Here is a 138,945-nt window from a genome sequence, read left to right as displayed (position 1 = left end):
CCCCGCCCCTCCCCAGCAGGTGAGGTGGCTTGCAGACCAGGTCGGGGCAGAAACTACTGATTCAGCCACCCACCACCCACCCAACACTGCCCGACACCTGCCGTCTCAGGTCAGAGCCCGAGACAGGGACGCTGGGGATTCACCAGGGGGCTCTCGGGGAAGCCTGCATGGCAGTGAGGGGGGAGGGTCGGGGCTGGGGAGGAGCTCAGCAAAAATGTGACCTCAGCTGGTGTCATCTTCAGCCTGGGTCATCCCCACCTTGAGGCTGGGGGTCGGGCGGTGGGGACAGCCCTTTTGGAGCCTCACAGTAGACCATGTTAGACCATTGCATGAGTGTCCTGGGGCTGCTGTGAGTGGCTTAAAATAATGGAAACACCCTCTCTCAGGGTGCTGGAGGCATAAGTCCGAAGTCAGGCTCTGAGCAGGGCCGTGCTCCCCTGGGCCTGCAGGAGGACCCTTCCTGCCTCTGTCTGCTATGGCGGAGGCCACTGTCCCAGCATGGCTTGACTTTTGGCTGCATTACTCCAATCTCTGCCTCATTGTCCCCTGGCCATCTCCCTCTTCTCACGAGGACACTGGTCATATTGGATTAGGGCCACCCCAATGCCCTTATCTGGTCACCTGTGAAGACCCTGTCTGCAAATATGGTCACATTCACAGGTCCTGGGGGCTGGAACGTCACCCCATCACGTTGGTGGACACAACTTGACCTAGAGCACTGGCTCTGGGCCACCTCGCAGGGGTCAGGTGGGGGCATGTGCTACCTCTTGGAAAGGCAGCGCCCGCAGCAGAGGGCAGATTTGGAGAGGGGCTCAGGGTGGTGGAATGAGTGAGCCGTTCTCACAGGGTCGGCTGCTAAGAGGAGGCATGTGCAGTGACCTGCCAGGAAGGGAAGAGAGTGGATGGTCTCGGAGAGCAGATGCAGCTGGACCAGCCCCAGTCGGGCCTCCCCCAGGTGGTGGCCAGGCAGTCCACAGTGATTCCAGGCCAGCAGAAGCTGCTGAGCTCTGGGCCACCCACCCTCTCTGAGCTGCCCCCTGCTTAGTGAGATGAGGGTGCCATCCCTGGTCCCCCTGGGATGTGCAGAGGGCGACTGAGCCGGGAGCCCCTCACTGGGCGTGTGTGCGTGCGGGGTAGGTGCTCTGGAAAGCTGGTTTGTTTGTTGAAACTGCCAGGGAAATGGGGCCCTAGTGACCCATCCCCCCGAGCACAGGCCCAGGTGGGCAAAAGAGGGGCAGGGCAGGGAAGCTGGGAGGGTCCCTAGGAGGACCCAGCCTTGGGGTACCACGTCTCATCCACTCAGCCACACCCCCGTCTGATCTCAGAGCCCCCGCGGGGCAGGAACCCTTTTCAGAAGCCATTTCCTCGCTGGTGAGAGGGAAAGCAGAAAGGACAGATGATGCCAGAGAAGAGCCCTCAGCAAACCATGAGAACTTCCCTCCCCCTGCTCCACCGGGGTCTGGGCTTTCTCTTCCAGACTCTTTTCTTGGGTGAGAAGAATGGAATTCAGTTCAAACAAATGTTTATGGAAAACAGACCCTGTGTCCAGCGCCGGCTGAGCAGTGGGGGCGTTTCCCGGGAGGAGCCTCCTCCCCGCATTGGGGCGGCTCTGAAAGCCCCCGCCTGTCCACCCCCGGTCCTGCGGGACCTGCGGGAGCCCTGCAGGTCGAGGGAACAGAGGTGCGAGGTCAGCGCCCAGCCCTGCCCTCTGGGAGCAGCCAGCTACCCCTGGAGACAGTGTTCAGCATCCTGGGGCTGCCTAACGACTGGCCACAGAGTGGTGGCTTCAGACAATAGGAATGTACTTTCTCACAGTCCTGGAGGCCAGAGTCTGAAATCGGGGTGCTGGCAGGGTTGGTTCCTTCTGGAGGCCCTGAGGGAGAATCTTCCAGGCTTCTATCCCAGCTCCTGGTGGCTGCCAGCAACCCGTGGCTTGTGGCCATATTACCCCGACCTCTGCCTGTGTTGTCACATGGCTGTCTTCTCTGGGTAGCTCTGTGTCCTCTCCTCCTCCTATAAGGACACCAGGTATTGGATTTAGGGCCACCCTAAGCCCAGCATGATGTCACCTTGAGATCCTTCCCCAATTACATCTGCAAATACCCCATTTCCAAATAAGGTCACATCCTGAGGTTCCAGGTGGATAGGAAGTTTTGCATGGACACCACCCAATCCATTGCAAGCAACTTTCCAAGGGTTTGTGTCAGTGCCAGTTGGGTGCAGCTGTGTGCCCACCTGCCCAGCAGCCATGCCCCCTTCTGTCCTTGGTATCATGGCCTGATATTTTCTCTCCCCCTTCCTGGACCCAGGCAGGTGCAGGGCTGGAGCAGCGCGCACCAACTTGCCAGTCCTAGGAGGCTAGAATCAACCTGAATAAGGGACGAGAAGAGGATGGAGAGAAGCTAGGTTCAGATGACACTGTTGGAGGAGCCTAGATCACACTGTGCCTGAAGTCCTCCTTGGTCTTCCAGACAGATGACTTGATAAATTCCTGCCCTCAAGCTGTTTTGAAATGTGTTGCTGTCACTTGTATCTGAGAGGATCCCTACTGATACTATTGCGATTCCTGTTTTGCAGGTGGGAAAACTGAGGCTCAGGTGGTTAAGTTAAAGACTTGCTCCATTTCCACCCTGTTGTGTGCCCCAGGGAACTGATGCCTGAGACCACATCACCTGTCCACCCTTGTCTCTGCCTTCCAGTTAGGCTCAACCAATGGAAGTTTCCAGCAGGAGGTCAGAGGGTGGGAGGTTAGAGGTCAGTATATTTCCTTCCAGGCTCTTGCCTGCCTAGCATTGCCACTGTCCCCTGGCCTGTGGGCTTTGCTGAAGCCACACCACAGTGACAGAATCTTAATTCTGAGGTGGGGGTGATTTTAATTTTAATTTTGAACGTTAAGTGTGTTACCTGCTTAAAAATAAATGAGCAAAATTACACATTTTTTCAAGATGTTTATTCTACTCAACAAACCATTAAAAAAATCTTTCTGGGTAACAAACGCTGCTCAGCTTAACCTGGAGAACACGATCCCCACTGTCCTGAATGCCTTAGAAGTTAAGCCAGTGTGTATCTTCCAGAACCTTCTACGTGTCAGACACAGCACAGATGTGATCTTTTCTCCCCACTGATTTTTGGAAATTGAGCTGGAACATATATAGAGTGGAATCCGGATCTGAAGGGTATTGCTTGATGAATTTTTATATGCATATGAAATGTTTTTTACTCCCTACTGACACTGGGAGGTGAGTACTGTTACGTCACCAATTTGTAAACGGGGGTGGGGGTGGGGCGGAGGCACGGGTGAGGCAGGGAAGACTGTGCAGGATTTTCTAGTTTCTTTCTCCTCCTTTCTGTGCCTGGCACATAGTAAGAGCTTCGCAGGGTGTTAGCAATCGCTGCTAATTCATGAATCATCTTCCACCTATTCACTCGTTCATTCATCATCATTCATTCATTTTACAAACACTCTAGAAGTGCCGGCCCCTGCCAGGGCGTGGACAAGGGCTGGCCCCCACCCCTCTACCAGGGGACAGGACCACTGAGTCAAGCCCACCTCTCTCAGGAAGTCTTCCCAGCAGGGCCCAGACCTCAGGCAGCAGGGACAACCCTCACTGTTGAATTCCCAACCCCCAGAACCTGCGAGGGTGACAAGACGGTGGCTGTTTGACGCCACCATTTGGGGTGGCTTCTTGGGCAATGGTAGTGCCTGGAGCACTGAGCTTACAAAGAGGCCCGAAGCCACTGGGACTTGCGGGTGGGCCTCCGAGAGGAAGGCTCCCTGAGGAAGTGGGGGTCTGGCCCCTCAGCCCCTCTTGAACCCCATCCCAGCTCCCATGTCCCTGATTGGTGTCACCCACTGTGTCAGTTTGCTGGGGCTGCTGTAACAAGTGACCACAGAGCGGGAGGCTCAAACAACAGCAATGACTCACCTCACAGTTCTGGATGCCACAAGTCTGTGATCCAGGTGTCGCAGGGCTGCTCTGTCCCGAGGCGCTGACAGCGCACCTGGCCTCTGGCCTTTCTCCGCCCCGGCCGGCCGCCAGCCATGCAGGGCGCTCCTGGGCTCCTAGTTGCATGGCTGCACTCTCTGCCTCTGTTGTCACACGTCCCCGTGTGGGTGTGTGTTTTCTGTTTCTTAAAGGACACAAGTCATTGGATTTAGGGCTCACCCTGTCCAGGTGCTCCCGTCTTGAGAGTTGCACCCCAATTCCACCCGCAAAGTCTGTTATTCCAAGTGAGGCCCCGTTCTGAGGGTCCAGGTAGACACATCTTTTGGGGGGACACCATCCCACCCAGTACCCGGGGCTGAACAGGTGCTCAGTGAGGAAACTGGGACAGTCCCCGGTAAACCAGGCAGGGGGTCCCACTGGCATCAAGTGGGGGTTGGGCTGTGGGTCCTCATATAATCGGGGTGGACAGTGCTTCAGGTGGGGGGCCGGGCTCCAGTGCCCCTCCGGGAGGGATGCACCACGGCTGCTCACCCCACGGCCGCCCTGAGGGCCCAGGCTCTGAGCCCAGGTCTGGTGGGTACCTTGGGCAACACCTTCCCCATTCCTGAGCCTCAACGCCCGGCCTGCAGGATAGGCAGCTGGCAGGGACATCGGGGCTCAGAGATGGGGGCAGGGAGACCCTGGCGTGGAGCGGGCACACGTCCTTCCCATGGGCGCTACGGAGACACCCAGGGTTCTTCAGGAGCCTCCCTCTGAGGGCTAAAAATGGTCCCAATTAAAATGGGAAGCTGGCATAGCCTCGGGCCTGGAGCTTGCCTCTTCCTTGGCAAGTTTGATTCTTTTAAATCCCCAGAAGGGATTAGGTCTCCAGGGACAACCTGGTTCCAGGAGGAAAAGAAGGGAAGTAAACTCCCCATGGTGCCCTTTCAAGACAGACTGATTCCTGCCACAGTGAAACCTGCCCCCACCCTACCTCCACTCCTGTGCCCAGGAGTGAGGGTCAAAGCTGCTCTCTTGGGGCGTCCTGGGGACAAAGATGGTGGCACAGCAGGTTGGAGGCCGTTTCTATAAAGTGTCCCACTGATAGATGTTGGTGACAATTTGCATGTGACACTGTGGGGGACATCCTTGAGGCCATGGGACATAGCACCTACCCAGGCCCCCTAGGTACCCCTTCCTTTTTTTTTTTTTAAGAGCAAAACAAAAGCTATGATTGCACCCAGGCTGGAGTGCAGTGGCATAATCACAGCTCACTGTAACCTCGAACTTCTGGGCTCTAGTGATCCTCCCGCCTCAGCCTCCCAAGTAGCTGGGACAAGAGGTATGCCACCATACCTGGCTAATGTTTTAATTATTTGTAGAGATGGGGTCTCACTATGTTGCCCAGGCTGGTCTTGAACTCCTGGCCTCAAGTGATCCTTGAGCCTTGGCCTCCCAAACTGATGGGATTACAGGCAGAGCCACTGTGCTTGGATTTTTTTTTTTTACCTTTTTAAGTGTACAGGTGGTGGCATTAAGCACATTCATGTTGTTGCGCAACCATCACCACCATCTTCTGGAAGTTTTCCATCTTCCCCAATTGAAACTCCGTGCCTGTTAAACACCCACTCCTGGCCCCTCCCTGGGGCCTGGCCCCCACCCCAATCTCTGTCTCTGAGTCTGACTTCAGCCTCTCACCGTGCCACCCTCCAGGGCCTGCCCTGCGATTGCTGCAGATGCTTCGCCGTGTGTGGCAAGGCCAGTGAAAGGTCCAGGAGTTTGAGAGCCTGGCTCCTCCACTCGGGGTCCCTGGTTCCTTGGAGCCTTCGCCTGAAGTGTCACTCTGGCTCGGCTTCCTCTGCTCCTTCCCTGTCCTGTCCCCTCTCCAGTGTCACCTAAAGAGCCATCCTAGGTCCCAAAATGGTGTAGGCCAAGCACTCTTCTGCTCCCAGCCCCACCCTGTCTCCCACTGCCCGGTCAGCCCAGCCCAAACTCTTTTTTTTTTATTATTATTTCGGCATATTATGGGGCTACAGATTTTAAGGTTTCAATAAATGCCCTTCCCCACCCCCAGCCCAAACTCTTGAGCACCCCCCAACCCCCAGGCCAGCCCTGTGCACCGGCCACAGCAGGCCCCAGGGATGCTGCCCTCTCCACCTCCTGGAAGCTTCTTTGCCACCTCCCTGTTCTTCCCCTCCTTGTCCTCAGGACCAGCTCCAGACCCGCCCTCCAGAAGCATGCCCAGGTGCCAGCCCTGGCCTTGGCACCACGTGGCTCCTTGCACGGCCAGAGCTTTAGGTACCGGGTGGAGCCAGTGGTGGAATTTCAGGTGTGAGGCAGTAGCTGGAGGGGGCATTTTTAGAGGGAGGAGGAGCAGGGGGAGATGCGGAGGCCACCAGGGCAGCTCCAGCTCCTGCCCCCTACCCTGTCCCTGCCGCCTGGCCCTCTAGCCCCAGCCCAGCGAAGGTCTCCAGGCCCAGAAGGCCTCTGAATCCCCCTTTAGGAGCAGTTTGGTTCCAGGTCTGGGAGGCTTTTTGGAAGCCACAGGATTCCAGATGTTCAATGAACACATTCTGGCTCAGTCCTCTGCTCCTCCGGGTGTAGGGGTGGAGCATGGGGCACCACTCGGGCCTAGTCCGGCCTGGCTGAGCAAGAGCCTCCTGAAAGCCTCTGTCCTCATCTCAGGACAAACTGGCGTGGGGACTGGGGGGCCGGGGGTGATTTGATCAGCCTCAAGTCCTGAAGCAGGTGGTGCTCAGTGTGGGGCTGTATGCAGGAGGTGCTCAATGTGTGTCTGTTTCCTTCTGGCTCATGCCTCCCTCCTAAATCCTTACTGCCCTCCAGTTCCAAATCAGCTCTCAGAGAAGGAGGGAGGGGGACAGAGCCAGCCCGCAGAGTCATCAGGAGCGAGAGTCTGAAGAAATTGGGGTCAGTTGTTGTGGCCTCAGCTGACATGGGCCCACCTGGGGGACAGGGAGAGCAGGGAGGAAAGGCAGATGGGCGACTGAGAGCCTGGTGCGAGGCCACCATCTCCCACCACCCCGAGTCACCTACTTTCAGCAGCGTTGCCCATGAACCCACATGGGATGTCGCCTCTGTCAGCCCCATTTTACAGATGAGGAAATCCAGTCCCAGGAGCCTGACCGAGCCCTCAGGGGGAGCTCAGGACACCCGGCTCAGCGCCTAGTGCGCCTTCTGTAGCCTGAGCTGCCTTTTGCAGGGACACAGTGTGGACCCATGTGCAGAGGTGGCTGAGACAATGTCCTCAGGGCAGGGGTTGGGCTGACCCAGACTGGACGGAGACAGTTGTGGAATCCCCTTGGGCCAGTGTTACGTGCAGCTACAAACCAGCTTCTGGCCCACGGGACATCGGCCAGAGGGGTCTCCTCCCTGGTGAAAAGAGGGAGACCCGGCAGGAGTTTTGCCTTCTCTGTCCTGTCTTTGGCCACAGCTGTCTTTGCTGAGGTTCACAGAAGCAGGCTCTATGATGAGGATTTGAGGGCAAGTAGTTTGTTCGGGAACTGAGCTGGGGAAAACCCGTAGGGATGAAGCAGGAACGACAAGCACCAATCAAAGGTGCTACTGGGCAGGTGACACTGCGGGAAACCCACTGGGCCCCCGGGAAGCAGCAAACGGCACACAGGAGTTCTGCCACCCACAGTGGGCGTGTGGGGTACACGATCCACCAGCCCCCACTGGTTACTGCTGCTGGCTGTTCCTGGGGGGAGTTAATTCCCACCCTCCTTGAGGGTGACAGGCTCTGTGTGTTGGAAAACTCCGCAGGTGCAGAAGTACTCATGCTGGCAGCTGGGTGTTCAACTGGGCCCATGTACATTGAGATGGTGAGGACAGGGGATATGGGATAGAATGTCTGCAGCTTCAGCAGCCACTTTGTGACCACAAGGCGGTAGCCAAGCAAATGGCATCAAAGTCTGAAGTGGATAAGCTGTTGAGTGAACATCCCTTAGTTCCCTCAACCTAGGCTTCTTTTTATGTGAGACTTTTAATGTCTTATTTGCTTAAGTCTTCATTAGTTTTCTGTTACTTGTAGCTGAAACCATCCCAAAGGGTGACTATAGAGCCAGAGGGGGTGGGGGGCCTGGCGCAGGCCACACTGAGAGCTAGCGAGCAGCCCAGGCAGGACTGGGATTGCCTCTTCCGCCCAGATCTCATGGACCCACTCTCAGGAGCCTTTGGACCACTCGCTCTGTTGCTCTGACTCCAAATGCCCTGCCATGGCCACCCCTTGGGTATGTGGGCGTGTCTTCCAGGTGAGCACGTGCTCCTTCAGTCTCGTTTCCTTCTTTTCCTTAGCCAGCTGCCTATGTTTGCTCAGAATGGACATCACTGCCATGAGGTCACGCTGGGTGCCCAGGGGTCTCCTGCTGTGCCAAGGTGTCTTTTAGCTACTAGGAGTCTTGTGGGGGGGGGGGTCCCAGGGCAAGTCCAGAGGGCTCAGGTTAGCATCTCTCTGCAAACTGCTGTGGTAGAATTTTTTAAAACCGATTGATTGGTAGATTGATTGAGACAGGGCATTCTGTGCTGTCCAGGCTGGAGTGCAGTGCTATCAACAGCTCCCTTCAGCCTCAAACTCCTGGGCTCAAGTGATCCTCCTGCCTCAGCCTCCCGAGTAGCTGGGACTACAGGCCTGCACCACCACACTTGGCTAAATTTTAAATTTCTTGAAGAGATGGAGTCTCACTGTGTTGCCCAGGCTGGTCTTGAACTCCTGGCCTGAAGCAATCCTCTTGCCTCAGCCTTCCAATGCTAGGATTATAAGCGTGAGCCACTGTGCCCAGCCTGTTGTGGGAGAATTTTAATATTTTATCTTTTGGTTGGCTTGGACCTCAGGTGCTGCCTGTCGTAGGTGGAGTCTGGGGGTCATCTTGTGAAGGAGCATCCTTGGTCCTTCCTGCATGTGGCAGCTGCACTCACCTGTGTGCCTGAGACCTCTACCCTCCCACCCCAAGGTGCACTTCCAGGTACCACCTGGCACCGGATGCAGAGACAGACTGGGCCATATGTATGGGAGGGGCGTGAGAGACCACAGGAGGCATTCATGGAGGATCCTGAACCCCGACCTGAAGGGTGCTGTTGTGGGTTGAACTGTGTTCCCCCAAAACATATGCTGCAATCCTAACTCCCAGTTCCTGTGATTGTGACCTTATTTGGAAATAGGGTCTTTGCAGATGTGATCAAGTTAATAAGACCGCATTAGGGTAAGCCCTAATCCAATATAACTGGGGGTCTTAGAAGAAGAGGAAAAGACAGACGTGTAGGGAAGGTGGCCACATGGCCAAAATGGCATAAGAGGTGATGCAGGTACAAGCCAGGGAACGCCAAGGCTGGGCGACCACCACAAGACACTGGGAAGAGGCAAGGAAGGAGTCTACCCAGAGCCTCAGAGGGACTCAGCCCTGCCAACACCTTGATCTCGGGTTTCTGGCCTCCAGAGCTGTGAGACAGTAAATTTCTGTTGTTTTAAGCCGCCCAGGGTGTAATGCTTTGGTAGGGCAGCCCCAGGACACTGACACAGATGCGGGGGGTGGGGGTGTAGGCAGAGGTGAGGATGATGTTGTAGCCTGGGCAACCTTCCCTGGCTTCTCAGGGAAGCAGGTGGGCATGAGTTTGTGTGTGTGCATGTGTGTGTGTGAGTGTGCATGTGTCTGTGGGTCTCTGATGTGCTTAGGAAGGCTTAGATTCCCAGTAGGAGGTTAAATACCAACATCAAAGCAGCCAGAGAGGAGCCAGGCAGGCAGGGCTGCACTGCAGACAAAACAAAGGTTTGGTGGCTGCTATTTTAAACCAGGGCCCTGGCCAACCCTGTCTTGGCCCCTCTACCCTGTGTCTGAGATGTCGTGGGGACTGGTAGGAATTGGTGCAGTAGGAGTCCATGTAGTGCTGAGAGAGCCCAGAGGTGTGTGACTTTCCCACATGTCGCCCAAGCTCCAAAGCCTGTAGGGACCCATGAGAGACCCTTCCAGGGGCTGTCAGCCTTATCACTGGCTTTCTTTCCAGGAAGCTGGCAGGGTGGGAGTGCATCAGACTGGCATGGATTCTCCAGCTGGGGTAGGTGAAAGGTGCTCTGGCCCAGCCTGGTGGCCCTCCACTTGTTTGAAAAGCATTATCCCCCACTGGTCTCATTGGCTGCTCTAGTTACTAGTGCTGTGCAACAAATTGCTATAAAACATAGCAGTTTAGAACCATCCTCTTATTTTGCTTACAATTTTGCTGGTAGGAAATCAGGATGAGCTCAGCTGGGCGGTTTTCGCCTGGGGTCACTCATGCAGTCACAACTGACTTTGCTGGGTGCTGCAGCCATCTATGGTGCAAATGCCAGATAAGGGTGAGCTACTATACATCTCAACTCTGCATTCTGTGTCGTCAGGTTGGTAACTTGAAGCTGGATGTACACCATGGATATTGGCAGATGCTATAAATCAGCACTCCCCCCACCAAGTCCCATTCACCCTGAGAACTTATTAACCATTGATCAGTGTCCTGTTGCTGTGGTCCCCACATGGGCAGCTTGGGAATGTGTGAGGCTGGGCTTCAGGCTGCCTGTTGGATGCATACCCTCAGATACCCTTTTCAGTCAAAACCCACATTTTAGTTTTCTGTTTCTGTATAACAAACCACCCCAATACTAGTGGCTTAAAACAACAACAGTCATTTATTTTGCTTGTGAATCTGGATTTGGGCAAATTTCAGCAGGGATAGCTCACCTCTGCTTCCCACGGTGGCAGCTGGGGTGTGATGACAAGGGCTAGGGGATCCACTTCCAAGATGGCTCACTAACAGCTGGCATGTGGGTGCAGGTTGTCAGCTGGGCCCATCCAGGGCTACTGGCCTCCTCAGACTGCTTGGACTTCCTTGCAGCATGGTGGCCAGGTTCCACAACTGTGAGTCCCAAGGCACAAAAAGCAGAAGCTGCCATTTTTTTGAAGGCCTGGCCCAGACCTGATTCATCGTCACTTCTGTCACATTTGTTTAAGCAATCGTGGAGGCCAGCAGCAGCAAGGGGAAGAAATGGAGACCCTAAATTTTGATAGGAGGAATGTCAAAGAATTTTAGGGCCATGTTATCATACCACCACATCCCAAGAGGCCAGCTATACAAAGGACATGCCTCTCTGTGCGCAGCCTGGCTCTTCTGTTTTCAGTGTCTCATCTCCCTCAGTGTCCCCTGGTCCCCTTTCCTTGGAAGCTCCTAGAGGGCACCCACGTGCCCAGGCTCACCCAGGCAGTAGGTGACACTGTGGATGATTCTCCATGCCAACCACTCCTACCAACGCCCATTTTACAGATGAGAAGACTGAGCACAGAGTGGCTACATCACCTGAGCAGGCTCACAGAGGCGAAAGGAATGGGGTGGGATTTGTTCCCAAGGTCGCTTCCCTTGTTCCCTGTCCCTAGCAACTTCCGGGACCATGACCCATTCAGGCCTCCCCACCTCCAGCCAGACCTGGCTTCCAGGGCAGCTCAAGCCTTGGTGGGTTTATGCCGGGTGGCAGCCACTGACAGACAGTGAATTGAGTTGACACATGATTTATACTTTGCATAAGAAGATGTGGTCGTTGCTGGAAGAGAACCGAAACCAACCATGAATAATTCCTATGCTTTCAACAAAACACCAATAAAATGAAAGTCCGACTAAATACCACTCAACCCACCCAGGCGTGAAGGGGAGATACCTAACTCACTGGAGCTGGGGTCCCATGGGCAGAGGTGCCGGGGCCCTGCTCCTTGTGGAGGCTGAACGAGGCCCAGCTCACCACGAGCAGGTCGGCTGGGCTGCGATGGGCAGCCCAGGACCACTGTTGCCTGCACTGACCACCAAAGGTGCAGCTCCCTCCCCTGCTAGGCAGGCCCCACTGGGGCCCAGGCTTTTCTGTAAGCCTGGAATGCCCTTCTGTGGCTTCTCTGCCTAGCAAACTTCTATTCATCCTCAAAAGCCCTACCAAGATGATGCCACTTCATTCATTGAATGGACATTCTCTGAGAATGTCTGCTGGCCTAGGCATGGGGCAGAGAGTTCTAATGGAGCAAAGTGCCTCTGCTATGGGCTGAACTGTCCCCTGCAACTCCATGTGCTAAAGTCCTAACCCCTAATACCTCAGAATGAAACTGTATTTGGAAATAGGGTCTTTAAAGAGGTAATCAAGTAAAAATGAGGTTATTTCAGTGGGCCCTAATCCAATATGCCTGATGTCCTCACAAGAAGAGGGATTAGGACACAGACACACACAGAAGAAAGACCACATGAGGACACAGGGAGTGATTGGTCCCACAAGCCAAGGAGAGAGGCCTCAGAAGGAACCAGCCCTGCTGACACCTTGATCCTGGGCTTGGAGCCTCCAGAGCTGTGAGACAATAAGCTTCTGTTGCTTAAGCCACCCAGCCTCTATTCTGGTGGCCTTGGAAAACTCACACAGCCGCACAGGCTTATAGGAGTGACAAAAACATAGTTGAGGATGATGGTGGGTGATGAAGGGCCGGGGAATCTGAGTTCAAGTCCCTTGTCCATCACTACTCAGCCATGTGCCTTTGGACAGGTCATTTCCCCTGTCTAGGCCTCTGTTTCTGCAACATAACAAGACCCCTCTCCGGGAGCCCCCACACCAAAGCCACCCCCCTTGAAAGGAAGGCTGTGGCCCCCACACCACACCCAGACAGGAGCTCTGGGCCAGGCAGTCTCGGGTCTGAGTCCAGGGCATGTTTGCCATGGCCTGGGTGACCTGGACACTCGAGGTAGCCTTTTCTGAACGCCTGTGGGGCTTTCCGGGGTGAAGAGTCTGTTCCCATCTGCTGACTTAGGTAGGGGGCTGTTATAGACAGAATGTGTGTGTCCTTCCAAAGTTCACATACTAAAGTCGTAACCCCAAGGTGATGGTGTTAGGAGGTGGGGCCTCTGGGGGTGATGAGATCACGAGGGTGGAGCCCTCCCACCCAGGGTTAGTGCCCTTCAAGGAAGGGACTCAGAGGGCTTCCTCTTTCTTCCTCTTTGCAGTGTGTGCCGGCAGTCAGAAGGCACTGTCTGTGAACCAAGCGAACTTGATCTATCTTTTTTTTTTTTTTTTTGAGGCAGTCTCACTTTGTTGCCCAGGCTAGAGTGAGTGCCATGGCATCAGCCTAGCTCATAGTAGCCTCAATCTCCTGGGCTCAAGCAATCCTACTGCCTTAGCCTCCCGAGTACCTGGGACTACAGGCATGCGCCACCATGCCTGGCTAATTTTTTTTCTATATATATCAGTTGGCCAATTAATTTCTTTCTATTTATAGTAGAGACGGGGTCTCGCTCTTGCTCAGGCTGGTTTTGAACTCCTGACCTCAAGCGACTTGCCCGCCTCGGCCTCCTAGAGTGCTAGGATTACAGGCATGAGCCACCATGCCTGGCTGCAATCTTGATCTTGGACTTCCCAGCCTCCAGAGCTGGGAGAAAGACTTTGTTGTTTAAGCCTCCCAGTCTATGGTTATTTGGTCGTTTGCTATGGCAGCCCGAGCTGACCAAGACAGCAATCGTGTGGCTGGGGGTGGGGGTACATAGGAGTGGAGGTAGGTTGGGGACCCCCCCGGAAGCAGATCCCGGACTCGAATGCCAGTAGTTTATTTGGGGGGGGGGTGATCCCAGGAAGGTAAGAAGAGTGGGTGTACTGAGGCCACTATGGGCAACTGGGGTGCAGTCCCATGGGTGGCCCTCGGAGGCAGTGGGGAGGATTGTGAGGGACGGGGACCGCTTCTCCCTTCCAGCCAGTGTGTGGACGAGGACTGCTTGGGTGGGGCGGCTCCAACTTCCCCAAACTCCTGGCTGCCCTGCTTGTGACCAGGGTTAGGCCCTGGAGTCACAGTGGCTTCTAACTGGAGGCCCCCAGTGCAACATATGCAAGGTGCAAGGGAATGATGCGTGCTGAGAGGGTTTGGGTTGGCCACCAACACTGTTCCTGTGCCCATTCTGCACCCTGGGGGGGATGGAGGACCCCACTCCTGCTGAGGAAGGGGCTCGGTGTTATGTCCTGGGGCTGGGACAGGGCAGAGGCAAGGGCCTGAGGCTGGTGTTGTGGGGTTGACTGTGCGACCTAAAAAGATACATTAAGGTCCTAACCCCTGAAACCTCAGAATGTGACCTTATTTGGAACTAGAGTCCTTGCAGATGTACTAGTCAAGATGAGGTCACACTGAGGTATAGAGTAGCCTTTGATCCAGTATGACTCCTGTCCTTATGAGAGAGGGCCCGTGGAGAAAGACATGGGGGAAGGTGGGTCTGAGATGGAGGGGGCCAGAAGAGTCACTGACACAGCTGAGAGCCAAGGGACACCCAGGAATAGCAGCTGTCGCCAGCACCTGGGGACAGGCCTTCAACAGCATCTCCCTCAGAGACCCCAAGAAGGAACCAACTCTGCTGACATGGCGACTGTGGACTTCTGACCTCCTAAACTGCGAGAGAAAAACATTTCTGTTGCTTAAAGCCACCTAGTTTGTGGTCATCGGTTACCCGGTCAGCAGCCACCCGAAAGCAACACAGTCAGTCGCTGTCCTGTCCTGGCGGATACATGTGGGGCAACAGCTGGGGCACAGGGCTGACCACGAGGGGCTGGTTAGGGACCCACCCTCCCCCAGCATCTGCTCCCTGCCCAGCCCTGCGCGCCCAGCACCTCAGCTACACCTGCTGGTCTTAGAGACAAGCACCTCGGCTGTCATCTGCATGCTCAGTACTGACACACACGCCCTCGCTTGATCTCAGGAAAGGTGGTATGTTCAGCCCCACTCTACAGACAGACAAACTGAGGCTCAGAGGGGAAGTGACTTTGCAAAAGTCCCCCAGCAAATGGGTGGCAGAACCAGAACCTGAACCCAGGTCGTCTGGCCCCACAGTCCTTGCCCGCCCATTCCCTCTCTTGGTCATTCAGTCATCCCTGACCAGCCCGGCTGGGGACACACAGAACTGAGTTCCACCCTGCTCAGCCCCCCATGGGACCTCGGGCAGTCACAGGCCCCCTGAGCCTTGCTTTGCCCGGCTCTGAAATGAGCCTTTTCTTCCCCTGTGGTCACACGGCTGGTGGCTGATGCTGCCGTTGGCTGGGGCTCAGCTTACAGGTAGTCTCTCCATGTGGCCTGAGAGTCCCTAGAGCACAGTGAACCTCTTACCTGGTGGCACAGGGTTCTACCCGTAAGTATCCTAGTAAACAAGGCTGAAGCCACACCCCCTTTTCTGACCTTGCCCTGGAAGTCACACAGTGTCACTTTCACGGTGTCTGGTTATAAGACACGATTCCACTTCCAATGGGGGGAGTGTCACAGTCACATTGTGAAAAGGGACATTGTGTGGCCACTGTCGGAAGATACAATGTGTTGCAACATTGTGACCTGGTGTGGATGGGGTGGGAGGAGAAGGCGGGGGCTTGAGGAGGTGCTATAGACGGCAGCCCATATGAGTCCTGTGGTGATGCCTTGCCCCGGGGCGAGGCCACGTGATGCATCTCATCCATCAGTTATTCTCAGGTCTGCAGACTCCATCCTGCCCTTGGCGCAGGGCTAGGTGGGCAGAGAGGCTACGTACAGTCTGATTTCTACCCAGCACTACTCTTTGGGGGATCGCCCCATCCTGGCTACAGATCCGAGTCTGGTCACGTTCCACCACACAGAGGAAACCCACGTTCCCAGGAGAGACTGGGGCCAATGGAAAAGGAAGTAAAATTAGAAAAAGACACACTGGTGTATCCTTGATCCACGCATACCTAAAGGTGTGACACTATTTCTGGGCTTCCTGGTTAGGGGACCCAGCCATTCTTTCATTGAAGACAGCTGGGTACCAACTACTTGCAATACTGCTTTGCTCCTGGAGGCTCCGTCACTGCAGGGTCTGGCCCCATCTCTGTCCCTGGGACTCCCCCTCCTCCCTGGTGGTGCTCCACACTCACAGGCCTTTGTTCACCAACCATCCCATCCCCTGGACAGCTCTCTGAAGCCAGGGCCCTGGTCTGCTCCTTTACCACTGTATCCTCAGGGCCTTGCACAGGGCCTGACCCAGTAACTGTTAAACACCAGTGGATCAACTCAAGGAGTGAGTGTGTGGCCTTCGGAAGACGTTAACCAGCATGGTGGGCCAAGGACTGGTGGACCAGCAGGGGCCTGCCCATGGTTTTTATTTTGGTAAGCAAAGTGTTAAAAATAGTGCCAAGGACTAAAACAAACAAACCAAACAACCCGGTGAAAAATTGGGCAGTAGCACATGTCTGTAATCCCAGGGCTTTGGCAGGCCAAGGCAGGAGGATCATGTGAGGCCAGGAGTTCGAGACCAGCCTGGGAAACATAATAAGACACGGTGGTGAGTGCCTGTAGTCCCAGCTACTTGGGAGGCTGAGGTGGGAGGATCCCTTGAGCCCAAGAGTTTGAGGCTATAGTGAGCTATGATCATGCCACTGTACTCTAGCCTGGGTGACAGAGTCAGACCTGTCTCAAAAAAAAAAAAACAAAAAAAACCCCAGAGGACTTGAATAGACCTTTCTCCAAAGAAGATACACAAATGGCCAATAAGCACATGTGCACATCACTACTCATTAGGGAAATACAAATCAAGGCCACAATGAGATATCAGCTCCCACCCATTAGAAGGGGCACTATCAAAAAGCCAGAAAGGGTTGGTGGGCTGGTGAAGATATGGAGAAATTGGAACCCTTGTGCATTGCTGGTGGGAATGTGAAATGGTGCAGCCACTGTGGAAAACAGTATAGCAGTTTCTCAAAAAAATGACACATAGAATTACCATATGATCTAGCAATTCCACTTTTGGGTACATACCCAAAAGAATGAATCAGGGTCTCGAACAGATATTTGCACACCCATGTTCCTAGTTGCATTATTCATAATAGCCAAAAGGTGGAAGCAACCCAAGTGTCCACCGACAGATAAGTAGATAAACAAAATGTGGTCTATACATACGATGGAATATTAATTATCCTTAGAAAAGAAGGAAATTCTCACAATTGCTATAATATAGATCAACCTTGAGGATACTATAAGTGAAATAAGCCAGACAAAAGGAAATATTGTATAATTCCACTTATATGAGATTCCTAGAGTCATTAAATTCACAGACAGAAAGTAGAATGGTGGGTGCCTGGGGCAGAGTGATGGGGAGTGAATGGGGCCAGAATTTCAGTTTTCTGAGATGAAAAAGTTCTCAAGATGGATGGTGGTGGCACAACAATCTGAGTGTGCTGAATGCCATTCAACTGTACGCTTAAAAATGGTTAAGACAGTTAATTTTATATTATGTGTATTTTAGCACAATTAAAAAAAAAGAAGTGCCAAGGCTGACAACTCAGCAGATATGGCATTGCAAGTATGGCTGACCCTGCCCGGCTTGACCTCTCCCTGGCTTCCTCCCCTCCCTGGGCACAGAGAGACTCCACTGCCTAGCACCCCTTAGCTAACTGTCGTCACATGGACTGTGAGCTCCAGCAGCACATGACTCTGTGCACTCCATGGTGGCCTCACATTGAGGTGATGACTTGTGGCCTGGGCTGCCCAGACACCACATGAAGGTCATCTGCCCTGGGGTGTGGGACAGGTTGAGTGGACATGTTGGGGAAAAGACATTTTTCTGTGTTGGGTTAAGCCATTGAGATACTGGGGATGTTTGTCACTGTAGCATAACACAGGCCATTCTGACCGATACACCAGTGTCCCATGAAAAAGAGAACAAGAGCAGATCTGGCACCCTGGGGGTCACTGGCTGGAGCTGCAAGGAGTCACCCTGTCTGTGTTCTCTTATTTCTCTGTGTTTCCTGCCTGACTTCTGCAGGGACTTAGATTTGGGATGGTGCCTGAGTCTGCTCGGGCTAACATAACAAAGTACCCTAAAGTGAGTGGCTCAAACAACATTATTGTCTCCACATTGTAAAGGCTCGAAGTCCAAGATCAAGGTGTCGGTGTTAGCAGGACCGGCTCCTCCAGAAGGCTGTGAGGTCTGTCCCAGGCCTCCCTGGCTTGTAGACACCCTTCTTCTCTCTCTGTCTTTGCACATTGTCTTCCCTTCCTATCTGTCTGTGTCCAAATCCCCCCTTTTTGTAAGGACATCAGGCATGCTAGATTAGGACCTGCCCTCTCCAGCACAACCTCATCTTAACCAATTACATCTGCAGTGACCCTATTTCCAAATAAGGTCACATTTCAAGATACTGGGGGTTAGGACTTGAACATACAGATTTTGGGGGACACTATTCATCCTGTAACAGATGGCTTCCCAGAGGAAGGCTCATGGGAGCTGCACCCAGGTGAGCCAGCTGGGCAGGGGCAGGTAGGGGAGAACCCAGACATTTGCAGAAGGAACCAAGTAAGCAGGGCTTTCTGGGAGGAGCATCTCTAGAAGGTTCTTAAGAGAGTCCCTGTGGCCACAAAAGCTGGGTACATGTGTTGGGGGGGTGTTCCTGCCTCTTGCTTGTTTCTGGGGTGACGACCAAGACATGAACAAGTGGAAGGAAGCTGGAAGGGGGGCCTGTCAGGTTTCATCTTTGCAGGTTTGTTTTTGACTTTGTGCTGACTCTGGAAATGGATTGACGTTGGGGTGGGCGAGGGATGGAGGCAGAGAGGAGAGGGAAGCTTTCAAAGCTGTAGCCATGGGAAATGTTTTTATTTTATTTTCTGCTTGAAAGAAAATGCCAAAGAAGGATAAAAAGGAAAAAAAAAAAAAAAGGGAGGGAGGTGGGGAGAGAGGGAGAGAGAGAAGGAACCTGGGAGCCTTTCGGTGTGGGAGGCTTTCAGGAGTTCTGGAAAGAAGGGCCAGGCCCTGCCATCTTCTCCCTTGAGATGTTACCATGGGCCACAGAGCATCAGGGAGAACATATGAAGGTTGGGAGCTAGGAAGAGCCCTTTCTGGCTGCCTTGCTACCACCCTGGCTGGGTGGCCTTAGTTAGGTCTCAGGGATCCTTTAGACGAGTGTCTACAACAATCACAGATCCCTGACACACAATGGGTGTGCACCCACAGGAACACCCAGAGATTGGGGGCATAGGCATGGGTGTCAGCAATTGGAAGACCCTTGGGGAGAGGGGAAATGGAGTTCTCCACGTTCAGCCTGAGCCCTAATCTGCACCAGGTTCTGTGGAATCAGATGGGAGCTCCTGCCCTCCGGCCACAGCCCTCCCGAACTCCAGCAGAGGGGACCTTGCCCTGGGCCAGCCTGATCTCACCCCCCAGCCTGCCCCAGGCCAAACCAGGGACTTCCACTGCCCTCTGACTTCCATTGCCTCCCCCCTTCCTCATGAAAGGCTAGGGAGGGCAGGAGAAAGCTCCCACAAATGGCAGGGAGGAGTGATGGGGGCACCCAATAAATGGGTGACAAGGTGTGTTAGTGTCCTTGGGCCATTTGCTAAACTAGTCTCCACCAGGCTGGGGGCTCTGCACTTGCACCTCCAGCACCCTGCCTGGTTTAGCTGAGGGTGCCTGCCGCTACTTCCTGGCTGCCTGGGTTTGTCACTCCTTTTTGCATCTCAAATTTCTCATCTGTTAAATGGGCATGACACTACCAAAAGCACAGGGCTGTCAAAGCCTGCCCAAGCAGGAGCCCACGTGCCCCAGAAGGAATTTTCAGGCTGAAAAAGAGGAAACTAGAAGGGCTCTGCCACTGAAGCAGGTGGGATGTCCCGGTTTGGAGGCACCACCTAGGTTAAAGAGGTGGGACAGGAGGAGGAGGTGCCTCTGGGGGCCAGGCTGGCAGTGGAATTTGCTCAGAACTCTCAACGTGCATGGGCCTGCCAGGGGTAGGTTCAGAGGCACAAACAAAGCTCCAGCTGGCGGGGGGAGGGGAGGGGACTTTAAGAGGCCAGGCAGCCCCTCCTGGGCACCTACTCCCCACCTAGGCAGCGCCTCCCCAGGCTCCCCAATCACACGTGCCGCCCAGCCCTCCATTAGTCACCCTGGCACTGACACATAAACCCCATTAGTCACACCCAGTACAAACCCACTTACAGAGAACATCCAGTCATACCCAGACAAAGACCGAGGCCCCCAAAGACACCTTGTTTGCCCCTTGTGGCTCTTTCCCCAGCGCCAAGAACAGTGCCAGGCATGCAGGCCCCAATACAGTGTCGGAATATTCCGGACCTCAGCCTTCACCGGCCGCCAAGCACCCACAATCACAAACGCCCCACAACCGGGCACTGCTGGCCCCCAAAGAACCACAGTCACCCCCTTCCCCCATCCAAACCTCCCCCATCCCTTCTGGGCACACAGGTACCACAATAAACACCCACGAATGTCCTTGGCCATCCCCTCCTCGCCCTGGAGGGGGTAGGGCTGACGTTGTGCCCTCTTCCCCCAAGCTTGTCCTCCGCGAGTCTGGCAGAAAAACCATCCCCCAAGGTCACCAGAGCTCCTCAGCAGGCAGCCCCTGGGAAGTGATTTATTGGCGGTTTATTTGGAGAAACGCTATCGCTCTTAGATTCCGGGGGAAAAACGCTCGCGGTGGACTTTAACCTTGGGCTGAAACCGCAGCGCTTTGTTTTCCGAGGCGCGTCCTGGGGCGCCGCGGCGGGGCTGGGCCTGGCTGGGGAGGCTCGGCCGGAATGTGGCTCGGCAGCCTCTGCTCTCCAAGGCGGCGCTCCCGCCGCCAAGGCAAGCGCCCAAATTCTTCTGGGCCCGGCCGGAAGCCCTCTGTCCCTACAAAGTGCTTCTAGAAAGTGCAGGAAGGAGCCCAAGCTCCTGGGGCGAGAACGTCCTCAGAGCGAGTTTCCCAACTCCCCCGCCTCCGGCATTTGCCACCGGCCTTTCACAGTGGTGTCACTGGCGCAGCGAGGCTTTGGGGAGGAACCCAGAAGGGCGTGAATGCGCCCACTTCCGTGGCTGTCCCTACCCGAAGTCCCATGCATAGCCCAGTCCAAGGTGACTGACCCCCATGGCGGGCAAGGTTTGCTTGGCTGATGCAGGGCATCAGCGCGAAGATTTGTGCCCACTCCTCTGGCAAAGAAACTAAGTGGAATTATTGCAAATGCACCTTCTCTGGATCTGCCCCCCGGGCGCCCCACGACTACTCGGGTAGAAAAACCTCCCCCACTAGGCTGCCACCAGCGAACTACCGATTCCTGCTTTCGGGATGGTTCAGCTATGTGCGCCTAAGGGGGCAGCCGAGGAGGGATCCAAGCCGGTGCCCAGCGGCGAAAAGCCTGGGCTATCCCGTGGTGTGGAGAGAGAGGTGGGCTCGCGCGGGCTGAGGAGCCGGCGAGCCCCCGCCTCCGGGCGCCACGCCCGCAGGCACGGCGCTCGGTCTTCGCGCAGAAAAAAAAGCCTATCGAGCGCCCGCAGAGGGCTCTGCAGGCGCTGGATTAAGGCCGGGGTCGCCGAGAGGCGACAAACTGAGTTCTGAGAAGCCGCTCCGAGCCTGATCCTGCTGTCGCCCCTGCATGGTGCGTGCTCAAGCGGATGGCCGCGCGCCCATCCCAGCCCCACCAAGCCTTCCTAGGAGGAAGTGCCCGGCCCGGGCGCCCCTACCCCAAGGCGGTGGTCCTGTGAGGCCCGGCCACTTCGGGGTCCGGCGCCAGCGGGGATGGATGGTGGTGGCACCGAGTGGGCCACGGTGTTCCCTCTCTTTGGCAAACGGAGAAGCTCCTGCTTGATCCCCTGCGCAGTCTCGGGCCTTCCAGGCCGTGACGGGGAGAGCAGGGCGCCTGGCGCGGCCCGGGACGCGAGGCGGGCCCGGAGCACCCGTGCGTGAGCAGCTGGAAGGAGGGCCCGCCCGGAGATTTATGGCCGCAACCGGCCCCCTGCGCGCTGAGCGCGTCTCCGTCCTCTCGCAGCCAAACAGTGGAGTGGAACCCCGACCCCGGCCGGAGGAAGAGGCCAGGGCCGGAGGCGGGGCCGAGAGGAGCGGGAATCCGCTCGGCCGGCTGGGCGCTAGAGCCCCGGCGCGCTCCGCTCTCCGCGGCGTGCGGGGCGCTGACGCCGCGTCCCTGGTCTTCCAGACGGGTTGGGGCGGCTCTCGGCTGGGCTGGCCCAACCTCGGCTCAGTGCCGAATTGCGGCTGGGCCAGTCGCATCGAAGGGACGGCTAACGTGGCTTTCTCGGCCATGGCCTCTCCGGGTTTTAGCAGCAGCCCTCCAGGAGCTCCCCGGTCGCCGGACTTAGGGCCTTCGGAAACCCGCGCTTAAGAGACCCGGCTACACGGCCTCCCGAGCCGGCGGCAGAAGCCGGAGATCCTTTGGGGTCTCCTTCACGGAGATGCCAGCGGAGAGCGGGGTCTTCGGTCCCCAGCTGGAAAGGCGGTTCGGGGAGACCTGTGGAGTGGCTCGGGTAGCCGCGCCTAGGAAAGGATACTGGCTCCTTTCTGGGGGAGGGGGAAGGGAAGAACGTGTCCACGCGACCAGGGTTCGGGAAGAGCAGGGTTGTAAGTTGAACAGGGCAGAGTTGAGGAAGGTGCAGGATCGAGGGAGTCGGACGTGCCCGCGGCTCGCCAGGCCAGCCGGGCGCGGGGGCCGAAGCTGCAGCGGCAAAGGCGCAGCAGGGGAGACAGCCGGACTCGAGGTTGGCCTGTCCTTTGGTTTTAAAACAAAAAGGGAGAATTTTGTCAGTCAGGACGCGTCCAGAGAGCCGAGGCCGGAGCCAGCAGCCTAGGAACACACAAAAGGCCTGGGCTCTGGCGGCTCAGGCTGCCGCGGACAACCGCGCTGGGTCTGGCTGAGGCCGGCCTGGGCGGGTTCTCCGGGAACTGCTGTTTGGGGCTGCTAGGAGGTCCCCCCACCCCCAGCCGATCCGATTTTCCGCCCAGTCAGTACAAAATACACACACACACACACACACACACACACACTGCGTCAACACACTGTTTTTGGCCACCGATCCCGCTGGGTAAACAGAAGTATGAAGAGGTGGGGGTGGGGCACGGAAGATGGCGGCTGGGACCGGGCGGTCTGTGGCCTGTGGCCTGTGCGGTTGCTCCCCGCACAGGGAGCCCAGGCCTGGCTTTTACACTTAAATGTGGCCCAACCAGGGCGAGAAGGGCGTTTTCCCAGACTCTGAAGTCCGGCTAGAGGTGTCCCAAGCGGCCCCCTACGAATGGTGGGGGTCTCCCAGGGAGCCCGGGCTGCATCCGTGACCTCACTTGGGACCGGGCCCCCGCCCCAACATGGCTCCCGGTCGCTGTTTACTCAGCCACGGCGGGGGCACCGGGGCGCGGGGCCGGAGCGGGCAAAGATCAGCGATCGTACAGGTCAGCTAGGGCGGGTGGCCTCTCGGCGTGGCTCACCCGCGCCCCTACGCGCGCGGCAGCCCTGGAGAATGGCGCGGGCAGAACCTGCCCCGTGCGCCCCGCCCGGCAGCCAGGAGCCAGGAGCCGCCGCTGCCGCGTCCTCAGTCCCTGCGCCGAGGCCGGGCTCCAGTGGCTGGAGGACAGCGCGGCAGGTCGCGCGAGTGCGGTGGTGTGCAGGGAGGGCGGCGCGAGGGGCCAGGGCCACAAAGCCCAGGGGGCGGGGGCCTTGCCTGCCCCAAATCGCGGCCCTAATGAAATGCCTGCTCGGTTCGCCACGCAGACCAAGCGCACACTTGAAAAATGCAAACGCCATTGGCAAATCCAGGGCAAACAGGCAGAATTTTTATTAGCAACTAAATGATTTATGGCACACGTACCCCGCCGTCACAATTATGGCGTCTTGGAGCATCCAGGGGTGAAAACATTAAACATTTATAAAAATAGGCCTTTGTTTTTTTCCACCCCGTAAGCCTTTTGTATTCCCCACCCCAACTCTCTCAAGATACATTTTTTTTCTTGAGCTATATTAAAATAAAAACATTCCAGATCCCAGGCAGGATAACGGGGTGGGGGATCAGGGTCTGGGCTCCGAATACTGGAGGCAGCGGGGGTGGGGAGGAAGCGGTGGGGACTGGGGCGTGGGAGGGTTTACTGGGAACGCGCGAGGCCTCTGGACAAGACGAAGGCGCTCGGCTCCCCCACACTCGGCCCCTTCGTCTGCCTTGGCTTCCAGCAGCCCAGCGTAGCGCAGCTCCACTGCATTTATTTTACTCCTGCAGTCACCCCCCTCCCCTAAGGCACACAGACACAATACCTCCTTTCTCTAACCCCCCTCCTTTCGGTCTTTGCTCCTGGCCGTCCCGGGGCTGCACCGGGCGCCTCCCGCCGCCTCGACTGCCGAGGCCGCCAGAGACCAGCGCGCCCAGCTCCAAGCCCGGACACCGCGGCTCGTTCCCCTCAGCTCCGGCTATTTTCATTCCTTTCTTTCCTTCACACTCCTCCCTCCTCCCCCCTCGGAGCTCCAGCTTCCAAAAGAGGGCAGCCTAGAAACCAGCGCAGGAGGCTCCAGGAAGGGCAACTTGAAACTGCCCTCAAGAGGCTGAACTTTTTTCCTCAAATTTATCCTGGAATTAAATTAGACACCCCCAGTTCGCTCTCGAAGCCTACCCCCCTTCTTTTCTAAAAGTGGAGAAAAGAAAATAGAACGAATGAGCACTGACTAGCTCATTCCTTCCCCCCTCCAGAAAAGTTGCTTAAAAAATGGATTGAAAAAAAGAACGAGCAATGCAAAAACGCTGAGTCCGCAGCGCGGGGCGTAAAAGCGGGCTTCTCTTGTTTTAATTAAAATCCTATAACCGCGGTTGCTTTCCGAGGCAGGATCGGCCAGGATTCCTGCCCCTCCAAGCTTCCTTTTGAGGGTATGTAATGCCTAGCCCGGCTCGAGAGCCTGCGAGGCTGCAGAGAGAGGGTGAGGGGCCCCCAGGACACTCCTTCCTGCGTGGTCCGCACTCCCTGCGCCCCTAGTCAGGTAGGTCTGCCGCGGGCAGCTCCCGGCTACTCAACCCAGAAAGGATTTCGCTGAAAGCGCAAAATAAAAGTACAAAGTCTGGGGGATTGGGGCTCCCCTCCCCCCTCGGCCGCCGTGGCCAGCCAAGCACTTTTTGGGCTTGGCTGCTGCTTCCTCTGAGCTCAACAGATTTTTTTTTTCCCGGTCTCGCCCTCCCTGGAGGGGGCGCGGCGGATGGAAGGCGAGAGAGGCCCCCAGCCAAGAGGTTTTTAATATTACACTTTAATAGGTTTCAGAAGGCCCCGTGGAGAAATGCTAATAGGCTGAAATGTCAGAATCGAGAGGGATTCAGTTTGCGCTCAGCCGATCTAATCCTTTTTTCTGCTCTGATTTTTTTTGGAGGGGGGGGGAAAGAAAGGGAAGGGAGGGCCCACGCAGAGGAGCCTTTGGGGAGGGGCGCGCTGTTCCAAGCGCCGCAGCCCCGGCTTGGGCCGAGCGGGGGGCGCGCCCCGGTCCGCGTTTCTATAGGAACCCCTTTTAGAAGATTAGAGACTCACCCGCTGCCCGCCGCCGCGGCCTCTCCAAAATATTAATCAGTAACCATCTGACACAGCGTTACAGGGAGGGACCCGCAGGCCAGGGCTAGGAAAACGGCCTTCTCGCCAGCCCATCCCACCCAACCACGCTGCTGGGGGAGAGGGAATGAATTGCTGCTTTGTTTTAAAAGGAAAAAAAAAAAAAGGAAAAAGCAGCCCTTGTCTGTTTTGGCGTCTCCACCGGGCGTACCAGAGGCGCACCCCAGGGAAGTTGGGGGGCCAGGGCCTGGGCGCGGGGTGCAGCTCGCCAGACCCCAGGCCCTCCCCGGTTTGATCGGCTTGTCACCTCCTTCTGCAAGCAGGAAGCTGACAGGCGGCCCATTAAACCGCGCCTTGCAAAGCCCAGGATTGCGGCGACAACCATCTTCCTCTATTTTGATCACTCAGCCCAGACGCTGGGGGAGGGGGGAGGAAAAGGGAGGAGAAGGAGAAAGGGGGGAGTCTGAGCTGGTGGAGGGGGAGGGATGCCTAGAAACGGCCCGGAAAAATTCTCACCACCAGTTTTGATCATTCAGCCCCGCCGAGGGGAGCCTGGAAACTGCTGGAGCCCCTAGGTCCGTAATTGGTTTTATAGGAATGGCTGAGGGCCAAGGTGTTTACATGCGCGTGATTGGCGGTGCGCGCCGCCAATGGGAGGCTGCCGGGGGCCGGCCCGGAGGGGGGGCGGGCGCCGGGAACAATGCGTGTTTCTTTGCAAGAGTGCTCCCCTCCCCCACTCCCCCCCCCCCGCTGGTTTTTTTTTTTTTTTTTTTTAGATCCAGCGAGAGGAACTTGAAAGGGGGGTTGTGTAATGTACCTTTTCCAATCCCGGGCTGTATATGGAGATTTGGGATTCTTTAAACCGGCGCTACCTGGATTTTATTAAAAAGCGGGGAGCTCGGCGGGAGGAAAGCTGGCTTTTCCGGGGGCTGCGGGAGCCGGGCCGCGGGAGGGCGGAGGAGTTGGCGCGCCGAGCTCTCGGCCCGGGGAGCGGTTTTCTACCAAAAAAAGGAAAGGCGGGCAAAAAGTGTGAGGCGGCTGCGGGTGGCGGAGGGGAGCGGCAGCCACGGGATGGCGGGCAGCATGGGCGCCTAGCCGCGCCGGGAGCCGGGGCTGCCACCGGAGTCGCTGTCGCCGGAGCCCGGAGCCGGGAGCCCAGCCGCGCCAGGTACGCCGCCGGTCCGCCTGCCGGCCCCCGGCTGGGCGCGATGGTCTCCAAACTTCTCCAGCTCGCCCCCCACCATCCCCAACCTCGCCTGGCCCTCAGGGTGCGCTGGGGGATCCCCGCAGCTGTCCGACTCCCGAGAACTGAATCTGGGACCAGGGCCGGCAGGGAGGGGGGTCTCAAGGAGGGGTGGGGGCAGGCTGCTGCGCCCCGGGCGCCCACCCGAACCCCCAGCCCAGCTCCAGCCTGCCCGGCCGAGGGGCGTCGGTTCCTCTCTCGGTTCCCAGCAGGCGGTGGGGGAGCCGAGGACGCCGAGACGTTTTCGATTATAGGCTGTTTTTAATTAAAAGCCGGAATTCAGCCATTTTAACTGCATTTAAGAGGGGGAGAAAAGTAGGGAGAACGCAGTGGAACCCTCAGATGGCCGAGCCAGCTTCTCTGCCAGAGCGAGGGTGTTTCAGGGGGCTTCACCCCGACTTCTCCAAACTGGGGCGCCTGGGCATGCTACGAGGCGCTGGCTTTTAAAAGAAAGCTACTCAAAGAACATATTTTTTAAAAATCACGGGAAGCTCATCGCCTCCTTAGGACATGTATCCTCGGATGTGGCTATCTTAGATTTTTCCAAAGTAAACGCGGATCTGGTAACCAGAGCCTGATGGGGAAGACCAAGGGAGGGAAGGAGAGGGTGTTTGTAACCAAAACCGGGTTAAAATAGGCTCCCTTAGCGAAGTTGGGGAGGAAGGCTGGAGAAGGAGGCTGGCGGGTTTGGCCGGGGGCTTTGTAGCTGAGAGGGTCTGCTGCTCTGGGGGCTGGGCGCGAAGTGCAGGGCTCAGGGCGGGCACCCGGAGCCGGTGGCTTTGGCGTGATCGGCGGCTCTAAGAGCGTCCAGGCCTGCTGGAATCAGGAATCTGAGCTTTTGCGGACTGACAGAGTGCGAGGGAAGGATGGGCTCCATGACCCCCTCCCTCCCCCACGGGAATCGGCAAACGACAAATCTTTTAAATAAACAGCTTTAAACTGGAACTACTGGGGGATTTACCCAACGGTGGGGGAGGCGCCCCTCGGTGGGCCCGCTCTGCGAAGATTTTCTTTGTAGATTATTTTGGGGGGTGGTGGGGGGAAGCTAGAGTAGAAGCGAGATTCTTGATCCCTTTCCTTCCCCTTTGCCGTCCTCCAAATCCCCCGTGCCAGGCCGCGTCCTGGAGCCGCAGGACTCCCAGGTTAGGGCGTTGGAAAATGAAACCAAAGCTTGTTTTGAAGGATTCTTTCCAGTTCTCAGGCGAGAATGCCACGTCTCGGGTCCTTGGACTCAGACTCTGGGACTCACAGTGGCGGCGGGGTTGGGGGCTGGCGGGCCTCTTTAAAAATAATAAACCCGCTTTGCACTCTGCCTCCCGGGAAAAAAAAATAACCCATTCTTTCGGCGGCTCAGGGAAACCAAACTCAGAAAAGGGAGGCGAGGTCCCAGAAAGGTTAAATATTAAACTTTCCGGATCAGATAGTGACATAGTGTTTAGGGAGACATTTCAAACTGCTCGTGGAAGGGTTTCACAGTTTTAAATTCCGGAGCATGTGACGCCCAGGAATAAACACACTTAGGAGGTTTGTATTTACGCTGTCCCAGCACAGCCGAGGGGCCTTCCCCCGTTTGGGGAGGACCCGGCAGCCGGCGAGGCAGAGTCCGGGCTGGGGCGCAGCGCGCCACGGGTCACTTTTCCTAGTCGGGTCCCCGGGAGCTTGAAGCCGCTGGCGGAAGGAGCCTGGATCTTTACTGTTCATAGAAACGGGGCTACTCCGATTTCATTTCTGGCCACCAGATCGACAGCCCCTGACCCCAAAGGGCGAGGCGACTTTCTGAAACTTGTTTATTTTTTTTCCTCTTTCTTTCTCCCCTTCTATTTCTTCCGCGGCCCGTCTCCTCTCCCCGCCAAGAAGCCGTGTGCGCTGCCTCGCGCACCTCCAACCGGCCGCCAGGAGGGGCCCCACCGCCGGCCGCCTGTGCGCCCCGGGCCGCGGGGCCCACTGCCGAGCGCAAGCCCCGCTGGCCGCCGCCATGCACGCCGCGGAGCCCCCGCCACCCGAGGACTCTGGGACTACGCCGAGGCCGAACTTTTAGGTCCCACTGAGCGAGGCCCGCGGGCCGGGTGGGGGGCTGGCCGCGGCACTCCCGCGGAGGATGGATGGCCGAGACTTCGGGCCCCAGCGGTCCGTGCACGGCCCCCCGCCGCCGCTACTGTCCGGCTTGGCCATGGACAGCCACCGCGTGGGCGCGGCCACTGCCGGACGCTTGCCCGCCTCGGGCTTGCCCGGCCCGCTGCCGCCTGGGAAGTACATGGCCGGCCTCAACCTCCACCCGCACCCGGGTAAGTGCCTCGCACCGTGCCTGTTTCCTCTGGTCTCCCGGGATTCTGGGGAGGGAGGCCCCGGAGGATCTACTTGGCCGGTTCCCTGGCACTCGCGGCCGGGGCTCGGCGTCCCTCTTTCCCTCGGCCGGCCGCTGGGGTGCGGGCAGGCTCCGGTCCCAAGGAGGGGAGTCCCTGGCCCTGGCCACTGAGGCCTGTCCGGAGGCCCTGGCCGAGAGGGGCGTGAGGCTCAGCTGCTTTCCCCGGTGCGCCCGTCCCTCCTGAAACAAAAGTGTTAGCTGAAGTCAGAGCCACCGAGGGCGATTCCAATCCCTGGGCCCCTGTGGCACGAGCCTGGTGTGGAGTTTTCAAAATCTGGTCGAGAAAAGAACAAATCAGCCCCCACACCCTGTGAGACACCCGTTTTTCGAGTTCGAATCTTTTTCTTGGCAAACACCCTTTCTGGTGCCCGTCGGCCCTGGGTTCTGTTCCCAGCTCCACCACGCCACCGATCCGAGTCGGGTCCCTAGCTGTTCTGAGCGCCAGGGGATGCTGGAGGACGGCGACCCCAACCTTGGGATCTTGGCCTCTGGCTGAAGGCAGCGGCCCTCGGGAGCCCCCTTTAACCCTGGGCAAACGGTGGCCCAGGGAACCCGCACCCGGGGGAACCCGCACCCGGGTAGGAGGGTGGCGACCCCGCCCTGGGATCCTCTTGTTCTCTGACTGGAAAGCGGGTGTGAGGCGAGGCGGGGATGCCGAAACCCGGCACTGCCATCGTGAACTTACAGGGAAAGAAGCGGCGCAGGGAGCGGATCGGGCCGGACACGGGCGGCAGAGGGGACACCCTGGGTCTGACATCGAACCGCAGGAGGTGGCCGAGAAGGCTCCGCGGCCACCACCATTTCCCGAGAGGGGCTGCCCAGGTGCGGCGGGGCGGCCTCCGGGTGGGCGCCGCGCGCGCGGGGAGGGAGATGCTTGCCCCGGCCGAGCCCCGGCCGCCGCCGCAGTCAGGCGGGGAGCGAAGGGAGACACGGAAGCTCCAGACGTGCCGGCGGCCGCCCCGGGAGGCTGGGTCCCCCCTCTCTGGGGTGCGCTTAGCTCCTGCGCCTGACCTCCCAAGCTCTGACTTAAAAAATAAAAATCCACATCCACCTCTTCTAAGTGTAGTTTAGGACTTTTGCAATTTCTCGGGGGGCCGCAGCGCTGTCCTCTTCCTTGGGGTCTTGGCGGAGACACCCCTGGCCTGGAGCGGCTGCCTCAGCCTCACCCTGCCTGCTGGGTCGAACTCGCTGATTTTGCCTCTTTCTTTGATTTTTCTCCTGGAACTTTTCAGGAACTGGCGTCCCGGGGGCTCTGCGGGACAAAGGGCCTTTGTGAGGCGCTGGGCGGGGGAGGGGCATGAGAACCCTCAGCCCTGGGGCACGCGTGTGCCCCTCAAGAGCCGGAGGGGGGCCTTCTGCCGGGGACCACGAAGAGGGCATGGGTTTTCTCCTAAGTGGCGCGCTGTGGCGGAGGTAGTGGTGCCAGAGACCCCAGAGGAAGAACTTAGAGGGCGGCGGTGGGGTACAAAGGCTGTCTGGGCCAATCCCTTTTGCATGTCCCGAGAGTCCACGGCGATGTTTTATGTGTGTGTGTCTTGAGCTCTTCGGGTTATTCAGTTCGGTCTGGCCCGGGGAAGGGGCGGGGGTGGGGGGGGTTGGAGGCACAGCCTGGGGATCGGGCCTCTGGTCTGCCTGGCTGGCAGGGCCTTCGCTTGCTTTCTGTGAGTCTGGGAGGGGGCGTCATGTACTCCCCACCTTCGATCTTGCTCGGTCTGGCAGAGGCAAAGTGTCCTAATGAGAAGCGGTAGAAACAGCCACTTTCTTGGAGCGCCTCTGCGGCTGCACCGCGCCATAGCCGCGCCTAACTTGTCCAGTAGTCGGCCGGCTGATGCGCATTTGGTGGATGGGGAGGCCGAGGGATGAGCCATGAGCCGGCCAAGCGACAGACCAGCGGAGGAAGCCTACCTAGCAGGTGGTGGCCCGGCCCCCAGTCTCCTGCCCTCCCGCGCTCTGCTCTGCTAGCTGCCTGACTTCTGTATGCTGAGGCTGCGGTGGCTCAGGAAACAGCAGGAAGGCCGCTGCTGCCCCCTGAGTCCATGCCTCTTGCTGCCCCCCACCCCTACCTCCTCCAGTGGCCCTGCGCAGACCTCAGACCCCAGGCCAACGCCCAGAGCTGAGCCCTTGCTAATCCCATTACCCAGGAGGGGGGGAGCGGCTCCCATTCACTGCTTGGGGCTGGGCCGGATTAGAAATTCCTCAACCTGGCACCCCTCCCCGTTGTCTTTGTGGGGTGCAGGTGCTAAATTTTCTCTTTGGACACCACCCTCTCTTCCTTGGCTGTTAGCTCCTTCGGTCTTGCCAGCCTTATCAGCCCCATCTTGTTTGTTTTTATGTGGGGAAGTCCTAGGACTTGAGGGATTTGCCTGGGGTCACACAGTGAGGGAATGAGAGGTACATTGCCTTTGGGCTCCTTCTCACCCCGAGCTTGGTGATCGTGAGACTCTCTCTGTGTAGCCCTCCTGGCGTGCCTCCTGCTCTGAGAGAGCTCAGAGCTGGAGGGGCTGTGGAGGAGAGGCCCCTTCCCAGCAGGTATTGACAGGGTCTGCTGTGAGGAAGGAGAGGCTTTCTGCATTGGGGGTCGCAGCAGTGGGCTTTGGCCTCTTCCTCTGCAGAAGAGGAGGTAAAATTAATAATAAATGGGGTTTGGGATCAAAGAAAGGGTGGCTTTTACCTTTCCTGTAACCTTGAGTATTGATATAGCATGAACAGCAAATAGTCACAGTCTGCTGGGTGAAATGGACTAGTAAGTGACAAGCACCTGAGGCTTGGCGCTCAGCTCTGGGGCTGGGAGGCCTGGACTGAGTCCTCCTCATATGGTGCAATTAAAGAGCTATTAGCAGGATTTTGTACTTGGGTATTTACTCTCCCTGCCCCCACCCTCTGGGCTGGCCTGGGGAGGATTCATGAATGGGGGGGTGGGACTCAAGGATAGGGCTGGGAAGCCCTGTACTTTGGCCTGGCCAGTAGACAATAGGGGGCCATGGGCCTTCTCCAGGGTCCCATCAGCTCCATCTCTGGAATCCAGCCTGTCAGCCCGCCGGGATTGATTTAGAGAGATGAATCAGTGAGGGCTGGCGGAGTGATAGAAAGATAAGGGAGATTTGCAGGGTGCTCCTTCTCTGGCAGGGGAAGAGGGAGGCCTGGCGAGGGTTCTGGAATCTAGGAGGGCCTCTTTGGCCCCCTGGCTCTCTGGGTTCTTCAGCTCCCAACCCCAGTGCATTCTCCTTTCCTCACTTGTTCATTTACTCAGCAAATCATTTCCAAGTCTTCCCTCGTGCCAGGCACTGCTCTGGTCCTAGGAATTCGGCAGTGAACCCAACAGACAGAAATCTTTGCCCTCGTTGGAGCTCACATTCTATGCAAGAGCCAGACAGCGAACACACAAGTCGTGCAGGAAATGGATTTTGAATAGGGGTAGAGGTTGTGGTCTGGTCTGATCCTGTCTGGGCCCGTCCGGGTGGTGAGGGGCTATGTCTGTGCAGCCAACTCGAGTGATCTGTGATCCGAAGGAGTGACCTGTGTGTGTGTGTGTGCGCGCGCATGTGTGTGTGTATGTGTGAAGGGCAGAAAAGTGCGATGAAAGGAAAGGAGATGGAACACAGAAGCCTGATATGTCTGAGCAGTTGGAATGGCTGGAGCCAGTTCGGGGTGGGGTGGGGAGGGGGGATCCTGCAGGTCCCGGAAGGCCAGTCATGAGGTCTTGGAATTTTAAACTATGAGGAATGAGGATGCAGCAGAGGGTTTTAAATGGAGGGAGTGACTCAAATTGAGGGACATTTTACAGAACTGGTCTGGACTCTTAAAAAATGTCAATGGCATGCAAAACAAAGGAAGGCTGAGAACTGTTCCTGATTAAAAGAGACTAAAAAAAAAACAAAAACCCACAAGTGACAGCTAAAGGCAATGTGTGGCTCTCGATTGGATCTTGAATCAGGGAAGAAATTTCTCCAAAGAACATCATCTGGGCAATTGACAAAACTGGAATATGGACTGTAGATTAGCTGATAGTATCAAATCAATATTAGGTTTCATGAAGTTGATAACTGTACTGTGGTTATGTAAGACAATGTCCTTGTCCTTAGGAAATAAGAATACTGAAACATTTGATGGCATGGGGCTCGGTGTGTATACTTACTCTCCAAATGGTTCAGGAAGAGAAAAAATACCTATAATTTTTACATACATATGGGAGACAGTGATACATCAGATAACATCAATAATACACAGAGGGAGAGGGCAGTTCACAGTCCTGGTGAAGGTCTTTCATATGGCAGTTCATTGTGCTATTTTAAACTTTTCTTTGAATTTGAAATGATTTCAAAATATGCATTTAAAAAATTAGGCTGGGTTGCTGGCCAGAGACCATTCAGTAGACTAGGAGAGAAGCAGCTGACCAGTCAGTCCCAGGAGGTATCTGGGAGGTGATAGGGAACAGGGAGGGGGCTGAGGTGGCATAGGCAGAGAGGCTTGTGGAGGTGGGGCTGCCAGGATGGAGGGGAATAGGGAGGAGATCTCTGGGATTGTCAGTAAGAGCTGCTTGTGGAGGAGGAAGGGGTTGGGCATCTTGTTTGGGATGTGGCCAGTGTGGGTGCTCTTGGCTTCCCACTGTGGACCAGTCTTTGGTCTGAGCTGACTTTACTGTAGCCCTGTCTTCCACCCAGACTCCAGCCCAGCTTCTGAGGGGACCAGCTGGAGCTGTTCTCAGGATAGATCTTGGGCCTCCCCAGGGGCTGCTGGGAGCCCTGGCAGGTGGTCATTCAGGGCCAGGGTCTTCATCACACCTGCTGGGGGCAGAGGCCTGGCATGTGACTTTGAAGGCAGTCAAGGATATTAGGTGGGAGCCACTGCTGAAGCTCCTTGCTCCCCGCTCCTGGACCATGAATGCACCCACCATTGCATGTGGGGTTCCTTCATGAGGCAATGAAAGTGATGGACCCCCAGCCTGTGGGTGTGAGATACCCTCACTGACAATTATACTCATTTTCCAATCTTGAGCTCGCTGAGGCTCCTAACCCCAGAGCTGAGGCTCTTATCCCCAGATAAGAAACTGCTCCACCTAGAGGCAGGATGGCTTCGGGGCTGAGGCTTAGATCTGGTTCCTCCACTTACTGGGTGTGTGTGTGTATGATGACTCTCTCAGCCTCGATTTTCTCATCTATCAAGTGGGGTCATTAGAGTTCTGAATTCATTCAGTGGTTGTGAGGTTGGAATGAGTAAGTGCAGGCCAGGTGCCCAGCATAGGGACTGCCCTCTGTAACAGTTACCACAAAAGTGAGGGCTGTAATTACAGTGACCATTCACTGATGACTCACACATCCCTTGCGCTAGTCCAGACCTCTCTGAGCGCCGCTGGAATTGTGTGTAAATTGGAGTAAACCCCTCTGGATGGATCATAGACTCCTCAAACTTAAGACTCCCAACCTGAACTCATTTTATTTCTCTCCTTTCTAAAGATATTTAACAGGTGGTGAAACACTTTGATCTTGAGTGTTCATTGTTGAGTTATTACAAAGTGAACATGGCTCTGTAACTACCAGCCAGCTCAAGATCAGGGTATTCACAGCACAACAAGGGCTCCTCAGCCTCCTTTCTAGATCACCACCTCCCCTCAAACAGCATTCTTATTTCTGTTACCATAGATCAGTTTTTCCTATTTTTGAAATTTTTGTAAATAGAATTATACAGCTCTCCTGTTTTTATTTCTAGATGTTTTCACTCAACATTATATTTGTGAGATTAATCTGTATTGTGGTGTATAGCAGTAATTTGGAATTTCTCATTGCTGTGTAATATTCCACTATATGAATATAGCATAATTTCCCCACTGTCTTGCTGATGGACATTGAGGTTATATTTGCTATGAATAGTGCTCCTGTGAACATGCTTTTTGGTGCATATGTGTACACAATATTTTGGATCTATACCTACCAGTGGAATTGCTGGGACAAAAGGTAGGCATAGGTTCAGGTTTAGTGGCTATGTGTTTTCCAATGTTTGTACCATTTTACATTCTGAGTGGCCATGTATGAGAGTTCCAGTGACTCCATGTCTTTGCCAACACTTGATTTTGTCAGTTTCTTTAAACTCTACCCATTCTCATGGGCATGTAGTAGTATCTAATTGTGTGTGCATTTTAAAACTTTTTTCCTGATTTTTCAAAACTTGATTGAAGAACACTTTGCATATAGTAATTAACTTGTTGAAAGTGTACAGTTCTACTTTATACAGAATATAAAATTTAAAAACAAAAGTAGGTTGAACAAGGTGGCCCAACCAAAGCAATCCTCATGCCTCAGCCTCCTGAGTAGCTGGGGCTGCAGGCACACTCTGCCACACCCAGCTAATTAAAAAGTTGTTTTTTTTTTTCAGAGACAGGGTCTTGCTATGTTGCCCAGGCTGGTCTCCAACTCTTGGGCTCAAGTGATCCTCCCTCCTTGGTCTCCCAAAGTGCTAGAATTACAGGTGTGAATCACTGCTCCCAGCCTCATTTTGATTCTTCTTGATCTTTATACGTGAAGCATTTTTTTTTCTTTTTCCAAATACTTAAAATCTTTTAGAACCATATAATATAAAAAGCATGGGCTCTGAAATTCATACACATGCTATGCCACTTACTAGCTATGTGGCCTAAGACTTGTCATCTAGCCTCTATGTTTTAGTTTTCTCTTGTGTAAAACGGGTAATAGTACTTACTGTTTACGGCTGTGGGGGACTAAGAGTTTATGTACAGTAATGCCCAGAACACTGCCTGGCACGAAGTGAGCCTCACAGTTATTATTACTGATACTTTTCATCACTGCTCTGAAATTTCCTGTTGATGTGTCTCACTAGGGGGTCTTTTTGCATTTGCTGTTCTTGGTGTTCCTTGATAGACCATCTCAGTCTGAAAGTCTGAAATTTTTTGAATTACTATTATTTTATTAGTATTTCATAATTTCCTTCCTACCATTTTTCCTATTCTCACTAGTGCTGCTGTGAGTTAGGTATTGTGGATCTTCTGGGCTGATCATTGAATTTTCTTTTACTTTCTTTTCTATTTTCCATCTCTGTTTCTTCTGCCTTTTAGGAGATGTTTTCAATGGTATCTTCTAACCATTTGATGTAATTTTTTCTGTAAAATATATTTATTATGAAATGAGCAATGTAGTAAATAAGTGTGGGCATATTCAGGGATGTAAAGGAAGACAAGGGGTTTCAAAGGAAGAATGAGGAGTATTACATAAGTTGTTTTGAAAGAATCATCCTTGGCTACAAGGATCAATGGCAAGGGTGCATCAGTCCAATGTTAGACAGATTCTCAATTTAATTTTTTAATGTGGCTTTCATATTTTTAAGTTCCAACAGCTCCTATAATCTGAGTGCTCTTTTTTTTTTATAGCATCCTGTTCTTGTTTCATGGATAAATTCTCACCACTTGTAAGATATGATTAATAATGGTACCCCACCCCCACCCCGGGGTTTTCTTCTCTCATGCATTGTCATTCATTTATCTCTCACCTTGGACTTCCATGGTCATCTGTCAAATCTGTCAATGGATTCTTTGGTGTCTTTGAGTGTTTAAGAAAGAAGCACTAAAAAGCAGATAGGTCTCAGATATAAGGGTGGGGGCTTGTTTGGCCATTGAAGAACTTCTTGAATGTCATTCTCTATAAAAAGGTCTTTCCTTTTTGACCTTGTAAATCTCACAGGCAAGAATTCTCCAGTTTTCTGCCTGTTTAGTTTAAGCCTGACTCTCCCTGTCCCAAGAGCTGAAGATGTACGTTAAGAGGGAAGGTTTGCACTGAGATTCCTGTTTTCCTTTTGGTCCCCACCCCAGCCCTTAGAATCAGACCCTGATGGTTCCACCTTTCCCTAACAGAGGGCTTGTGGTGTGGCCTCTAAATTCTTCTGTGGGCGAAACCAGCTCTCTTACCCTGAGCTCCTCCTGGCACCTTGGCCCTTACAAGTTCCAGGGTCTCCGGGGAGTCTCTCAGGAATGGATTGTTTCTTGGTCCCCCTCCAAGCCTAAATGTCCCTTTTCCCCACTCCCCGCCCTGCCAAACTGTACACCTCCAAACTATTGTAGATACTGTCTCCTTTCCATTTCTCTCTTGTTTTGTGTTTTTTGTCCTTTTAAAACTGTATCTCTGTCATTTTCCTGAGTTTCTGGCATTTGGGAAAGGATTTGTAAAGATAAAACACCAAGGTACCCGCTGTAGGATCCAGTTCACACTCTTCCTGCTGCTGGTGCACTTGGGGGCGCTGGTTCCCCTCTCTCAAACTTCCCCATTCGGGGGCCTCCTGGGTTCTGCGGGAGCAGTTCCTAGAAGGCCCTACGTCTCTACCTGGGCTTCCACCTCAGGAGGCGGAGTCCTCCTCTGGGGGGAAATCAGTCAATGGGGAAATCCTTTGTAATTGCTTTAGAATAGAGAAAGTCTGGAGCCCTGGGGCAAGGCTCGGGTGGGCACATTTGCATATCACTAGCTGGGCTGAGGCTTTGACCTGGTCTGGAAGTCTCTGGGATTCCCTTTATTTAAATTTGAGCACTTCTTTTGTGGGCTGAGCACCTGGTAGGAGCCAGACAAAGTCCCTGCCCTAGGGGACCAGCACATTTAGGGATGCAGGAGAGCTTGGGGTTAAGGAAGCTACACCGTTGGGAGTCTGCTCACCTGGGGTGGGGGAATGCTTCCAGTGGGAGGGGTGGGAGGCTGGAGGTGACATTTGGTAGCTGGAGGCGGCTGGGAGGCTGGGGCAGGCCTCCTGCCTCCCTCAGGCTGGCCCCCAGGCCCTCCTGGTGGGGTTGGGCGGAAGCTGATCTGGCCAGGTGGCTCCCGTGTTCCTGGTCCTGGTGCTAGTCCCGGTCCTGGTGCAGGTCACAGCGTAGCTGGAGCAGCCTCTGCAGCCCCAGATCCTCAGCTGCCTGTTTTCTAGCCCATGGGAGCTCAGGGAAGGTGGCAGCAGCCACAGGTCTCATGGCCTGGCCACAGTGTCAAGGATGTTCAGGGTAAGCCAACCTCCACCTGCCACCCCAGCCTCATACTCTATCACCGGGAGAGGGTAGTGCCGCCACGCAGAGGACCCCGAGAGGCCCCCTGACACAGTGTCTTGCCTTTTTGCTGCCTTCATTTTACTTTCATGGAAAATGAGGCACAGAGAGTTTGAGATGGCTGTCCAAGGTCACACAGACGGGAAGGGGGTGACCCAGAAGCAAGGCCGGGGCGCTCTGTAGGAAAGCCAGGGCTGGAGGGGAGGTGGGGTATTGACAGGAATCTTCCTTTCTCTTTCCTTGTTTCTTGGCTCATTTTTCTTTATTTATTTGCTTTGGTTTTAGTAAATTATGTCAATGTCATAGTTCCATGAAAATTACTAAATGTAGTATTTGTCATGCTGGGGTTCAAATAGCCATTGCCCTCCCCTTCTTCCCACTGGAAATTTTTTTGGAAACTATTTTATTGGGGTTCAAGATAAACACTGAAATGAGCACAGATTTATTTTTTTTTACCAACCGAACCCACCCATGTAACCATCACCTAGGTTAAAAGGAAACCCTAAAACCACATTCAGTCACTCCCCACTCCCGGTCCCAAGAGTGACCCCATCCCTACTACAGAGGTTGGCATTACCTGTCTGTAGAGTCTCTTTTGTGTCTGGCTCCACATCGTGGTTGTGAGATCTCGCCAGCTGTTCTGTGCAGTTGCAGTTCTCATCGGGGATGGCGTTTCATCATGCACTATGTTCCAGTCTCTTTATCTGTCCTGCTATTGCTGAACACTTGGGGCGTTTTACATTTTTTGACTATTGCTGGTAGGAAGATACCTGCCCAGGGCATTGCTGGGTCAGGGTGTGCCTAGGTTTTGCCAGATGGTTCTTACGAGTAGTTGTGCTAAGTTATACTCCCTCCACCCGCGTCTTAATGTTTTCCATGTTTTCTTTTTGATGTTTTAAACGTGCTGGTAGATGTATAGTAGTTTATTTTATTTGTTTGAGACAGGGTCTCACTCTGTCTCCTGGGCTAGATAGAGTGCAGTGGTGTCATCATGGCTCACTGCAACCTCAAACTCCTGGGCTCAAGCGATCCTCCTACCTCAGCCTCCCGAGTAGCTAGGACTACAGGCATGCGCCACCATGCCCGGCTAATCTTTTTTTTTTCTCTCTCTCTATATATATTTTAGTTCTCCAGCTAATTTCTGTTTTTAGTAGAGATGGGGTCTCGCTCTTGCTCAGGCTCGTTTCAAACTCCTGACCTCAAGCGATCCTCCCACATGGGCCTTCCTGAATGGTAGTATTACAGGCGTGAGCCACCACGCCTGGCCTGAATGTCTTTCTTTTTATTTATTTATTTATTTATTTTTTTTTTTTGAGACAGAGTTTCGCTTTGTTGTCCAGGCTAGAGTGAGTGCCGTGGCGTCAGCCTAGCTCACAGCAACCTCAAACTCCTGGGCTCAAGCGATCCTCCTGCCTCAGCCTCCCGAGTAGCTGGGACTACAGGCATGTGCCACCATGCCCGGCTAATTTTTTATATATATATCAGTTGGCCAATTAATTTCTTTCTATTTATAGTAGAGACGGGGTCTCACTCTTGCTCAGGCTGGTTTTGAACTCCTGACCTTGAGCAATCCGCCCGCCTCGGCCTCCCAAGAGCTAGGATTACAGGCGTGAGCCACAGCGCCCGGCCGAATGTCTTTCTTTTTAAAGGCTGAATGATATTCTATTGTCTGGATAGACCACGTCTTGTCTATCTGTTCATCTGTCTGTGGACTCTTGGGTTGCTTCCAATATCTGTTTGAGTCCTAGCTTTCAACTGCTAAATAATTTTTAGAGAGAGCTTTTCAGTTTACATGCACGCATACATGCATGTGCGTGCCACTGGGGCTTGGTGGGGATTGCCTTGAACCTGTGGCTCATTTTGGCCGTGGTCAGCGTCCAAGTAAGTAGATCTGAGATTCTTCGGGAGGGATCCCCAGAAGTGGGTGTGACATCCTGAGTCCTCGGAAGCCCTGCTCATTTGCTTCCCTAACGCTGGGGACAAATTGGCTCCATTCTCATCCTCCCAGGGCTGCTCTGTGCGCCACCCCCTCCACAACTAGAAAGAAATTTGCTGATTTGTTAGATGGAAATGGCATCACCGTGTTTTAATACTTCTTTGTGATACTAGTGATGTTGAACTTTTTATTGAGTTGAGCCATTCCTGTTCCCCTGCTTGGGGTTCTTATGGAATTGTAAGAACATTTATGCAGCCAAATGAACGATGGGTTCATTCATCCATCTTCCGGCTCAGATGTTACAGAGCTCCCCAAACCATGGGATCAATGCAGATTGGAAGTTCATCCTATCCAGAGAGTTCTTGCGTTATTTTCAGCTGTTAGAACACCTGTGCCACATGTTGGTACTCTGGGCAGGAAGAAACTTTCTTCTGGGTGACAGTCTTGGTTTGATCATGCTGATGAGATGCTTTCATAGTTTTTGGGAACATCTTAAGGGATGCATTTTTTTATTTTTTTGAGACAGAGTCTCGCTTTGTTGCCCAGGCTAGAGTGAGTGCCATGGCGTCAGCCTAGCTCTCAGCAACCTCAAACTCCTGGGCTCAAGCGATCCTCCTGCCTCAGCCTCCCAAGTAGCTGGGACTACAGGCATGTGCCACCATGCCCGGCTAATTTTTTCTATATATATTAGTTGGCCAATTAATTTGTTTCTATTTATAGTAGAGACGGTTTCTCGCTCTTGTTCAGGCTGGTTTCGAACTCCTGACCTTGAGCAATCCGCCCACCTCGGCCTCCCAGAGTACTAGGATTGCAGGCGTGAGCCACCGCACCCAGCCTGGGATGCAGTTTTTTTGAGGGGCCAAGATGTTTTAAAATTTGAAGAGAAAATATATTTGTTCTGTATTTGGTTATGAAGGGGTGTGTGGGATTGAAAATATGTGGCCTAAGGAAGATTGCTTTGAGTTGAGGAGTTGGAGGCTGCAGTGAGCTATGATCACGCCACTGCACACCAGCCTGGGCAACGAAGAGAGAAAAACTTTGTCTCCAGAAAAAAAAAAAAAAAAAGGCAGCTTAACCAGGTCTCATGAGTGTTTCTGTTGTATCTAGGTGGTACAGCTGAGTGGAAAAGTGTAGGTTTTGAAATCAGAGCCTGAACTTCCTTATCTGTAAATGGATAACAATCCCAATCTCAGAGTGACTAGGGTGGAGAGACAGAAGTCAACCTCAAGGTGGGGCCCTAGGGAAGCCCTCAGGTCATTGTGACTTTGCCCTATCCCCCGTCATAAATATTAATTAAGCACCTACTATGTTGCAGCATGGGGGCATGGGTAGGCAGACTATAGCCAAATTTTGCCTATTTCTTGTTTTTCTTAATGAGACAAGGTCTGCTATGTTTCCCAGGCTGGTCTTGAACTCTTTGTCTCAGCGATCCTCTTGCCTGATTTCCCTTGTAGCCAGGATTATAGGCGTGTGCTACTCCGTCTGGCAGCCACTACCTATTTTTGTAAATAAAGTTTTATTGGAACAAAACAATGCCCAATTGTTCGTTTCTGTGGCTGCTTTCCCTGAGACAGGCAGAAGAGGCCCTTTCAAGAAAAAGCTTGCAGTTCCAGTGGGTGGGACACTAAGGAATTGTGGCCCATGTGTAGATTGGGAAGTGGTGGTAAGCACAGTGGAGAAGAACCTTTCAGGAAAGGGGGTGGGGTGGGTGGGTTGTAATTTAAAACAAACAGGGTGGTTAGAGAAGGAGGAGGGAGTTAGGGCAGTACTAGCAGATACTTTCCCGGATGCAAAGGCCCTGAGGTGCAGGGTGTGGGCTGTTCCGAGTTCCAGACCATGACCTCATCCAGCCCCTCCAGACCTTCCCCTGCAGGACTTCAGGTGCCCATTATATGACAACTTCTAGAAGGGTCCCCAGAAACTCCATTTATCACAGAGATTTTCCTGGCGTATTGAGGTGGCATCACTGTTTCCCTCTCTCTGTTAGGGACCTGCCCTAGCACAGGCCCTGGAGGAGCCTCCTTTCCTAGCCCCCAGCACACAGGAGCCCTTAGCAAGTGGGGCAGGAAGGAGGGAGGGAACACCTCTCCTGGATCCCAGCTCTACCCTCTGGTGACCTCGAGCCCCATGTTTCTCCTTTGTAATCGGATGGTGTGACCAAGTCCTTCAGACCTGCCTCAGGATTATGTGAGCCAATGGTTTACATGTTGGACACAGCCTGGCATGGGGTAAAAGGACTCCAGAAAGTTCACTATTGTTTTTTCTGTTTTTTTTGAGACAGGGTTTCAAACTGCAGCCTGGGCCAGAGTGCAATGGTGTCATCATAGCTCACTGCAACGTCACACTACTGGGCTCAGGCAATCCTCCTGCCCCAGCCTCCTGAGTAGCTGGAACTAAAGGTGCATAGCACCATGCCCAGCTAATTTTTTCTATTTTTGGTAGAGATGGGATCTCACTATGTTTCCCAGGTTGGTCTCAAACTCCTGGCTTCAAGTGATCCTCTGCCTCAGCCTGCCAAAGTGTTTGGATTACAGGCGCGAGCCACGGCTCCCTGGCACATTGTTGGTTTTATTGTTAATGTTATTAAATATTTGCGCAAGGAGCAGAGACCCAAGAAAGCGTGTCTGGAGGGGTGGCATCTTGCTCACCCCCAACCCAGACCTCACAAAGACCTTGCTTAACCCTTTGCACTCTCTTGCTTTTTTCTTGATTCCTGTATTCTACTCGGGGATTTAATTTTTTAAATACTCCAGATTTTACAAAGCACAGCAGTAGAATAAACTGGAGTTTCTTTTCATACAAACTTATTTATTTGGATTTTTTATATTCAAATTATTGATACATTCAAAGAGTAATTTTCATCTCTATAATTTTTCCTAACCGTGTCGAGTCACACTTGACATCCAAGTGCAAAGGGTTAACTCTTGGATCATGTAGTGTGTGACTGGGCATGTTGTGCCACCTTTCTGAGCCTCAGTTTCCCTCTGTCAGGTGGGGTTGGCCTGCTTAGGGTTAGAAATTGTCAACACAGGCACCCAACAGAGCATCTGCCTGGGGCTAGGACTTTCCGAGCATGGGGCCGAGGTGGTTCTGGAAGGAGACTGATGAAGTGTCTGCTCTGGGGGACTCATCTGTTGGAGGAGTTTGCTCAGCTGTCATCCAAAATACAAGCTGTCACCCTTAACTACTGCTAACTGAAGGAGCGGCTGTGTGGCCCCTCTGTAGGGTGGGTGTGGTCGGACCCCTTCAGGGGAACTCATGGGGGTACCATCTTTTCCAGGGGCCACAGTTGGGGCCTGGGGTAGTGAAGAAAGCAAAATAAGAACCCAGGAAGGGACTGGGGTGTCACTGGTATGGTGGGCTCCCGAGCCAAAGCCCACCATGCAGTGTGCTGTGCACAGGAGTGCCAGGCTCAGTGCTGACTTGGTGCCTGGCGGCCTCTCTGAGCCTCAGTTTTCTAATCTATCAATAGGAGTGGCAAGGTTCTCTCGTTCCTGGGGCTGTGGGAGGGTGAGCCAGGGTCTGGGAAGGGGGCCCTGGGGTGGCCTGGGTGGTGACAGGAATCCAAGGCCAGCCTGGCCCTGCTGGTGGAGACACAGCACCAGATTCAGAGGCAGGGAGCAGAACTGTGATTTTTATTAAAAAATCAAGGTGAAATTCACATAATACAAGTAACCATTTGAAAAGTGTACAATTCAGTTTTATTTAGCGCATTCATAACATGCAACTGTCAGCTCTCTATGGTTTCAAATTAGATTTTTTTTTTTTTTGAGACAGAATCTTGGTCTGTCACCCTGGGCTAGAGGCAGTGGCATCGTCATAGCTCACAGCAAAAAAACTGCTGGGCTCAAGTGATCTTCCTGCCTCAGCCTCCCTAGTAGCTAGGACTATGGGCATGTGCCACCATGCCTGGCTAATTTTTCTATTTTTAGTAGAGACAGGGTCTTGCTCTTGCTCAGGCTGGTCTTGAACCCCTGAGCGCAAGCAATCCTCCTGCCTCAGCCTCTCAGAGTGCTGGGATTATAGGCCTGAGCCACCGTGTCCGGCCAAAATGAGATTTTTATTGTAAGGAAGGACATTTGTGTTCCGCGTGGACCCTGACCTTGGAGGAGTTGCTTAGCATCTCTGAACCCCAGGTTTTGTAACTATAAATAATAAGAATAAAATAATAATAATAGCCAGCATCACATGGAACCTACTTCATGCCAGAGGGTGTTCAAAGCATTTTACAAATGGGAACTCATTTCATCTTTACGTCAGCCCCAGGGGTAGATGTCACTACATTGTCCATCTCACACAGCCTGGGGACATCAAGAAAACTGCCCAAAGTCACATAACATGTGGGCATCTCTTTGCTCTGGTGACCCCTCTGTGGAGCCCCTCCCCATGGGGACACTGGCCCTGGCCATCCCTGCCCACCACACCCTGAAGCGGGAAGGAAACTTCAGCCCAGACTGTTGCTAAATTAAATATAAATTAATTACAGTTTAATAAAATAAAGAATGCAGCTCCTCAGTCTCACTAGCCACATTTCTAGTGTTCAATAGCCACTTGTGGCCAGTGGCTAGCGTGTTGCACAGAATGGACGCAGGACGTCTGTGGGGTACTGTTTGGATGGCATTGCTGCGTGTCATTTACCCATTCCCCGTGGGATGGACACACAGGTTGTTTCCTGTTGGTTGAGGATGACAGCAGAGCCTTGGGGACTGGGGACTGTTCTCCTGGGTACACTCTGGTGGCCCTCATGGGACTATTCCACAGGAGGTATTTAGAGGCAGTTCTTGGGCTCTGGACTCGGCCTTGTCCTGTCCTGGCTCTGCCCTTGGCTGCGTGCCTGTGTGACCTTGGGTTGTCAGTTGTCCTTTGCTGTGAGAAGGGCTGGCTTGCAGATTGGGTGGGTTACTGCGCCCAAGGTGGTGAAGTCCGCACGCGCCCAGTGCCCCAGGCAGCGTTTGCGGGTATTGTTAGGAATGATGAGTTACTGTGGTTACACGTGCGTGTTTTAGGTTTTGACAGTCATTGATCTTAGCTTCTATGGTGTCAAGTGAGATAACTGTGGGAGTGAACAGGTGGCACGGAGGTTTCCAGTCACCAGGGGGAGGCCTGATTTAGGGGGCCAGGCCTTGAGCCCAGCCCAGGGTGGGAGGGATGGAAGAAACCCCCACCTCAGGTTAGCCTGAGGGATTCCAGCAAAGTCTTTGGAGAGGCGGGTGAGCCGGGGCCTGACTGTCACTGTCCCAGAGCCCTGAGGGGATAGGTGATGGGCATGAGCAGTAGGCAGGGGGGACACTCTGGAGACGTCACTGCTGGTGATGTGGGGTGGGGGCCAGGCAGCCGGGTGGCGTGCGCTTCCTGGGGGCTTATTTGAGAGCCCCTCTCGTGGGTCAGGGGCTGCCCTGATCTTCCTTCCTAATCTCAGTGCGTATCTGTCCATCTTGACCTTGTGAGCATTGCAAGTGACACTCATGCAGTCAGGTAATGCAAAAACGGAGTGGCTCTGGCATGCCAGGTCCCAGGCACTGGGCTGTAGCAGGCAGCAAGGCAGAGTCCCTGCCCTCAGGGAGGGAGGGATCCGTTTTGTGGGGGCTAGACAGGCATTAAATATAAGGCCAGGCTGACAGATCTGTTTCTAAGTTGTCATAGGTAGACTTAGAGTCACGTGGGGCCTGCTTAGGTTGTGTGGGTATTGGGGGACTAATCCGGGGCTGAGGGGGGCCTGGAGGTGGGGCTGAGCGAGGCGGAGTCCAGATGGCAGGGCTGGTGCCTGAAGGGCCCAGAGGGAGGGGAGGCAGCAGGACAGCAGCAGGGCGCGCTTGTCTGATTCACGCTCGCTTCTGAGCAAGATTTCGGGAGGGGGCGTCCTCATAGCTGGAGGGACCGTGTGCCCATTTGACAGAGTTGCAAATTGGGGCCCTGAGAGCAGCACTGAGCGCCTGGGTCTGGAGTTCCGGGACCCATGCTGGGCCCGTGACGGGCAGGAGCCGTTGGCCAGCATCCGGCCCCAACGCTCGCTGGCCCTGGTGCCGCTGGGCGGGTTTCACAAGCCCGGGCAGGGTAGGCCCGGGCCACGGGGCTTCCGTGCGGCCTGGGCAGGAAGAGCTGGTAGCTGATGTAAGCCCTTGCGCAAACCTCAGGCTGCCGGCTTCCGGAGCCTTCCACCCGTCTGCCACGCCAAGGAGGAAGCCTGGCTCGGCAGGGCCCAGAGGCCCTGCTGCTCTGTCCTGGGTCGCATGGATGGACTGACCCGCCACCATGGCCCTGGGTCCCGAGGGCTTGGCCCTGGAGTCTGGTGAGGGGGCTGGGCTGGGTGGGGCTGGAGTGTGTGGGGAGGGGGCAGACACAGGTGGCGGTGGGGGTGGGGCATGTGGCCAGAGGGCATTTATCCACCACTGCTCTGCCTATTGCTGTCCCTACTCTAGGGAACTGAGGTGGAGGCCCTGCCCTCTTGGCCTGGATTTCCCCATTTGAAGCCCAAGGGAGCCAGGCTGGACATTTTGGGAGCCTGTGCTCCGAGGAGGTGGTCAGTGAGCACCTGTTGTATGCAGCCCTGCAGGAGGGGACTGCCGGGGACCAGAGGTTGGCCTGGGGTCTGTGAGCTCCCTGTAAGGCCACCTGGGTGGCTGAGCACACATACTGTGTCCCCCACACAGTCTCCACCTTCTCTGTGTCACCTGTAAACAGGGCCCCCCACCACAGGGACTCAGAGAAGGTTGCACAGGGACGCCATGGGCTGGGGCTGGCCAGAGTTGGCACCTGGGGGGTGCTATGCTTGGTGACCATCTGCTCAGCTCTGTGTTCAGGGCTGTGCCGCTGCCTCCTAGGGCGTGGTTGGGAGGATTTGAAGTCACCTGCTGAGTGTCCAGTGCCTGGTAGCTTTTTGTGAATGGGCGCTGCTGCTGTTTATTTTCATTCTTACTGTCGTGTTTCCCTCTTCACTGCACTTCTCAAAGGAGGGCATCGCTACCCCATTTTCCCAATGAGCTAACTGAGGCCATCAGGGTAGCCTCTGGCCCTAGGGCTTGCAGCCTCTCTGGCCTGTACCCCAGAGGCCTGGGTGCTGGGGCTTGTGAGTTGGAGCTCTGGGATGCAGCCAGGAGGCCTCCTGTGGGCCTGGCTGAATGGGGTGGGGCAGGGCATGTGTGGTTGCTGCCCGGGTCCTAGTTCCCTGGGTGTGGGGTCCTGCTGTCTAGAGGGGTGGCCCTGGGCAGGGCTCTCTTGAACCCTTAGCAGCTCCCATGCTTGCTCCTCCATTCATTCCCTGACTGGTTCCCTAACTCACTGTAGCTTGTGTGCCAGGGGGCTCTGGGACACCCTGCCCCGGGTGTATTCTGAGTCACTGGTCGTGTGACCAGGCGCTTCCCACCTCTGAGCCTTGGCTTCCCCATCTGTGAAATGGGCACAGGGCTGCCATGGGAGTCATTCTCTTACTCGAGGATGGTGTTCCCTGGTCCACGAGCTCTGCAGAGCTAGGAACCTGAGCCCCTCCCCTCAATGAGCCCCCACCTTCCTCTGTGGCCTTGGGAGGTCCCTGCCCCCTACCAGCCTCAGGTGTCCATCTGCAAATGGGGAGGGTGGTGCCCCCTTGGATCTGGGCTGGTTGCGCAGCAGGGATGGTAAAGCCCTCCTCCGAGGGTGCTGGGTGTGCCGGGGTGGGGGCCTGCTGCTTCTGGCCATCTCCTGGGGTCGTGTAGCTTTCTCAAGCCGAGGGTCTGTTGAGTTGACCCACGCCTGTCCTGGGGGGGCAGGGGGGATCTCCTTGGCCTTCTTGCCAGTGTTATGTCAGCCTTCCACAGTCAGGGGAGAGACAGGGGTCTCGGGGCGGTGGGGCGGTGGCGGCCTGGCTGGCTGCCTGACGGCCCCCTTCTCTCTGCAGGCGAGGCCTTCCTGGGCAGCTTTGTGGCCAGCGGGATGGGGCCCTCGGCCTCGTCCCATGGGAGCCCGGTGTCCCTGCCCTCTGACCTCTCCTTCCGCTCCCCCACCCCCAGCAACCTGCCCATGGTGCAGCTGTGGGCTGCCCATGCGCATGAAGGTAAGGAGCGTGCCAGGTGGGTGGGGCTGAGGGCTGCTGGGCCACTGCCCCTGCCACTCTGGCAACTGATGTCCCCGGCACTTCTCAAGTCTGCCCACTCTCCTCCACCTCCGTGGCCAGCCCCTCACTGGGGCTGGTGGGGCCCAGCCCTGGTCACCCAGCCTTCCTGCTCTTCCTCAAATGCTCTGTGCTTCCTCTTGTCGCTGTCACAGGGCCTTTGCACGAGCCATTCCCTCTGCCTGCCGCCCCTCACCCCACGCCACTGGCCGCCTCCGGTTCCTCCTGAGGACCCAGCTCAAACACCCCTCCTCCCCAGCCCAGTCCACCACTCACTTGTGACAACAGATTCTCTGCATGATTATTCTCGAGCTCTGAGGGCAGGGCCTGGTTTGCTCTGCTCACTGTCAGGTCCTGGGTATGCAGGAGGCTCCATCACCGCACGTGCGTGGGCTGCAGGGCTACGTGCCCTCTTTGTCACAGCTCGTCAGTGATGACCCTCGATGTGGGGGCTGCAGGCCTGGCTTCCCACAGGAACAGGCACATTCTGGACTTCCCTGGAAGTTAACTTCCCACTCTGTTCCTGAAGGGTGGGCCTGGGGACCCTGAGCTCCTCCCAAAGCTCTGGCTCCGATAGTTCCGGATGCCAGGTGCTGGGTCCCTCCTCCCTCCTGCTGGGTGCCCCTTGGATCCTGGAAGATGGCAGCCTGGAAGCACCCCCTGCTGCTCATGGCTCCCCATTTCCCTCTGTGGGCCTGAGTCTGAGTGCTCGCTGTCACTCCAAACCCTTTGGGGTGGGGCCGTGACAGTTGCATTTAGGCTGGGAGGAAATAGGTGTAGTCAGAAGTGCCCCCAGCCACAGGACCCCTCCCAGTCCTTAGAGCCCTGTGCCACTTGTACAGATGGGGCCACCAAGGCTGCTCCTCCCGAGTCCCCTGGGGAAGGCGTCTGAATCTAGGACCCAGGGTGTGCGCCCTGCACAGAGGGGACATCTTGCCTGGGCCTGACTGGTGTCAGCCCTGTTCGGGTGGGGTCCCGCCTGGCTCCCACCTTAGCCAGCATGGGCGGGCACTGCAGGGCTGGAAGAACAGAGGCCGCGTCTTGTGCCACCAGCTTGTTCCTCTGTCCTCCCTGATACTCCCCTTTCTCTTCTGCCAGCAAGTACAGGTGGATGATAATGACAGCAAACACATGGTGCTTTCTGTCCCAAGTGCTGCAAGGCAGCCCTGAGGTGGGGACTGTTAGGCCCATTTTACAGGTGACAGATGAGAGCAGAGGGACCCCATTGGAGCACTGTTTCCGTGAATAAGTGAGATAATGACAGCAGGTGTCAGTCAGTCCTTTGGTCTTATAATTGTTGTTAATGGCATCAGGTGGTATGGGGGTGGGGAATAAAGACGTTGGCCCAGTGAGCCAAGGACAGGTCCTGTGTCCCTGGCCCCAGAGGGAGCCACTGGTGACACAGGGTACCCAGGTCCCACAGGAGACTCAGATGGACTGGGGGCCCTGTGGGATTTGGGGCTCAGGCAGAGCATCAGGGCCCTCAGCCAGAGCCCCAGCGCCCTCCTGGCCGCCAATGTGCCCGCCAACCCACCCGGCCTTCTGGGCCCTGTCAAATGGCCTCTTGGGCCCCTGCTCGCCCTGTGTGACTTGGTTCTCTTCCTTTCCTATCTTTGTCCTGCAAGGTCCTGATTCTGGGCATTGCTGGTGGGGGGCGTTCAGGAGGCTGGGAGGACCCTTGGCAGGAGGAATTCCTTCTTGTCAGCTGGAGATGCTGAGTCTACTGAGGTTCAGAGAAGGCAGGTGACCAGCCCAGGCTCACTCAGCAGAGGAAGGGCCCATGTTGGGTTGAGGTGAACTGTCCTGGCTACAGGGTCTGATTACCTCTGCTGTATGACCTTGGGCAAGTGGTCTTCTCTGAGCATTGGTTTCCTTATCTGTAAAATTAGGATATTAAGAGTATCTGCCTCATGAGTTGTTTTTGAGGTTTAAATGAGTGTAACGGTGGCAAAGCAGTTGACAATGCTTGGCAAGCCATCACCATCCCCTCCTAGTTGGATCCATCTGATCCTTTTCCTGGGGAATTTGAGATCCCAAGCACGGGAGGGCTGCCTGGGCCTGGAGAGAGGCCCAAAGTCACAGGATTGGGAGGAGCAAGCATCGCCCTGGGGAGCTGGTGTGAAACCTCGGGGCTTCCTGCACCAGGGGCTGACAGCCAAGATAGTTTATTTCTAGGAAAAGGAAAATGCTGGAAGGAAGCTCCTTTGGGGAGGCAGGCAGTGGTCCAGCCCCGCTTTTCTCTTCCAGGCTTCTCCCACCTGCCCAGCGGGCTGTACCCATCCTACCTCCACCTGAACCACCTGGAGCCCCCCAGCAGCGGGAGCCCCCTCCTCAGCCAGTTGGGCCAGCCCAGCATTTTCGATACCCAGAAAGGTCAGAGGACAGGAGTGGTGAGACTGTGGGGCCGGGAGGGGGGCTTTGCTAGGACCCTCAGCACTGTCCCAGGCAGCTTCCAGCTCTGTCCCAGACTCCTTTTTGAGACCACAGCCCCAAGGCACCCAAGGGCTCCCTGAGCTGGCCATAGCTTCCAGAGCCTTCTTGTCCTCACAGAGCCCGTGAGACCCTCTGGGCAGATCTTAAAACATTGCCTCACCCCCTTTACAGAGGAGGAAACAGAGGCACAGGAAGGTCAGTAGGTGGCCATGGCAGATTTAAACTTGATTCCAACTATTTCCTGAGCCTGCCCTCTTAGCGGCTGTGCTGTTCATGTCCCTTCTTGCCCTGGGGACTCTGGGGCCCCTTCTGCCCTGGCAAGCGTGGGAGGTGGCCCTCGCTCACTGTCGCACTCTTTTCACAGATGGCTTCTACCTGCCCACCCCGGGGGCCGCGAGCGCCCTGCACTCTCATGCGCCCTCTGCCAGGACCCCTGGCGGCCACTCCGCAGGCGCCCCAGCCAAAGGCTCTTCGTCATCCCGGGAAGGTCTGCCCAAGGAGCGGGCGGGCCGTGGCGGAGAGCCACCTCCGCTGTTCGGCAAGAAGGACCCGCGCGCCCGCGAGGAGGCAGCAGGGCCGCGTGGCGTGGTGGACCTGACCCAGGAGGCGCGGTCTGAGGGCCGCCAGGACCGCGGGCTCCCGCGCCTGGCTGAGCGCTTATCCCCCTTCCTAGCGGAACCTAAGGGCAAGAGCGCGCTGCAGCCGTCGGTGCTGAGCATGTGCAACGGTGCAGGGGACGTGGGGCTGTCCGCGCTGGTGGCCGAGGTGGGCCGCAGTGGCGCCAAGGAGGCAGCCCGGCAGGACGAGAGCACGCGGCTGCTGCGGCGCACAGAGGCCCTGCTGCCTGGGCCACGGCCCTGCGCCTCGCCGCTGCCCCCGCCGCCACCCAAGGGGCCGCCCGTGCCGCCCGCCTCCGCGCCCGCGCCTACTGGCGTCTACACCGTTTTCCGCGAGCCGGGCCGCGAGCACCGCGTGGTGGCGCCCACCTTCGTGCCTTCCGTGGAGGCCTTCGACGAGCGCCCAGGGCCCATTCAGATCGCATCGCAGGCGCGCGACGCCCGGGCCCGCGAGCGCGAAGCCGGCAGGCCAGGGGTCCTGCAGGCGCCACCGGGCTCCCCGCGGCCGCCCGACCGGCCCGAGAACCTGCGGGAGAAGAACTCTGTCATCCGTTCGCTCAAGCGGCCACCACCCGCCGACGCCCCGCCATCGCGGGCTGCGCGCGCCTCCCCTGACGCCCGGGCCTACCTGCCCGCCAAGGAGCTGCTCAAGCCTGAGGCCGAGCCGCGGCCATGCGAGCGCGCGCCGCCCCGTGGCCCCGCGGCCCAGCAGGCTGCCAAGCTCTTCGGCCTGGAGCCTGGACGGCCGACCCCGCCCGCCGGTCCCGAGCACAAGTGGAAGCCTTTCGAGCTGGGCAACTTCGCCACCACGCAGATGGCTGTGCTGGCCGCGCAGCACCACCATGCCAGCCGCGCCGAGGAGGAGGCCGCGGCTGCCTCCAAGAAGGCCTACCTGGACCCTGGGGGCACGCTGCCCCGCAATGCGGCCTCCTGCGGCAGGCCTGGCGCCGACTTGCACCCTGTGACTCACGGACCTGGAGAGGCCTCGGCCATGCAGAGCCTCATCAAGTACAGCGGCAGCTTTGCCCGGGAGGCAGTGGCTGTGCGCCCTGGCGGCTGTGGCAAGAAGAGTCCATTTGGAGGCCTGGGCACCATGAAACCTGAGCCCACGCCCACCACTGTGGGTGCCCCGCGTGCCCAGGCCCGCCTCCCGCACCCTGGAGGCCCTGCAGCAGGTGGGGGCCGGCAGCTGAAGCGGGACCCTGAGAGGCCCGAGAGCGCCAAGGCTTTTGGGCGCGAGGGCTCCGGTGCCCAGGGTGAGGCAGAAGTTCGACACCCACCAGTGGGCATTGCGGTGGCTGTGGCTCGGCAGAAGGACAGTGGCGGCAGTGGCCGGCTGGGGCCTGGGCTGGCGGATCAGGAGCGCTCTCTGTCACTGAGCAATGTCAAAGGTAGGTCCTGGGTCTCACCCTGGCCTCATCTTCCCAGCCCCTCACCTCCGCTTTCCTTTTTTCCCTGTCTCCTGCCCTCCTTCCCTGGCACCCTCACCTCTCCCTTCCTTCCTGCTGCTGCTGCTCCTCTGTCCCACTTGTGGGCCGCAGCTGCTGTTGAAAGTTTACTGCTTTTTTCCATTATGCACATAGAAAAATGTGGACAATGCAGAAAAGGAAAGTGAAGAAAAAGAACCATTATATTTTCCCAATGCCCTGAACACTTTTGTATCTTCCCCTGAATTCATTTTCTTGTGCAGTTTGCTTCTACCTGCACTGATCCCAGCGCACGTACGATCTTGGGCTTTTGCACTGTTTACGTATTACAGTATGGGTCGTTTCCTCTGGCTGTATTGCAGACTCTTTATAAGTAGCATTTTTTTATGGCCTTTAATATTCTGTTGTGAGCATACACCATAGTTCAGTTCTCTGTTCCCTCGGTGGGCATTTCGTTTTTCCCCCTCTCTGATGTTTTGTGTTCAGAATGTTGCATCGAATATTTTTGTGCATTGCGCCTTCATGGTATTTTGAGTCATTTTCTAAGAATAGAGGTTCTTGGGAATAGACTAATGTGAAGCTTTCAATTCTAAGTCGTTGAGGGATGTAACTGTTGCCTTATCTACTTCCGTGTCCGCAGTACCCCGCCAGCGTGGGGCTGACACACAGTAGGTATTTGATAACTGAGTGAGTGAGTGTTTGAGGGATAGGTAGAAACTGGGGTCCAGATGTTCTTAGGGCGCCTTGACATTTAGCACCTAGGTGCTTTCTTAGGTAGAAATGTTAAGTGCTTGTTAGCGGTCAGTGCATCTGTTTTACTTTATTTTTATTTTTTTGTCTTTTAAAATTTTTTAATGCCTCTACCAGAAATGGCATATTTTACTTTAGATTTATCAGAATTTTGTTTTAATATTTTTTTAAAAAATGGTTGCTTATTTCAGTAGGGAAGCAGGGTGCATTTCTTTTAGTTACTAGTGAGGTTGAATGTTTTTCCAGAACTTGGTTGGTTGGTTGCATTTCCTGTGTCCCTTATATATTTCACTGTTGGATTCCTCCTGGGGTTTCGGAGAGTTGATATTTGTGGTGTGTTTGTTGGAACTCCTGACTTGGTCTGTCCACCTGTGGTCCGAGGACAGAGGTCATGTTTAGTGTACCGTGGTGAGAGCTGGGGAAGGCCATGTTCAGCTGCTCCTTGCCTCTGGGGACCTCTCAATAGTCAGCCCCCACCCCGGCTTGAGCCCCACACTCAGTTACCATAGCAAGCTCCCACTCGGCCCTCTGTCTGGGTCCCTGCCTTTGGCACCCACAAAACCCCCTTCCCTGCATCTCCCAGACTTCACCCCACAGGCTGCATAGGCACCTAGGGGCACATCTCCTGAGCATTCACCACTCTTGGCCTGGCCCCCCATGTCTCCCTGGGTTTTGTCCTTTGTCCATAGTGAGCAGCTGGGTCCCATTAGAGCTGCCTCTTGGTCCAGCTGTCCTTCTCCCAGACAAGCCCAGTGAGGCACAGGCCGCCGTGCTGATCTGCATGCACGCTGTGGCTGCACAGGACTGTCTGATCTCTGACCGCCCCTCTTGTTGTCCTGTGTTGCCCCTAGTAGTAGGAGCCTGGGCTTGGTTCGCTCTAGCTGCATCTCCCAGTAATGCCATTTTTACACCAACCTGCTGCCCCAGTCGGTATGGGGTACCTGGTGCCACACCTCCCACCTACAGTGCCCTCCCTGCTCTGCACGCCACGTCCTCTCATCCTCAGGGCCCAGCATCACCTCCTCTTAGAGCAGCCTTTGACGTGGACTGTCTCCAGCTGAGCTCCAGGTGTCATTTCATCCCAGGAGCAGACTCAGAGTCTTTGGATTTTGAATGAGGAGATGGGGCTCTGTCTGGTCTTAGAATTCTCCTCATCCAGTATAGCTGGCTCCAAGTGAGTAATGCTAAGTGCATGTTTGTTGACTGACTGAGCCCATTGCAGCCAGGGAAGCCCTGCCCTCTGCCCCTGGGTGTTGGAGGGGGCAGCTTGGATGAGAACCTGCCTTATTCTGGGATAAAAAAGTGGGCAATAGCCCTTGGACTGTAGGTGGCTGGCTTGGTGGTGGACAAGCCCCTCTGCTCAGAGGTTTGTCCTGTGGAACCCCCGGGAAGCAGATCTCTTAAAGCCCTTTCTCTGGGAGAATGCTCCTGTGACACGGTGGCACCTTTGTTGGGGGCTTGTGGTTCCCAGGGCCCACCCTAGAGCCCAGAGTGCCTGCCTGTGCCTAAGGGATCTGTGCCCATGGGGAGAGGCGTGTGCGTGCGTGTGTGCGCGTGTGAGAACAGGAGAGGGAGGGAGGATGTGGTGGCTTTGGGACGAGGTGTTCAGGGGTTTGTCTGAAGCTGCCTTTCTCTGTCAGTTGTAACGCTTGAAAAGGAGGCATCTGGATTCTTTTGCTCAACAAAAATCCCGTAAGAAGTGGTGGCTTGTCTCCAGGCAGCCCAGCCCCAGTGCTGAGCGACTTTGGAGGGCCGGAGGAAGTAGAGGCTCCAGGACAGGTCCCCCCAGCCGAGCGTGCGGTTGTCAACCCTGGTCTTCTGGGGTCTCGGCCCAGACTCCTACTATTTGGGGTGAACCCTCTGCCTCTGTCTATGGGCTCAAGTCCTGGCTCTATCCCTGGCCACTCTGTGACCTTGAACAAGAGCCTTGAGCCCTCTGGGCCCTGGGTTCAACTCATTTGCTCAATGTCAGCTGGGCTGGCCAGCACATAGTAGGTGCTTCACGAATAGGCATTTCTTTTGTCTGCTCATGTTCAGGCGTCAGGTGGTGCCTGCAAGCCTGAGGTCCTGCTTCGCGAGAGACACACACAGGACCTGGGTCTGGTCTCAGGGGATCTTGGACCCTGAGATGGACTAAGACAGGCGTCACCTGCATCTGTGAGCCCCACGTAATCGCTGCCCCCACGCCCAAGCGGCACAGCAAATAAGAGCAATCGTTGCCATTTAGCCAGTAGCTCCCGAGTGCCAGCTGCCCCGGAAGGACCAGCTATCATTGTGTAGATCCCTGCAGAGGGGGGCTGATACTCTCCCCATTCACAGATGGGGAGACTGAGGCCTGCAGAGGCGAGGCGGGGCTGAGCTGGAACCCTGAGCTGAGGCCTGTCTGTCCCACCTCCTGTGTGGCAGAGGCAGGCTGGGACCAGTGGTAGCAGGAGGGCTGAGAGGGTGTCCCCACCCCTGCCATGGCTCAGAGGCAGGAGTAAGCTGTGTAGCTGAGTAGATGATGAGCCGGCCTGAGACAGCGTGGCCGTATCTGGAGGGCTGCGCAGATGGAGTCCAGGAGGGGGTTGCCATGGGAACGGGGCCTCGGCCCGAGCCTCGGGCATATAGCGGCCATGATGTATGTGGTGATGTGTGAAGGGGCAGCTGCTGCCAGGGACCAAGGTGAGGGGTAGATTTTGCGTAGGGACATCCCTGCCCTGTGGGTCCTGGGGCGGGGCTGGGCTGCTGGGCAGGCCTGCAGAGAGGGACGGCAGGGATTCTGCTATGCGGGCCCATGCTAATGGTGCCACCTCTCGCTGGCTCTCTGCGTGGGGCCATGTGCCTCGGTCAGGAAGACCCACCCCAATTACAGCAGGGATGCCTCCTTGTTAGCCTTGTGACCTCTGCCTCAGTTTCCTCCTCTGGGGACCTGCCTCCGGGTTGATGTGAGTTCCTGTGTGCAGAGTACCTGGAGCCCTGTTGGCACAGGGGCAGCTTTTAAGTGCTGGCCTCTGCGTCCATCACTCACGCTCGGGCTGGGCTGGGGTCCTGTGTCGCCAGGACCCCAGAGTGGGCTGGCCCTCTGCCCCGCACACCTCAGAGGAGCTAGTCCCTTTCCAGGCTGGGTGCTCCCTGGGGTGGGCACTGCAGTGGAGCCCAACAGAGAAGGGTGGGTGAGCCCTTCTTGTTCGCTTGTCCATGGGTAGCCAGAGGGGGGTTTTCAGAGCTTCTACAGATCATGTTGTGACCCTGCCCAGAGTTCCCCTGGCTTCCTCCTCTCCGCTTGAACAAAATTGAAACCACCTTCTCTTTGGAGGCCTGCACTGCCCCCTGAACACCTACGGTGCCACCCCATCTCCAAGAGCCCTCTCTGGCCTGTACTCTGTAGCCACTGTGGTCTCCTTGGTACTCCTCAGGACATCCCTGCCTCAGGGCCTTTACACGTGCGGTTCCCTCTGTGCAGCGCACTCTTCCTCTACAGTCCACTGGAGTCCATTCATTCATCCATTCACCGTGGGTGTATTGAGTGCCTCCTCTCTGCCAGGCATCATGCAGGGGGCAGGTGGACAGTCAAGGTGGGGCTGTTCGAGCCAGGGCAGTGCACCTTGTGATGGAGGAGACAGACAGTGAAGGGCCAGTAGGCAGAGTAGTAGATGCACACTGTGGTCGGTGCTGTGAGGGAGATAAACAGGAGTGTGATGGAGGAGAGGCAGTCAGGGAGGGCTTCCTGGAGCAGGTGGCATTTGAAGCTGACTTCTCACAGGGGGGAGGTTGAGTAGCCCAGGGCAAGGACACTCTGGGTGGCCCCATGGCGGGTGGTGAGGGGATGAGTGTGACTGGCATGCACAGAGGCTGGGGACACACTCAAGAGGCCAGCCAGGCCCCAGCTTGGCTCTGTGGAGCAGCAGGTGGGAGCAGGGGTTAGAGGGGGCAGGGCGCCACAGCAAGAGGAGAGTTGAGCCAGTGCTCAGCTGAGCGCAGGGGTAAGGTATGGAGGGCGTGTCACATTTCTTCAGGAGACCAACTGGACTTACAGGGAGCAGCCTGGGGCTCTGGCCCTGGTGGCCCTGGGGACGGCAGTGCCCCAAGATGGGGCCAGCCAGCAGCCAAGTTTCTGGTGTAGGTGGTGCCTGGCATGGGAAGCCCCTGGGACTGTGGGGGGTGACAGCCAGGGCAGTGGACAGGTGTCCGGGGCTGGGGAGGACAGAGTGCTGGGGCTGAGTCCAGGCTACGCTCCGAGTGCCTGTCCCTTCTAGGGGCATCAGGAGCATCATACTGTGCCCAAAGCCCATCCCAGCCTCCAGGAGGGCTCAGTGGGCATGAGGGTGGCACCCCAGGTAGCCAAACCTTTGGGATTCAGCCAGGCCACCATCTCCCTTGGGAGAAAGACACTGGAGCCCATGCCCTGCTGTCTCCCACAGTGGTGGGACTCTAGGCCCTCTGGGCCCCAGCCTTGCTTGAAACCTGTCGCTGCCCTTCTGGGCCTCAGTTTCCTCCTGGGGCCCACAAACAGGCCCCCTTCCAGTCCTGCCAAGGGGTGCGGGGTGTGCTCAGCCTCCTCTTTGATACGAGAACGATGTAGACATGGGTGGGCAGGGGCGCCCAGGCTGAGCCTCCCCCAAACGCAGGTCACTGCCCTTCCTCCACCTGCCTCCCGTGTGAAGCTGAGCTGTCTGCGTGGCATCTCTGCCTACTGTGGCCCACAGGACCTGACTCAGGGGGCCAGGGATGCACCTCGCCCCGGATTTAGCTGCTGGGGCTTCTGATGGTAAAGACGGAGTCGGGGAGACAGATGGTCTCCCTTGCTGCGGGGCCCCCTCCCTCCACTTCAGAGGACACCAAGGCGCCCAGTTGTCCCGGGCCCACCTCTGAGGCTCTTGCCAGGTGCCCGAGGCCCATCTCCAGCTGCCTCAGTCGTGCAGGCCACCCATGCTGGGCTGCCCGGCCATCCCCTGGTGTGTGTGGCCCCTCAGGCTCCTGGGCTGGGTGGCTGTGCCCTCTCCCAGGGTCCCCTCCTCTGCTTCTGGGACTGGTGGGTCCCCACGTTCCTGGAGGGAAAGGGAGGAGCCCCACATCCCGGAGCCTCTCCTGGGCGCTGCTTGTAGGAACTCCTGGTTTTGGGGGTGCAGGAAGGGAGAGAAGATGGGGAGACGCTCAGTCGCAGCATAACGTGTGGGGGCTTTGCCTGCGAGGCTGTGAGCTTGGGACTGCTGGAGACCCTCAGGGGCCCGGGCAGGGCCTGGGTCTCCAGCAGAGCAGTAATGTCTCTGTGCTGTGGCTGAGCCCAGGGCGACAGCCTGTGGTGCTGGGCTGGGCCCCTGGGGGCCAAGGCTGGCCATGGGTGTCTGCCCACAGCACCCCAGGTGGCCACGGAGGGTGTCAGCCCCAGCCAGGCAGACCCTAAGAGCAGTAATTCGTCAGACCCAAGCCTCTGCGAGCGGCCCCTAGAGCCGATGAGTAGGTTTCCCAGCCGCACGCCCTGTGGCTTCTGCTGCCAGGGGCCAGCTGGCTCCTGTGTCCCTGCCTGCCTGCCCAGTGCCAACTTCTGCCTGGTAGTGTGAACACCCAGGAAGAGGGGCCAGGGTGGATACAGGGATGAGGAGGGTTGGGGACAGACAGTGCCTTCCACAGGCCCCCGATCCTCCTCTGCTCTGGGCCTAGAGTTCAGGACCTGCCTACTTGGGTTGTGGGGTTGGGGTGGGCCAGCCGAGTGGCATCTCCCATTCTAGACCATGGCCCCTTCCCACCAAGTAGTGCTCTTTGGTTTTATTTTCCTGTCTTGATTTAAAAATATACTGTGTTGGGACAGATGGAACTGTACGGTGGGGGTAGCAGCGACCCAGGCCCAGGCTTCCTAAAGGTGGTGCCCCTTTTTTGGGCTGTGGTCTCCCCTCCACCTGGACCTCAGCTCATCCTCTGCCAACCCCACCCCAGGACCTGCCTTCTCGTGCACCCAGCCTCACGCTTTATTGCTATGTGATAACGTTTTACAATGTTTTCTGATAATACCCAAGGCTGATGTTCTAATTGTGGGCACAGTTGTCCGTGCAGGTGATGAAGACAGGCTCTTTACGGGGTGGGGGTGATGGAGGGGACATTTCCTGGTAGGTTGGGGCAGAGGAACCGCACTGGTGGCCGTGGGGACTCTGTGGGGCCCAGGGAGGGTGGAGGCAGTGGGCAGGTGGGGTGGGTGCCGGCTGGGGACTCATGCCCACCTGGCCCCACAGGGCACGGCCGAGCAGACGAAGACTGTGCGGACGACCGGGCCAGGCACCGGGAGGAACGGCTGCTGGGGGCGAGGCTGGACCGGGACCAGGAGAAGCTGCTCCGGTGAGGGCAGGGAGTGGCTTGGGGGCCCGGGAGTGGCCTGGGGGCAGTGGGGGGAGTGGCGCCATGGTCCTGAGAGCTGGAGCCGCTGGTCCAGGACTTCAGTCCTCAGCGTTGGGCTGAGTGTGGGAGTCCTGAGGGCCCCTCTGTCCTGAGCTGAGCATGCATCTCTTTGGAGTATCCTGACCCCATGGCCTGGCATCTGTTTGTTACTTGGGGCAACCTCTACTCTCCCCCTCTCATCCCATCCCTCTGGGCTGTCAGAGCTGTCACGAGGCCTCTGTCCCTCCTTCCAGGGAAAGTAAGGAGCTGGCCGACTTGGCCCGCCTGCACCCCACCAGCTGTGCTCCTAACGGCCTGAACCCCAACCTCATGGTGACTGGGGGCCCGGCACTGGCAAGCTCAGGTCGCTGGTCTGCTGACCCTGCAGCCCACCTGGCCACGCACCCCTGGCTGCCCCGCTCGGGCAGCACGTCCATGTGGCTTGCTGGACACCCCTACGGTGAGTTCAGGGCAGGGGGACTTCTTTCCTCTGGAGGAAGGGGTGAGGTGGGGAGGTAGCTGGGGAGGGGGGGAGCCCTCAGAGCTGGCTCCTGCCCACCCTTGTCTGGGGACCTGGGGCTTCCACTCTTTATTTGTCCAAAGAGGGAATTATAACAGCACCTATTTCTGGGGGGCCCTCTGCCATGCCCGTGTGGGGCAGGTGCCCAGTGGGGGTGGCTCTGTGGGCCTGTTTGCAGGGCCCCTCTGCCCTTGGTTTGGTTCCCCCTGGAGGCCCCAGAGATTCAGGGACTGGGCAGGGGGGTGATGGTGCTGGGCCTGGGGCTTCCCTGGGCCCTCCCGGCACTGACGTGGGCCTGGGCTTCTCCTCCTAGGCTTGGGCCCCCCCTCTCTGCACCAGGGCATGGCCCCTGCGTTCCCACCCGGCTTGGGGGGCTCCCTGCCATCAGCCTACCAGTTTGTCAGGGACCCCCAGTCGGGCCAGCTAGTGGTCATTCCCAGTGATCACCTGCCTCACTTTGGTAAGTGGCTGGCAGGGCCTCCTGCGGGGGTGGGCAACTTAGCAGAATGGGGGGTGGGAGGCAGAGGTGTTCAGAGAGAACACGCTGAAGTCGGCAATTTCCATGTGTTTTAAAGCCTTGAGGTCGTTGTTTTGATGAACTCTTGCTTGGAAACCCCATAAGGAGAACCAGAGCAGGGCAGCCTGGGTGGGGACTTGGAGTCCCCTATGTGGCCCCTGTCCCTTTGGGAATCCACTTTGCAGACCACTGGGGGGTGGGAGAAGGTGTTTGAGTCCCACGGTGGCTCTAGTTCAAGCTCGCATGCTGGCCCGCTCCAGCTGTGAGGCCGTGGGGATCTCCCCCACCTGGCGTGTGGAGGGGGCCGTGTCCCTGGGCTGTGTGCACACCTGGCACGTAGAGGAGGACAGTCCCCTGCCCCCAGGAAGCAACTGGGGGCCCAGCAGCGCTGTGTGGGTGCCCCTCCCTGGGCCTCAGCTTCCCATCTCTGCTGGGTGGCAGGGTGTCGGGACGCAGGTATAGCCCTCTCCCTGTTCTCCGCAGCAGAGCTGATGGAGCGAGCTGCGGTGCCACCCCTATGGCCTGCCCTGTACCCACCAGGCCGCAGCCCCCTGCACCACGCCCAGCAGCTACAGCTGTTCTCCCAGCAACACTTCCTGCGGCAGCAGGAGTTGCTGTACCTGCAGCAGCAGGCGGCCCAGGCCCTGGAACTGCAGAGGAACGCACAGCTAGTGGTGAGTCCGGGAGGATGGGGCAGAAACGCCAAAAGGTTACAGACGAGGGAGGGAGGCAGAGGTGGGTGGTGAGGGAGGGCTTCCTGGAGAAGGCTGTGTTTGAGCAGAGACCTGAAGGAATTGGCCATGGAAGGGCTCTCCAGGCAGAGAACAGTGTGAGCAAAGGCCCAGGGGTGGATGGAGCCTGGGTGGGCAGGGAGCGGTGGGGCAGTCAGGCAGAGAGGCGGCCTTGTGGACCAGGGAAGTTTGGATTGGTTGCCGACAGGGTCCCATGGGCTCCCACTGCTGCCAGAACCCAGCCTGGCCCCTCCCCTGCAGGTGGCTCCTCAGCAGGCACAAGCAGGCCTGGCCAGCTGCCTCTGATGCCTGAGTGGCTTGGTCCCATGAGATAGGGGACAGGGCTGCCCTGCGTGTGGGTAGACTCTGAAAATCTAGAGTCCTCCTGCCTCCTTGAAGGCGTTCCGGGACGTCTGTCCTTTGCTTAGCCCCGTCCCATCCTCTCCCATGTAGCGGCCGCTCTGGAGAGTCAGCCTTGTGGCAGCAGCAGCAGCAGCTCTCGGGGCTTGAGCCCTGGGTCTGAATCTTAGCTCTGTGCGCCCTCGGGACAGTGACTTTGCCTCTCTGGGTTTTAAGTGTCCTCCAGAAGCTGCGATGCTGGTAATCGCTGCCACTGGGTGGTTAATGACTGTGCCAGCGGCCAGTCCTTGGAGCATTTTCTGGCGTGTTTTGTGCACTGGCTGTGTTGGAGCCGGCTCCATCCCATGTCCTCACCAAAGACAGGAACAGGTTCCTCCTGCCCCCTTGAGGTGTTCTGAGGCCCGGAAGGGATAATGCAGTACAGTGTCCAGCAGGTGGTGAGCGCTCCGTGAAGGTAGCAGGTGCTGGGTATGGGGCAGCTCCTTCATCTTCAGGAGCCATCATGCCCGCACGCAGCCTCCGTGCCCTGACCGTGAAGGTCCCTGCTGGGCCAGGGTCCAGCTGAAGGCCACCCCACCCCCAGCCCTGGTCCTAAGGGGCCCACTGAGGCTCCCCACCCCCAGCCTTGCCTTTTGGGGTTCCGCACAGAAGGCTGTGGTTGTTACACGTGTGCTGGGACGGAATGTCCATCTCAGGCCTGGGAGGGGGTTGGCGGCCTGGCCCCTGGATCCTGCCTGAGGTTCTCCCCGGGCGGAGGGACCCTGGGGACAGGGCAGGTGCCAGGTGGTGGCTCGTGCCACACTGACCCTGCCTGCGGCCCCCTCCCCAGCAGGAGCGGCTGAAGGCCCAGGAGCACCGGGCAGAGATGGAGGAGAAGGCAGGCAAGAGGAGCCTGGAGGCCACGGGCAAGGCCGGCCTGGCTGCCACGGGCCCAGGGCTGCTGCCTCGAAAGCCCCCCGGCTTGTCTGCCGGCCCCACAGGCACCTACGGCAAGGCCGTGAGCCCACCACCATCTCCCCGAGCGTCCCCTGTGGCTGCCCTGAAGGCCAAAGTCATCCAGAAGCTGGAGGACGTGTCCAAGCCGCCCGCCTACGCCTACCCTGCCACTCCCAGCGCCCACCCGACCAGCCCACCGCCTGCCTCCCCACCGCCCACCCCTGGCATCACCCGCAAGGAAGAGGCCCCCGAGAACGTTGTGGAGAAGAAGGACCTGGAGCTGGAGAAGGAAGCCCCCAGCCCCTTCCAGACCCTGTTCTCAGGTGGGGGCAGCTACAGCCCCTGGGTCTGCCCACACTCCAGTTAGCTCTGGCACCGTGGACATGGCCCTGTCCATCCGTCCGTTCAGGCTGCATTCGTTCATCTGTCTCTGCCTGGCTCCTGCCGTGTGTCAGGCCCGAGCACATGGTCAGACATGCTCTTCCAGGCCCTCCTTAGTGGAAGTGCCACATTAGAACTCACTCCAGAAGGTGTCGTTCTGAGCATTCAGCCTGGCCAGACCTGAGAAATACTTAGCACATAGTCAGTACTAACTGTCAACCTGGGAGGTAACAGTTTTCCCCACCCCACACCCTGCATGCACACACGTGCTCTTCCTGTGTTCCATGTCAGTGGGGACCTGCAGCAGGTGGCTTTAGGGGCTAGGACTTGTGTTTCTCTTCCCTGGGGGCTGTTAGGAGTGTAAGCCTGCACTTAGGATTTGGGTTCAAATTCAGATTCTGGCACCAGTGCTTCGTGAGCTCGGATGAGCGGCCGCCCCTCTCTGGGGAGATTTGGTGCAATGCTTGGGGCCAGGTGCCTGCCACAGGTGTGCTCCATGCCTTTCTCCCCTGCACATACAGCCCCTGCTCTCAGGGAGGTTACATAGGATTGTTACTGTCATATTGTCAACGGTCCCCAGCCTTACTGGGGGGCACCAAGTTCTTGTGGGTAGAGGCCTGAGGACACACCAGCTGGGCCAGGACCATTATGGTCTTCACAGACCTTGTTATGCATTTGCTTCTAGGCCAGCCTTGTGCCGGGCACAGAGTGGGAGGGGTGAGAGAGACAGCTGCAGTTTTTGCCTTTGAGACCACAAGACCCTGGGGACAAGATGGTGACCTCTGTCTCTCTGTGGCCCCGACGTGCAGAGGGGCCCTGAGATCTCCCAGATCTCATCTGGAAGAGCTCAGCCCTGCTGCTGCTCAGGCAGAGGCTGGCTGTGTCCTGGGTCTCTGTTCTGGGTGTTGGGCAGGGGTTTGGTGGGGATGGGACATCAGCCCTCTGGGACCTCCATGCTGACTTCAGTGTCCTTTGCAGATATCCCACCCAGGTACCCGTTCCAAGCCCTGCCGCCGCACTACGGGAGGCCCTACCCATTCTTGCTGCAGCCCACGGCGGCTGCCGATGCCGACGGCCTGGCCCCTGATGTGCCGCTCCCAGCTGATGGTCCTGAGCGCCTGGCACTTTCGCCGGAAGACAAGCCCATCCGTTTGTCACCCTCCAAGATCCCAGAGCCGCTGCGGGAGGGCCCGGAGGAAGAGCCACTGGCCGAGCGGGAGGTGAAGGCGGAGGTGGAGGACATGGATGAGGGCCCTGCAGAGCTGCCGCCCCTGGAGTCACCTCTGGCCCTGCCCGCTGAGGAAGCCATGGTGGCCTCAAGCCCCGCAGGTGGCTGCGGAGGAGGTCTGCTGGAGGCCCAGGCGCTGAGTGCCGCCGGGCAGGGGTGCACTGAACCTTCCGAGTGCCCAGAATTTGTGGAGGGGGCTGAAGCTCGGTTGGACTCCCCGAGCCTGACAGAATCCTGTGCAGCTGCCTTAGACTTGGGGGAGCGGCTGACGCCCCAGACTCTGGTGGAGGCCAAGGAGGAGCCCGTGGAGGTGCCGGTGGAGGTGCCCGTGGCCGAGGCAGTGCCTGAGGAAGGCCTGGTGCAGGTGGCCCCGAGCGAGCCCCAGGCCAGCCTGGACTTGTCAGACTGTGACATGCCCACCAGGGAGGGACAGTGCCCGAGCTTGGAGCCCCAGGAGGCCACACCAGTGTCCAGCAGTGCCTGCCACCTGGAAGAGGCAAGCTCTGACCCGTTCCTGCCCTGCCTGGAGGACCCGCTGGCCGGCATGAACGCCCTGGCGGCGGCGGCGGAGCTGCCCCAGGCCAGGCCTCTGCCCTCCCTGGACGCTGGGACCCAGGCCTCGGAGAAGCTGGAAGCGGCTCAGGGCCTTGTGCTGGAGAAGAGCTTCCTGCATGGCATCACCCTGCTGAGTGAGATCGCGGAGCTGGAGCTGGAGCGGCGGGGCCAGGATGCGGGAGGTGAGCGCTCCTGGGGTCTAGTTCTGTGGGTTTTTAAAAAAAATTTATAAGATTTTTAAGAAAACCCCCAGAATATGGTTTATTCATATTCATTCTTTAAAAAAATTATGGTAAGGTAAACGTAACAGTGTACCATCGTGACTGTTTTTAAGGGTCTAGTTGAGTAGTGTTAAGTACACGCACGTTGTTGTGCAGGCAGCCTGGGTTTCCTGGTGGTGAAATTTCTCCTCATTCTGTCAGTGGTGTGTTTTATATTAGCAGGATTCTTTGGGTTGCAAGGGACAGAAACTCCAATTTAAACTGGTTTAGAACAAGGTGGGAGGAAATTTATTGCTCTTGGAACTAAAGTCTAGCAGTAATCAGGTAACTTCAGGTATGGCTGGATCTAGGTGTGCAAATGAAGCCATCAGGAGCTTCTCTTTTCCTACACACCCACCCCCTACTTTTCTCTCTGTTGGCCTCATTCGAGGCACGCTCACTGTTCTCATGGCGCAGGGGGTTGGGGGGCCCCAACAGGTCCTCCAAGGCCCATGGGCCTTCTCAGCTCAGTAGCCTCATGAAAGAGCCACCTCTCTCCTGGTGGCTTTGGCACAAATGCCTAGATTCACTGTCTTTGGCTGACTGAGGTTCATGCTTTTTGCAGCAGCAAACCCTGTAGCTAGGGAGATGGACCAGGCTGGTCATGGCTGGCCTTTTGATCAGGGGTGTGTCATCTCTGAGGTGTAATTGGGGGGGGCCCAAAGAGAACATGGTGTCTTCAGCAGAAGGGGCATTGAATTCTGGGCTGGGCACAAAGCGACTGATGTTCAGTGTAGAAAACCAAGGCAGGCAGCCATGGTCCCACCGCCCCACACCTGGCCTGGAACCAGAGGAGGGGCCCAGGGAACAGCTATTGAAAAGGTATTAATATCCTCACCATGTTTTGGTGTATTTCCTCTAGAGTGTTCTCTACACACACACATACACACACACACTCGCACACACACCCACACACACTCGCGCACACACACGCACTCGCACATGCACATATGCGCACATTTACTTCTAGAATTAAAGTCATCTCATAAATAGTGTTCTATAACATAGCCTTTTCACTTAATATGTTCTTTATTAGTCATTTTTCAAAGCTGTGGCTTTTAAAAAACATTTTTGTGGGAACTACCCAGTTTTCTGCCCAGGGGTGGCCTCGCCCTTCGAGGACCTAGATTGTCAGGCATTTTTATTTGCCTTAAAAAAAATTTTGTTTTCTTTTTGCTGTTGCAAACAACATGATGGTTGTCCTTGATGAAAAATCTTTTTCCATACCTCTGATTTCCCTCGGATTATAGTCCCAGAGGTAGAATTGTTGGGTCAAAACAAGGCCATGTTTTCAAGGCTTTTTGATTGTCATGGTCAAATGGCCCCCCAAGGAAGCTTGGGCAAGCTGTGCTCCTATTGGCCCATGTGAGAGACGCCCCCTTCCCCATTGGGCCTCTGTTTTGTTGTTGTCCTACAGTACATCGCTGTTTTTCTCTCATTAAAATAGTTCAATAGAAAAAAAATTTTTCCAGAAGAAAATGAAAATCCCCTAGATCACAGCTCCCACCTGGCAGTGGGTTTTCGGCGGGGACTGGAGAGGGCAGAGGGCAGCTGGGAGGGGCTGTGGTCAAGCCGGCCCCTGCTGGGCCACAGCCCTGGATCACCTGGCATGGGGGCCACCACCCACTTCTCCCTCCCTCTGCGCTGGGGCCTGGCCCGGCAGGGGTTCCAGTGCTTCTGACTCAGTGTCACTGGGGGTCTCCGGGTCACCTCTGCTGGCAAAGCCTGGTGAAGGCTGGTGTGCTGGTGTGCTGAGGCTGTGGAACTACTTACCAGAGGCCGGGTGGTTTCACAGCTCTGCAGGCCAGAAGTTCCGAGATGAGGGTGTCGGCAGGGCTGGTGTCTGCCGAGGATGTTAGGGAATCTGTGCCAGGCCTGTCCTGGGCATGTGGATGGCCGTTGTCTGTGTCCTTTTGCAAGTGTCTTTGTCTCCACATTTCCCTTCCTATGAGGACACTGGTCATAGTGGATTAGGGCCCAGCATACTGAATTGGTGGGGACACAACTGGACCTATAACCGCTGGCTTAGAGGTCACTCAGACATCTTCTGTCAGTTGAGGCCTCAGGAAGACTGATTTGTCAGAGGGTGGAGGTGACAGTGTTGTACCTTGGTTCCGTGCCTTACGCAACCCCTAAGACTCTCATGTCTTGGAGGGTATTGGAAGGGTAGGGTGGCGTAGAGGCGGCACCTTGAGGTGGGCCAGACGGCTTCAGTCTAATACCAGCCCCTGGGAGCTGGTGGCTTTGCTGCCTTGTGGCCTCAGTTTCCCTAAGGATATAGAAGAGCAAAACCAGTGATTCTCAACGAGGGGCCATTTTGCCCCCAGCAGGGATTGGCAATAACATTTTTGGTTGTCAGAGCTTGAGGAGAGCGCTGCTGACATCTAGTGGGCAAGGCAGGAACACCGCCGACGTCCCGAGTACTGCAGAGGACGCCGGCACAGCACAGGCTGACCGCAGTGTGGACGCGGCCAAGGCAGAGGAGCCCTTGACAGCACAATTACAGATGTTGATCTTCTGGAAATTTGTTCACTGATGAGAGAATGTGCTTTTTTTCCTCAAGCACGCATGGAATATTCCATAAAATTTTATTTTAGATCACAAAGAAAAAATGTCAATTAAAAAATTAAAACTTATTTTAATTTGGTAGAGACAAAAGCAAGGTCTCTTTTAGTGTGGTTGGAGCAGACTTTCTGGAGGGCAGCTGGAATCTCTGTCAGAGAGAACAGCACACACCTTGGTCACATTAATCACGCTGGTCAGAATGTTCCTAACACACGTGTCTCAGCCGTGTGCTTGCCAGGCTATTACCAAAGACATCAGAAACAACCTATATGCCACCAATGGGGGGTTATTTAGATTAATTAAAACTTATCAATGCAAGAGAATTCCAGCCTTCTTGTTAGGTTTATATATAAAAATATAAAATTACTGATACTGTAGTGTTTTTGACCTTCAGACATGACGATTTTTATCAGGTTCGGGCTAATAATGAGGTAGATCTGTTTGTTATGTGCTCACATGAAAAGATGTTAAGCGGAAAAGAGCAAAGGGTGATATGATATATGCTGATACCATTTTCATAGTTATAAAGGCTGTCCAGGTATGTTGTATTTTACGAGGCATAAACGTTTCTGGAACCATCTACCAGAAACTGCATGACAGTGGCCTCCCCAGGGAGGGACCCGTGTGTTGGGGAGCAGGAAGGCTCTTATTTCTTCACACCTGTCTGCTTGGTTTGTGGTTTTTATCCTGGGCTCTTTGTTTTTCGGATCACGAGAGCCATGCATATTCACCATAGAAATTCTAAGTACAGACAAACAGAAAGAGCCTGTCCTAGAAAGAAACTGTGGCCTTTGGCGACTCCCCTGGTCTGCACCAGCTAGCTTTGGGAATGGGACCATGCTGCTTGTTCTGTGTTCTCACCTGCTCTTTTCTCGTCCCATAGTCTCCTGTGTCTTGCAAAGGCCTCAGCCCAGTCGGCACTTGGGGGGCGGGGGCTGTGCTTGCTTTGGGCCTCTGTACCCCCTTGCCCCAGGAGCACTGGTGGGGCACACACAGCCCCGCCCGCGGGGCAGGCCCATCACCCGCCTCTTGTCTGCAGGTGTGGAGCGGGGCCTGGCCGTGCGGCCCTCGCTGGAGAGCCTGCTGGTGGCCGGCAGCCACATGCTGAAGGAGGTGCTGGATGGCCCCTTCGTGGACCCGCTCAAGAATCTGCGGCTTCCCCGGGAGCTGAACCCCAACAAGAAGTATAGCTGGATGCAGAAGAAGGAGGAGCGGGTGAGCTGGTCTGGGGTTCTCTTCCTTCCAGTGGCCTTTGTGGGGGAGGCGGAGGCGGAGTCTCTCCCACTGATGCCATGTGCTGGTGTATGGCTGGCTTTGGCATCAGGCCAAGTTGCATCCCGCTTCCTCCGCCCACTGGCTGTGTGGTCCTGGGCAAGTCGTTTGCCTTCTCGGGGCTTCAGTTTGACCATGTGATAACTGTCAGGTGCACCCCACGGCGGCAACGTGATGGGTGGGCAAGAGAGTGGTCTAGGGGCTGGCCTGGCTCTGCCCTTGGCTGCCTGGGGGCCCCAGCAAGCAGCTCCCCTCCACAAGCCCCCAGTTTTCAATGACAACACAAATACCCTCGCTGGGCGGCTGTTACACGTGAGCATGTGCTGCAGACACACATCTAACTCCATGTTGACACAGCCCTGAGAGTTGGTAGTATGCTCCCTAGCGCACAGTTGAGGCTGAGACCATAGCTAGGGAGGTGGCAGTGATGGGACCGTAGCTGGGGCCTTTGTGACCCCAGAGCCCTGGCTGTTGCTGTGCATTCTCACCATCCCCACCTGGGAGAGGGCCCTGGCAGGTGGTGGGAGTCAGTGAGCCACGGCATCCTCATCTCCCTCCTCCTCTCCCGCACCCCCTCCAGATGTATGCGATGAAGTCCTCCTTGGAGGACATGGACGCCCTGGAGCTGGACTTCCGGATGCGGCTGGCAGAGGTGCAGAGGCAGTACAAAGAGAAGCAGCGGGAGCTGGTGAAACTGCAGAGGCGCCGGGACTCCGAGTGAGTTTGCCTTCAGCCCGCCCCGTGGGGCCCCTGCCCCGCCGGGCCGTCAGGCAGTGGCAGGTGTTGGCGCGCAGTAGGTTGGCTGTGGCAGGCCATCAGAGGTGTGCGTGGACCCGCGTGATGTGTGTGCATCGTGTACCTTTCTCCGCGCCCCGTCTACCCCCAGGTTCACAGCCTAGCGTGTGATTCTTTTTAAGGGACAGGCGCGAGGAACCCCATAGAAGCTTGGCACGCAGAGGCCCTGGCAGGCCGCGGAAACGGACCCACGCCCCGAGCGCCCTGTCGCCCCCCCGCAAGAGAGGGAAGAGCCGCAACAGTAGCGGAAAGTAAGGCTGGCCCCTCGGTGGGTCGGGGACTGGCACAGAGCTCGGAGGGGAGGATCACGGGCCCCACGCGGTGCCTGCGTCTGGGTGCTGTGGGACCTCGAGTCCCGCAGGCTCTGACCCACCAGGAACGGTAGCCCTCGGGAGCACGGTGCGCTGCGTGCTGCCGGGGCCAGGAGGGTGACAAGGCCAGCAAGCACTGAGTCGGGAGGATGGCCCCAGCAAGAGTGTCCCGTGTCCTAACCCAAGCGCTTCGCCCATCTTCTGCCACGCCTGCTTCCTCCACGGCTAGGGACTAATTCCTGCTCTTCACCACCTCCTCCCTGTAGAGGGACCCGCCAAGCTGCCAGCCCTGCTGGGACGGGCTCTGACTCGGGCTATTGCTTGGTTCCCTCTGCGCCGGACATGTCCCCGTCCTCCTGCCTTGACCTGCTGGCTCATCCTGCCTGACACCACCAGGGCTGCTCCCTGCAACTGGGCTGGCTCCGTCGTGCACTCTGGGGACAAAGCTCCTTGGGTGGCAGCGGCAGCAGCAGCTTCGTGTGGCACCTCTGGAGGTTTTCTTGAACGCTGGCTGGAATGAGAGCTTTTCCTCCAGGGCTGCGCGTGCACAGGAGAGATGCTTCCGTCTTCCCTGGGTGTCTGTAGCACAAGCTGAAAGAGGCCCATCGAGGAAGGGTTGGCCTGTTCCTCAGCCTGGGACATGAGGGCGGGGAAAGCGCTAGGTGGCCCAAAGATTTGGCCTGAGGAAGCAAAAGGAGCCTCGGGGGCCTGCCAGGGGCACAGGAGAGGCAGTGGGATGGCCACATATCTTCTCAGGAGAAACAGCTCCAGGGGCCCCCTGCATCTTGCATTTAACTTCCTTGGATGTTCTTGACTGAAGAAAGGATGGAGAGAGGAAGAAAGCATCACCAGCCACAGGAGGGAGGGAAGAGGCTGCTGGAGAAGACAGCAAGAGGCTGGGCCACCAAGGCCCAGGCCTAGTGGTCAGGGTGCGGGCCCTACGGTGGTTGGACTTCCTGCTTTTGAGTCCCAGCTCCACCCATTATTGTGACCTTAGGCCCCACGTTAGCTTTTCTGAGCCTTTTATCATCTGTAAAATAGCACGTAGAATAAAGCACTATTTGTGGGTAAACATGAAGCACTAATGCAGTGCAAGACACACAGTCAGCCCCAAGTAAAGGTTGGCTGCTTGCTTATGGCGAAGCTTCGGCTTAAAGCAGGCAAGTGGGGCTCTTGAACCAGGCCCGTCCCCGCTGCCTCTGCTCATGAGGATTCGGGAGGCCAGCAATGGCTCCTTTGCATACCTCCTGATCTTAACACCCCTCCCGTCTTGGCAGGTTTCCTAGACGTTTCTCATCCTTGTTCTTGGCATGTTTTGGTAAAGAGGTATCTGGCCGGGTAGAGGTGTGTGTGTGAGATCAGGTGTGAAAGTGCATGGGAGAGGCCAGTGCAGATGCTGACTTGGAGAGGAGTCTTTTTGTCTTCTTTCACATTAAATTCTAGTTCTGCCTCATTCACAAATAACCCAGAATTCCAGCACTGTAGTCTCACAAGACCCCTCTTCCCAGACTCGTCACTCTGGCATCACTGTGCTTCAGCATCCAAAGCCCAACCCTTCAGGGCCATGAGGGTGGACCCCCAGCCCTCGAGTGTTGTCTGGCCAGGGTGCTGACCAACGGTGCCTCTGGGTTTCAGGCTGAGCAGCAAGTCCCTGCTGACATCAGATGACTACGAGCTGGGAGCAGGGATAAGGAAGCGACACAAGGGGCCCGAGGAGGAGCACGAGGCTCTCATTGGAATGGGGAAAGCCAGGGGGAGGAACCAGACGTGGGATGAGCACGAAGCCTCGTCCGACTTCCTCAGTCAGGTCAGTTACCTGATCTTCTAGGTGTGCTGCGACCCTGGGGACTGGAGGGTATGTTGGAGTTCACACTCCTTTGCAGGCCCGGGTCCCGCACAGAAACCTTAGAAATGGCTGCCTTAGGGACAGAACAACTCTTCTCCAACCTTCCTTATGGGACTGTTGGGGGTGGAGAGAGATTAAGGCCCAGAGGAGGGTGGGGATTTACCAAAGTAACACAGCACACAGCCTCAGAGGCTGAGCCAGGACTAAAAGCCCCATCCATTTGCATGCCCCATGACCCCGTGCTGAAGCCAAGCAGGGAAGACTGCAAGTTTTTAACCAAATAATGCAATTACTCTGTTGTTTAACAGTGTAATTGTTTAATGAGAAGCTTCACCATTCTGTAGTTCTAAGAAACAAGGGCTTGATGCCATTGTAATTTCCTCTGTGAACTCTCCAGGGGTAATGGAGTGAGAGCCAACTCCTTGATTTTTCTTATTTCTGCAGAGCATTGAAATCTTCCACTTAAGGCCCTTGTCTATAAATACTAATGTATCTTGTCATCCCTCCCCATAAAGCCCTGAGTAAGGGGATGGTTTGGTAGATTTGGCCTTGAGAGGGGAATACTCACACAGGGAGACTAGGTCCAGGAAGGAAAGGATAGCCAGTTTGTACATCAGTATGTTTACTCTCAAACTGGGGTGAGAGATGCTTTTGTTGTTATTTAAATGACACTATCCCAACGTTTTCCCTCCATATGAAATGCTACCTGATTAAAGAAAACAGAGATAAAATGTACAAATGTGTGGCATTAATGGCTTTGAAACTGCATGTTTCATTTCAACAAATGACTATAGTTGACGATAGATGTGCAAGCAGGAATTTAATCTGTGAAATCTCTAATCATTCTTTCTGCTTCAGGCATCCAAGGAACACTCAAGGCATTTTCTTGGCAGCTTTGGCCCATTAGTAGGATGGGCTGGTTTAGTCTGTGCAGCAGTTGTTGTCAGCTGCTGTAGGTGGTTGAGATAAGCAGATCAGCCATGATTCGATATGGGTTTTCAATCTTGACTCCCTCCCTCCTCCCACAATCCAGCTGCTTTCTCCAGGCCATCGGCAGCTCTGCTTACTCAAAGTGCTTCCTAGGAGGCACCTGATTGTGCCATAGAAAGCCAGAGCAGAACTGACCGGTGCCAGTGATAACTGTAACCACAGCAACAGCTATTTAATAAGTGGTTACCTTGTGCTAGGCATTGTGATACGCGTTTTATGTACCTTATTGAACCATACACTCATCTTCAGAACGGTGATGCCCAGACATAAGTATCCCATTTTACAGCGTATAAGCATTGAGGCTGAGAGGAGGTAAGCAACTTGCTAGAAGTCACAGAGTCAGGGTTAAGGACGAGCCCAGGCTCGTCAGAACACGTGCACTGAAACCCTCTATCCTATTTTGCCAGATGTCTTAACCTGTGACCCAACTTCCCTCTCCAGCTAAAGATTAAGAAGAAGAAGATGGCCAGCGACCAGGAGCAGTTGGCAAGCAAGCTAGACAAGGCCCTCTCCCTTACAAAGCAGGACAAGTTGAAATCGCCCTTCAAGTTTTCGGACAGTTCTGGGGGGAAATCGAAAACTAATGGGGGCTGCGGCAGGTACTTGACTCCTTATGACAGCCTGCTGGGCAAGGACAGGAAGGCGCTGGCCAAAGGCCTCGGTCTGTCTCTGAAATCCTCCAGAGAAGGTAAACATAAAAGGGCTGCCAAAGCCAGGAAGATGGAGGTGGGGTTCAAGGCCAGAGGCCAGCCCAAGTCGGCCCATTCTCCGTTCACCTCGGAAGTGAGCAGCTACTCCTACAGTAAGTAGCGGCCGCCGCGCTCCGCCTCTCAACCACGGCTTCTCTCCTTTTCTCCCCTTTTAGCTCTTTTACCCTCCCCTTCCTCCTTTTCTGTGGGGCGTACTAAGGGCATCTTCTGGCTTTGCAAAGCCTCCCGGCAGTGAATCCTCCTGAAACGGAAGTGCCTGTGATTGGCGGGTGCGGTGTTGGCTAGGCACCTGTGATTGGTGGGCGCCTGTGGCGGATGGGAGAGGATGTCCTCCTCGTGCCCGCCCCTCGCCTGCCGGAAGCTGTCTGCATGGAGGTCTTGCGCGCCATAGAGTTTGCGGCTCCTCGGCCTAGAGAGGAGAGGGAGGTGTGACTGCTTTTGAGAGTCCTAGAGCTGACCGATGAGCCTGCCCGCAGGAAGCTCGCTGTCCTCTGCTGGCTTTGCGAAGCGAGTGTTGTTTACGGAGCACGCCCAGTCCTGGGCTCCGAGCCAAGGGCTTCACAGGCCTTATCTCACTGCCTGTGGCAGCCCTATGAACCCGCGTTTCGTTGCTGAGGATGCTGAGGCCAGAGAGATTGTGTGCTTGGATGGGGAAATTCGAATCAGGGTTAAACCTGGTTCTCCCCGCCCTGCCTGTTCTCTAGAACTTTCTGACACGATGGAAGTGTTCCACATCTGCCCTGTCTAGTGTGGTGGCCATTGGCAGCGTGTGGCTATTGAGCCCTTGAAATGGAGCAGCCAGTGGGACTGGGGGACGGAGTTTCATGTCACTGAACTCTGCCGTGTCAGCTGCCCTCGTGATTTTCCTGGTCAAGGCGCCTCTCCGTGGCCTCTGTCTAGCCTATTGCCTGGCGGGCAGTAGGTGCTCGCTCGGTTTTTCTGGACCGAGTGCCTCATGCTCAGGGCAGACTGATACTAATGATGTGGCTGAAGCAGGGAGGCCTGGAGGGGTTTCTTGGTTCCTGGGCGGTATTGGTGCCAGCGGTGTGTGTTCTGGGAGTCCCCTGGCCGGGGTGGAGGGCTTTTGCCTTTGCAGCTCCCTGGTTCTGTGTGTCCAGGGGTTTTGATTGGTTCTGGCTAGTTCATGGGAGGAAGGGCGGAGTTTGGATGTCAAGCGGAGAAAATGGACACGTTTAATGTTACGATAAAGTGTATTTTTTTAAGGAAAGAAAATAGAAAGTGTTTATGGACTTGGAGTTAAAAATATCACCACTTACCTTATGGGGCTTTTGGGAGCCTTAAGTGAGCTCATATGGGCAAAGAGCTGACGATAGCGCCTGGCCCAGGATTAAGGTGCCTTTTTTTGGGTGTGGTTTTTGTTTGCCTCTGACTATTGGGTCACCAGGACTGATGCTCTGATGGTCTTGAGGCAAGCAGCTGTGCCTTGTGTGCTGAGGATGTGTGAGATTGCCATAGCTTCTGTGCCCCTCCGATTGGGATGGGTGTGATCAGAACAGCACTGACCAGGTCTCTGGCTGGCCTGTGGGCACAAGTGGAGACAAACAGTATCAGTGGAAGGAGAGGGCTTTTCTTTGTTCTTTCCGTCTCTGGAATTTTGGAGTAGTGAAGAGGCAAAGAGGATTGCTGCTCTTTTGATCTGCCAAGGGTGAGGAGTCTGTGAGTGTGGCATGGCTGCTTGCTGGAAGAATCCCCACTCCTCTACTTGCAGGTGGGCGTGGATGTAGTGGAGCTAGATGTCAGGGATTAGCTTAGCCCCTGAGGTCTTTGGGGTGCTCTGAGCTGGTGAGTCCACTGCAGCAGGGGTATGTGTGCTCTTGCGTGTGTGAGGGAATGTTGAAATTGCCAGTCTGACTCTGTTATGCCTTTGCCTAAAAACTTCACCATCTTGGGGAGAGAAGTAGGCTAATGTTGCAATAAGAAAGTCAGTGGGCCTGTCTGCTCCTGGAGACTGGCTGTGATATGCACCTAGCTCTGTAGAGAGAGCACTTTTATTTATTTTTGATAATTTGCTTTTCTACAATTCTAGATCATGAGAGTGCAGAGAGGCGGGGCTGTCTTCCAGCAGAGAGACGCTGTGCTGGATGGGGTTGAAGCGAGAGGGACACCCTCTTGCTTTTTTACTTTGGGTTGTAGGGGGTGGTGGCACACCCCGTGGGTTCTTGTGGGAAGCCAAGTTTGTTGTTACCTGCCGGCAAGTCCAGCCTGGGATGTGGCTTTGAGAGGGACGGGGTGACATACACAAGAGGGATAACTGGCTAGTGGGCAGGAATGGGGCTGGAAGCTTGGTGAGATTTGACCTTGTTCTGCCCTGGAGCTTGTTGTACTTGAACTTGTGCTCTTTGTTGGAGTGGGCAGTGCAGATGTTGGTGGAAGCAGCCAGAGGATCCCCCCCAACACATATCCCCTTCCCGCTCCACCCCCCGCCATGTGTGTAGCATCTTTTGGACTTGGAGGCACAGAGGTTGCCAAAGCTGTAAGTAGCTGTGTTGGTTAATGTGCCTCCTGTTTGGAGTGGATTTGAGCAGATCAAGGGATTAAGTCTGTGGATGTGGAGCTCGCTCTTCCCGTCTTGCTCAACAGCCCAATATGAAGAACAGGTTAAAATGGTGTATGTTTGGGGTGGGTTTAGGAGCCAGAGCTGTACTCACTCGACAGGCTCCCCTCCCCAAAGCTAGTCGGTCCTGTCCCAGGAGGGTTTGAAATACCTTGTCCTCAATAGCGTAGTTGGAGGATTGTGGGGAGCCAGCAGTGGTGTGCAGGTGAATGACTCTGACCTGTGGAGGGCAGGGCAGTCCCTGCTTTTAACATCATTTGTCAGTCTGTTTGGTGTAAATGCCCTCACCACTGCTGTTTTGAGCTGAGTGGGGAGTTGGGAGGAGATGCGCACGATTGGCTCTCGTGAGCCCTCCCCCCAGGTCAGGTCCCTCCCCAGTAGTCATCCCTGGGCAGTGTGCAGTCCCAGGGACAAGGGGAACTTCCCGGGCAGTGACCACCATGACCAGGAGAGAGTCATTCCTGAGAAGGGGCCTCCCTGCACTGGTGCTGAGAAAGGCTGAGTGACAGGTTGTGGCACTCGGAAGGCGAGCTGTGTGGCACTCAAGGCCTGCAGGTGCGAGGCCAGAGGCACGGCCTGGGAGGGGAGCTTGTGGCGTTGAGTGCAGTTCTGGACCTCTCTGTTTTGGCATTTTCCAGTATGTTCTCAGAACCACTAAAGACAATAGAATGAAGTCACCAGCTCCTCCCTCCTCCCCGGTGCTCTGTCACTTATCTGTATTAAAAACTACTCTGACTGCAGATACGGACTCAGAGGAAGATGAAGAGTTCCTGAAGGACGAGTGGTCTGCCCAAGGCCCCTCCGGCTCCAAGCTGACGTCCTCCATCTTGTGTGGCGTGGTTGCGAAGAGCAGCAAGGCGGCCGGCGGCCCCAAGCTGACCAAGAGGGGCCTGGTGGCCCCCCGGACTCTGAAACCCAAGCCGGCCGCCAGCAGGAAGCAGCCCTTTTGTTTGCTGCTCCGAGAGGCCGAGGCCCGTTCCTCCTTCAGCGACTCTTCGGAGGACTCATTTGACCAAGGTTACTAGCTTCAAACACAAAATACCCTCCGTGTTTTCTAGCGAGCGTGCGTGAGAGTGAGAGCGAGTGCGAGGGGAGAGCGAGCGCACGGGAGAGATGGCCGTGCGGGGCCGTCCGCCTCGATGGCCGCAGGAAGGGCAGCCATCTGGGTTCTTGGCAGCGTAGCCTGCTGTATCAGCCCGATTATTTTTATTTTTGTTTTTCTTTGTACTGTATCAATGTGATAACACCCTTGGCTAGCTCTTTTTGAGCTATTATATGGACTGGTTTTTAGTCTTCACCTTCCTCCACTCTCCTTCCTCTCTGCCCTCCCCCCGCCCCGAGCGCCTGCCCATCCTCCGCCCACCTAGACCCTGGGCCTCGGTTGGGTTCTCTTTTGGCATGGGCCTGGCGGAGGCTTCCTGAGGGACGTTTTGTAAATGGAATTCTGTCGTGTGGGCGTGTGACTTGATGTTTGTACCTCGATTTTGGTAATACCAAGCTTTATTAAACATATCAAGTTCATTTTTAACTAAACCCGTGTGCCTTGTCTCTCTTGCTGTGTCCTTACTAGACATTAGGTTGACGCTCCCTCCATTTTGTTCCTCCTCCCCCACCCCTTCCCCACCACCCAGAAGGAGTAGAGACGGGTAACGCAGCCTGCCGCTTGCCGCTATTATCCAAATATCCCTGGTAGCTGTGGGCATTCATTCCATTTTCAGGTTTAAAGTCAACTGCTTTCACCTCCAGCACCATCTTTTTTTTTAGTTGCTTGTTTGTCTTTTATTTTCTTAAAGCTCTGTTCTTAATTCACCAGTGCTTAAAAAATAATTGTTTATAAACACTTGTCTTCTAACACGTATTTCTGTTTTGAAGGGCACATAGGCAGAGCAAGATCGAGACCTCTTGACAGCCCTGGTCTTATTAAATTTCAAAGTGTTGGCTTCATTGCCAAGTTGAGGGACAAGGCACAGTGCTTCAGAGAGCGCTGGCCTGGTCCTAGGCCTGGTCTGGCCTCAGCTTGGCCCGGGGCCCTCAGCCACCTCACATAAAAAGAGAATGATACCCCAGGACCTCTGAGAACATTCTCAGAGGAGCCGTACTTCTGGAGTTAGAACTTCGGCCCTTCAATCAGAAATGCGCCAAGAAGGGGAAGCAAGTGAATCCTTAAGAGCATTTCCCAGCCCTGGTTTTAGGATTTGCTTCAGGCGGACACCCTCTAGGGCCAGGCCTTGGGGATCCCAAGGGCCCTGGGTAGCAATACCTGGATATCAGTTGCTCCCTAAGGAAGGCCCAGGGGTGTCATGGCGTACCTGGACATGACCTGGCTTGGGCCCTGGGGACTAGAATGCCACTCCTGTTTCCCAGCCTTGCTCTCGAATTCCTAGTCTACCATCTCCCATCCCAGACTTCCCCTCCAAATTGGAAGAGATGGATTTTGGGTGACCATGAGATGGCACAGCAGGGAGCCCACTGTCCTTCGGGCTCATGTCCTCCCTGGCTACTGCCTATCTGAGCAAACGCAACCTGGGCAACTTGGGCCGAGAAGAGAGGCCACTAACCTGCCAGCTAGCCTCATTTTCCGAGGCCTCCCTGCCCTGGCCTCCCATGAATGAACTGGTTGGTTTACCTTCTCCTCTCCCTCCCTGACTCCTCCCTCCCCAGGGCCTGTGGCTGCACGACTGTGCCCCCTTCCCCATGCACCCACAAAGCCAGGGTCCCACTTGCAAATTTTTGGGTTCCTGCCTCAGCTCAGCCCCTGCACAGAAGCAGGCAGTACCCCTGGACCTCTCAGGAAGGGGCCTATCTGCCCAGAGCATGCTCAGGCTGGATGCCACCAGCAGCCACAGCCTGATAGCGGAGGGGGTAGGAGAGGGCCCTCAGGCCCCTCGGCTTGTCCCCTCCTACATGCAGACCACTGATCAGGTCTCGAAAGGGATATTTGGGTAATAGGGCCTTACTGACCCCTGGTACTAAAACATGTAATTGGCTTGGCTTTTCTAGTGTGTCTGCTTTCTCCTCCCAGCAGCCTGACCATACCTTCACCCTTGACCCCTACCCATGATGCTTTGAATGTCTGTTTCGGTCTCTTGCATTTGCTCTCACGCTGCACTCTGGACGCAAAGCGAAGGCTGGGAGTAGGGCAGACGGCGCAGCGGGTCACTGAGCTTGGGTCCGAGCCTGGCTCGTTGCTCCGTAGGTAGGCAAAACCCTTTTCTTTCTGTCCTCTGTACACCTCCCCTCCTCGGGGTTTGCCCCCACCGGGTCTGGCAGCAGCAGATCGCTTCGACATTTATTGGGTTTTGGAAAACCAAACCAAGTCGTAACAGCCAACCCCATGTCCTGAGCCAAGACTTTTTTAAAATAAAACGAAGTTTTTCTTCATTTCCTTGGGGTTCTTTGTTGGGACTTTTTCTCCCCCAGCCCTTGGCAAGTTCTGTCACCTCAGGTGTGGACAACTCTAGAAAGGGTTTCTGAGTTTTCAGACCCTCTCCGCATCCCTGCCCCCATGGAGCCTGGCCGGAGCACACCAGCCCCCCGGGAGCAGCTGGTGTGGCCTTGTCAGGCACACGGGGAGGCGGAGGGTCTTCTGTTCCAATGTGCTGGGGTCAGCCTGTGGCTGGCTTCCTGGGCTCTGATGCAGACATTGTAGGCATCCAGAACACAGCTGGCCCTGCCCTCCCCTGCTAGGCCCTGCTGGGCGAGAGTCCTGGAGTTCTGGAGTCTCCACACCTGAGCAGCCAGGGCAGGGTGTCTTTAGAAGGGAAAATTCCTGGCCACACATCCAACCCGAATCCCCACCCCAGCCAGCCCCCGCCCATCATCCTGCTTAGATTGGCCAACCCCAGGGAGGCCCGATGTGGGAGACCCAGGCGCTGTCGAAAGTCTGCCTACACTTAGCCTGCTTTGCCGCTGTGGCCCACTGGGGCGGAGACAGAACCATGTGATGTCCGCAATGTGAATGACCGCAAGTGTGCACTGCCTGCTGCCCCTGCCACCCCGCTGGCCTCTCCAGCCTGCTCCATCCATCGCTCTGGGGGCCAGTCTCCCGGCTTCTCACCCTCTTAACCTCCTCTCTCTCTCTCTCTGGCTCCTCCCTCCCTCCAGCCCTGTGCAGACTCCTCAAGCCATCTCTGTCACTGCCTCCTGCTCTGAGGGCTCCCTCTGATAAATTGGTAGACAGACCCTCTGCCTGCATTGGCACCCCTGGGGCTGCCACTTTGGCCACTAGTTGCACTGAAGCAAGTGGGCGGCTTGGGCTTCAGCAGGAGAACGTGGAGTTGGCCTTCCGTCTTCCCTGTCCACCTCCCAGAGCCCAGGCTGCCCTGCCCTGGAGAGAGTGTGGCACCCCCGCTGTTTCTTGCTAGATAGGGCGGCCATCCAGCCCGGCCATCCAGCCCGGCCTAGGCCATGCCTTTGGCCGTGGGATCTCAGGGTGGTTAGCTCTCCGATGCCCCTCGCCTGCCCGTCCCCATCAGAGATCAGCCAGCAAGTAGGTGCCTCAGACCCTCAGATGGTCTGTCCCTTGGCGGGAGTTTGGTTCATGGACAGGAAATGTCATTGTCTCCTGCTCACTGCCCATCCTGCCTTTGTCCCTAGAGCTATGCTGGGTCAGGGGTATGGGCCCTCAGGTTGCAGGGCCAGTCGCTGGGGAGAAGCTTGTCTTTATTCACCAACCAGAGAGACAGGCCGGGCCTTTAGCTGGCCAGCCCGCTCTGGGTTCAAGTCCTGCCCTGCCCCCTGAGTGCCTAGCCCCACAGAGCCTCATTCGGCCTGGAGCAAAGTGGCTTGACCCCACCTGCCCCGTCTGGGCTCCCTGCTAGTCAAGAGGAGCGGCCAGCTGCAGGTTCCTTTCTGCAGGTCACAGGGGGTGGCCCTGTTTCTGTTTGATCCTCTATAAGCCTGCAGATGGCTTTTTCCTACATACCTGTGATTTTTTCTGGACCCTCCCTTTAGCTGGGCTGGTGGGGTGGGAGGGTTGCCCCTGCTGCAGATCAGAAACTGGGCTCAGAGAAGGCCAGGGACTTGTCCCAGGCTCCTCAGCATGGGGTGCTGCTGGGAGTCAACTTTGGGCTCCAGAGTCCTGCTCAGGGCTTGAACCATAGGAGTCTCCCAGCCCCCAGGAAGAGACCAAACTCCACCTTCTCCTGCCGCCAGCCCCCAGGCCTCAGGCTGGTGAAACTGCCACTGGTGCCTGTGCCCAAAGCCCAGCTGGAGCCCCAAGGACCCTGCCACCCCCCTCCACCTCCTCCCTCCTCCTCCTCTCCTGCCTCCTCCTCGGCCTCCATGTTGTGTGTCGGGGCGTGTGTGTGTGAGACCGTGGAGAGAGCTGTCTCCAGTCCATGTCCGTGTGTCTGGCCCCTGCCCACAGCACAGGTGCATGTTGGTGCCCCACTTACAGAAGCCCACCCTGGTACCCAAAGCCAGGATGCCCATATCTTGGGCTCCATCGATGGGGGTGTTGGGCCATCGGGGGCACTTGTGGGCTGGTTCTGGATCCACCCCCAGCGGCCCCATGGTGAGGACGGAGGGGCTAGGCTGGAGCCCAGAAGGGGCAGGTGGCCGCTCCGGGCTGGGGGCAGTGGGGGTGGCACGCACCGAGGCCAGGGCTCTGACTCGCCCCTGTTTTCTGCACGCCAGATGAGAGCTCCGAGGAGGACGAGGAGGAGGAGGAGGAGGAGCTCGAGGAGGAGGAGGATGAGGCTGGCGGTGGCTCCAGGCTGGGCGCCCGGGAGCGGACCCTGTCGCCGGGCCTGGAGGAGAGTGGGCTGGGCCTGCTGGCCCGCTTCGCAGCCAGTGCGCTCCCCAGCCCTGCAGTGGGGCCAAACCTGTCGGTGGTGCAGCTGGAGGCCAAGCAGAAGGCCCGGAAGAAAGAGGAGCGGCAGAGCCTGCTGGGTGAGTGCGGGGAGGAGGGTGCCAGCACCCTAACCCACAGGTGGGGAAACTGAGGCTTAGAGATACACAGGCACGGAGCTGGGGTGCAGCAGGGCCTGTTCTGAGCAGACGGTGCTGGTGACACAGGCCCCCACCTGCTGCTTCCAAGGAGGGGTCTGGCGGTCATGCAAACAGCAGCTGCCTTCACTGTCATCCCAAGTGTGGGAGCACTCGGGCTACATGAGCCCAAGGGAGGCCCCTGACCCAGACGGGGTAGGGGGTGCTAGGGGGCCACTCCAGGTGGGCAACACCTGGCTGGACTGTGGAGAAACAGGCGCAGGGAGAAGGAACAGTCTGAGCAAAGGTGAAGAGCAAGCTTGCTCCATTGGGGGCATCAGAGGGGGTGTAGTCAGTGAGACGGGGCAGGGGCAGCCTTATGCAGCCTGGGCCTGGGGGAGTCCAGGCTAGGGTCGGCAGGCGCTGTGGTCCCTTGTAGTTGATCCTCATGGTGGCTCTGTTAGACTAGGCGTGCCCTCCTCACTGCCTAGATGGGAAACTGAGGCAGCAGGCACTAACCTTTGGGCAGGAGACGGTGCTTACTTCCTTCCTGTCCCTGCATCTCTGATCACATCCAGGGACTTGTCCCAGGCTCATCAGTGCCCTGGCTTCTTGAGACTCTTTCCTGGGCCTGTCCCATCTTCACCAGGCCAGGTGTCCTTACGTGGATGTAGCCCGTCTGCTGTTGGGGTTGGTGTTTGAGGTGGAGATGGTCAGCACACCTCCCATTCTGTGAGTTAACTTCACTTTCTTGATAGTGGGGTTCGAAACAAAATGTTACAATTTTGATGAAGTCTAATTTATGTTTCTTCTCTTGTCCCGTGTGCTTCTGGTGTCATCTGTAAGAAAGTATGGCCCAATCCAAAGTCACAAAGATTTACTCCTGTTTTCTTCTAAGAGTTTTATAGTTTTGGATCTTTTATGTAGGTCTGTGATCCATTTTTAGTTACTTTTTGAGTATAGTGTGACCTAGGAGTCTTTTGCCTGTGGATAGCGGGTTGTCCCAGTATCATGTGTTGAAAAGTCTGTTCTTTCTTCAATGAATAGTCTCAGCACCCTTGTTGAAAATCAGTTGGACATAAATGCAAGGGGTTACTTCTGGACTCTCAATTCTATTCCATTGATCTCTATGTCTGTTTTTAACCCAGTACCACACTGTCTTGATTATTGTAGCCTTGTGTAGACTTTGAAATTAGGAAGTGTGATTTCTCCATCTTTATTTTATTATTTTATTTTTTATTTTATTTTATTTTTTGAGACAGAGTCTCTCTCTGTTGCCCAGGCTGAAGTATAGTAGCATCATCATAGCTCACAGCAACCTCAAACACCTGGGCTCAAGCAATCTTCCTGCCTTGGGCTCCCAAAGTGCTAGGATTACAGGTGTGATCTACCGTGCCCAAGCAGGCCTCCATCTTTGTTCTTCATTTTACAAGTTGTCTTAGAGCTTCTGAGTCCTTTGTATTTCCATATGAGTTTTAGGAGCAGCTTGTCAATTTCTGCCAAAAAAATAAAGAAAAAGTGAGATGGGATTCTGGTAGTGATTGTGTTGAACTCGTACATCAGTTTGGGGAGTACTGACATCTTAACAATATAAACTTTTTGATCCAAAAACATGGGATGTTTTTCCATTTATTTGGGTTGTCTTTAATTTCTTTCAATAATATTTTGTAGTTTACAGTGTATAAAGTTGTGCATTTCTTTTATTAAATTTATTCATATTCTTTTTGATGCTTTTGTAAGTGGCATTATTTTTGTTTTATTTTTGGAGTGTTCATTGCTAGTATATAGAAATACAGTTGATTTTTGTATGTTGATCTTGTGTCCTGAAACCTTGCTAAACTCATTTATTGGTTCTAATAGTTTTTAGTAGAGTCCTTAGGATTTTCTATATATGAGATCATGCCATCTACAAATAGAAATAGTTTTACATGTTCCTTTATAATGTGTATGTCTTATTTCTTTTTCTTGCTTAATTAACCAGGCTAGAACCTCCAGTAGAAAACTGAATGGAAGTAGTGAGAACAAATATCTGGCTTGCTTCTGATTTTAGGGAGAAAACATTCAGCCTTTTACCATTAAGTATCATGTTAGCTGTGGGTTTTTCATAGATGTCCTTTGTCAGGTTGAGGAAGTTCTCTTCTGTTTCCAGTTTGTTGAGTAATAGAAATGTTACATTTATTACCTTTTTGGTATGTTGAACCAACCTTACATTCCGGGGAATGAATCTCACTTGGTCATGGTATATAATATTTTTTTATTTGTTGCTGGATTTTGTTCACCTATGTTTATGTCTTCCTGATAAATTGACTTTTAAAAATCATTTTAGAATATTCTTGTCTCTAGTAACAATTTTTGATTTAAAAAGTCTTTTGTTTGATGTTAGTATATAGCCACTCCAGTGTTTTTTTGGTTACTATTTGCATGGTATATATTTTTCATCTTTTGACTTGCAATTTATTTGTCTTATCATTTTTTTTTCTTTTTTGGCCAATTTTTGTTCTTCTGTTTCTCCTTTGCTGTCTTTTTTTAGGTTATTTGAATATGGGTAAGAATTCCATTTTAATTTTCCTGTTTGTTTTCTCAGGATGGTTTTGGCATTTTAAAATTGAAAATAGAGGTAACATACATTCTTAATTTTTCACAGTCCACATATAGTTAATAATGTGCTACTTCACATAAAATACAGAAACCTTATAACCTCATAGGTCCACATTACACCTCTTTTATATTATGTATATATATTAATAATACATCTTCACATAGTGTCAACTCCTAAAGACAACGTTATAAATTTAGTTTTAAACATTTATGTGATTTATAAAGAAATTAAAAGGAATTTTTTTTTTTGAGACAAGAGTCTTGCTCTGTGACCCCAGCTAGAGTGCTGTGGTGTCATCACAGCTTACTGCAACCTCATAATCCTGGGCTCAGCGATGCTCCTGCCTGAGCCTCCTAAGTAACTGGGACTTTTTGCATTTATTTTATTTTTTAAATTTTTTAAATTTTTTTTTTTTTTTGAGACAGAGTCTCACTTTGTTGCCCAGGCTAGAGTGAGTGCCATGGCATCAGCCTAGCTCACAGCAACCTCAAACTCCTGGGCTCAAGCGATCCTGCTGCCTCAGCCTCCCAAGTAGCTGGGACTACAGGCATGCGCCACCATGCTCGGCTAATTTTTTCTATATATATTAGTTGGCCAATTAATTTCTTTCTATTTATAGTAGAGACGGGGTCTCGCTCTTGCTCAGGTTGGTTTCGAACTCCTGAGCTCAAAGGATCCGCCCACCTCGGCCTCCCAGAGAGCTAGGATTACAGGCGTGAGCCACCGCGCCCGGCCTGCATTTATTTTGATATTTGATATTTCTGTTGTTTTTCATCCTTTTCTGAGGATTTGAGTTTTTATATTATTTCAGCCTGAAGTTCATTTGGCATTTTTGTATTGTAGATCTGCTGGTGATGAATTTTCTTAGTGTTTTTTCATCTGAAAGCTTTGTATTTCACCTTCATTCTTGAGTTGATATTTTCACTGGATGTAGAATTTGCGGTTGACGGTGTTTCCTTTCAGCGCTTTAAAGATGTTCTACTTGCTTCTAGTCTCTGTTTTTGGTGACAACTTAGCCCATTAATCAGATGATTGTCCTATACATGAATGGGTCAGGTTTTTCTTGCTGCTCTTGAGGGTTTGTCTTTATCTTTGCTTTCAACAGTTTGGCTGTGATGTGCCTGGAACGGATATCTCTGTGTTTGTCCTGCTTGGTGTTCATCTGACATCTTGCATCTGCAATTTTCTGTTTGTCATCAAATTTGGGGAACTTTTAGCTATTGAAGCAATACTTAAAGAAATCTTCAAGTATTTTTTCCTACTCTGTTCTCTCTTTCCTTTCCTGCTGGACATACATGTGACCATTTTTATCATCTGACAGTTCTCTGAGGCTATGCTGGGTTTTTTCCCAAACTCAATTTACTTTTCTCTTACTCATATCCATTCAGCTCATAAGTCTTTTCATTGATTTTTTTTTTTTTTCTGAAATTGTACTTCTCAGTTCTAGAATTTCTATTTGGTTCTTTTTCAATTGTGTCTGTTTCTTTGCTGGACCTTCCCATTTCTCTGGGGAAATTTCCATGCATTGAAAACAAGTTTTGTTTTACTTCTTTGAGGGCACTTCTCACATCGCCTTCAGAATCTGGGGCTGTTAGTCGCAACATCTGCGTAATCTCAGGGTCACGTTCAGTTGGCTTTCTTTTCTCTCCAGAATGTCATGCGTTTTCATGGTTCTTCATTTGGCAAGTAATTTTGCATTGTATGCTGGACATTGTGGGGGTGAGATTGTGTGGAGTGAGGATGCTCTTATTTTTCCCTAGTAAATATCATTTCTTTCCTTTCAACAAGTATTTCCTTGGCAGGCTTTGAATTCCACTTTGTGTTTCTTTCGTGGCAGCTTGGGTCTCTGTTCAGATCCTGTCTTGCTGTCACCTGGAGGGCTGTGAGTCTGTCCTGTGTGGGTTGTCCGTGGGTCCTCTGGAGATAGGAGTAGACGGAGTTTGGGGTCCCTCTTTGGCTCCCTTTCTCCCCCCCTTCTGTGTTGTCAAACCGTCTCTTTCCTGGTTCTGGGGTCAGGAGGACTCTTCTTTTCCATACAGGCCCCCTTCCCCTAACTGGGTGTGCCAAGAAGACTGTGTCTAGTGCCAGGGCAGAAGGTACAGGGATGAGATCTGACTCTGTGACTCCACTCCCACCTTCCAAGTACACCTTTTCTCTGTCCACTGTCCATCCCTGCCCCACACGCGGTGTGCCTGCAGTGGGTGACATATGTCCAGTGTTCTAGTGGTCTGCGAGGGGTGTCTCATTCCCTCACACCCAGAGGCCTGCGCTTTAGGGTCTGCCCCTTGTCAGCCACAAAAGCCCCTTGTTGCTTTCCTGTGCAGTGGGAAGCAACTTCTGTTAACAGAAGATTAATTAATGGGATCACTAAACTTTGCCAGGGACTCCTTCCCACCGGGTGGTCCCTGCCTATCCCTGTCACTGTGCCTGCATTATCTGGGACAGTGGGGCCTGGCCTCCTACGGCTGCCCAGGGATCAGTACGCTTGGGGTTGGGCCCTGGCTTTTTGACTTGTGTACTGGGGAATCCAGGGCAGGCCACTGGCCCTCTCTGGGGTTGTCAACCCAAGGGGCTATTGCAGACATCGCCTCCCGAGGTCTGGCTGGAGGAGGCAGGTCCTCCTCACAGCCAGTGGGATGAATACACCCCGAAACCCCAACTTACCTACACGCTTTTCCCTGGGCACCCACTGTGAGCCAGAGCTTGAGCTGCAGGATGTTAGAGGCTCCAGGAGGACTCAGGGATTCACTTCCTGGGGCCTGGCAGGCCGAAACCTGGTCTCCAAGGGAAATAGCTGAGTGTGACATTGCCTGTGATGGCAGAGGTGTGGCAGAAAGGATTGCCCCAGGGGCAAGTGGGTCAGCGCTTTTCCAGGTAGAGGTGGGGGTTGTGTGTGCTGGGCTCTGGGCAGAGGAGACAGCAGAAGAGAAAGACTGGAGGTTAGGAAGGTGGGGCAGTCCAGCTAGGGGCTGTGATCTAGGGCAGAGGGAAGCAGGGCGTGGGCGTGGAGAGAGAGCAGGGCTGGGGGCTCTGATGCGCCCGCCGTCTATACAGGGGAGTGGGCCTGGCTGACGCCTGCTGCAGGAAGGGGGGCAGAGAGGCCGGGTAGGGGATTTCCTGCGGGCTTTCCCACACCACCGCTGCTGCAGCCCTGCCGGCGTGGGGCTCGCCGCTCCATGCCCTGGCCCCAGGTTTCCACGGTCACACGGGAGCACACGCTCCCGCGCCCCTAGTCTTCACCTTCCCGGACGGTGCCCTTGGCTGAGGGCGCGGGACAGCGAGGAGACACCCGGGGTGGGCCGCGGTGAGCCCTTCTCTTTCTCTGGCCTGTTTCCTTGACCTGGGGAGGAGTGACAGGTCTGTGGTGGCTGGGGGTAGGGGGGCCTGGGGGGAGGGTGGCAGGAGGCCCTGGAGAGCCGGTCCGTGAGCCCCTCCTCCTCCCCCACGTCCAGGCACGGAGTTCGAGTACACCGACTCGGAGAGCGAGGTCAAGGTGCGCAAGCGGTCGCCGGCGGGGCTGCTGCGGCCCAAGAAGGCGCTGGGGGAGCCGGGGCCGCCCGCGCCCGCGCCCGCCGCCCGGGGCCCCGCCAGCCCCGACAAGACCAAGCTGGCGGCGGAGAAGGGGCGCAAGGCTCGGAAGCTGCGGGGCGCCAAGGAGCCCGGTTTCGAGGCGGGGCCCGAGGCCAGCGACGACGACCTGTGGACACGGCGCCGCAGCGAGCGCATCTTCCTGCACGACGCCTCTGCCGCCGCGCCCGCACCTGCCCGCGCCACGCCCGCGCCCGCGCCCCGCACCCGCGCCAAGGGCGGCCCCCTGAGCCCGCGCAAGGACACCGGCCGCGCCAGGGACCGGAAGGACCCCAGGAAGGTAGGGGGGGCCCGAGGGCTGGGGGCGCGGGGTGGTCGGGTGCACACCCCTGGCAGCCTTGACTCGGCCACTTGCCCACCGGGAGCCCCTACCCCTACCTTACAGAGGTCCTTAACCTCCCACCTCTGTCCCTGAGTGACTCTGTAAAGTGGGAGTAAAACATCCGGGACCCAAATGAAAACAGTGATATTGAAGCGCAGCTATCACAATGTTGAGAAACCGCTTGTGTGGTATGGCTTAGCGTTCAGGTGCTCCATTGGGGACACGCTCGGTTGGTGAGACTGTCCCCCAGCGTCTAGCAGCACCCTGCTTTCCCAGCGACGAGCACAAAGGATGCTCTGAGGTCTCTGCAGTAACTGTCATGTGCCGCGACACTCTCTGTGGTTTCTGTTGGTGGTAGAGTCCCCGGCACTGTTGGTTCCGTTGTGGTTTGTGGCCTCCATTCTCACCTGAAGGAAAATCTCATTTCTTTAGTGGTTAAAATGTGAAAATAGAGGTGGGATTTTCCCCCCACCCCTATTCACATAGTCCCTTTCAAGAACTTGACTTTCAAGAACTCACAATATGAGACCTGTTACCCTTTGACACTGGCCGCTGGGAAGCTCATGGCCAGTTGTCCCCACCCTATAGCAGTTGTATTCAGACTTAGCCAGTTTTCTACAGTGTCTGACTCAGGTCTCTCTGCCCCATGTCCCTGGTACAGGATGAACCCTCAAATAACAGTGACATTCTAGAGAAACTCACAAACGGGTGAGACTCGCATCGATTTCCCAATGTCGGGAGGTAGTAATGGAGGGGCTGTGTGTGTGTCCTCCGCAGGAACCTTGCACTGTGCTCACCTCTTCCAAGGCCACAGCCACCTCAGGCATTTCAGGGCCTTGCAGAGCAGGTGCCACCATAAATCCTCCTCCTCCCAGGTGACCCCATAGTAGGCCCAGACATGTTCTAACTGCTTTACCATGTACTCACAGGACCATGTGAAGTAGATTTCTCACATAAATTGCACGTTACAAGTGGCCTATGAGAGGACAAGGACCAGACCCAGCCCAAGGTCACAGTGGCTAATGATCCCCTGAGCTGGGCTTCCAACTCTGGGGGGTCTAGCTCCAGTTAAGACCACTTGGGGGCCTTAACCATTTAGAGCCACACTGCCTCTTTCCGCCTTACCCAAGGTGGTGCCTTTGTTTTGCTTTGTTTTAATCTTTTTTTACAGACGGGTGTTGCTGCGTTGTTTACGCTGGTCTCAAACTCGTGGGCTCAAGTGATCCTCTTGCCTCAGTCTCCCTAGTAGCTAGGACTACAGGTGTATGCCAGTGCACCTAGCTCCCAAGCTAGCGTCTTCTGTTGGAGGCCTTGTGTGCCCACTTCCTGGTGTGCAAATAGCTGGACACTTGGCTATTAGGGGAGAGGACCAGAGATTCGCCCCATGTGGCCTTTTGATGATGTAGCAAGAGACTGGAACAGAACAGACTGATTGATTGTCAACAAAGGGAGAATCAGACACCCAAGGAAATTGCCCTACAGCCCGTCTCCCCAAGAACAACCACAGTTACTGTTTGTTTGAGATGCACTTTTGTAATAGTAGCCACCCCTTATCTGCTGTGGGTGTGGGTGTGGTTGAAGACCCCTAGTGGATGCCTGAAACCGCAGAGAATACCAAACCCTATGCTATAAGCACATGTCACGCACTGTGGCCATAGCTTTTGCCATTTGAGGCATGACAGCAAAACTAGCACAAATTTCTTTTTACTTCTTCCCAATTTCACACATAGAAGATTCTTAGATGTTAGCAACCTCAGCATACAATTTTTTTCTTTCCATATTAAGTCAAGAACTTTCACCTTTTCACTTAAAGGAAGCACTTCACGGCTTCTCACTGGTGTAGCCAAATTGTTCTTGCACTTTGAGGCCATGATTGGGTAAAATAAGGGTTGCCTGAACACCAGCACCACGATGCCGTGACAGTCAATCTGATAACCAAGATGGTGGGTAGTGGGTGCGCTGGACAAAGGGATGAGTCACGTCCTGAGAGGGATGGCGCTAGATTTCATCATGCTACTCAGAACGGCATGTAATTTAAAACTTATGAATTGTTTATTTCTGGAATTTTCCATTTAATATTTTCAGACTGAGGTTGACTGTGGGTAACTGGAACCACAGAAAGTGAAACCTCGGATATAAGGAGGGGACTACTATATCCTGATTTTTAGACTTAGTGAAGTCTGTGTTTTATCACGTGCATGTCCATATGTGATGAGCTTTTATCTTACTTTTATTTTTTATCAATGTTTGTACGTGGCTGAGTGACATCCCACATCCTGTGGTTGGTACCATCTTCTGCCACTGACCCTGCTGGCTTAGTGGTTTGGGTGATGATGGGTATTTTACCACCATAATTACCAAAGCAATGAACAACTATGTCTGTGTGCAGAGCTTCTGTCACATTGGAAGTTCTTTTCTTTCTTTTTTCTTTTTTTGAGACAGAGTCTCACTCTGTTGCCCCGGCTAGAGTGCCATGGCATCAGCCTAGCTCACAGCAACCTCAAACTCCTGGGCTGAAGCAATCCTCCAGCCTCAGCCTCTTGAGTAGCTGAGGCTACAGGTACACTCCACCATGCCCAGCTAATTTTTCTATTTTTAGTAGAGACAGGGTCTCACTCTTGCTCAGGTTGGCCTCAAACATCTGACCTCAAGTGATCCTCCTGCCCTGGCTTCTCAGAGTGCTAGGATTACAGGCATGAGCCACCGCGCCTGGCCATGGAAGTTATTTTTTTATTAAAAAAAAAAAAAAAAAAAAAGTAAAAGCAGGACCAGGGGGCTTCCCAGAAATGGGTTTTTGGTCAAAGGGAAAGAAATAGTTATTGGTTTTATCTGATTCTAACAGTAATTTGGAGGATAAAGAAAAGGAAGAACAGAAAGATCCACTCAGACTTTTTTTTTTGGCTGTCATTTCCTTTCCTTGTCCCCAGCTGCAAAGATGTACGCCACACGATGAGCTATTTAATAATAGACGGCAGAGGTCATGGAAATGTAACCACTCACGTTCCCCTGGCCCTTAGATACTTCTGATTTCAGAAATTTGAACAGGGTTAAAATGTGCATCAGAAACAAGAAAATACAATGTGTACATATATTTTCCCTCCAAAATGGGGATTAAACTGTATCCCTTTTATCTCTAGAACACATCTTTTTTTTGCCCCTTTTAATGTTGTTTGCTTTGAATCTCATGTTTGATACAGATGTTGTGACTTCTGTTGTTGTCTTGGTAACATTTGCCCATTATTATTTTTTTCTGTTTCTTAGTTTGCCACCTCCCCTTGCCTTGGTCATTTGTGTAGACATATCCCTTTTAAAAAGCGTAGTTGTGGCTGGGCGTGGTGGCTCACGCCTGTAATCCTAGCACTCTGGGAGGATGAGGCGGGCGGATTGCTCAAGGTCAGGAGTTCGAAACCACCCTGAGCAAGAGCGAGACCCCGTCTCTACTATAAATAGAAACAAATTAATTGGCCAACTAATATATATAAAAAAATTTAGCTGGGCATGGTGGCGCATGCCTGTAGTCCCAGCTACTCGGGAGGCTGAGGCAGGAGGATTGCTTGAGCCCAGGAGTGTGAGGTTTCTGTGAGCTAGGCTGATGCCACAGCACTCACTCTAGCCTGGGCAACAAAGCGAGACTCTGTCTCAAAAAAAAAAAAGAAAAAAAAAAATCTGACTTCATTTCCTCTTCTAAAAAAAAAAAAAAAAGAAAAAAAAAGAAAAAAAAAAAGCGTAGTTGTGTGATCTGCCCCCAAACCCCATAACCTCTGGATTCTGCCAACTGTAGTTTCAAGCCCTGCTTTTCACACAAAGTGTCATCATTTTCGTTTGCCTGTGTCATTGGCTCTGGCTCAGAACATGACACTAGCCATGGTGATAAAAGCACGTAACTATGTGTCGACACCCCAGAGTTTCTGTGACAGGTTGCTGGACATTGGCTTGATGGCTCTGATAAATGAATCTGTCCACCATGCCTGTTTTTAAAAAGTCTGGGCCAGTTCCCACCCCCACCCCTCACCAGCAAGGGGAAGGGCACACGTGTCTCCGTGCCGGGGAGACCTTTGAGCTGGGCTGGATAGAGCTCTCCCCTCGGGGCCAGGGGCAGTAGGGGACATTCCGGAAGCGACTCAGGCAGTAGCCAAATGGCTTCCAATGCCCCTTCCAGGAGTACCGTGTTTCTCTGAAAATAAGACAGGGTCTTATATTTATTTTCCTCAAGAAGACACCCTAAGGCTTATTTTCAGGGTTTTTTTTTAAGTAAGGTACAACAGTTTACATTTATTCAAATATAGTTAAGTCGTCTTCTTCTGGAACATCATCATAACTCTCCAAACCCCGAATTCCATCCTGAATTTCTTGCTACTCTATTTCCTTTAGAACCATTGGCCACAATCTCTCATGTTGAGCAATAGAGCTCTCATGGGGCAGATGAGAAGGGCTGCTCGGCTTCTTTACCGCTCCGGGATGAAATGCATGGGTTGTGCAGACACGCTGCGGAGCTACGCCCATCACTAGGTCTTATTTTCGGGGTAGGGCTTATATTGTGCAAACGCTTAGAAATCCTGCTGGGGCTTATTTTATGGGTAGGTCTTATTTTCAGGGAAACACGGTATATCCTAGCAAACTAATTGGTAAGGTTGTTTTTTGCTGTTGCATTTTTGGTTTTTCGTGGCATGACTTGGAAGAATGAAGAAGTGGAGGCAGGTTCCCCCACTCCACGGCTCAATGAGCAGCTGTTATAAAACAAAATTGAAGCTACCTCAGTGTAGATCAGGCACATGGTGGGGGGGAATGTCGCAAAGCAGGACTTTTGGTAAATGTCCACCTGTGTTTAAAAAAAAGTACCACATGTGCCTGCATAGCCTTCGTGTTGCCGCGGTTGTATGTGCTTGCGGGAAGTTCTGGAAGGTGCACCGTGTTGTTGCTCTGCCCCTGTGGGGTTGGTAGGAGGGTCGTTGGAGAGGAACTTGCACTCACGGTTTCAGTGTTTTCTTTTTTGAGGGGTAACAAGTAATACATAGTAGTAACAAAGAAATTAAGATTCAAAACAAAAACACCTTCCTGGAGAGGAAGGGTGTTCCATTCCTCTGGGGAGGCTCACACAGAACTTGGGGGGGCGAGCAAGTGGGGGGCGGCAGGCTGGCTGGGGGTCCTGCCTCCCCCTACCTCTGCTTGGGAGGCCGGCCCCTGAGAGCTCCCTCTGCTGCTTCCTCCTCTAGAAGAAGAAAGGGAAGGAGGCCAGTCCAGGAGCGGCGCTGCCCGCACCCCGCACTCCCGCCCTGCCCGCCGAGGCCAGGGCCCCTCACGCCAGCTCCCTGGCCGCTGCCAAGAGGAACAAGGCCAAGGCCAAAGGGAAAGAGGTGAAGAAGGAGGTGAGGCTCGCACCCAGGCAGGGATGCCGTGCCCCGAGTCCATCATGCCCTCTCTGTGCTTCTGAGGCCGGAGGGAGGTCTCTGCCTGCCACCCTGTGTTCACCCTCCCCGCAGCCGAGGCTCAGGGAGGCGAGGTGACGTGGCTGCAGTCCCCATGTCCTGAGGAGAATGAGACACCTGGGATTTGGCCCCTATTCTCAGGAGGGAGACACCTTAGCAGGGGTGGGGAACACCTGATGGGTGACTGTGAGACCTGTCGGGCCGGGTGACAGGAGCCCCCAGCTTAGCTCCAGCTCCCCATGGGGTCCCCCCTCCGTCTGAGCATGGGCGAATTTCTTTGCTCAGTTGGCAGGTGGGGCTATGCCTGGGCGTGCCTGTTCCCCACGCCTGCTAGCCCCTGCGCAAGCTGTTTTGCCTCCAACCTATGGTGCCTAGCTGGAATTGCTGCCTCAGTTTCTCTAAGCAGGGAATCGAGCCATCTGTCATGGTGACAGACATAAGTCCGGTACTGAGTACTGCGTTGAGTACATGCAGGCCCTCGCCAGCCAGGTTCTAGGCCCAGGTTCGAGGTTCTCTGGCCTCTGGGGTGCACCCAGCTGGTGCCCCTCCTGTGCACATAGCAGACACCCTGGGGCCTGACTGTGGCTCTGGGTTTCCAGGGATGGTCCCCAGCCAGGCAGGACCCCTGTGCCATGTCCTAAGCCGCCTTTCTGCCATGCTCTGTCCCCAGAACCGGGGGAAAGGGGGTGCCGTGAGCAAGTTGATGGAGAGCATGGCGGCTGAGGAGGACTTTGAGCCCAACCAGGACTCCAGCTTCTCTGAGGACGAACACCTGCCCCATGGTGGGGTCGTGGAGCGGCCGCTGACTCCAGGTAAGTGGCCGTGCTGTGTGTGGGGAGGGGCTGCAGGAGTCCCCCAGGGAAGGTAGCTCTAAGCCTGGCCTGAGAAGGGAGGGGCTGAGCTAGTAGAGGGGTGTGAGTAGGGAACAGAATGTGCAAAGGCCCTGAGGTCTGCAGAAAGGAGGCCGGTTTGACTCTAGCTTAAAGAGCTGGGTGTGGGGGTGGCAAGAGAGCAGCCTTGGGGCCAGGGAGGAGGCAGGGGCAGAGTCTTGTGGGCCTAGGTAAGGAGCTGGGTGTTCACTCTAAGGAAAATAAAAAGCTCTCCAAGGTCGTAAGTGAGGGAGTGATGTGGTCAGGTTGGTTTTAAGATGAGGTGTCTGACTGCTGCATAGAGAGTGAACTGAAGGCCCCAGGCGTGGCTGGGAGTCTAGTTAGGAGGCTGTCAGCATCCAGGTGGGAGCTTCCTGAGGGCAGCGGGGAGAGACAAGTGCATTGGGAAGGAGAGTGGGTGGGTGGGATGTGGGGGACTGTGTGGGCAGGTGGGGGAGGGGAAGGGTGAAGACTGGAGGGGCGTGGGGAGCTGTCCCTGAGACCAGAGTCATGGGGTCACATGCTGGGCTTTGCTGGTTGGAGTTTGGGGTGCTAGAGGATGTCCAGGCGGCCACGTGCAGGAGGCACTTGGACCCAGGGGTGTGATGTGCGTGGGTAGGTGAGCAAGAGGAGGGGTGCAGCCTGGGGTGTGTCAGTCAGCTGGTGGTCGGTAGCGTGTGTGCCGCAGGTCCCAGGGCTGCTGGGTGGCTGTGCTGACCCCAGCTGGGCTTGGCTTACCCAGGTCCGCTGTCCCCTCTCCACGTGCCATCTGTGTGTTGGGCCTGTGGTCTCTGGCGATGCTGCCAGAGGCTCTTGAGGAGAGGTGGGACCCAGGGACCTCTAAAGGCCACTGCCCAGACCCGCCTGTGGCCCCTTCTGCCCTGGAGAGCCACACAGCCAAGCCCAGCGCCAGGGCATGGGAGGCCGACTCTGCCACGAGGCCCCGCATGGGCGCCGTGGGCACGTGGTGGGCCTGGCATTCCATCTGTCGAGCTGTCCGGGTCTTTTAATAGTGGTTCAGATGGGGAGGGCTGGGTTGAAGTCCCCATCGAGAAGGAGCAGATGAAGAACGAGTGGGGGCTCAAGGGAGGGAGGGGCCGCCAGGTGAAAGTGGGTGCCGATAGCCCATCCCGGGATTGGTTTCCACTAGAAAGAGAAAAAGCATGTGGAACATCCCTGAGGCTTGGCTGGGCCATGGTAGCGGTGCTGGGTGTCACGGTGGGGGGGTAGTGACCCAGGTAGGGGTGGATGGGGTGTGCCAATGCCCTAGAACTTCGTGTGCTGGCACACAGGGTTGCGATTGGGAGGCAGAGGGGTCGGGCAGAGGGGCCATGCACACTCCCATGGGCGCGCTAGGGCAGGCATGAGTGTACACGTCCCAAGTAGCACCAGCCCACCGAGGGCCCCCCACCTGCCCGGCGCTGCCTCACACCCACCCTCCTGCAGCCCCTCGCTCATGCATCATTGACAAGGATGAGCTGAAGGACGGCCTGCGGGTGCTCATCCCCATGGACGACAAGCTGCTGTACGCGGGGCACGTGCACACGGTGCACTCGCCAGACATGTGAGTCGGGCGCTGGCCTGTGCAGAGCCGCTTCTGAGCTCCCCCTGCCCCCCCGGCTGTGGCTTCCTGTGCTATAGCTGGCTCAGATCGGATGGGCAGGCCCGTGCACCCTGAGGCCCTGCCTGGGGTGGGCCGAGAGAGAGCGTGTTGGCCTCTCCTGGGATCTGGCCTGGACCGGCAGGGCGTGCTCTGCAACCCCTGCTTGCACAAATGAGGAAACTGAGCCCAGAAGTGGGGGAGAGAATGCGGCCACGTTCACTTAGCAAAGTCAGTGAACCTTCGAGTCCTGGTGCCGCGTCCCAGTGGCCTGGGAGGCAGAGCCGGCAGTGGTGGGGCTGGGGTCCCTCCGGGGAGGTCTCCAGCCTCTGCCCTGCACAGCATGTTCGCCTGGCCTCGTAGATACCGTGTGGTGGTGGAGGGCGAGCGCGGCAACCGGCCCCACATCTACTGTCTGGAGCAGCTGCTGCAGGAGGCGGTGAGACGAGGGGTGGGGCGCTGGAGGCTGCGGGGTGGGGTGTCAAGGGCTGCGGCCACAGCTGTGTGCCCAGCACTAAATCCCACACTGTCCCAGATCATCGACGTGAGGCCGGCCTCTACTCGCTTCCTGCCACAAGGGACCAGGATCGCAGCCTACTGGAGCCAGCAGTACCGTTGTCTCTACCCGGGCACCGTGGTCCGAGGTGAGACGTGCCCTCCCCGCAGGCCCTGTCTCCAGACGTGTCAACATGGAACTCTAACTGGCTTCAACATAGAGACATATGGGCTCACATGACAGAACTGTAGGGTCCTCAGGTGTGGTTGGATCCAGGTGCCATGCAGACAGTGTCTTCTGGACACGGACCCACAGTATCCGCCAGCAGTGCTGTCATCTGTGCTAGTGTCACGCCAATGCTTCGGGGACTGTGCTTTACCATCTTAATAAGTCTCATCATTGGAGAATGTCCCGCAACCCAGGTTTTACCACACAAGCGTTAGGGTAACCTGCCTTGGGCCGCCTGGTTTTCCTTGAGCTGCCACCTGTAAGTCTGATCCACCAGGCTGGGGTCACATTCTCATCCCTCACGCCGAGGAGTGAGGTCAGCGTCCTTTTCCATGTGGAGGGAAAGGGCTGGGGATGGTGGCTTCCCCAGGAAAGTTGGGATGTTGTTTGTGGAGTAAGAGAATGGAATGTGGGCAGACAAAATAACAGGTAGGATAGGTGTGGATGTCAGACAAAAAAAGCTGATACTCAAACGATCCACACCTCAGCTACTGCAAAACCAACACGTCAGGGAGATGAGGGTAGGGATGTTGGCTAGACTAAAAAATAAAATAAAATAAACAAAAAACACACACGTGCCAAATACAGTCCACCCCATGGCTACCACACAGACCTACCCAGAAGATGGACAGAGTTGCTGGGCCAGCAAAACAGTGGATGTCTGATGCAGTCTGAGCCACAAGAGCTTGGGCTGGGAGGATTTATTTTTTTAATTTTGTAGTCAGTTTATCATTGAAACTCTGAAAAGTCCCGTTAATATGCTAAAAATCTGTCTTGGATTCAGATTTCTGAGAGCTTTCTGTCCCCTTGTACTATGAGGGTTAGCAGCTACGCTTGCCTCACAGTGTCATTCTTGGATTCTTGGGGACTCTGCCTGCCATTGTTCTGAGAACCCCTCTGCCTCCCCCCATGTTGCATCTCATGTCTTTTTCTTTCTTGGTTCATGTTCATTCCCTTGTTTTAGCAGAGGATCTTTCAGTAACTTCCTGAGGAGGGGCCGTGGGAGGTGAATTTCTCCAGCCCTCACATGTCTGTGATCTCTTTATTCTACCCACATTCCTTATAGATAGTTGAGCTGGGTATAAATCCTAGATTGGAAATAATGTCCTCTTGCTGTTTCAAGGTCATCGTTCCATTTTTATCTAGCCTCCAGTGTCGTTTGAGAAGTTCAATGCCACGTTGATTCCCAGATCTTTCTAGGAGATGTGTTTTTTTCTCCTCTGGAAACTTTTATGATCTTCTCATTATCCCTAGATCTGGAATTCCGTGTGTGTGTGTGTGTGTTCATCATGCTGGTATCTGGGAAGGGAGCCTTGGATTTCAAAGCTGCGTCCTTCAGTCCTGGAAGCTTTGCTTGTATTGTGTACTGCACAGATGACGTCCCTCGTGCATTTCATCTGTTTTTCCTGGAACTCATCCTGGTCTGGTGGCCCCACATGTTTGAATCTTTATTTCTATTATTGTCTCTTTCCTTATTTTGTTCAACTTTCTGAGATTTCTTCCACTTTATCTTCTAACTCCTTCTGTTCTCTTGAATTTTAAAAGTTTCTGCTATCGTTTAAAAATTTCTTGATTTCTTTTTATTCTCTGAATATTCCTTTTTAAAAAACTGTTTCATTAACATATTATCTTTTAAAAAATTTCTCAGATAATTTTTTTCCATGTTAGATTTCATGGGGTCTCTGTGTCTTCTGGGAGCCCTGTGCCTTCTGTTTGTTAGCTCTGGGCTCTTCCTTTCAACAGAGATCACTCACGGCCTTGGGGACCCTTAGTGAAGAGATGTCACGGAGCCGATTGGAAGCTCTGTGCATGAGCGAGCCCTTGTCACCACGGGTGGGCAGGGGTGCTTTGTTGGGGGGCCCCCAAATACCTGCACGTGGAAGTCTTTTCTCTTTAGCTGGTCAGATCCCTCATGTCCCTGGAGACAGAGGCCTAGCACCTGGCATTTGGCAAGGGGGCTGGGGTGTCACCCTTCAGTGTGTGTAGTTGCCCGTTAAGCCCTGGTTTTGGTGTGGGGCCACCTGCCCCCTGCCACCTGTGCCCAACGTCTTTCAGTCCAGAGCCTCTCTCTAGGGGCAAACCTCCCAGCCCCTGCTGGCCGTGCGACCCTCAGCCTGTTGAGTGTCAGGGCCCCTGTACTCCTGTCCCCAGAGGTGCCTGGTGCCTCTCAGGCCAAGTCTCGGCAGGGTTCTCTTGGGAGAACCGCTTCCTTCTTGTTGGCATCACCTCTTTCCAGGAGACCAAAGTCAGCTCCTGTGTGTCCATGCTAATGTCCTGACGTCTCCCCTACCCCAGCCCTCCCGCCTCCCACTTGTCCTGCGTCCTTTAGGGCAGGTGCTCTTCCTCTATCGTTTCCGGGAGCGTCTTGGGCGTGAGCGGGGACAGGCGTGTGTGATCCCATCGGTCACCCAAAGTCAGCTGGAAGTGGCAGAGCCAGTACTCCCGTCTGGACTGCTTGGCTCCAAAGCTCACATTCTGCACCACTGTATACCCACCACCGACGCCCCACTGCCGTGTCTTAGAGACTAGGGCTGTTTATGGGCTGGTTTCTGCCATCCCTCCCACCCCCAGCACCTCACCAGGGAGCTGGTGGCCTGAGGGCCTGCCCCAACCAGCCCCTCCTCCGACAGGGTTACTGGACCTGGAGGATGATGGGGACCTGATCACCGTGGAATTTGACGACGGGGACACAGGGAGGATCCCCCTCTCGCACATCCGCCTCCTGCCTCCTGACTATAAGATCCAGTGTGAGTGACAGGCCCGTGACACCCGGGGTTCCTGCCATCCACCCAGGCCCTCACCCCCTGAGCTCAGCCCTGGGCTCTGTCTGCCACGTGAACCACAGGAGACAGAAATGGCAGAAACTGTGGGTGGGGCACCCGGAACAGAGCTGGGATGGGGGGGTCTCAGGACTCCCAGGTCCTGTGGCCCATGGGGCTGATCGAGGATGGTGACGGAAAGTTCCAGGCTCCGAGTGGCCTCAGCAGTGTGGACTTCTTGCCTCAGCGCCCCTTTGGCCAGGGGCAAAGCTGGACTTCCAAGTGGTTCATGACTTACCCAGGGCCCACCATAGTGACGGGCAGAGGCAGGTCGTGGACCTAGCACTGCTGAGTTCTCGGCGTTGTTAACATCAGAGGTTGTGAACATTTCCTAAGTGGGTCATAAAAATGACAAAAGTCAGCATCTACGTTCAGCCCCTCTGAGTCCACGAAGCGCTTTGGTTCACTCTTAGGGGGCGGGGGCGTCTGCTGAGCAGCGTGGTCTGCGGAAACCCAGGCCTGAGCCGCTCGCTGTGCGCTGTGCCCCGCAGGTGCTGAGCCGTCCCCGGCCCTCCTGGTGCCCAGCGCCAAGCGCCGCAGCCGGAAGACCAGCAAAGACACTGGGGAAGGCAAAGATGGGGGCACGACAGGGACGGAGGAGCCGGGAGCCAAGGCGCGAGGGCGCGGGCGGAAACCCGGCACCAAGGCCAAGGGCGGTAGGTTGGCCCCGGCCCTGCCTGACCAGGCTCGAGGCAGGGGTGGGGGGCGAGGCTCCTCCAGGCGTCCACGTATGGGGGGGACAGGGACCCACACAGGTAGCCACGCCCCATCTCTGTAGGGACTCTGCCCTGCAGGGCGTTCTGACCAGTTGACACAGTAGGACACAGGCAGAGGTAGGCTGGGCTGAGATTCAACCTGGGCGCGTTTCCCTCCGGAATCCAGAGAAAAGGGCTTCGTGCTGAAAGTTGAAGTTTCCAAGGATCCAGTGGGGCAGCACAATGTAGACAGTTGTTGCAGAGGTCCCCCGATGAAGCCAGGAAAGGGCACTGGGCCCAGTCCCCACGTGGGACTTGGCAGGGCCAGGACTGAGCCCAGCCTTTCCGACTGAGCTGCGGCAGGTCTCCCACCAGGCCGGCAGCAGCCCCTGCCCACCTCAAATCCGTTTTCTTCTGCTCTTTTCCAGACAGAGCTGCTGTCCTGGAGGAAGGGGGCCCAACGGATGAGGTCCCCAATACCCCCTTGGCTCTGGAGCCAAGCAGCACCCCAAGTTCCAAGAAGAGCCCCCCAGAGCCTGTGGACAAGCGGGCCAAAGCCCCCAAAGCCCGCCCAGCAGCCCCACAGCCTAGCCCCGTGCCACCCACCTTTGCCAGCGGCCCAGCTCCCGAGCCCTTCGGGGAGCTGCCGCCGCCCCCCGCCGCCCCCCTCATCACCATGCCCGCCACCCGCCCCAAGCCCAAGAAGGCGCGGGCTGCCGAGGAGTCAGGTGCCAAGGGCCCTCGCAGGCCAGGGGAGGAGGCTGAGCTGCTCGTCAAACTGGACCACGAGGGGGTCATGTCGCCCAAAAGCAAGAAGGCCAAAGAGGCCCTGCTGCTCCGGGAGGACCCAGGGGCCGGGGGCTGGCAGGAGCCCAAGGGCCTGCTGAGCCTGGGCGGCTATCCCCCTGCGGCAGGCGGCAGCGAGCCCAAGACGGCCTGGCCCAAGACCACGGATGGGGACCTGGCCCAGGAGCCCGCGGCAGGGCTCGCGTTTGAGGACTCTGGGAACCCCAAGAGCCCGGACAAGGCCCAGGCGGAGCAGGACGGGGCAGAGGAGTCGGAGAGCGGCAGCAGCAACAGCAGCAGCAGTAGCAGCAGCAGCAGCAGCAGCAGCGGGTCGGAGACGGAAGGCGAGGAGGACGGTGACAAGAACGGAGATGGAGGCCGCAGCGCCGGGGGCCGCAACTGCAGCGCCTCCAGCTCCAGGGCATCCTCCCCTGCCTCCTCTTCCTCCTCTTCCTCTTCTTCCTCGTCCTCATCCTCCTCCTCTTCCTCTTCCTCTTCTTCTTCCTCTTCCTCTTCCTCCTCCTCCTCCTCTTCCTCCTCCTCCTCCTCCTCTTCCTCTTCGTCCTCTTCCTCTTCCTCCTCCTCCTCATCCTCCTCCTCCTCCTCTTCCTCCTCCACCACAGACGAGGACTCTTCTTGCAGCTCGGACGACGAGGCCGCTCCCGCCCCTGCGGCCGGGCCCTCTACCCCGCCGGCGCTGCCCGCCAAGGCAGCCAAGCAGGCAGGCAAGGGGCGCTCCTCGGCCCACTCCCCGGGCAAGAAGGCGGCTGCACCCCAGCCCCAGGCGCCCCCGCCGCAGCCCCCGCAGCCGCTGCAGCCCAAAGCTCAGGCTGGGGCCAAGAGCCGGCCCAAGAAGAGGGAGGGCGTCCACCTCCCCACCACCAAGGAGCTGGCCAAGCGGCAGCGCCTTCCGTCCGTGGAGAACCGGCCCAAGATCGCCGCCTTCCTGCCAGCCCGGCAGCTCTGGAAATGGTTCGGGAAACCCACCCAGGTAGCCAGGGCGTCCCAGTGGGCCTGAGGTCTAGAGGCCTCGTCTTCCCTTGGTGGGCTGACTGCTCCATGTTGGGCCCCCCCTGCCCCTCATAACTGCCCGGCAACCCCGGGGTGGAGGGCTGGCGTCCCATTGTACAGATGGGTACACTGAGTTTTAGGGAGCCTGAGGCCACCAGGTCTGTCTGACTCCAAAGCCTGTGTCCTTCGCAGAGCAGCCCTGCCCTGTTGGCTTGGGACCCAAAGCCACCTTCACATGGAACCCAAATGACGACCATGTGCAGGGAACAACAGACCCCTCCTGCAGGGATCAGGGACCACATGAAAGGGTCTTTCCAGACTTCTTGGCCAGGCAGCCTGTTTCTCGTTGCAGTCCCTTTGCCTCTAGCCACCCTTTAGCTTCACATGGCAGCATGCTCCAGGCTCTTGGCCCACAGCATGGTAGTCCCAACAGAAGGCCAGAGTTGGGTCATGTGCCCATTGGCACGGCCTGGAGAAAAGAAAGTTCTGTTTGGCAGGCCTGAGTCCCATGTCCACCCCCAGTCAGGGCTAGGTCATCCTGAAGGAGCTTTCCTAGCCCACACTGTGGCTGTCTACCACCCACATGCATGTACACATGTACTCAAGCACACATGGTCTCTCGCACACATATACATGAATACACACATGAATGCACATGTATGCGCACTGCAGGCAAGTATGCACACATGTACATGCAGGTGCATACACATGTGCACACACATGCACTTCTCAGTGAAGGAAATTGGCAATAGCTATTCTGGAAGCTTCCATGTAGAGGACGGGAGCGGCCCCCATGGTCCACCATTCCACACCCGTGTGCAGGAAGAGCCGCGCTCTGGCTTGGCGAGTATGGGAGGGAGTCCAAGTCTGCAGGATGGCAGCCTGAGTTTTGCCCACAGTGCTCATCTAGAGCAGGGGGAGGTGGCTGTGAGCAGACAGCCCTGCTGGGTCTGCGCCTCTCCAAGGCCCCCATTCTCACCAGAGTTGGGGTTGACAGTGACAGGCTTGGTGAGTCTCTAGCAACACATCTCTGATAAACTTGGGAGGCTTCTGGCATATCTGCCCTGTGCCGGCTCCATGGGGTGAGTCCACAGGGCCGGAGAAGTCAAGGAAGACTCTAAGCAGGTTCTGGAATTTCTGTCCTTGCCCACAGCCTGTTGGGGCCTGCCCTTGGCCACCTGTGGGCAGCTGGAAAACGCCACGGTTGGAGAACAGCTCCACCTGCCCCCAGCTGGGCCTCACTGGGGCTCCCTAGAGCAGGGTGTTCCCTCTTCTGTCAGGCGGGGTGCAGAGCAGCAAGGCGGTGCGGCCACTGGAGCTGCAGCTCCCGTTTTCTTACTGGCCGCCTCGCCTTTGGGGCACTCACTTGAATTTGAGGACCCCGCGGGGCACAAGATTCTCTGACTTTAAATTCTCCTGGCTTGCTGACTGCAGGCTGAAAGAGCCTCTGGGGGTAGTGGGCTGTCACCACTGAGGGGCCAGCCTGAGCTGCCCATCCCACCTCGGACATACTTCTCCTGTGCCTTGAGCCAAAGAGAACTTGAGTCCACAGAACACACATAAATTACGTGGCCAGGCGCGGTGGCTCGCGTCTGTCATCCCAGCACTTTGGAGGCTGAGGCTAGAGGATTGCTTGAGCTCAGGAGTTTGAGACCAGCCTGAGCAAAAGCAAGACCCCGTCTCTACTAAAAATAGAAAAAATTAGCCAGCTGTGGTAGCACACTTGTAGTCCCAGCTACTCGGGAGCGTGAGGCAAGAGGATTGCTTGAGCCCAGGAGTTGGAGGTTGCTGTGAGCTGTGATGACTCCCCTGCAGTCTAGCAGGGGTGACAGAGTGAGACCTGGTATTAAAAAAAAAAAAAAGAAAAGAAAAGAAAAGAAAGAAATTGGTGATGTGGCTATTGAAAAGTCCATTACCACCAGGGATCCAGCAGATTAAAAGCAGGCGGGGGACAGGTGGATAAGGTAGGAAACCAGCATGTGGGCTCATTCCCTGCTTAGGCGAAACATTTGACTTCCAGAGAAGTCAACGTGAGAAGGGAAGAGTACGTCTTAGAATTTAGTGTGAGGTGAGAATGTGCTGGTTCCATGGGCGGGCAGAGCTTTGCTTGGCCTGGTTCTTGGAGGAGTGTCTCCCCTAGGATGGTGACAACAGAGCCAGCCATGTTCAGGAACTGCCTGGGGCACCTCAGGAAGTGTTTGTTGAGTGAATAAATGAAACCCCTAACACACCAGGGGGCCTGGCTGGGGCTGGGTCCTGCAGGCGCTGGGGCACTCGGTTGGAGGCAGTGCCTGATGTTTGAATTCCTCCCAGGGACAGCCCTTCGTCCCCACCTACAGGGGGCAGGGCGGGTGGGACGCCCCTGTTACCACTGGTTAGGCCACATGGGGGGCTGACTCACACTTGGCCCCCAGTAGGGCTCTGTGACATCTGCCCTTCTGCGTCCCACTTCCGCACGGCCCTTCCGGCTTTTCTTGGAAATGCTTCCAGTCTCATCCCGTCTTCGTCTTAGCATCTGTTTCTGGGACAAGAACCCCTTTAACCTCAGAAGCCCTGTGAGCAGAGCGATCTCACCCAGGGGCTGCGCAGGGAGTGACACAGGTGTGTCGAACCAGCCTCTGCTTTGGGACGGCCCCAGCACCCACCACATATGTGGCTGTGGGGCGTGTGTGCCCCTCTATGCTCTGGCCCTGAGCAACAGTGGCCATGGTCTCACACACACACACACGCCCGCCCCCGGGCCTCAGCGTCCCTACTGGCAAGGTGAGGTGGCAGGTGGCTGACTCTGCAGGGCGGTGGCAGGACCCAGCGAGGAGCGTGGGCAGGGCCGAGGGGCAGAGGCCCCCGTGCACGACAGGCAGGGCGGCAGGAACACCTGTGCTTCCAGCGGGGCCCAGGCTGCTCTAGAACAGGGATTCAGGCTGCAGAACCCTGGGTTAGGTGAAGCCCCTCTTGGAGACCCGGCACGTCAAAGTCATGGAAGAGGGGCTTCCCCGAGAGAGCGAGACAAGGGGCTCCTTCCCCTCTACCTTCTGCAGAAGCCCTGGGTTGACAGCAGTTGACTTAGAGGCCTTTGGAGGCCGAGGGACGGGGTCCCAGGCAGCAGGAGTGGGCCCAGCCCACGCCCTCACGCCGAGTCTTGCCCCCGCAGCGGCGCGGCATGAAGGGCAAGGCCCGCAAGCTCTTCTACAAGGCCATCGTGCGCGGCAAGGAGCTCATCCGCATCGGGGATTGCGCCGTGTTCCTCTCGGCCGGCCGCCCCAACCTGCCCTACATCGGCCGCATCCAGAGCATGTGGGAGTCGTGGGGCAACAACATGGTGGTCCGCGTCAAGTGGTTCTACCACCCCGAGGAGACCAGCCCCGGCAAGCAGTTCCACGAGGGCCAGGTGAGCCGGGAGCTGCGTCTCCGCCCGCCCTGGGTCTGTGGTCTCGGGGAACGGCGGCCCAGGGCCTCACCTAGCCTGCCCAGTGGTGGCCTTGCCCTGGGGTCTGGGGTCACCCACAACCCCTCTTCTCTCCCCACACAGCACTGGGACCAGAAGTCCGGCCGCAGCCTCCCCGCAGCCCTGCGGGTCTCCAGCCAGAGGAAGGACTTCATGGAGGTAAGGCCGATGGGTGGGTGGCCGCCCCTCCCAGGCGGCTTAGGCAGGGCCAGCTGGAGGTGGTGGCTCTGTCCCCTCTGCCTACGGTGGCCACTCTCAGCCTCTGACCTGTCTCTGCCACTGTGAGCTGCCTGGCTCCTGTCCCATCTCTCCTGGTCTCTGCGTCTCTGTCTCTCAGTCTCCCAGTCTCTGTCTTGTAGTCTCTGTTCTTATCCTCAGCGTCTCGGTCCGTGTCAGTCTTTGGGTCTTTCTCAGTGTTTGTCTCTCTTCGTCTCTGTCTCCCTTGGTCTCTGGGTCTCTCTCAGCCTCTGGCCCCTCTGGCCTTGGAGGTGCCCCCCACCCTGACACGCCCTCATGCCCGCAGCGCGCCCTGTACCAGTCCTCGCACGTGGACGAGAACGACGTGCAGACGGTGTCGCACAAGTGCCTGGTGGTGGGCCTGGAGCAGTACGAGCAGATGCTCAAGACCAAGAAGTACCAGGACAGCGAGGGCCTGTACTACCTCGCGGGCACCTACGAGCCCACCACGGGCATGATCTTCTCCACGGACGGCGTGCCCGTGCTCTGCTGAGCCTGCCGACCCCGTTGCCCCGAGGCTGCCCTTGCGACTCAAGGGCTGACGGGGCTCTCACCGTCACTGCCACGGCGCAGGGACCACGTGCGTTGTGTGCATGCAAGTGTGCCCGTGGGTGTGTGCATGGGGCCAGGTGTGATGACGCCCCGGGCGAGTGTGAGTGTGTACATGTGTGTGCCCGTATGCATGCACGTGTGTGCACACATGTGCACACGTCTCAGCCCGACTTCCCTAACCCCTCAGCGCCCCCACGACAGGGGCTCCTCTCAGCTATCAGGGTATGGCTCTGCCGTCCCCCTCAGGGTGGCCTCAGCCAGGACTGGCCTCAGGCCTCCTGTCCAGCACCTTGTAAGCACTTGGCCAGGTGCCCCCAGGCCCAAGCAGACTGGGGGTTCAGCGGGGGGCTTCCAAGGAACCAAACTGATGCTCACTCTGGGGCTCCCGGCACCGTGGGCACAGAGCCCACCCCAAGGCCTCCCACCGCGGGATGGAGTGGCCCAACGCCAGCCAGCCTCAAGGACCACACTCTGCCTGCTCCGGGCGCCCTGCCGGGCCGGCCCCAACCTCTCAGGATGGCCTGGACTTGGGGAACGAGCCCGGCAAAGGGGAAGCCTAGGAGCATCGCCAGGCGCCAGGTGGAGGGGCTGCGTGCCCCAGGGCCCAGCGAGGGCCCCTCCCAGCCCAGATCCTCACACTACAGAAAACCCCAATGGTGCTGAAATCCTCGCCCGGCCACGCCCGGCCCCTCCCTGCCCAGGAGGGAGGTGGCAGTTCTTAACCTGTACAGTTTTATTGTACCAAGAGAGACTCGCCCTGCCCCTGTATCATAAGCCTTTAAATGGAGTCAACTTTTTAATTATATATATAAAGATAAATATATATAAATATATATAAATATAAACTTTTTAAAACTGTGAAAACATAGCTATGAAATTATAAAAAAAAAGCGAACACATTCTGACGTGCAGAATATTATTTTTTATTTCCTGTTAGATTGTGAGTGTCTAGCACCCGGCTTCACCGGCCTCCCCAGCCCCCAGCACATCCACCGTGGCCCAAGGGTCCCGTACAGCCCCCAGGACTGAGGAGTTAGGGACAGCAGACAGCAGACTGAGCGAGGGACAGGGAGGGTGAGGGAGGACCCGCCCGAGCCCAAGGTCCTGCTCGGGCCCAAGAAAGCACTTAGCCAGCCCCCGAGCCTTCCAGGGACACGGGAGGCCTTGTCCAGACAATCTCGAGGGAAGGAAAAGCCAGACTTTGGTTTTGTTTTGGGGGGGGGGGGAATTATTGTTTTCCTTTTTTTTAAAGTTTCTTTTGGAATTTTGTTTGTTGGCAAATTCTGTGTGATCTTTTTCATAAAAAAAAAAAAAGAAAAGAAAAAGATTTAATTGGAAAAATGCCATTGTTTGGAGTGATTTCTTTCAGGGGCTGGGGGGGTGTTTGGTGGTCAGGGGGGAGCCAGGCAGAGTACACTGGCCATATGCAGCCATTGAAATTGGAGCTAATTTACATGAAAGAAAATTAAAAGTTAAGTTTCTCAGTTGCACCAGCCACACATCCCATGCCCAAAAGGGTAGAACATGTCTACCATTTCCAGAAGTTCTCTTGGTCAGGGCGGGGCTGGAGGGCTTGCAGCTGAATGCTCCTGGCCATGCCCACACTGAAGACAGTGATGCTGATGGTCACGGTGGCCCTGAGTCCTCAGAGAGAGGTGGGGCACCATCCCTGCAATTTCTGGCACCTGAACCTCAGGGGTCTAGGGGAGTTGGGGGGTGGGGGTCTGGCTGTCCTTTGAGCACATGTCCCGGTCAGTGTGGATGGGCTGCAGAGGACACTCTGGGCTTTGCTACTTCCGTTGTGAATGGGGCATGGCCATCACACGTGTCAACACGCAGAGGGCAGCTACAGGGCTCAGGCTCCCCACCCTCTGTCCGACCGTCCTGTTGCAGAGAAACTCGCAGGTGGCACGGCCCCCCAACACACACCTGGAGGCGCAGGGCGAGCGGTGTGCTGGCGCCACCTGGTGGCCAGCTGTGGTACCACCTGGCGCTGTCTCGGTCCACCTGGGTCCCAGGGACAACAGCTGCCCTGGAGCACAGGCAGCACTCAGGCCCACTCAACCCCCCTGCTTAGGGAAAATGAGCCATGAACAGCCTGGAATTTGCCCAAATTGCACAAACCAGCACGGAGCTAGGGCTTGAGCCCAGAAGGCTTCGGCTCCTAGGATCCACCCAAACCCAAGGGCTGGGGCCAAGCTGCCTCCTGCTTTGTGTTCATTTCCACACATACCCCCGCCCCTGCCCCAGCTTTGAGCAGGCTGGAGGCAGCCACCCTCCCCTCCCAAGGGCCAAAGGAGCACAAAGGTGCTGGATAAACCCCAAATGCTTCCAGCTCCCCCCACCCTGACCCCTCCACACTAACCTGTCCCTGGCCCACCAGGCCTATGGCAGCCCCCATACCTGAACCACCGCCCAGTTCGCAGATGGGAAGAATGAGGTTCCCCCAAGTGGGTACATCTGTCCCCCCAGGACTCCAACAGGGCGGTCGCAGCCCCACCCACACAAGCACTCCTCGGGAGGCAGCGGTGGGGCAGGCTCTCTGCCTTCATCTTTAATGGCCAGTGCGGTACAGTTAGTGGACAGACGGTGGACAGGACACAGCAGGGGCCAGGGTGTGGAAGGGCAGGCCAGCCTCCCCCAGGGAAAGCTGTCTTTGGCGGGACACCCCTGGAATCCCCCACCCCAGGGCCCTGACCTCACCAACCTGGTGTTCTGCAGGGTCCTGGCTGGAGTGATCTCCCCCTAGACCCCTCCCCACTTGCTGGGGACTCTTGGGCACATCAGGTACCTCCTTGAGCCTTGCTGGACAGGGGTCAAGACCTAGGTCAAGGGTCAACTTCAGCCAAGGTGGGGGCCCTGCTTTGCAGCCCCCAAACCTGTCTCCTTCCTGTATTGCAGGCAGGTGAGGGGGGCAGGGGGCTTGGGCGGGTGTGCGGGGAGGCCCCCACGTGGGCGGGCCTGCTCGGGCGGGCACTGCGCTGTGGACGCTAGGGGCTGGCACAGACACGATCTGAGTCCATTCAGCCCCTGGGCTACGATCCTTCATGGCTAACAGAGATCCAGGGTCTAAGAACGGGGTCGCGGGGGAAAGGCCTGAGGTGATAAGGCCAGGGCTGCCCCCTCCTCTGGGGGCCCTGAGGTTCACGGGGAGGGGTCCCTGGTGGAGGCTGGGTCAGGCTGCACCCCGACCAGCGCTGTGGACACAGGAAGCAGACCCTGGGTGGGTCACTGGCTGGCGGTCTGCTGTCCTGCTCAGGGCGGCCATGGGTCTGACCCCAGAGCACTGGCCTGGCTGGAGCAGGGGCGCTGCACAGACGGAGGGCGACAGCAGGTGTGAGACCGAACACAGAACACGTTGCTGGGCCGAGCCCTGGGCTGCAGAAACACATCCATTCTTCAGAGAACTTGCTAGAACTCGGGGCCGGAGTGGTGGCCCAGTGGACCCAGAGAGGGTGGCGCTATTGGCACAGGAGGAGGCCTGGGGCCCCCAGGCACTGCAGGCGGGGAGGGGGTGCCTCAGGCCTGGGGCGAGGTCGGGCCCTCAGCCCCCGGGTGGGGGCAGGGCCGGCTCAGGGGCCGGTGGGGGCCGAGCCGTTGGCGGCGGAGGTGACGAGGCAGCTGCCGTGGGCGTCCCGGGAGAGGCTGTAGGTGAAGTAGGCCACGGCGGAGCCCAGCGTCAGCCCTGACATGTAGGACACAGTCATGGTGTTCCCTGCGGACGAGACGGACCTGAGGGGGTGCGGGGCCGCTGCCCTCCGGCCTCTGCGTCTTAGCGGGTCACCTGCCGGCTCCTGGGAGCTCACAACAGCCCTGGTGAACATCTGGCCCCCTGTCCTCCCAGGAACACCCTCTCCAGGGCCCAGCCCGCCTTGGCCGGGCGCTCCTGCTCCCTGAGGTCACCCGCCAGGCGCCCAGGCCGCACCTGCTCAGCCCTGCACCTCCACCTTTCTCTCCAGTGTCCCGCCCCAAGTGGCTTCCTTGCTGGGGTCACTCTGGGGTGTCCACGGCATCCTGAACACACGCACGTGTCCCCAACCTGACCCAACACCCCCATCTCAGCGAGTGGGAGTGCTGACCTTCCTGCCCTGAGTAGTGGGCACCAAACTTGGTCCCACCACCCCCACCCCACTCCCGACCCACCTGTAGCCCTGTGGGCTCCACTGTCAAAGCAGATCTGGAATCCAGCCCCTTGACCAGCTCTGTGGCCGCATCCTCGTGGGCCTGGCCTGTAGCGCCCCCTTCGTCTCCTCGTCCCCACTCTACTCTACAGGGTCTCTACTCCCTGTCCCCCCATCCCACTTCTGCTCCCACCCCTGCCTCAGGTCCTTTGCACATGCTTCTGCTTGGACGCTGTCTCCTCGCAGCTCCATGTGCTGGCCCCTCACTACTTCCTCCAGGTCTTTGTTCAAAAGTCACCTCCTCAGTGAGGCCTTCCCAGATTGCTGTTTTCTGCACAGCACTTACTCCACCCCACACATTACACCTGCTTGCTACTCCTCCTCATATCAACTGTCTCCACTTCTGGAGCGTCAGCCCTACAGCGCCAGGAGCACTGTTTGGTCCCACCACGTCCCCAGCCCCGCAGACGGTACCTGGCACACAGGAGGGGCTCGCCAAGTAGTTATGGAATGAATGAACGAATGAAGTGACCACCCTGACGCTGACTTGACTCCCGGTACCCAAACGCACCTGCCCGCCCCACCAGGAGGATGGGCTGTGGGCGCCTCACCTGCCAGCTCCCGCTGCTTGGGGCCCACCTTGCCGGCCGCCAGGATCATGGGCACGCTGCCGAAGTAGCCGTTGCTGACGCCCATGAGCAGGGAGAAGACACAGGGCCAGGCGGGGTGGCGCAGGGCGGGCGTGCCGCTGGGGTACACGCACAGGATGAAGAGGGGGATGAAGACCACGCGCAGGCAGGAGCAGGCCAGCAGGTGGGTGCCCCGCCAGGCCACGGGCAGGGCCGCCAGGATCTGTGGGGAGCCGGGCCAGTGGGCGCCCCGCCCCTCCCCCACCCCACCCTCCCACCCGCTCCTGGCTCTGCCCTTCTCCTGCTCTAGCCCCCAAATCCCACTTGGTTTCATTTGTTTGTAAAGAGAAATACTGAATTCAATTACACAAGGCAAACTCTAGACATCTGTCATCGTTCAGCCTAAAAATCAGCAAAAACTGTTGAAACAAGACAGAGTTTCCCCCCAACTTGCTACAGCAACACCTGGTCCTCCCATTCCACGGCAAGGTTTTGGCGGTGGGGGGGCCCTTAACGCAATTTGAGAAACCAGGACCCCAAGGCCCAGAGACTCTAGCCACCTGTGTCAGCCCGTGCAGCCAGGAAGCAGCAGGTAGGGTGCGAGCTCACTGAGCCTTGCTCCCTCCCCAAGCACAGACTCCCCTCCTGGACATTCAGCTGTGTGACCTCAGGCAGATGGCTCCCCCTCTCTGAGCCTCATTCATTAAGACAAGGCCCACCCTGCCTGCCCAGAGCACCAGGACGGCAGCTCTGGTCCTACTCCAAGCCCTATCCCCACCCCTGCCCGGCACTTGTAGCAGATGACACATTGTCCCGATTCTCTTGGTTCCTTCGACCCATTTCTGGGTGCCCCTGCCCTCTCTGGGTACTCCAGGTGGCCAGCACCTGCGCTCATCCCGCGAAGGACCAGCGACGGCGGGCAGGAGGGTGTCAGGCGCCTCGGCTGACACTGCAGCTCCCCTGCGGGACCAGGCAGGGGCCACCCTCCCCACCAGGGAGCCGCGCATCCCCACCCCAGGGACCCTCCCTGGATGGGCCAGGGCCTCCCACAGCCCCCACCACGTGCCAGCCCTGCCCACCTTGCCCACGAAGTCTGAGAGGTTGAACACGGCCATGATGAGGATGGGCAGCCACTCGCCCAGCATGCAGTGGCGGATCTCGGACTCCAGGCCGGGGAACAGGCACAGCGTGATGAAGTAGGTCACCGCGATGGACAGCATGTCTGCCCAGATGACCCGCGCCACCACGTAGCGGTGCAGCAGCAGGGCTGGGGGCACGAGGGGGTCAGAGGTTGGTGCCTGGGGGGCCCGCCTGCCTCCCGCCTGAGTGCCACCCACGAGTGTGGACGGAATGACAGGGACCCGGGGGTCTGGGGGCTCGCCCTCACCTCTGAAGGTGGGCCAGCTGCGCTGGACTCTCGGCCGGGGCACGTCAAAGCGCATGTAGGTGCCCCCACTGCCGGTCACCTCATGCACTGGGCTGTCTTTTGGGGACGCGGTGGCCAGGGCTGGGGTTTGGTGCTCCTGGAGGAAGGACGAGGTGGGTGGGTTTGGGTGGAAGGGCGGGGCATCCGGCTCCAGTGAGGGAGCCACACTCAGACTGGCATTCAGCTGGCACCACTGTGTCCAGACACCCTCCTGCCTCACCCTACCGAGGCCTCTCAGATTCTCCTGAGGTGGCAAATTCCATCTCGTCACCGCCATGACCCCTTATGGGCTTCTGACCAAACCAAGCACAGCACCCCAGCCCCTTCCGCAGAGGCCCTTCGAGGCCTCCAACGCTTTGTCCCCAAAACACACCAGGCTCTTCCCAGCCTCTGAGCCTCAGCACACGCTTTTCCCTCTGCCCCCAGTGCCCTTCCTGTGGGTCTTGGTATCTCCTGCTTCGGGTGGTCAGCCAGAAGACCCTCCTTGGGAAACCTCCCTGACCATGAAGGGGGCCCCCAGTGTCCCTCCCACATCCATCCTTTTCCGTCTTGGGCCCATCCCTGGGCCGGCGGCTCCATGAGGGACAGAATTTCCAGCTGGCTCCAGTGTCCCCAGCCAAGGACCCCGGCTGGACGGATGCCTGTGTGACATTCTGGTTCTACTCTGCTGAGGAGAGCTGGGGACCTTCAGGGACAAGAACCAAGGGCTACCCCTGCCTGCCTGCCTCCACGAGGCCTGCATTGCTGACCTCACCCTGCAGGTGTCCCCAGGCCTCCACACCAGCCTGCTCAGCGCTGGGGCTATGCAGCCTGGCCACCACCAGAGGGCGCCCCTGCTCCCCAGATGGCCGCTAACCAGTGGTGCCAGGGCCACCCGCTGGCAGGGGTTGTCAGTGCTGGGGACCCCATAGTGGAGGTGCCTGGGGGGCCTCGCCCTCACTAGAGCAAGAGACGTTGAAACTGAGTCCCTGGCCCGCCCTCTCTGCCTGCCTGCCTTCTGGCCACTCCCTCTCCCACTGGCTCCAGTGTCCTGCCCTGGGGGAGCTGTGGGGGCCCTGCCTCTAGGTTAGGGTGGAACAGAGTGTGAGCTTCCTAGGGTCCACTGTCAGGTTGCGTCAGCAGGACGGCCCCTACGACGGCTGTCCCAGCAGGACGGAAACTTTGTTCCACATAACGTGGGGTGTCACAGAGCACAGGGGCATGCATACCCCATATGAGGGACACAGCAGCTGGCCAGAGCCTCAGACACAGCCTGGGATACCACAGGGGGTGGGGCCCTAAAGCACAGCATGTGTGGCACCACAAAGGGACAACACCTTAGTCCACAGAAGAAAGCCAGGGCCTGAGACTACACGCGGAGGGGCGGGGGCACAGCAGGACAGCAAGAGGCCACCTGCTGGCTCCCGACCCGGACGGAGGCGGTGGGCCGGGTGTCGTCCAGGGGGAGGCGGGCACTTACGAAGTGGACGTCCCCGGTGGCCACGTCGTGGTGCACGCGGTAGCCGGCGCCGCGGCCCAGGCCGGCCCGGCAGCCCCTGTCGCGCGGCCGGGCGGAGTAGTACAGCACGAAGCGGCTGCGGCGCACCAGCAGGTGCAGCAGGAAGCACAGCAGCTCCAGGCCCACCGACACCAGGAAGAAGATGAGCGTGCTGGCGCGCTCGTCTGGCAGCAGCAGCTTGGTCAGGATTCGGCTCAGCGAGATCATCACCCCCGCCGTGCCTGGGGTGGACAGTGGGCCGGGGTTTGGCGGCCAAGGTCACCTGCACTCAGCCCGCCTCAACCTGGCCTCCCCAGCCCCCCCACTCAACCCGCCCCCGCCTCAGACTGATCTGCCCAGTCCCCCGACTCAGCCTCCCCAGCCCCCCCACTCAACCCGCCCCCGCCTCAGACTGACCTGCCCAGACCCCCGACTCAGCCTCCCCAGCCCCCCCACTCAACCCGCCCCCGCCTCAGACTGATCTGCCCAGACCCCCGACTCAGCCTCCCCAGCCCCCCCACTCAACCCGCCCCCGCCTCAGACTGACCTGCCCAGACCCCCGACTCAGCCCCCCCACTCAACCCGCCCCCGCCTCACACTGATCTGCCCAGTCCCCCGACTCAGCCCCCCCACTCAACCCGCCCCCGCCTCACACTGATCTGCCCAGTCCCCCGACTCAGCCCCCCCGACTCAGCCCCCCCACTCAACCCGCCCCGCCAGGCATCCCCTCAGCCCGACCTGCCCCGCCCCCCCCACAGCACGCCCCGCCCGGCCCCTCCCAGCCTGACCCCGCCCAGCCCGCACTCCCAGCCTGCCTCACCCCTCCCCAGCTCCGCCCACCCAGTCCTGCCCATCTTCCCCACTAGGTCCTCCTGCTTTACTGGGCAGGCGCCCACCTCCCTCCCTCTCCCCCTTACCCTTCCATCCCCTCAAGAGTCAAGAGTCGTCTTGCGCCCTCCCAGGAGCCCCGCACTCTGACCCGCCATACACCAAAGCACAGGCCCAGCACACAGGGCTGGCTAAGGGCAGTGCTGGCCCTCTGCAGAGAAGGGCAGCCGCCTGGACCAGGGGATGCCGAGACGGTGACAGGGCTTGGAGCAGGACTGGGCATCGGGTAAGGATTGGGCTTGAGTGAGGGGCTGCCACTTACTGAGAGAAGAGGCAAGTGAGAGGTGGCGAGGTGGGCTCAGGAGATGAGAATTTGAGAGGCCTGCGAGGCACCCAAGTGGTCTGGAGTCCAAGGACAGCTTGGTACCAAAGGTACAGCACCCGACTCCATGGCCACAGATGGGATGCCCCCAGCACGCACGCACGCACGCACGCACACGCGGACACACACGTGCACACCAGACATAGGCTCACGGCACTAAAACACTCCAGCCACGTGCTCAGAGAGGCGTGTGCTCCAGAAACACAGCACACAGACACGTGTGCGCACATGTCCCTTGCGTTTGGGAGTCCACCCCACCCCAGCCAGGCAAGGACAGATGGTGGTCACTGACCCCAGCCCAGCATGCCCAGAGCTTGTGAACGCTCCTCCCAGCTCAAGGTACATGGTGTGGGGTTCCCCAGGAAGAAGCTTCTGGAGCCCATGGCAGCCCAGTGCCCCCACACTGGGGGTCTGCAGATACTCACTCTCCCCAGTCATCACCCCCTGCGTGTACCTCTTGGGCAGCATCCCCGTGTACCCATAGAAGCTGGATTGCTGCACTTAAGAGAGAGAGAGAGGAAAAACCGTGAGACACCCTTATCACCTGTCAACGTGGGGAAATGCAACAGCTGAGAGTTTCTCGCTGCGGAGGATGTGTAAACAGCCATTAGCGCCACTGGTGACAGAGATTTGACGCCCCACTGGTAGGTACTGCCCACCAAATGGTGCCCATGCCGCCTGCACATCCTTGCCCCTGGTGTCAGCCAGGGTCACTGATGAGCTCTGGCCATTGAAACGTGGGCAGAAATGACACCTGTCACTTCTGCACCAGGCATTGAAAAGCCCGCCTGGACTTTCGACCTTCCTTCCTCCCACAGTGGAAGTGACAGAGGTGGCCATGTGCTAGGGGGGAGGCAGCCATTGTCAGCCCCAGTCTCTGACACACCACAAGGAACCTACACCCCCACCGTCCCCAACTATGGTGGGCTGGACAGGTGGCAAGAGTGACAACGAAGTCTTGTTCTGTGAAGCCTTGTTCTGAGATTTCTGGGCTAGTTTGTTACGATTCATCTTAAACAATACAGCTGGGATCCAGGGAAAATAAAAACGCGCTGGCTCACACCCTGGAGCCTGGCATATCCATGCCTCGCTGTAGACCCGGGGGCAGCGTCTGCCAGACTAAAATCTGATCAATTTGTTTTTTAGCAAAACAGAACAGAACAGACCTGGGGACACTGCCCGGACTGGCCGTGCTGTTTCAGGGAGCCTTGATTTCATCTAGATACACATACACACGTGTCTAGGGCCGCGGTGTGAAACGTATTTCTCCCTGGAAGTCACGGTCGAAAAGGTGTGAAAATCTACAAAACAACAGGCCTGGACCCTTGCAAAACGTCACTGCTGTGTCACACACAGGCAGGCCGAGGAGCCTTCCTGGATTAAAGGAGACTAAAGGACGAAATTTGTTATGCTGGGTCGGGATAAAAAAAATGTCATAAAGGACATTTTCAAGACAGTCGGCAAAGTTCGAGTCCAGGTCACAGCTTAGATAATACTATCAAGTGAGTGTTAAATTTCCCGATTTGGCAATTGTGTTGGGGTTATAGAAGAAATGTCTTGGCTCTTAGAAAATATACACTGAAGTTTTAGTATTTAGGTGAGAAAGGTGATGATGTCTACAACTAAGTCTCAAATGGTGTAAGGAAAAACATATATTATTTCATATTGATACATATTTAGGGGGAATTTATGTACACAGAGGGAGAGAGCGCATATATGGGAGTTAGTATTCCTGCAAGCTTCCTGTAGGTCTGAAATTGTTTTTAAAGTAAAAGCAAAAAAAAAAAAAAGTTTGAAGGCCACTGCCCAAGAGCAGCAGCGGCATGGTGACAACGGCAGGCCAGTCCTTGAAGGCTGGTTTCTATCAGAGAAAACCGGGGCTGCCTCAGTGTCCGTGTCTGACACACACTCAGCACCAGCCAGCCCGGCTCGCCTTGCGTCACAGGCCACCTGCAGTGGCACTCAAGGTCTCAGGCCCAGGCCCCGGCCTCGGTTCATACCTGTGCAGCCGAAGGCCACGGTGCCCACAGCGGCCAGGTTGATGGCGTAGGCCTGGTCACGAGAGAAGAGCTGCAGCCACACGTCACAGATGCTGATGAAGAGGAGGGGGCCCAAGGCTAAGAGGTAGCCTGTGGGGGGAGAGGCCGTGAGGGGTGGCGAGCCGACTGGCGGGGGCCCCTCCTCCCCCACCTCTCCCTGCAGTCAGCTCTCTGCCCTTCACCCTTGACACTGGGTGGGCCAAGGATGCCGCCGAGATCTAAGGGGGGCATCTCGGAAGGCTTTCTGGAGGAGGCACCCTTAAGCTGGGCCTTGCAGGTGGGTGTCGCCGTGAAGAAGAATGGGAAAGAAAGTGCGCTGGGGCAGAGGGGAGACCTCAGGCAGGGGCCCAGGGACATGAAATAAGGTGCTCAAAAGCCTCCAGAGCAGCATGTTGGCTACGGTGGCCCCGCCACATGGAGACTCTATTCTCCTTGCACCACACCTTACGGCATACGTAGGAAGTGCATCCATTTTACAGATGGGCAGAGTGAGGCTCAGAGCAACTGGGTGGGTGAGAGCCACAGGGGGAGGCATCCATGGCAGGGTGGGGCCAGCGCACCTGCAGTGATCCTGGTGTGCAGGTTCAGTCTCTCCACCAGGACGTTGTTGAGAAGCACGGCCACCAGTGCCACCAAGATGTAGGTGAGGCTCATGTCAAACACGATAGACGTCCCTGCGGAGGGCCAGCGGCAGCAGCTGCTCAGGGAGAGCCCACACCCTCTGCACCGTCCCCTGCCAGGTGTGACCTCGCTTTCCCAGCAGGGGCTTACTGCACAGAGAGGGTGGGTGACTGCCCTGAAGTCACTCAGCAATTCACAGCTGAGCCAGGATTTGAATAAAACGGGCTCCCAAGCAGGGCCCTGCCCCTTGGGGTTCCTGGGGGACCGGCACGGCTATGGGGGGCCCACCTGGGTACTTGTGATGCAGGTGGTCCACGTCGGTGATAAAGCTGTTGTAGGGCAGCAGGAAGCCCACGCCGGCCAGCAGCATGGCGAAGTAGATGGCGTGGTAGCGGTCGTCGGGCACCGGCTCCTCCGCCGCTGAAGCCAGAGACACCTGGTGAGGCGCTGGCAAGCCCACTCGTGGCCACGGCCACCACACAGGGCTGCTGGCCGCTGCCACCAGCATGGCCACTGTCCATCTCTAAGGCCACAGCTGCCCCTGCCTCTGTCATTGTGCCATTCTCGAAAGTCACCAAACACCACGGCCCCTGCTGTCATATCCACTGCCATCGTGGCCATGGAAACAGCCAGTGGGATAGCCACTCAGCTATCGGGGACTCAGCTACAGGGCTGGTGGTGACACCTCGTGGGACCCGGGCAGGGCGTTCCAGAGGCTGCGTACGCTCTAAGCCGGTGTCCGGCGTAGGACACTGCTTCTCCATAGTCAGGACACGTGTCCAGGAATCAAGGGGTGGACACGGAGTGGTGCCACCCCCTAGTGCCTGTAGTGACCACTGGCAAGTACCTGCTTCCCATGCCTCTGTCTTCCGGCTCTGCTGGCCTGGGGGTCTCAGCTCCAACCCCAAGACCCTACGATCCCATTGAGCTGGACGTTAAGATCCCACCCGGCCACCCTGGGCTGCTCACAGCCCTGAATCAAGAGTCAAGGAAGATGTTCGCTGTGCTGGCCCATGAGGGGACTCAGATTGCAATGCAGACAGGAAAGAACACGTCTGGAATACGGGAGATCCCGACAGCACCTCCTGGTACTTTCATGCCTGGGGACTGACGTCTGTGGACACTCTAGCCCAGGTCAAGCAGAGCTGCTGATGGCCCATGCCCCCCACGAGAGAAGGTTGGGGTCCTCCTACCAGGCCAAGACCACGACCGGGTGGGGTGCCTGCTGACAGCAAAGGGGACACGGAACCAGCTACAACCATGTGGACCCTGACCACGCCAGCTACCAACACCAAGACCACTGTCACCACAGCCATCACATTAAAGTCACCACTGCCACTGCCACATGACCACCATCCACTTTTATGGCCAAGGCTGCCAGGGCCACTGCCCCACGATGTCCATTGCCACACCTCAGGGACTGGGCTGAGCTGGCTCTGTCCACACACGCAGGAGCAGGGAGGCCATCTCAACCCCCCACGGGGCTCGGCCGGTGGAGTCCCCACTGCCCATCTGCAGGGAGAGGGGACGGAAGCAGAGGACGCCCACACCTCTGAGCCCAAGTGGCTCTGGTATTAACAAGAGCTACCAAAGAAGAGCCGTCACTCTCGGGCGCCTCCCACATGCCCGGGATAGTCCTTAGCAACAGTTTCTGGATTCTGTCACAGCCACCTAGACACCAGGTTCATCCCCTTCTTCCAGGTGACAGAGTGAGGGCCAGAAAAGAACAGTGACTTGCTCAAGGTCTCTGAGAGGGGAAAAGAGGGGAGGCACAGCTGACCCCAAGCCCATCAGACTCCGGCCCTGCATGCTGCCCGCTCTGCAGGTCTGACCTCACAGTCCGGTGGCCCCACTCCTCAGCGTGGGGAAACTGAGGCTCAGAGAGGCCTAGGCCCTAGCCCAAGGTCACAAGGCTACCATTTCCTCAATGTGGGGAAACTGAGGCTCAAAGACATTTAGGCTGGTGCTCAAGGTCACACAGCTACCATTTCTTTAATGAAAGGCTCAGGGAGGCCTAGGCCCTTGCTCAAGGTCACACACCTGGGCCAAAACCCAGGTCTCTGAACCTCACCTCCAGTACCCCTTTTGGGCACTTCCTGCCCCCTTTGCAGTTAGGCATGGCTTGCTTTGGTCCATGAATGTGACCAAAGTGACAAGTGTCACTTCCAGATAGGAGCTATATGGGCCAGGGCATGAGCAGGAAGCACGTGTTGAGACAGAGCCTCCTCAGCTCGGATCATAGGCGGAGCCCCGGACACCTGCTGGGGACTCGCAGCACCAGCCTGAAGGCACCACAGTGGTGGGCGTGCTTGTCACCGCAGCAGATCTGCCCCATCCTGATGGACGCTGCGTCTGGTGCTCCATGACTGCCCAAGGCTCCCCCGCCCGCAGGGCTCCACCAGCGGACTCTGGTTTGGGGCAGACACGCGCCTCGCCCGCACCTGCACTCACCGGAGTCCATGACAGCTGGGGCACCCCTGGCCCTAACGTCCGGGCCTGGAGCTGCCTCTGCGGCCGCCGCGTCCAGCTGGTGGCCGTCGAAGCTGAAGCTCACTGTCACAGTCCTGTCGGGAGTGCCCGCCACGCTGGGCTCCTTGAGGCGCTGGCTCCCAACGGAGCCCATGGCGGCCTGCGCTCTGGAGGAAGGAGAAGAGGCGGGGAGGGATGAGAGGCCACCCCCAGCCCCGCTGCCCCGGCTGTATCCACATGAGTGGTGTCACCTCTTAAGAGGCTCACCCTCGCCACGATGAAGGGGTGGGAAGGGGAGATGGAGGCCAGGAGCAATCATGGTGGCCTGCATGGTGGCAGTGGCACGGGAGAAGTAGATGGAGTGGAGGAATGTTTTGGAGGTGGGATGCCAGGACTAGGTGAGCAGTCAGGAACAACAGCGACATTATTGAACATCATGTGTGCCAGCACTGGGCTGGAGGCGTCCCACGGGTCGTTTCCCTCTGGGAGGGAGGTGCCCATGTTCGCTCCTTTTTCAGCCAGAGGGCTACATGGCAAATTACTCTCACCAACCTCCCTGGCCTCACAGGCAGGGCGTGGGAGAGCCCAGCCCCAAACCCAGGTCACTCTGAGCCATCCTGGCCCTCAGCTCTAGGGACAACCACCTTCAGGGACAGGAAGTTCTTCCTGTGGTCTTGCCTCAGTGTTTCTTGCTTCAATTCAGATCTGCCAGCCCTACCTTCAGAAGAAAAGCGAGGAGCTAGTTGGTCTGGGATGAAGACACCCCACTGTGTAGGCAACCCTGTGTGCATGAGGGAGTCTAGCTTTTTCCCTAAAACAAGGACCAATTTAAGTTTCTAGTAATATTTATGAATTTATCTGATTGCAGACAGGACACATGCTCACAGTAAGGAATTCGAGACAAACACTGGGAAATCCCAGCATTGGGTACTTAACATGGTGCCTCAGTTTCCTTGGCCCCACAAGCACAAGAGAGAACCCATGGGAGAAGCCCACCCCCCAAGGAGTCCCATGTGCCTGGAGGTGCTCTGGTTTCTCTGGTGCTGACCCGCCAGCATGCCTGTGCCACATCTGCCTGCTGTTGTCCCATCTCCTGGGCTTCGTTCCCCCAGCTCTCTGCCCCAGTTTACCCCTTCCCAGCCTTTAAGCAGCTGCACTGACCAGTTACCACGCAGCTGCCGGAAGCCCCAGGTCCCCCCCCCCCCCCAGCTCACTTGAGAGTTTCAATTGGGGCCTGGGAGGGGACATGGGTCTCACTGGGGCCTCAGCACTGGAGCATGCTCCACTTCCAGGTCTTGCGTGGCTGGGAAAATTCTGGCCCTGCCAGCTGGGGGCCGACCCAGGTGATTGGAACCTACGACCAGCGACCAGACCAGCCCAGCCGAGAGGAGGCGCCCTTTGCCCAGCGCACCTCCCCCACCCCAGGCTCAAGGCTCTCCTGAGCGCCCCCCCCACCCATGCGGCGGACCTCCAGAGTTGCAGGAGGTGCCAGAGGGTCAGTGGAGGCCTGGAGAAGCTCTGGCCCCAGCCCGCCCAGCCTCCCTCTTCTCTGCAGGGCTGGAGGAGGAACAGTGGCAGGGTGACAGTCTATGACAACCAAACACTCTTACTGCCAGTTCACTCAGAGGTCAGCTCAGCCCCAGAGGGCATCTGAACCCCAGAAAGCCTGGCATGATCTGCACTCAGCAGGAACCCCCCTCCCCCGGACCCCCTCCTCAGGCAGCCCCAGACACCCAGTGCCCCCACACGCCTGGCCAGGACGCCGCCTGGCCAGGACGCCACCGAGGGTTCTGCCCAGCAGAGAGGCTGCGCCACCCTGGGAAGGCAGACGTGCTCGGCATGGAGCCAGGAGGTGGGCCGCTGTCCCCTGTGGCTCATTCTGCAAGGCAGGCAGCCGTCACCCACAGCGCCCGGCTCTGCCACTGTCCCCATGGTGGAGGAGGCAGGAGAGCCCACTGCGGTGCTGGCCCCCACCTCTCCTGGGCTGCAGGCCTCCAATCTCTCCCCCCTGGACCTGTCACACGAAACACCAACAGCCCAGAGCCTCCGATCTTCCCCTCTCCCAAGTCCCTTAATTAGAATTTAAGGACATTCGTACAGGCTTAAAACCCAAGTGATTATAGGGCTCTGCCTGGGGCGTGGGGGAGGCAGTTTCTAAGACATAGGTCTTTTCCTTGGCCTTCAGATACCCCTTGGGCCTTAGTTTCTCCACCTCACTGTTGTGAGGACTCAGCAGGTGAAAAAGAGGGTGACAGAGTACTTCGCAAACAGGGAGGGGCTGGGTGGCTGCTGCGGGGAGCCTTGGCTGCACACAGTAGGTGCTCAATAGTTGCATAAGCCACCACTTGTGGACCAGAGAGGGCTCCTGGCCCTCAGCAGTCCTGGAAAATGAGGCTTATGCCCCCATTTTGCAGAAAGAGTGACTGAGGCCCAGAGAGGCCAAGTCTGGGATCCTACAGCTCAGACTGGAGCCTTCCCGCCCCCACCCTGTGGTTCCCCCCACTTCGGCTGGGACAGAGGTGGACCCTGGAGGTGGACATCGGTCTGAATGTGTCCCTGGGCAGTGGGAGGTGCCCGGACCCGGGTGCCAGGCTGGCCCAGGTCTGGGGCTGCGCTCCACCTCCATGCAGCCAGAGGGGACATGGGGAACGATTCCACTAAGAAAGTCGGCCTGCCCGCCCACAGCCGGACCCTCCACAGCCCTGGTCCCCTGCGCCGAGGCCGGGATTATCTTGTCCCTGTTGCCCTTTCCACAGCCAAGTGCTCTAGGCTGCCCAGCTCCTGTGGGCAGCACTGTGGCGTACAAGACCCTTCGGCCACCCCCTTCCTGGAGTCCCCAGAGGACAGATGAAGGCACCGACACAGGCTGGGCAGGGCCTGGCAGGCCCTCGGTGACACCCGCACTACCCCACCAGGGTTCCTACTCAGTCCCCCGCGCTGCCCCGCCAGGGTTCCCACAGGTCCCCAGCCGCTCGCGGCCCCGCGTGCTCCTGTGCCCGGCCGGCCCCACCGGTAGCAAAGTTGGATCCCAGACCTGCGCCCCCAGGCAAAGGACAGACCCCTAGGGCAGCCACGAGGTGACCCTGGGCCGAGGCCCCGCCTCTTCCAGCAGATTTTCCAAGAAGTCGGAGGGGGCTGGCCGGGGGAGGGGGCGAGATGGGGCGCAGCGGGGTCCAGGGAGGAACTTCAGGCAGGGGACCCTCGAGGTGTGCCCGGGAGAGGAGATGGCGCCAAGACGCGGCTGGCGGGGCCCGGGGCTGGCTAGGTCGTGCGCTCGCAGCCGGGGCCGGGGGCTGGCCGGCTCCCGACGCCGCCCGGGGTTGGGAGTCCCCTGATCCTGGGACCTGGGTCGGGCGGGGGGACTCGGCGCCCGGCGGCGCGGCGGGGAACCGGGACCGCCGCGCCGCAGACAAAGGCTCCGACAGGTCCCCGCCGGCGTCTCTCCGCGCGTCCCCGCCCCTGACCGCCACCGCCGCGGCCACCGCTTACCTCGGCCGGGCCGGGGCTGGGGTCCTCGGAGCGCCCCGCCCGCCCGCGCCGCCCCCGCGCCGCGATCCCTGCGGCTCGGGCCGGGCGCGGCCGGCGTCCTCCGCCGGTCCCCAGGTCCCCCGGGCCCGGTCGGCGAGCGCCTGCGGGGGGGCGCAGCGGCGGCGGCGGCGAGCACAGCCCGGGCGGCCGCGCTCCGCCCCCGCCGGCCCCGCCCGCCGCCTCCCTCCCCTCCCCTCCCCTCTCCTGTCCCCCCTCCCCTCTCCCGTTCTCCGTCCCCTCTCCTCTCCTCCTCCCATCTCCTCCCCTCCTTCCCCCTCCGTCTCCCTGCTCCCCTCCTCCCTCCTTCCCCTCCGCTCTTCTACCCCTCCCCTTCCCTTCGCCCCCTACCCCCTACCCCTTCCCACCTCCCCTCTCCTTCTCCTCCTTCTTTCTCCCTCGCCCCTCCTCCCCCCTCCTCTGCGTCCAGCGTCTGCCAGGAGAGGCTGAGGTCGCAATCCCGACACCCCAGGGCGGGACATGGTGGCCCCAGATAACCCAGGGCGACCTGCGGACTGACTTAACCCGACAGCCCCGCTACCCACCCACCCCCAACCTTGGCGCCTAGGCCCACTGCCCCGGCCCCTCCAGGTCCGCTTGCTGGAGCAGGTGGGGGGAGGGGCAGGTCACGCAGGGTGACCAGTCTGAAAGTTTTGAAGGATCGGTAGCAGAGCGCGATCCCAGCCAGGTCTGGGGCTGGGGCTGGGGCGACCCCTGCCCCCGTGCTGTGCCCTCACTTGGTCCCCGCCTCAGCCCAGTCCCTTTCTCCTCGGAGCTTTGGGTCAGATCCTGACCGTGTTGCTTCCCAACACCGGGCCTCGGTTTCCTCCCCAGGTAAACGGAATTATAACCCTCCTTGGAGGGCTGTCCCAGAGCATATGCACTTCTCTCTGAGCCTCATCGGTAACATGGCCCTGGGGGACTGCGATCTATGGCCATAGCACCCTGAACGCCCATCTGGGAAGCTAAGCAGGGCAGGTCTGGCTAGCAATTGGGCTAGACAGACTGAAGAGCCCACCTGGGCCCAGGGACGTAACCATGGTGGCAGGCTGGGACTGGTACTTGCAGGAAGAGGGGCCCAGCGGCGAGGTGAGATCAGGACCCAGGCAAGAAGCACGTGTGCCCGGGGTCCTGCCAGGGCCAAGGCCAGGGCTGTCCATGGGAACTGGGAAAGACCCACCAGGACTGAGCCACCAGGTGGGATCGCCACAGGCGCCGGCCTGGAGGCCCTGCCCTTCCTTCACATCCAGCAGACTAGCTCCTTTGGGGCCCTAAGCCCCACCTCAGCCTTCAGCCCTTCCAGGGGGCCCCCCCAGGGCGGTACCTTTGATCAAGCCCTCACCCATCTCCTCTACAAGAAGGGAAGCCTCTGAGAGTAGGGACCTGCTTCAGTTTTGTCTGGGTCCTGGAGGCTCAGTGGAGTGTCTGGCATACAGTAGGAGCCAAATATTTGCTTGAAGAGTAGACTGCATGGGGTGCTGAATAAGGAGGTGTTAAGTGAAGCGAAATGAGCCAGGAGGGGGCTGATGTACCCTCAAGGCAGATGCCTATCTCACGACCTTCCTCTGGGCTGGAGGTGGCCATACGGTTGCTCCAGCTGGTTAATCCTACAGTTAATAAACCCGGTGCTACCTGTAAATCTGCAGCTTTGAAAGGGGATCCTCAGCCTGGGCAGGAAGCCATGCCTTATTGTCCTGGGTGTGGGGAGGTTTCCAAATAAAAACTGTTTGATGGGTGCAAGACACTGTTCCAGATACGGGGGACATACAGGGGTCCCTGCTTCTATGGGGTTTCAGCCTAATGGGAGACTCTGGCAATAAACAAGTACAGCAATTTCAGAAGCATCAAATGTTTGGAGACAATAAGAGTGATGGAACAGATGAGAGCGTGTGGCAGTGGGGTGGGCGTGGGCTTCAGTATCCAGGTGGTCAGTGAAGGCCACTCTCAGAAGATGACATCTGGGTTGAGAGATTTGAATGATGACAAGGAGCCCATTGTGGGCAGGTTCGTGGGAAGGGTACACCCAGCGCAAAGTGCCCAGACTGGAAAAAACTCATTAGATCCAAGAACAGAGGGAAGGCCAGTGTATCGGCAACAGGTACAGGGAGGAGGGGAGGATGGGAGGTGAAGTTGGGGGCAGAAACCAGCCAGGGGGTGGTGAAGTTGGGGGCAGAAACCAGCCAGGGGGTCTTGCTGGCCACGGGAAGGAGTTGGAACCCCTGGAGCAAGACCTGACCTAGGTTTTTAAAACTTCACCCTTGCCGGGCTGCTCATGCGAGTGCAAATTGGAACAACCCTCTGGAAAGTAAATTGGTTTAAAAACCACGCTTACCTTCTGGTCCAGAAAAATCTAGCCTAAGGAAATAACTAAATACAGAAAAGGCTTTCTATACAAAGATGCTTGTCATAGTCACCAAACACTGCAAATAGCCCCGTTGCCCAAGACAAGTGCATAATTAATATTGCTCGCAGTGGGGAAAAGGCAACATGATTATTATATTTGAAAAACTCAAGAAAATCAGTGCCATAATGTGTAACCCCACAGAGAAATCTTAAGTCACCATTAGGCTATGTGGTTAGGAAGGGTTTATAATAATATGGAAAGCTCACAGTGAGTGATGCCCAAACAGGAAATGGGAAGAAATACAAAAGATATTTTTCACCTTATGCAAATAATTGGAAAAACTGGGTAAAATAATTTCCTGGGAAACCATAAATGAGCAGAAAAGTTGCTATCAGAAAGGAAAGAAATCTGAATAGAACAATCACTGGAGAGGAAATGGAGAAATTTGTTAAACTACTACTTCACTCTCCAAAACAGCAGGCTTAGGCAGTTTCACAGAATTAAAGAATTCTACCAAATTTTTAAAGGCTACAGAACCACATTGCAACTCAAAATATTCCAGAGCACAGAAAAAAGAAAAGAAAAAAAAAAAGCTTCTTAAACCTGACAAAGATTACTCTGAGAAAACAATAGACTGGTCTTATGTATGAACATCAGTATAAAATCCTAAGTAAAATATTAGCAAACAAAATTCAGGAGCATATTAAAATAAGAATACTCCACAACAGTCCCAATGAAAGGATAGTCTCATATAAGGAATGTCATTAATATGCACCAATAATGTAATTCATCATGTTAACAGAGCAGAAGAAAAAGCTGTCTGATTAGCTACATGGATTCTAAAAAAGCATCTGATAAAATATCACATCTGTTCTTGACCACAAGATAGGTTCAGGGGAAATATATATATATATATATATATATATATATATATATATATATATCATCCATAGCCCACTGCAACCTTGAACTTTTGTACTCAATTGATCCTCCTGCCTCACCCTCCTGAGTAGCTGGGACTACAGATATGTGTTATCACACCTGGCTAATTTTTAAATTTTTTTGTAGATAGAAGGTCTTGCTATGTTGTCCAGGCTGGTCTCAAACTCCTGGCATCAAGTAACCCTGTGATCTCAACCTCTGAAAGTGCTGAGATTATGGGTGTAAGCCACTGCATTTGGCCCTAGTCTTAATTTTTTTTAAACCTTTTTTTTTTTTTTCTTTTGAGACAAGAGTCTTGCTCTGTCACCCATGCTAGAGTACAGTGGTGTCATCATAGTTCACTATAACCTCCAACTCCTGGGCTCAAGCCATCCTCCTGCCTCAGCCTCTGGTGTAGCTGGGACTAAAAGTGTGTACCACCACACCCAGTTAATTTATTCTATTTTTTTTGTAGGGATGGGATCTCAGTCTTGCCCAGGCTGGTCTCGAATTCCTGACCTGAAGCGATCCTCCCTCTTTGGCCTCCCAGAGTGTTGGGATTACAGGCATGAGCCACCGAACCTGGCTTAAAAACTTTCATAAAATAGGAATAAGGGGATAGTTTACGTGTACTGCAAGTCAAAAGGCATATCCCATTAAACACAAAAGCAAGGCTTGGATGTCTTCTCTCCTCTGTCATTTAACGTTCCCTTCCTCTCCCCTTCAGAGCCCTAGCTGACATTTTAATACAAGAAAAAGAAATGGAATATATAAAATTGGAAAAGAGGAGTTAAGTTATTGTTGTTTGCAGGTGACAGGATAATATAGCTGGAAGATCTAAGTGACCCAAATAAAAAACTTTTCAGAGATTTCAATGGCCTTCCTACAGTTGGGGCTCAGAAAACAGTACCCCAACATGAAGGCCTCAGAAGCAAAAGTTTTTTCTGACCTCCTGGTCCTCCTGCCTCTCAGTCCTGTTTTTTCTTCGTGAAACTAGCCATAGAAACTAGAATTCTTCTTCCCCAATTGGCAGGGGTGTGTGGGGGGGTGTGTTGTAAAAGCCAGAACCCCTTTCCTGAAAGTCAGCCATAAAACCTAAAATCATTGCTTGAAAATTGGCCATAAAGAAATTATGTGGTCCCATTGAAGACTTTTTATTAAAAAGAAAAAAAAAAAAAAAGAAATTATGTGGGCCAGGAGTGATGGCTCACGCCTATAATCCTAGCACTCTGGGAGGCTGAGGCAGGAGGATTGCTTGAGGTCAGGAGTTTGAGACCAGCCTGAGCAAGAGCAAGATCTTGTTTCTACTAAAAAAAATAGAAAGAAATTAACCAAAACAACTAAAAATAGAAAACATTAGCCGGCTGTGGTGGCGAATGCCTGTAGTCCCAGCTACTTGGGAGCCAGAGGTAGAAGGATCTCTTGAGCCCAGGAGTTTGAGGTTGCTGTGAGCTAGGTTGACGACACGGCACTCTAGCCTGGGCAACAAAGTGAGACTCTGTCTCAAAAAATAAAATAAAATAAAATAAAATAAAATAAAATAGGGGGGGGAAGAAAAAGAAATGGTCTAATTTACCTTGTTTGATGGCAGGTCATGAGACCCCCATTCCAGAGAGGGCCCTGCCCTCACTCAGAAGGCAGCATGCTGCTCAGAGAGGCCAGGAAGAATCTAGACAGACAGACTTTGCTGGGTCTCCCACTCAGTCTGTGAGCATTAGATCAATCCTTTGTGTCCAATCATATTTCTACACGGCTGTCTATACTCTACTGAACCTCCATAACAGTGCACAATTTCCCCTGTGTCTTTGGGTCTTCATCTGAAGGCTCTTGTGTATCACGTTAAATAAATTTCAGTGCCTTTTCTCCTATTAATCAATCTGCCTCGAGTTAGTGATTTCTCAGTGAGCGTTTAAGGGGCCAAGCGCCTCAGTCCCTACATTACGTAGGTGCGACAGGCAATTACTTACGCAATGTGTGCTTTTGTTAAAACCCAGCAAAGCTTCACTTGAGATTTCCGCATTTCACTGTTTATAGATTTTGCCTAAAAAAAACCCCAACAATGACAAATACTGGCTTCTAGCTAATGATGTGCATGCTTAGGGGCAAAGCGTCCTCTTGTCTTGTTTGAAACTGACTTGGAAACGCATCGAGAGTCCAGATCGGCAGGTGAGGGCAGCCGTGTAGACAGACAGACAGATAACTGGTGCTGCGCAGATACCCAGAAACAGCATGTGAGTACTCACGGCACAATTCTTTCCACTTTTCTCTATGTTTAAAAATTTCATAATAAAATATTGAGGGGAAGAGAAAAATACAGGCAGCCCGGTGGTGCACCCCGCCCCCCAAGCCGCCTGCCATCGCTCCAGTGGAGCTGCGCCCAGCCCCGGTGGCTGGGCCATCTGCTTCCTTCGGAGCTCAAACCTAATTTATCCCCAACTTATTAACTTAAAGCCCATTAGAATCTTTCCCACCAAGTGGTGCATGCAGCGGAGAGCAGACAGAGGCGGGTAAGTGCCCTGCTTAGACATGCCACCCGGGGAGGGACAGGGAGCCAGCTGGCTGTGTGCTCCTCAGACCCCCTGGTGCAGGGGTGGCCGTCACATACATCCCTCCTCTAGTTCTTACAGGGACTGGGGTACTCAGTGAGCCAGGGAGCCAGCTGGGGAGTGGTGAGCCAGGGTTCCACTGGAAGATGGTGGCCTCATAACCATGGTACCAGCCATTGTCATGGCGACCCACTAGCATTAATGCTCACGCAACCCCAGGATGACAGTACTTACTGGGCCACCTTAGGGCAGGCCCAGGAGCCAAGGGTTCAAAGCCTGCCAAGGACAGAAATGCCCCCTGCAAACTCCCCAAGCCTCAGGCCCACGGAGGAGAAGGCCCTTTGCCCAGCATGGCCGGGCCGGGACGTACAGCATCAGCTCATTTCTTCTGTGCCAGGACAGGACACCGACCACGGCGTCAAACCCACGGGAGAAAATGAGACCCGGCCATGTGGGCAGAATAGGCACACTGAACCCTCAGACAAAACCCTGGGGTCCTCTCCTAAGAGGGCAAGGCTACCCTGCTGGCACGTGCCAGACATCACGGCTCTGCAGGACAGGGTGGGGGTGGCGAGTATCACACTGGCTACATGCCAGGCTCTGGGCCAAGTGCACTGTCTGCTCAGATCCTCTCTGGACTCGAAGGAGAAGCTGTGACAGGGCCAGCCAAGCCTTGAGAGGTGGAGGGGCTTGGCTTGGTCACACACTGTGGCCAGGCAGATGCCCACCCCTGCAGCCCATATCCGTCCTGCAGGTCATGCTGCTCTCTGGAGCCCCCAGACCCCTAGGCCTGGAGATTGGGGAACCACAACCCAGGCCAGGCTTCCAGGACTGGGTCCCCACCCCCAGAAACCCCGGGCCGGGAGGTGGGGAGAAGACTGGCTCAGGCTGCAGGCGGCTGCTGGAGGCTGCCCCGGGCGGGAGGAGCTGCCTGGCCCGGCTCCAGGAGCTCTTAGCCGGGAGAAGCGCTTCATCACCCGCTGCTGTGGACCAGGTGGTGGGGGAGGGGCATGGGAGCCTCAGGGGACCCCGGGCCTGCTGGAGCCCTGACCACCCCACCACCAGCCAGCTCCAAACCAAACCCTTCCTCGTGCCTGGGCATCCCGATCCTGCACCCACCCAGAGGGCCCCCCCCCCCAGCCCTTCCCAGGCAGCACCAGCCACGCCCAATTTCCCCAGGCTTCCTTCCCTGACTTCTGCATGGTAGGGATGACCCTGAGCACTCCCAGACATCAGGTTCATCTCATGGAATCCCCACCGTGGCCTCTGAGGGAGGCTTGATGGGACCTCACTTTATAGATGGGAATCACGCCCAGAGAGGTGACAGCAATTGCTCAAGGTCACACAGCACAGGCTTGAGGAATCTGCTCCTCTCTGGACCTCGCGACAGGGCTGGGTACAGAGGAGGGCTCAGTAAGTGCTGTTGAAAGAATTCTGGGGAGAAGGAGCTGGGAGTAGGGGACATGGCACTGGCCCAGGGCCTGGCCCCCACCCTGCTGACCCCAGATGAGTGCAGGACGGACGGGTAGATCCCTACAGATTCATCCTGTTCCCAGAGCAACCACACAATAGCTCATGTCTCACGCCTTTGTAATTATCATGCCCATTTCACAGATGAGAAAACTGATCCCAGAGGGCCTGAGGCTGGCCCCCGGGTGCCACCGAGCCAGGACCAGAACTGGGCCCACCTGGGCCGTGAGCCAGCACCCTTCCTCAGTGGTCAGCCAGGGCTCCTGGCCTCACCGGCCCTACCTGAGCCTCACCTGGACCTTACCTGGGACCTACCTGGGTTCCTTCCAAGGCCGCTCACTGTGGCGTCAGAATCTGCTCACCAGACACGAGCTCAGAGGGAGCCTTTGTACTCTCTATTTACAAGAGGAGCCTTGTGAGCAAATTAGCAGAGTAACCAGGGAAAATGTTTGGTTTCTGTGGGTGGGAGTTGGAGCCATCTGTTCCCAACTGCTGAGAAAACACTGGAGCAGTCCCTGGAGCCACAGTGCCCGGCAGAGCTTCAGCAAGTGGGACCGGGCACCCACAGGCTGTGTGTCCCGGGGCAGGGCACTCACCCTCTCTGGGCCTCAGTGTCTAGTGTGTAAAACCCTGCCCAGTTTATGGCTATGGCTCCTGCCTCCGTTCTGCCCTCACATCCCCTGGGACCCACCCCTGGGACCCAGCCCCTCTCTGGCAGGGGCAGGCTGCCAACCTCCACCGCGAGGACAGTGTGGCCTTCCCGGCACCGGCCTTCGGGGTTTTGTTTGCTATTGGACTCATTTGTCCCCAAGCTGAAAATAGCTTTATTATTTCCTCTAAATACAAAGCTAATAATTCGCCAGTCCGGACACTCATGGCATAGAGAGGTAAGCCGAGAGAGGGGGCCCCGCCCCTCGGAGGGAGAACCACCTCTGTTGAGGGAAATGTCTGCCGGACCCCTCGCTGAGCAGCCTGACACGTCGGGGGCTGTGGACGGGCGACATCGCCGACTGGGGTGTTTCAGAGACAGAGAGCTACAGAGAGGCGGGGATAGAGGATTGCCTGCCCCGCCCGGACCCTTCAGCTCCTGGTCAGGGCCCCTGGAGACTGTGGCCTCAGGGCTGGCTCCCTGGGGACCGGCACCCCCACACCTTCCCTTTCCCCACCGCTCAGGGGAGCAGAAAGGTTTGGAGTCTGAGCCTTGAAGGTGAGTTGGTGCCCAGCGGCCGGGAGCCGTGGTCAGTAGGGACGACAATGAAATGCCCGGGGAATCGCGCCACTCGGGCAAATTCGACCCATGTGGGGCCGTTGCCAGCCGCTCATCACTTCTTGGTGAGGCCGGGTGGACCCTGTGGCCGTCACCTCCTGAGAGTGGACGTGGGTGTTGTCTTCTTTGCTGAAGTGAACGGCTCTGGCTGGAACATTCCAGTGCTGTGTAGTAGTGTCTCCCACCCACTCTGAAGAGTCGATTGTTATATTTTCAGGAAAATTTGTGAGATGGTTTTTGAACCCAGCCATTATTAAAAATTAAATGAAACAAGCTGGGCGTGGTGGCTCACGCCTGTCATCTTAGCAGTCTGGGAGGCCCAGGCGGGAGGATCGCTTGAGCCTAAGAGTTTGAGGTTGCTGGGAGCTAGGGTGATGCCACGGCACTCTAGTCGGGGCAACAGAGCGATATTCTGTCTCAAAAAAAATTAAATGAAATAAACCTAAAAGGGTAGTGCCTACTCAAAACTCATCACCTCCTGATTATTCTACTGCTGTCGATGCTCTTGGGTTACGAACGTCACCCGTGTCTGCAGGTGGAAATGCCATCTAACGGTGCTGCTATAGTTCTCTTCCCAACTCTGAGGCCGACGATGTCCCGTTGGCATCTATAAATCGGTCCTGCTGGGAACATTTACACCCCAGACAATGCTACACATCAGCAGGGCCTTTCCCACCTGGGAGCCAGCGTTTGTCTGCACATCACAGTCTGTCCCCCGCATCTGGAGTGTCCTGCAGTTCTCCCCTCTGAGGGTCCCCCCAAACACACCCCAGACTCCCCGTCCCCTGCTTCTAGCCAGGGGTCACCTCTCTGGACAGCTGCAGCGGCCTCCTCCCTGGCCCCTGGCTTCTCCGCTCTCCCCTCTCCCCGCATCCAGGGCGCCTCTCCCAGGACAGCCGATCCTGCCGCCCCAGCACCAAATCCTCCCATGGCTCCCACCTGCCCTCCGGACAAACCCAAGCTCCAAGCCCCTTCAAGGCTGGTCATGTAAGTGTCGTCCACCTCATTGTTCACCCCACAGATGTTGCCAAATGGACACGGCCCAGCAGAACACCCTAAGCCCAGGTTAGGGGTCCTCTGCCCAAGCCCTCTTCTGGTCCTTCTTGGGATGCTGAATTCCCTGTCCACGTGGTCCTGAGCCACGTCTGGGGCCTGCGTGGATTTTTCTCCAGAGGCCCACGTGGCTGGTGCATGTACCCCTAGACCAAGGGGGCCGAGGAGGACGGTGTGTTTGCTGGGAAGAAGGACAAGAACTTGGACTTGCCATCCGGGGTGTCCACACTCATCACATGTGACATCTCACTGTCTGGCAGGGAAGGGAAGGAAGGTGGGGGTGGGCTGGGGTCGGCCTAGACTAGAGGTGAGAGGTCACCAGGGATGCCACCTGCCACCACGAGGTCCTGGCAGGGAACTCTCTTCACTCCTGGCCTTCCAGGTTGTCAGAAAGGTGGGAGACAGAACACATTAGTTGAATACTTTGTGTGATTTATAATTCTTAACCGTGCTATGTGGGCCTTTCACAGTTTCACGCTGACCTAGGCCTTGCAAATTTAGGGGTGGGCCTGACCCTAAGTTCCAGACTCTGTATCTTGGATCTTTTGTCAGCCAAGAATACCTGTCCCCTTGGAAACTTTCAGAACTGTCGTAGTCATTATAATTATGGGCTGTGAGCCCAACCAAGTGGGGTTGGGTTTCAGGCTGAGGACCTTGAGGGCTGCTCCCAGTCCAGGAGGAGCGTGGTGCTGGCGAAAGGCGGCTGTTTTGTTTCTGGAAGGAGCTTATCTTGGCTGAATTCTCTTAATCCTCTTGCAGGATTAAGGAAACTCAATGCACGTCCCAGTGATAATGCCCTTTAAGGATTTAATAGGCTTTAGGCTTTCTAAGAGAAAGCCTTGGATGAGGAATTTGAAGAACTTATTTCAGCTCCAGACTTTGCTCATCACTCACTGGGTGACCTTGATCCGTGTCTGTTTCTCTACCTGTAAAGAAAAGAGGTTAGCGGCGGCCCCTGTGTGTCCGAAGGGGAGGGCTGTGGTTGCTACCGTGTGTATCAGCTTTCATTCATAGCACCCTTTAACTCGGGAAGATGGGATCAAGCTACTGCAGCCACCTGTCTGCTGTGTGCCCAGCACCTATGTGCAGAAGGAAGTTCAGAAAGACACACAGAACAAGAGATGGAGAGATAGAGGCAGAGGCCTGGCAGCATTATTTGTGACTCTGGATCCAGCTTTACCTGACACTTACCACGTGAGGCAGTAAGTTCCCTTTTTAGCATGAAGCTGTTTGTGGGGTGTTTCCGGGACATAGTACTGGAGGGGTGTGGGTGCACCTATAATTCCAGGTGGAGGAATCTATGGATTTCATCAGATTCTCAAAGTCCATGCATCACCCTCTCCACGTAGCCGGCTTCATCCTTGGAGCTGCAGTCACACTGTCACACACTCACAGTCCCCAAGCAGGAAAGCTGCCCTTTCTCCCCCATGTTTGTATACCAAAGCTCAGGGAAGGCTTTGATTGGCCTTGCAAGGGTCACATGGCCACTGCTGAGCCAATCACCGGGCTAAGGTTGGAGTATCACAGTCAGTTGGCCTGTCAGGTGCCCACGGTGGTAGCTGGGTGGGAGGATGTAGATTGCATAGTGGGGTCAGTGGGTCCTACAGCAGAAGGACAAGCAGCACACGCCCTCTGCAGCAACTGTTCCATCGCCAGTGTCGGCACTGTGACTGGCAGAACTTGGGATCCATGTGCATAACGGGAGTTTCATTTAATGGGGTGGTTGGGGATGGCTCCTGAAGAGGTGGCCTTTGGGCTGAGATGAGATGGCAGAAGCCAGGAAAGCTGGGACAAGAAGGTGGGAATAGGAAGGGTATGGTGGGGTAGGGCCTGCATCAGGGCTTGGGGAGCCTCCTGGGACACAAACCCAGCTCAGAGGAGTTCAGACCCTAAGGGGAGTTTATTAGCTCATGTAGACAAGTCGGGGCTAGGGCCAGGGTGAGGGTAGAACCAGGGACAAGGAAGTCCGGGGGCCCTCTCTGTCTCTGGTCTCTGGCCTCCCACAATTCCTCGTTCACAGCCTCCCACCTCCACCCGCTAGGAGGGCCTGAGCCCTCTCTCCTGGTTCCACTGTGAAAAAAAATCTCAGGGGAGAACTCTGATTGGCCCAGCTTGGGTCACATGGTCACCGGGCATGGGGCAGTCAGGGCAGTGAGTGTGAAGGAGGAGGGGCTCTTCCCAGGAAGCAGGTGTTTGTCTAGAACAGGGAGGGCACTGGCGTTCAGAGTGACAGAGGGTCACACTGCAGCATCTAGAATGTTCTTCAGAAGGAGGAGAGAGGGTGAAAGAAAAGGATTCTAAGAGTTAAGTGGGAAACAGCTCTTCTAGTCTATTCTTGTCCCTTTGATCCTTATCGGTATTGTCAATTCCATGACAACGGGGAGTTGAGCTTAAGTCACAAGCGATTTTTGTGAGCACCAAACTTTGTATTTTTATCACTCTGACTCCTCCCCAATGATTGCTTTCCCAAGGGCAGGGCAGGGTGTATCTCAGGATCCATGGTGTGTACAGGGTAGGAGGGAGCCCCAGTGGCCCTGGGACACCCTGTGGCAGTGGCCACGCTGACAGGCTGCTTGGCTCTGCTCTGCGACTTCATCTCTGCAGCGGCTGCTGCCCTGTCTGGCTCCCGCCTCCCAAAGGACATTTGCAAGCAAATCGCAGCTTTGTAGTGGAGAGCCAGCCTCAGTTTCACTTGCAACCATAATCTTCAGCCTGAGAGGCCACACGCAGCGACAAACACTGATTCACACACACAGACACACACCACAAATCATAGACACACACAAAAACCCCGAAACATTGTCACACACAGAAATGCACATACGCTCCGACACACACGCAGATGCACAATGGACACACTTATGCATTCGTGAAACACACACACTCAGACACCAACACACACAGACATAGTCACACACAGACACACACAGAAATTCAGACATGGACAGACAGAGACACACAAGGAAATATACAAAATGCATCACACAGACCTACGCACCCAGACACACACATACAAAGACACCTGTACATAAACGCAGGTAAACAGGAACACACACACACACACACACACACACACACACACACACACACACATTTGGTCTCACGCAGACACACACAGTCAGTGGTGCACTGGGTAATATTTAGCAACCAGCTTTCTGATTTGCAGCAGTTGCCAGTTTCTATGCTATAAATGTTCCCACCATGGCCGGTTTCAAGCTACCGTTGACAGAAGGTCCTTGGGTGCCTCGAGGGATACTGAGGACTGGATCTGGGTTCTGGACAGGGGCCTCTCCTCTCCTCTGGGCACTGCCCCCCCAACTTGGAGAGGAGTCACCTCCCTCCCTGGAAGCCATCTGAGCTCACCTCTCAGGGCTCTATCGGCCCGTTGCTGTCCCTGACTGGTCCCATCACAGCCCCTCGGGATTGGTGATCCCAAGGGCGTTGACAGGGAACAAGCTGAGAATGCTGCGGCCTTGGCCCATTGCTGGGAGGGCCATGCACTGTCTTTGTCCCTCTTCTGGGGTCACTTTACTTTCCCAGCCTTTCTACCTGCTATGCATGGCCTCAGACTCCTGCCTGGGCCTGGGGAGGCACTCGGGAGGCAGTGGAGTCGCTTTAATAAACGGAAGAGCCTGCGGATAAACGAGGGGCAGAGTGGGCCTTCAGGTGGGCTTCCCTGTCCCTGGGGTGGGACAGCTCTGAGGCACATCCTGCCACAGCCAGAGCGACCCCCCCAGGTGAGCTCCAGGTGTCCCCGTGGCACTGGCCACACAAGGAAGGGGCTTGTCCTGTTTTACACAGCCCTTCTCAGATCCGGGTAAGTGACTTGATCCACATCCTTGTTCCAGGTGCTGCTTCTGGGCACCAACCCCTTGGGCTTCTTGTCCCGGATGGTTGCTTCTGCAAAGGGTCTCGGAGACCGACAGCGTTTTGTCCCCAGTGTGCTCTGACTTGGACGGAGCATGATGCAGTGGTGACAGCAAGAGCCACAGCCCGGGACACCTGTGGAGGGGCACTCGAGAGGGCCCAGCCTGTGTCAGGGGGCTGCCCGTGCACCTGGTCGCGTCTGACGCCTCCGCCAGCTGGTTCTGCCATGGTCCCTGCCTGGCAGGAGTGCGGCGGGAGCTGGGGAAGGTCTGGATTGCACAGACAGGGGCTGGGAGGTCCAAGCCTTGCACACTGCTCAGCCCTCCAGGGACAGGGACGTGCTCAGAGAGCTTGTCCTGCCTGGCGCTTCCCAGAGACTCAGGGACCCAGGCATGTTCCGGTGAGCGCAGCTGAAGCACACGCCCGGGCGTGACACAGACAGGAAGAGGCGCCTGCGGGCACCATCCATCGCTACCTGGCGCTGACTACACTCCCCGGAGTGGGCCGAGCGCTGGCGCGTGGTGAGGTGTGTTTGTATCAAGGTCGCTGCAGCAGTAGCAAAGGTGGAGGCCCTGGGTCGCCCTGGGGTCAGGACTCCTTTCCTGCAACGCACCTGTGCGCCCGCCGTGGGCTCCAGGGACAGCTAGACAAAGCAATGGACACCCATCCTTGGGGAGCGCCCGGCATGCTAGGGATGATGGGCGGAGGGGATGGCAGGCCTGAGCGAGAAGGCTCTGGGCCAGGCAGACTGCTGGGGCTGCATCCGTGGCTCCCACTACCTTGCAAGTCAGCCCCTCCCTCTGTGCCTCAGTTTCCTCCCCTGCAACGGGCCTGATAACAGCATCCACCTCCAAGGGCCATAGTGAGGCATTAATGCTTCAATTCATGGGAAGTTCTCGGTGGCTGTGGGACGTCAGGTTTCGGAACAGAGCGTTGAGCAGGCTCGGAGCATGGCCAGGGACCTGGGGCAGGCTGCAGAGCGGCCCACCAGGCGGGGCTGGGCATGCGGGTCTGAACCGGAGGGAGCCCCATTGCAGGGCCTCGCTTCTGGGTGGGGGCTCGCCAGGTCCCCAGGGACACCACCATGAGGTGGCGGTCAGGAAGCAAAGCCTGTTAGAACAAAAGTTGGTTTCTCTTGTGTGTTTTTTTTTTTTTTTTGAGACAGAGTCTCACTCTGTTACCCATCATAGCTCACGGCAACCTCACACTCCTGGGCTCCAGCAATCCTCCTGCTTCAGCCTCCCTGAGTAGTTGGGACTACAGGCACTACCACCTGGCTAATTTCTTCTGTTTTTAGTAGAGATAGGGTCTCGCTCTTGCTCAGGC

At 56.3% G+C, this 138,945-nt stretch overlaps 2 protein-coding genes and 1 pseudogene across 9 annotated transcripts; 2 read left to right on the top strand and 1 right to left on the bottom strand.

Annotated features, from left to right (window-relative positions):
- The first annotated feature begins 20,665 nt into the window (after window positions 1-20,665).
- Window positions 20,666-26,343, top strand: LOC142862373 (uncharacterized; annotated as a pseudogene).
- Window positions 26,041-107,961, top strand: TNRC18 (trinucleotide repeat containing 18). 8 transcript variants are annotated; one of them, XM_075995260.1, is made up of 31 exons: window positions 26,041-26,416; window positions 28,349-28,776; window positions 29,544-29,678; window positions 47,691-47,846; window positions 50,151-50,276; window positions 50,701-52,344; window positions 59,340-59,442; window positions 59,736-59,941; window positions 60,315-60,461; window positions 61,002-61,192; window positions 62,439-62,868; window positions 63,905-64,891; window positions 68,574-68,749; window positions 69,387-69,523; window positions 69,724-69,852; window positions 71,548-71,719; window positions 73,190-73,550; window positions 76,775-77,050; window positions 81,671-81,925; window positions 88,013-88,428; window positions 93,684-93,836; window positions 94,567-94,708; window positions 96,212-96,329; window positions 96,729-96,804; window positions 96,901-97,009; window positions 99,720-99,836; window positions 100,400-100,564; window positions 101,032-102,380; window positions 105,552-105,788; window positions 105,930-106,004; window positions 106,369-107,960. In XM_075995260.1, the coding sequence occupies exons 2-31, from the start codon at window positions 28,590-28,592 to the stop codon at window positions 106,573-106,575; spliced, it is 8,982 nt and encodes a 2,993-aa protein (XP_075851375.1). In that variant the 5' UTR covers window positions 26,041-26,416; window positions 28,349-28,589; the 3' UTR covers window positions 106,576-107,960. The 8 variants fall into 8 exon arrangements, with proteins under 8 accessions (XP_075851375.1, XP_075851377.1, XP_075851376.1 ...); XM_075995262.1 differs by having other exon boundaries at window positions 28,346-28,776; window positions 61,005-61,192; XM_075995261.1 differs by having other exon boundaries at window positions 28,346-28,776; window positions 62,442-62,868.
- A 1,206-nt stretch (window positions 107,962-109,167) lies between these two features.
- SLC29A4 (solute carrier family 29 member 4) lies at window positions 109,168-124,193 on the bottom strand. The gene is made up of 11 exons (XM_012759210.3): window positions 124,116-124,193; window positions 120,609-120,793; window positions 118,446-118,577; window positions 118,097-118,210; window positions 117,498-117,626; window positions 115,923-115,997; window positions 114,270-114,529; window positions 112,772-112,907; window positions 112,464-112,651; window positions 111,367-111,607; window positions 109,168-110,349 (listed from the first exon to the last, which is right to left on the bottom strand). The coding sequence occupies exons 2-11, from the start codon at window positions 120,778-120,780 to the stop codon at window positions 110,207-110,209; spliced, it is 1,590 nt and encodes a 529-aa protein (XP_012614664.1). The 5' UTR covers window positions 120,781-120,793; window positions 124,116-124,193; the 3' UTR covers window positions 109,168-110,206.
- Window positions 124,194-138,945: the final 14,752 nt, after the last annotated feature.

This window comes from Microcebus murinus, chromosome 19 (assembly GCF_040939455.1).
Source record: "Microcebus murinus isolate Inina chromosome 19, M.murinus_Inina_mat1.0, whole genome shotgun sequence".
Taxonomy (NCBI): domain Eukaryota; kingdom Metazoa; phylum Chordata; class Mammalia; order Primates; family Cheirogaleidae; genus Microcebus; species Microcebus murinus.
The sequence above is the reverse complement of the archived record's forward strand: the minus strand, read 5'-3'. Positions and strand labels throughout refer to the sequence as shown.

Bases quoted from the DNA above. Each gene is read 5' to 3' on its own strand.
- SLC29A4 (XM_012759210.3), bottom strand. From the start codon at position 120,780: ATGGGCTCCGTTGGGAGCCAGCGCCTCAAGGAGCCCAGCGTGGCGGGC. The intron at 112,652-112,771 runs GTGAGGGCGAGC...TCGTGCCCCCAG, and splicing joins CAGCTGGCCCACCTTCAGAG to CCCTGCTGCTGCACCGCTAC. The intron at 110,350-111,366 runs GTGAGGCGCCCA...TCTCGTCCGCAG, and splicing joins CAAGCAGCGGGAGCTGGCAG to GGAACACCATGACTGTGTCC.
- TNRC18 (XM_075995260.1), top strand. From the start codon at position 28,590: ATGGATGGCCGAGACTTCGGGCCCCAGCGGTCCGTGCACGGCCCCCCG. The intron at 81,926-88,012 runs GTGAGTGCGGGG...CCCCACGTCCAG, and splicing joins GGAGCGGCAGAGCCTGCTGG to GCACGGAGTTCGAGTACACC. The intron at 106,005-106,368 runs GTAAGGCCGATG...TCATGCCCGCAG, and splicing joins AGAGGAAGGACTTCATGGAG to CGCGCCCTGTACCAGTCCTC.